Source organism: Pollicipes pollicipes, unplaced genomic scaffold (assembly GCF_011947565.3).
Source record: "Pollicipes pollicipes isolate AB1234 unplaced genomic scaffold, Ppol_2.1 Scaffold_7261;HRSCAF=8764_pilon_pilon_pilon, whole genome shotgun sequence".
NCBI lineage: Eukaryota > Metazoa > Arthropoda > Thecostraca > Pollicipedomorpha > Pollicipedidae > Pollicipes > Pollicipes pollicipes.
In genome coordinates this window covers 18,831,367-18,971,411 of record NW_023597054.1, presented here as the reverse complement: position 1 = coordinate 18,971,411, position 140,045 = coordinate 18,831,367, and the positions used below count along the sequence as shown (strand labels likewise).

At 51.1% G+C, this 140,045-nt stretch overlaps 11 protein-coding genes across 12 annotated transcripts in view; 7 read left to right on the top strand and 4 right to left on the bottom strand.

Annotated features, from left to right (window-relative positions):
• TER94 (Transitional endoplasmic reticulum ATPase TER94) overlaps positions 1–10,903 on the bottom strand; it is a 23,207-nt gene extending 12,304 nt beyond the window's left edge. Inside the window, exons 1-5 of the mRNA XM_037235784.1 lie at positions 10,694–10,903; positions 5,592–5,811; positions 4,391–4,530; positions 3,870–4,062; positions 655–771 (exon numbers count right to left, since the gene is read on the bottom strand). Of these exons, the coding sequence (XP_037091679.1) occupies positions 655–771; positions 3,870–4,062; positions 4,391–4,530; positions 5,592–5,811; positions 10,694–10,710 (687 nt within the window). The 5' untranslated portion in view covers positions 10,711–10,903. The remainder of the gene's footprint in view (positions 1–654; positions 772–3,869; positions 4,063–4,390; positions 4,531–5,591; positions 5,812–10,693) is intronic.
• A 2,950-nt stretch (positions 10,904–13,853) lies between these two features.
• Positions 13,854–34,150, top strand: MED16 (mediator complex subunit 16). Its single transcript, XM_037234977.1, has 16 exons — positions 13,854–13,969; positions 15,519–15,601; positions 16,557–16,706; positions 17,024–17,222; positions 17,506–17,635; positions 17,952–18,065; positions 18,451–18,606; positions 19,073–19,242; positions 19,870–20,033; positions 20,828–20,928; positions 21,236–21,449; positions 22,319–22,646; positions 22,937–23,138; positions 32,395–32,504; positions 32,891–33,021; positions 33,485–34,150. The coding sequence occupies exons 2-16, from the start codon at positions 15,528–15,530 to the stop codon at positions 33,621–33,623; spliced, it is 2,382 nt and encodes a 793-aa protein (XP_037090872.1). The 5' UTR covers positions 13,854–13,969; positions 15,519–15,527; the 3' UTR covers positions 33,624–34,150.
• A 134-nt stretch (positions 34,151–34,284) lies between these two features.
• LOC119111147 (mothers against decapentaplegic homolog 4) lies at positions 34,285–46,596 on the bottom strand. Its single transcript, XM_037234976.1, has 13 exons — positions 46,382–46,596; positions 42,811–42,965; positions 42,281–42,385; positions 41,690–41,864; positions 41,303–41,491; positions 40,904–40,993; positions 40,240–40,272; positions 39,635–39,696; positions 39,502–39,601; positions 38,160–38,272; positions 37,275–37,411; positions 35,554–35,764; positions 34,285–35,161 (listed from the first exon to the last, which is right to left on the bottom strand). The coding sequence occupies exons 2-13, from the start codon at positions 42,958–42,960 to the stop codon at positions 34,856–34,858; spliced, it is 1,671 nt and encodes a 556-aa protein (XP_037090871.1). The 5' UTR covers positions 42,961–42,965; positions 46,382–46,596; the 3' UTR covers positions 34,285–34,855.
• A 7,880-nt stretch (positions 46,597–54,476) lies between these two features.
• LOC119111146 (semaphorin-5B) lies at positions 54,477–66,886 on the top strand. Its single transcript, XM_037234974.1, has 10 exons — positions 54,477–54,668; positions 57,288–57,466; positions 59,117–59,216; positions 59,730–60,243; positions 60,567–60,757; positions 61,349–61,600; positions 61,882–62,077; positions 62,673–63,591; positions 63,906–64,070; positions 66,711–66,886. The coding sequence occupies exons 2-10, from the start codon at positions 57,361–57,363 to the stop codon at positions 66,884–66,886; spliced, it is 2,619 nt and encodes an 872-aa protein (XP_037090869.1). The 5' UTR covers positions 54,477–54,668; positions 57,288–57,360.
• A 1,086-nt stretch (positions 66,887–67,972) lies between these two features.
• LOC119112005 (uncharacterized) lies at positions 67,973–71,942 on the top strand. The gene is made up of 2 exons (XM_037235932.1): positions 67,973–68,339; positions 69,130–71,942. Exons 1-2 carry the CDS (start codon positions 68,153–68,155, stop codon positions 69,525–69,527), a joined length of 585 nt encoding a protein of 194 aa, XP_037091827.1. The 5' UTR covers positions 67,973–68,152; the 3' UTR covers positions 69,528–71,942.
• A 138-nt stretch (positions 71,943–72,080) lies between these two features.
• Positions 72,081–82,479, bottom strand: LOC119112004 (sulfotransferase 1C4). The gene is made up of 3 exons (XM_037235931.1): positions 82,101–82,479; positions 75,353–75,621; positions 72,081–73,298 (listed from the first exon to the last, which is right to left on the bottom strand). Exons 1-3 carry the CDS (start codon positions 82,318–82,320, stop codon positions 72,753–72,755), a joined length of 1,035 nt encoding a protein of 344 aa, XP_037091826.1. The 5' UTR covers positions 82,321–82,479; the 3' UTR covers positions 72,081–72,752.
• Positions 82,480–86,682: 4,203 nt separating this feature from the next.
• LOC119112579 (sulfotransferase 1A1) lies at positions 86,683–92,475 on the top strand. Its single transcript, XM_037236793.1, has 3 exons — positions 86,683–86,937; positions 90,386–90,654; positions 91,317–92,475. The coding sequence occupies exons 1-3, from the start codon at positions 86,721–86,723 to the stop codon at positions 91,872–91,874; spliced, it is 1,044 nt and encodes a 347-aa protein (XP_037092688.1). The 5' UTR covers positions 86,683–86,720; the 3' UTR covers positions 91,875–92,475.
• A 12,128-nt stretch (positions 92,476–104,603) lies between these two features.
• LOC119111145 (uncharacterized) lies at positions 104,604–107,318 on the top strand. Its single transcript, XM_037234973.1, has 5 exons — positions 104,604–104,682; positions 104,956–105,023; positions 105,854–105,982; positions 106,834–107,211; positions 107,307–107,318. Exons 2-5 carry the CDS (start codon positions 105,015–105,017, stop codon positions 107,316–107,318), a joined length of 528 nt encoding a protein of 175 aa, XP_037090868.1. The 5' UTR covers positions 104,604–104,682; positions 104,956–105,014.
• LOC119112571 (E3 ubiquitin-protein ligase RNF4) lies at positions 107,306–109,213 on the top strand. The gene is made up of 2 exons (XM_037236783.1): positions 107,306–107,494; positions 108,293–109,213. The coding sequence occupies exons 1-2, from the start codon at positions 107,383–107,385 to the stop codon at positions 108,481–108,483; spliced, it is 303 nt and encodes a 100-aa protein (XP_037092678.1). The 5' UTR covers positions 107,306–107,382; the 3' UTR covers positions 108,484–109,213.
• A 1,852-nt stretch (positions 109,214–111,065) lies between these two features.
• On the top strand, positions 111,066–117,875 carry LOC119112886 (voltage-gated hydrogen channel 1). Of its 2 annotated transcripts, none has more exons than XM_037237187.1 (6): positions 111,066–111,107; positions 112,354–112,588; positions 112,845–112,949; positions 114,664–114,895; positions 115,628–115,808; positions 116,310–117,875. In XM_037237187.1, the coding sequence occupies exons 2-6, from the start codon at positions 112,391–112,393 to the stop codon at positions 116,344–116,346; spliced, it is 753 nt and encodes a 250-aa protein (XP_037093082.1). In that variant the 5' UTR covers positions 111,066–111,107; positions 112,354–112,390; the 3' UTR covers positions 116,347–117,875. The 2 variants fall into 2 exon arrangements, with proteins under 2 accessions (XP_037093082.1, XP_037093083.1); XM_037237188.1 differs by having other exon boundaries at positions 111,101–111,140.
• A 2,953-nt stretch (positions 117,876–120,828) lies between these two features.
• Positions 120,829–127,237, bottom strand: LOC119111144 (serine/threonine-protein kinase Nek8). The gene is made up of 8 exons (XM_037234972.1): positions 127,115–127,237; positions 126,349–126,666; positions 125,605–125,871; positions 124,280–124,687; positions 122,954–123,266; positions 121,818–122,416; positions 121,375–121,608; positions 120,829–121,002 (listed from the first exon to the last, which is right to left on the bottom strand). The coding sequence occupies exons 1-8, from the start codon at positions 127,235–127,237 to the stop codon at positions 120,829–120,831; spliced, it is 2,436 nt and encodes an 811-aa protein (XP_037090867.1).
• Between the last annotated feature and the right edge of the window lie 12,808 nt (positions 127,238–140,045).

Here is a 140,045-nt window from a genome sequence, read left to right as displayed (position 1 = left end):
GTGCCGTTATCATTCCACGGCAAAATTGGTGTACGCTCTTTTGTCAGACGGAGCTGCGAAGAGTTAAGCGTCCTCTGCCCCCGCCCCCTTGCTGTGGCACAGTCGCCACGGGCCTGGCCCTCGCTATCCATTTGCCAGTTGACCTTTTCTATCTGTCGGGCCAAACAATGCGACAGCCATCGAACCGCATTTCGCACCACTGGATAACGGGTACAGCACATTTGCCCAGAAATACTCCACTTGTCCCGCAACATACGGCGAACCAGAAGTACCCCACACGACAGACAATTCACATATAATTGACTTTACCGCCGAGAATATCAAAATCAACATAAACAACAAACGAAACTAATGACACGAACTTTTATACCACTATAACTATCATATATCGTTGTTATTTCACCAAACTGTGCACATTCCAGGTTGATGATGATTTGGGGTTCTAGGGCGCATCGACTGCTGTAGGTCACGCAGCGCCCATCTGTGCACATTCCAAAAAGAAAACGCAACGCGCTGCAAACACAGCGAAGCTCAGTGAATCTAAACGCGCAGTTATGCAACGGCCAGGACTGAGGAGAACGTCATACACCGCACACAGAGTATCAGACCACCGGCCGGGACGCTGCTCCGTCAACGCCGCCACGACGGACGTACCTTGAACAGGCTGGGGTGTCTGAGCGGGAGCTCGACCATCTCCTTAATCTGGGCCAGCTGCTTCCTACATCCTCCGATGTCGTCATAGCCGACTTCGTTCAGCGCCTCCTCCTCCTCCTGGGCCACACAGCATCCAAGGTTGAGTTAGACATCGACGTGATCATTTCGCAGCGCACCCAAGTCAAGCAGCCAAGTTAAGTACATGGTCCATGATTTTGCCAACTCTTTTCGTGAGCCAAAAGAGGGAAGACAGATACTCATGAGGACTCAGCCTCCACACATGGGTACACTCCGCAGTAATAACAGTATGACAAGTGCCGTGTGCACATTATGCAGAGTTCTCATTACGACAGTGTGCACATTATGCAGAGTTCTCATTACGACAGAGACCGTAAGAGAGGGTCGTGCAGTCAAGAAAAAATTTGCGTGAGCGGACCTATTTGACCGTCGCCCACTTTATATCCGAGATCTTTGCAACCACTGACAGTTGCTCTGTGTAATTTTCCACAAGCGGCACCCTGCGTTGCAAGTGATCCTCGAGAATTGCAATATGGCAAAAGTGGACCCTGCCACGTTCGGTTTAAGTAGAGAGTAAACATGAGAAAACTTGCAAAAGTTTTCTCATGTTTTCAAAAGCCAAGCACGAGTCAACACCTGGTCCAGATCTGACAGCTCGTGGATGTAATTACTCGGAGTCATTAAATTATTCTGCCAAAAAGGAAAACGCCTTGCGAAAAAGAGCGTAATCCATACAGTAATCCATGTACGCTCCAGAGAAATTAATGGATCCGTCGAGTTCGTGCATTTTTCGGACGTGCGTCAGGTCCAAACAACCGGAGCAGTCAAATACAAACCACCTCCACAGCTCGGGCGCATGTACCGTCTAACCCCACTGTCTGACGAGTGACAATATATATGTACAATATATGTGCACCCGAATGTACCAATACAAATGCACCAGAAGACGGACGATCCACCCGTACTCTTAAGAAACGGCCACAACACAGGTTCTTACTGCTAGCATCCAAACCGGAGAGATGGGGCGGTGAAAATCATAGACGTTTACGCAATCAACTGAACCGTATGTTCATAGCCGAACCTAAGTAGCTCACAGCGCAAACGTAGACCAATGCAGTGATGGCCAGGTACGCTCCTCGTAAAGTTTCAAATATGTTCTGTGATTCGTAATCTTGCTCGTGTACTCTCATTTTCATTTGGTTCCTCTCATTCTCATTTTCATTTCATTTTCTCATTTTTCATTTTCTCATTTCATTTTTCATTTCACTGGCTCTCTCTCTCTCTCTCTCTCTCTCTCTCTCCCTCTCTCTCTCTCTCTCTCTCTCTCTCTCTCTCTCTCTCTCTCTCTCTCTCTCTCTCTCTCTCTCTCTCTCTCTCTCTCCTCTCTCTCTCTCTCTCTCTCTCTCCTCTCTCCTCTCTCATCTCTCTCTCTCTCTCTCTCTCTCTCTCTCTCTCCCTCTCTCTGTGCGTGCGCGTGTGCGTGCGCGCGTGCGTGCGCGCGTAGCGTGCGCGCGTGCGTGCGCGCGTGCGTGCGCGCGTGCGTGCGCGCGTGCGTGCGCGCGTGAGTGCGCGCGTGCGTGCGCGCGTGCGTGCGTGCGTGCGTGCGTGCGTGCGTGCGTGCGTGCGTGCGTGCGTGCGTGAGGGCGGGCGTGCGGGCGTGCGGGCGTGTGTGTGTGTGTGTGTGTGTGTGTGTATGTGTGTATAACACTGATCTTGAGCTTCCTTATGAATTATCAATATCATCTATTGATAAGTCTGACGAAAGACCAACATGACCAAATACGAGGCCCATTCGTGTGAGCCTAAGGGACATCATGGTCCATTCGTCGCCGCTACAGAGGCTCTACGACGCATACAGCCGCCAGAACTGCATGGCCTCGCCCGCCTGGCATCCTGGCGGGAAGAGCGGGCACCGTACGCAAACAAACCACGTCCCGCGCATGTTATATAAACAACGATCTGCATATTAACAACCGCACAACCAGAGCCCTATTAGGTTTCACTTCCTCAGATAATACCCATTTATTACCCCCTCGCTTCTCCCATGTCAATAAAAAAGATAGTTGTTCTACCGTTACAGATCCTGCCACGAGACGTTCTAAAAATACATCAGCGGCAGATCTGTTCTTATCATTTCTGGTAGCTCCGGCTTCATTATCTTGCTATAAGCTGTGCGACTTATCCCATATCTGGCAGCGCCAACCTGCAGCCACTCCTCCCAAACCCGCGCATGGATGCGAGGGTTTGGGAGAACTACATTCCCCGAACCCCAGCGCCACTCAGTGAACTACACTTCCGAACCCCAGAGCCACTCGGTGGACTACACTCCCGAACCCTGGAGCCACTCGGTGGACCACACTCCCGAACGCCAGCGCCACTTGGTGGACGACCTTCCCGATTACATCGCCACTCTTCGGCCTACTCTCCCCGACCACACAGCGTCACTGCCAGACATATACGAACAATTTGATTTTGGATTTCTTATGCTGACACTCGTGGCCATGAGCACAACTTTAAACGTTTTGTTTTGCCTAAATGATCAATGTTTGCTTGATAACCCAGCCCACCAGTATCTCCTGGTAAAATAAAGATTGAATTTGGTCGGCGTGAGCATATTCAATCCCCCTCCAGCTTACTCCAAGCAACAATGCCTTGAAAAGCAGGAGACCAGGGAAATTATTGTTTATAACAAGTGGACTAACTACCGGATTGCAACGTCATTTTGCAAGGTGTGTTTCCCGGACCCCACGTCCCCAAACCCCAACCCGCTAGGCGGACCACTCCCGGACCTAGAACCAATGGGCTGACTGCACTCCCGGACCCCAGGCCGCTCCGCGGCTGCACCTCTCGACGCCAGCGCCACTAGACACTGCACTACCTGCCACCAGCGGCCCTCAGACGTGGTTATTATCCCCAACCCTAACTACACCATGCCTACTTTTCTCGCCGACCTCAGCTCCAAGCGCAGTCACCCCCCCCCCCCCCCCCCCCCCACACACACACACTACCAGCAGCACATGAAGGACAACACCTGCACTCCCCGACCCCAGCGCCCCTCCAAAGACTACCCCTCGTCACCAATGCCAACGTGTGGGAGACTGCACCCTCACCCCAGCGCCACCGTCCCCTCATCGACTGCACCCCGATGCCAGCGACTACATCCGACCCCGGCGGTGTTCGGCGGCTGGGCGGCTCACCTCGCGGCGAATAGGCTCGCCCTCGCAGTGGATGACCGTGTCGGGCGCCACGATGCAGTACGGCTGCGGGTCCGTGTCGACCACCTTGAATTCGACTGCGCGCAGTCCGCCGCGCACCAGGAACAGGTCGCCCTTGTGGATCGGGCGGTACGCCTCCAGGAAGTACTGTTTCAGATACACGTCGAACAGGTTCCTGGCGGCGGCGAGGCGGCAGTCAGCCCAGATGTCGCGTGTTGGACGGGGAACGGGGAACGGGGCGGAGATGAAATCAACAGTGACACGTCGGGGGGACAGGGCACGCCCTCCGCGACGACAAGTCTCGTTGTTCATGTCATGACAATGTACATGTGGTCGACACACCACACAAACTATAATGACATGACAAATGACAACGCATACTTCATTACGTGCACGTCAAGGCGTTTCACTGACCACAAAACGGCCACCTGATCTGAGACCTGGCGCGAGCACGTTGTCCACATGGATAATAACAAAAAACGGCTACAGATTGCCGTGCTTACCCAGTCAGTCCTTCAACAGTGTCATCTATGGGCAGAATATGGACTCGTTTCCCATATTTGACGTCCGGACAGGGCTGAATGGAGACGACATCGCCCAGTCGAACTCGAAGGTTGTTGCGCACCACCCGGTTCATGCGCACCTGGCAAGACGACAAATAACATGTTAACGGAATTCGCTAATATTCGCTTTCAGACCAAAAGCACTTGCGATATGTACAAAAGGGCATAGGAAAGTGGACGTCCTCCAAGTTGTCATATGCCAACAGCGTTCAATCCTCGATTGACCCGTTATCTTGGCTTAGAAATAAAGGCATGACAAGCCAGGCACGTCCGACTGCGCCAACTGCCGTACGCGCCACCGATATCAATGCATTCTCTGCGTCTCTGGATGTTTATAATTGACCACAAGTGGATTCCACCATAGGGTTTTGACATCAGACTACACATCATTTGCTTAATGCTTGTTACACGTATCCCAAGCCTCCCTGCACCAATGTAACCCATCTACCATCCCAATGCGGCTTCAACCACCGGAAAGTCTGTCTCTGGCGCTGTTCGTCAGACGGCGCCCAGGACAGCCTCTCTTCGAGTCCCACCACACTGCAACAGGTTAGCCTTGCCACGTGGATCCACCCTGACTGCCCGTCACGTGACCCTTTCGACTGGCTGCGTCAAACAATGCCCGGCTCCTGGGCCCAGTATCGCTGAATAACAACTGCAGAATTTTTCATCAGCCTCAAGGCAGCGGCGGAATAAAAGGAGGATTCTGCTAGTGGTATACCCGACGATAACAAATCATTAGTGTTTATCTTTATCTAAATACCGTGATGTATTTAGTGCACTTTGAAGGAAATCGTGTCTGACAGAACCGTTCCTCTGCGTAACGCGAGAACGGCAAGCATTTTGGATATCACGCTCGCATGGCGGCGCCACAGTCGGCCCGCTGCAATGACACAGGGTGGCGTGATGGATGTTCATCGTCACCTCCTTTTGCCAAAACAATGCCCTTGAACGACTAGCAAAAGATCTCAACCGGCACTCTGCGCCATCCATGCTCAATGTATGGCACCCACGCCATGCTGCATGTGTAAAGTATGCATATACGGTCTGCACGCTGAAGAGGACCGAAGACAGCAGGTCCCTCGTTAAGACCGTGTGCCCTCGCTCGGTTCCCACCGCGTGCCGCGGACCCCGTGCTGACCTTATCGTTGGCGACCGTGTCGTCGGCGAGCACGATGCAGACCGTCTCCTTGCGCTTCTTGCCCTTGAGCAGGACAGTGTCGCCGCGGAACAGCTGCAGCTCGTCCATCTTGGTCTGCGACAGCGCCACCACCGAGTTGTCGTCACTGGCAGCCTCGTCCACCAGCAGCCGGTTGGGGCGCTCCTTCTTCTTCAGGATGGCCGTGGCCAGGTCGTCGGCGCTGCGGACGGCGCCAGGTAGGTGTCAGCGCTGCAGCGGGTATGGGCACCGTCTGCTCAGGTGCAGCAAGGAGGCAGGCGGCGCGCGTGTGTACTTGCGCCAGGCGCATGCCAGTCTCGTGCAATATTTCATATTTTTGTATTCATGCCACGTATCCTCACAATCCGTGAGGCCTCGTGTGGGTGGCCGTCTACGAGGACCACTCGGCACTTTGCGCAATGCTCCAAATTTGGCCCGCATCGAGGCAAAGATGAAGGATGGAACTGCAGATCTGGCTTATGATAAAGATAAAATGTAGTGTTCTGTATTTTAAAGATTCCTTTACATACCAGCACACAAGACGTGAGGCGCGAGACACGATATTTACCCGTGCTGGGATACCAGCAATCTTTCAATTAATTAATGACAGGTTGTAAATGCAATTGTCATTGACATCAGTCTTACAAGAAACTGTCTGAAGGAATACGACACACACCAGTCGTGTGTGCAGGCCTACAAAACCGCGCCCAGCACGGCCGAGCGCAGGGCAAGTCCGTAGATCCGATCACTCTCACAGGGGGACCCTTTACAGGGCATTACAAAAGCATCTATCAGCCATTCTCAGTTCAGCCCAACCCCACACAAGAGCCCTTTCGCAAAGAGGGTGCCTATTTTCCGTGACAAGCGTCACCGAATATTACAGGCATAGTCCTCTATGAAAAGGGAGCTACTTCCACCTAGGCTTTGTTGACAATGACATGGCAACCCGTCATGAACCGGGCGCCTGTTTTGTCGTGACTGCTGCTAGATACATCAGGTGCGCTCTTATATGAGCACGCTTAAATGCTGTCAATCCACATTTCCAATATCGCAAAGTGATACTTGCCCCCCCCCCCCCCTCCCAAGAGTGTCAAATTTTGACTAGGTCTGTCCCAAAGGCACCATTTCACAAAATTGGTAGTCATTCCATTCAGCAAGCTTACTACCACAGCAACGCATCATAAAAAAGACGTCTGATCAGCCTTAAGACAATATCTTCTAGTTTATAAGTTGGTGTATTGTTCAAGGGCACATAATGTGGCCATATCCAGCCACTTGATCAGCAGGATGTCAACATTTTTTCCCCGCTATTGCACTCCTGGCTGGTGGTTCATGCCTCCAGCCAGATGTCCATTAAGGCTCTTGGCAAAATGGCTGGGTAGGCCAGAATGCTAGGGTTCAAAGTTAAAGGACAATTAATTATCAGTCAACAAAATGGTGTGCATGTGGAGGCTGCTGCGGAGCCAGAAGCCTGTGACATTAAGTTGGGTCTACATCACTCACACCCACCTGGGTGAAATTTGTAGTGCTGGTGCCCTGTTATACAATTGTAGGGTGCTTCATGCCATTAGTTCAGCTTATGATCACATGGATGCCTTTCCCTTTGTGCAATCAGAGCCCCATTTTCAAGATAATTCATAAATATGATTTCTACTGTCAACTGCTCATTCAGTTTAATGCCAGATATAATGCAGCCACTGTGCAGGAAGGTGATGATGATGATGATGATGATTTGGGCTTTGGGGTGCACTGACTACATTGGTTACATGGCATCCATAACCTACTTTTTATCTAACAGTTGTCTGAAAAAGCGGAGAGATAAGGTTTTGTTCGATATATGGCATGAAATCGTATGTCTTCAAGATAACTAAAAATATGGCTGTCATGTGCTGAGCTGGTGTGCAGGAAGGTGACAGAATGTTTTGCACCATGAGTCAAGAAGGCAAAGAAGCAGCTGACATGCATCAGACCACAATGTGACTTATCAGTACAATATATATGTTATCCCTATCAAGTTAGGTATCTTTCGTCACCATGGTTTGAATACCTGATGCTCAGCCTTTACAAGCACACAGGAATGGATGCTAAACCCAACTGGCATTATTAAGACCACACACAACAAAATGGGAGACCTGTGGAATTTGACACAGCTGATAGCCCATTAATTGTGAGTCTTTTGCGACACTATTTCACATAACAACACATCAAAACATGAGCTATGATGATACATGTAGTGCAATCTGACAGACCAAGCCATTAACTTGTATATGGCTCAATGTAAGTGGACAGTTCTTCATTTATTTTTGAAGCCATCACAATTAGAATGCTCCTATTCTAGGTCAATATAGGATGCTTGCTTACTTTACAAGTCAATGATTATAACTATCATTATAATCATTTAATTATTTATTTTCTTTCATTCAAAACACTTCTTGCCTATTTCAAGGTATCAAATTTGATGAAATCCATTTTCACATCATTGTATGTCACCAGTCATGAGCTTTTATGAACAAAGCAAAACCAAATTAAGAGCTTTGCATTTATCCCATGTGGCTGCTTTATCCAGACAACCACCCACATGGCAGATAGAGCATGATCTCAAGCAAATGAGATATCTCACATTCTGAGATTAGAACACAGAAAAGACAGGTATTGATGCTATCAAAAACATGGCACAAGACAACACATAAAACCTGTAAAGCACAGGGCACTGACCATTAAAAGGTGGCATAATAGTTCCAAAATAATGTGCTTAGCCTAGATATCATTGAGCTTCAATCACAACTAAATATCCTGTTCACTATGGGATAAACCTGGTCATGGCATCCCCAGCGGGGCATGTGGTGGCTGACCATCCAGTTAAGCTATGCCCTTCAGTGAGCTATACTGAGGTGGAAGTGGCATCTTGACATTTCTAGTTTAACATTTCAGACAAGGTTCTTTGATTTAAGCATTTCCTTTTGCACCTTCCTCATCTGTGTTCCATTCCATTTCATCTTGTTTTTAAAACAAGCATTCTTATGATCATGATGAACCTACCTGGTGAAATGTATGGGTAAAAAGGTCTGATGTCATATACCTTCTTTAAAAAAATCAAAATGCTTGTGCTGAGTAAGTTTGGGTCCCAAGCCTTTGTTTCATAGCACTTGTGCTTGACCTGAGCCTGCCAGTCATGACAGCCCAATCTGCTTCTCTGATGGTTTGACCTCAGAATTTCTTATGGCAAAGGAGCACAGGTTTTTATATCACATCATGATATGATACAGGAGTCATGGGCCAACTGGCTCAGCCACAGTCAAAGGTGGATCCAGAATACTGCCATGGGAAGGGCAAAATGCCAGTTCATGGACCAAGGTCCAAAATATGGCCAATTTTTATAAAAAACGTAAAATGTTGCTTCCTTTGCATCAAAGACCATTCACAAAAACAAGCAACCATCAGAAACATTGTGTTAACATGTTTCAAAGTCGAGAAATGTGTCATTGTTTGCCTGACTTACGCTTCCTTTGGAAAGGGCCATGGCAAAGCCTGAAACATGGAAGATTTTAACAAGATCTTATTGCTTGATAACACAGGGTTTAGACCAACATCAATACTTGGGAGGCTTTTGTTTTTTTTAGGAATTCCTACATTGGGTAGCTGATATAATGTTGTATCATCATCAGAGTACCTCGGGGTGGTGATTAAACCATGACAGGGGTCAGAAGAAAAAGAAAATGCAATACAGTGTGACAAAAGAAACAACAACTCACAATGTCAATGGTGGCCCAAAGGTCATATGCTACACATTTGAATCATAGTCATCTTGATCTCTGTCACACTATTTTGCCCTGTCCTGTGTGCAGCTGCCCACACTGCCCTTATGACCAGAAATCAAGTAACTCAATTGAAGCTGTCAGACAAAAAGAGAGCACCAGCACAAGGCTATTTGTTCAAATCAGCTTCTGCCATACACTATAAGCAGATTAACTAGCCACTAACAGCCGCACACCACATAGACCAGTGGTCAAGGTGACTGCTTTAAACCATGAGCTTATGTTGTTGCACTACAAGCTCATTGCAAAATGTTTGATGCAGTTTGAGATGCTGCAAGTTGTGGTACAAATAAACACTAAATGTTGGATGGCATAATGAGCCTGATTCTGAAACATCTCAAAATAGCTGTGGAAGTAATTCATAGTCAGGAAATGCAAATAAGATCATCAGGAAAACTTTGGCAGCCACCCATCAACCACCCTCCCCCCCCCCCTCCCACCCAATCATACAAGTTGCTCATCCTATTTGTGACAGGATAGGACCTGCTCCAAACATCTGACTGATCCATTTAGTGCCCTGGATCTTCCCTTGTGCACAGTGCTGCTTTATTAAGAATACAATGTCTTTTCTCTACACTATAGGTACAAACTTCCCTTCTTTAGCCTTGTTATCTTATAGTGTAAAAATATTCCTGTTTATCTGTCCTAAAGCACTTAGCTCATTGCTGTGCCTGTCACAGATTTACCCCTTTCACTCCCTGTCAGATGGGATGCCCTGAGCAAGTTGGCAGTGGCCGAGCTACATGTCGAACAAGGTGAGACAGAAGAACAAACAATGCAGTCTGTTATGGAACATTTAACTTAGGCCACAGATTTGAGCAGTTGAACTGGAATTTCATGAATTGGATGGTGAAGTCAGGGGTAAAGCAACACACACTTTGAAGTGGGCTCTAATCAACAAAGTCATTCAATGCAAATATTTTGGGCTCAATATGAAGAAAACAACTTGATTAAGAAACTTCAACAGCAATTGCTGCCTAGCCTGTTTGAGCTTCCCTGAAAGATGGTGTTAAACAAATATCTACATCCAGCATATCCCTGCACAATGGTGTTGGCACAAAGTTAGTTATTAGACAGAACTGAACATTTGGGTCAAGAATGTCTGGGTATGTTGCTGCATATTGAGTGATTTTGGCAAACATGGAGGAGTCAAAATTCAAATTCTCTCGAACACTTCTTCACAGAAACCCTTAAATAAATCATAGAATTAATCTTATATCTGTAAACCCATCACTGCAATAACTGTAAGCTTAACAAAGACCAACTTACTTTTTGCCCTCCGCCATGTTCAGTTCGGGTAGATATCCACTCGAAGAACAACTTCGACACTGTAAATCAGGATCGAAAGGGATTATCTGAGCTTTTCAAAATCTCCGTTCTGGCAGTAAAAGACACGTTCTCTTACAACCCGAGTCAGAGCGCTTCTAACCGGCGACCACACGAACCCAACTTCGGCTCCGGAACAATGACGACGCGGAACTTGCGATGACGGAGCAGATGGAGTGCGGCAAATCTGGTGACTAGGACAAATAGTAATGATCAAAAAATTTAAAAGACTGGCGGAAACCAAAAATATAAACTTTGAGCTACTTACGACAAAACGAAAGTATTGACAAACGTTAGCAAAATAAAATCACACCAAGCATAACATAACATCAGATGCCGACATAATTTTAAAATATTTTTTCAAAAGGCTGGGCGTATACACCCTCCAAAACGGAGCGCACTTACGCACCAGGCTCCAAAACGCACCCTCCAAAATGGAGGGTGGCTACGCACCGGGCTTATACACCGTCCAAAATGGAGGGTGGCTACGCACTGGGCTTATGCACGCTCCAAAAAAATTCAGGTGGTTGTAAGCGCCAGGCGTACGCGGACTGCCAGTCTTGGAGGGAGGCAAGTGCAGACATGCACAATCCCGCGCGAAAAGTCGGTTCAGTTACAGGTATGAGACGACCACGAGATCCATAAACCCACCCTGAGCCAGTTCTTTTCTGATTTCATCTTACTAACCACCGGCCTGCATCCACGGTGGATAGATGGTTAGCGTCTGATCTCGCACGCGGTAGGCCCGGGTTCGAATTTCAACGACGGCGCCGTTAATTGTGCGTGGATTCATGGTTTATGGGCATGGCACGATGATGCCAGCTTGCTTCACTTCTAAGGGGAACAAATTCTAACTTGAGCTCTACATATGGGACGGAGGCGTAGTTTCTAATGCCTAGGAATAGGACTCCACGCTCTACAAGTCAGAACTTATTAGTGAAAAGTTAGGTGCACACTACCCTTCCGGGAAATTGTTTAAAGACCATTCCGTCCAAGCCCGGCGTGTCTATCGGTTGTCATTCTGGCGACATGGAGGCGGGTTCGCCTGGTGAGTTCGCCCGGAGGCCATCACAGATATACATCCTACGTTGGTGCCCTCCCTGGCGTGGAAAGCCATCTGGTGGCTTCTGACCTGGGCATTTGGCCCGGGATAGGCGCAAGAGCCCTCATTGGTGCAACAAGATCCCTGATAACCACAGGTGGTCGAACAACTGGCACAGAAACCCATGTTTGGCCAACGGGTCGTTGGCTAAACCGGGGCGAAGGGCTCCGCAGGGGCCCCGGGTCACTCCTGACCGACTCGGAACTCCTTCCGTCACAGTACCCCCTGGTGGAGACTCTAGGGGGCTGACCGTCCAAAACCACTCATTGTTGTAGGGGCTTGCCCAATGTAAATCGCAGGCCTCGGTCTCGTTCCTGCTAGAGAAATGGGGTCCCTAGGGCTCAGAACAACACGGAGTCTATTATTCGATGCAGTGGTCTCCAGCCGAAATAGGTGCCCGTATTGTCCCAGGGGTCCACAATCGGTGAAAGAGGCATATTGGCTGACATCTGTGGTCACAGCCATACGGGCCAGGATGACCTACAGTCTCTCGACCCTGTAGGTCATGCGGTCCTCCCATCAGGCCGTTGATCGTCAGTCTTGGACGGCACATCAGTCCCTTTTCGGGCACACTCGGACACTCCCTGACCAACTCGGGGTCTCTTGTCAACACCGGACCTCCAGTTAGGTGCTGTGTGCCCCTGGCGGACCAGGGGCCCCGCATGGGTTCGGGGTGCACCGACCCGTGTAAATCGTAGGTCCTGACCTTGTCCCTACCTGGGAAATGGGCTCCCAGGCCCAGGCCGGGACTCAATCGGTGCAAAAGGGCCTCTGGCTGATATCTGAGGGTCCGACCCGCACCCCCGGTAATGACCTTTAGCCAGCCCTTCGGGTCCCATACTGGATTTACGGCGCTCCCATTTGAGGTTTCTTCGTGGTCGCCTGAATGAGACTTAAGGCTTAGCCCGATGACAATCAGGTATCAAGTGCAAACTGAGTCCGGGGAGGGGCAAAAAAGTGGGAAGTTCCAAAAATATCCTCCAAAACCGTACAATAACAAGCAAGTTTCCCGATTTCGGTCATCTTTCTCTTTTGAGTAGCCTAAATAAGGGAGGGAGGGATTTTCTTAAGAACACAGAAAACTGCGCCACTGTCCAATACTAAGGGAGTAAGTTTTTTCGCTTTAGACAGGTGTGATATGACCATTACTTATGTCACCATTTAAAAGTCACGGGGTGAAAGCGCCCGTTAAATTAATCATATTGCCGTTCAGGGACCCCAGCGTCATCGGGATTAGAATCCGGGTTCACTGCGTGACAGCCAAATTCGGTAATCGCCCAGCCACTGCGCCCTCGAGATCAAATTTCTACAATTCAGGCTTACGGAAAATTGGCTTCGATTAGGCGTAGATAATTTGATGACCGTCTCATGTTGATAGCCAATTAATATTATTTGTTTTCTTTGACTCACAACTCAAGCTTTTTATGATTTCAATGAGTAAATTGTTCAACTGGAGATTTCTTTGGGGGGGGGGGGAGAAGGCTATCACTGTATACGCCCTGTGCGTATACATTTTGGAGAACCACCCTCCAATTTGGAGGGTGTGTAGGCACTGCCTTGTCAAGAGTCTCAAAATACAAAAAATAACCTTAGCATGTCTGTTATACATTAAGTCTTTCACATGTGAATGGCAGAAACATCCAATAATATAGGACAGGCTGGAAACAAGCTATTAAAAAGTCGGTTTGCCAGAGAAATGCAGCGTTATTTGTTATTCTCACTAGTCCCTGGCCCTGCATAAACGTGAGTGAGACTTTCGCGGGAAATAGATGGCTTAACTTCCTATGTAACGCATATATTTTTCATGGGACTCCTGTTGTTGATGTTGTGCTATTGCAAAAATAGGACCTGGTTTCTAGCCACGTCGCTTTTCCAAGGCCATGCTGCCCATTCCGGACGCTGCATTGACGTCATTCAATTTGATAAGCTGACGCTCTAGTATACCGTTGTCATTCTGACGCACATATGCGTCATTGACATGTAAATAGCGCGTAGGTTTTTTGTGTTGTTCCATGTAGAAGTACTCATCGGTTAGATCTGATGTATCTTCCACGTTTCTTCTACATACATGCTTAGATATATCTGTGGCCACTAATGACAAGGCGATAGCAACCGCAGTACGTAGATATGTTATCCGCTAAGTGCATTACTGACGGTAGTATCTTAATCCTGTTTTGTTAGGCTGTGTCCCTGCACACTGTCTTTTAGTAACAGTTGCCGCCCGTTAAGTATTAATATAACAATCTTAAAACATGACTGGTCTGATTCCTGAGGCAAGAGGAATGTGGCCCTAATGACATGGCCCATGTGATCATGCCTCATGTCTGTTAATAGACCTTCACTTGTTTGAAGGTGGATAAGGTTGATGCTCCACTTTCCTAATATTTGTGTTTCCAATGCACAAGATGTTTGTTCAGCATTGTTGCACTGAATACATCTGGTGATTGCATGTGCTTTATCCAGGTCAAGGCAGGTCCCACAAAATTGACATGTAAAATTGCTGTAAACAAATGTTTTTAAAGTGTTCTTTTATGGTATATTTGCAAGTTGCAGCATCAAAGTTCCTGAAATGTTGACTCATATGTTAAAATCAGTGTGAAGCATGCATCAAGTGCTTGTGTGCCTGAATTTACAATATATGGTCTGAAATTGTTGCAGAGATATCACTGCTAAGTCAGGCTTGCTTGGCATAACATGCATTTATCAGTTTTCCCACCAAGAGAGCATGGCAGTCAACCTCATGAGATCATTCAGGCTACCTGTTGCTTTCTCCTATTTTATGGCTGCAAATTTTTGAATACTTTCCATCTCAAACATTTACTTAGGATTTAGGATAAAGCATCTAAGCATTTAAGAGAAACATCACTAAGTCAAGCTTCAGCTACGCTCAGAAAACATTTCCTTTAAGTAACCAGGGCTTAACCAGCTCCATTCATATTATTTACATGCTGGTGTCAATATTTTTATATAATGGTCAGCATCAGGCAAAATATGCTACTTATTCAGTGCTTGCTTATTTTTGTTTGTTATCCAAGTTACCCTGGTGTAGTCATTTTTTGTTGTTGTAAATATCTCATGTATTTCTAGTTTCAAGATGGCCTGAGATAGTACATAGCACACTGCACATCCAGGGTTACATTGCTAGGTACCATATGTAAGGTTGTATGATGATGACAATGATTTGGGAAGTAAAGGATTAAAGTGGTCTTCATTCAGAAAAGAACAAAGCTAAGCTTTGTATATAACCTGTGGGTAGGGCAAGGTTGATCCCTCATACTTTCCTGGATGGTCAATTCATGCTTTTATCACCTACTGTTGATATTATCCCTGCATCTTAAAAATCTTCAAAGTATGATATCAGGGAAAGCACATGACAAATACTGTCAGCATTGCCTGTGAACAGTATGTTGTTTGTAATGTACTGGAAGTTTGGCAATCATTTCCTTATCACAGATGTCTTATTGACAGGCAGGCTGTAGTCACATCTGATTTGAGGGTTGTGACATCTTTGCATATTTCTGGTCATTGTGAACATTACCTGGATGTCATATTATTGTGAAATAGTCATGTGTCTGGTATGGAAATAAGCAAAGTACAAAGGAACACACATCCAGCTGCCCATCCACCACATCCAACTATGTTTTCATTATGGTGACTTGTTCACAGAAAACTGGAATGGACCTGATATATTCTGTGGGCACAATCTCTGCAAGCTCAAGGAGAAATAAGAATGCATCAAAGGTGGAAAGGTAAGATGTACCATATAGATGTCCACAGGTTGAGTAGTAAATGTTATGGGTCAACTATCCATGGATTGTCAGTGGCTATGATGGTTGTGTTAACATCCAGTGACCATAACATGACACAGCTATCCAATCCATGCCTGCCACACAGAATTCATAGACTGGACTAGTGCCAACTACCTACCCATGCCTGTACACTACATCTCTTGGTCAGTTGGCTCCATATGCCCAGGGTAGTCTGTGCACCCCCAAAGCCCAAATGATCATCATCAAGCATTGCAATTATTTGAGTCAGGTAGCATTGTATATGCGATGACTGCAAACTGTTGCTCTCCATTAAAGTAAGTTTTTTGGGGGTTTTATTTGATTCACCCACATTCAGATTAAGTAAGTCCCAAAGAATATTCAGATTAAGTAAGCTGAGATGAAGCCCAAATTGCCATCATGTATTGAAATCAGCTGATTCTGGCAGCATTGTGTATGTAATGACTGAAGGTTTTCTCTTCCATTAAACTGAGTTCAAATTGACTTTAATTTGCACATATTTGGATGAAGTATGTTTATTGTGATGTGAATTCACTGTTATTCCATGTTATTCCATATTATGTATTAAGATATTCCAAATGGTGTCCCCTTTTTAGAGGGCATTTTCACCTATTTTTTAATCAGAGTTCTTCCTAGAAGTCAAGAGCATTTGAGGGTTTGTCTATGTATTAGACCATGTACTGAGGGGATTCTGATAGGGCATAGCCAAAATAGCTATAGTATAAGAAGGTAGAGGCCTCCTTGCTACATTTTTTATGTTCTTTGATCACCTCCTTTGACAGCCACCCCCACCAAACCCTGTACTGCTTGTTGTGGTTGACGGCCTGTTCGGTGACTTTTCTGCCAGACAGTTCAGATCAAGTGTTAAGAGGGCCTAACAAGGCTGACTTTGATGTTTCATTTTGTTTTCCTTTAGGGCGCTGGGTGCTGAGAACTTGTGTCAGATCTCATCTGGCAACGTGATAGCCTTTAGTGCGTGCGGAGGACCGGAGGATGGACTGGACGTAGCGTCGCGAGGATACCACGTGTTCGTGGCGGATCTGAACACCCCATGGGATATACACAGGTGAGAACTGTGCTTTGTGAGCCATAGGAGCTGTTCCATTACGATAGTCAAGTAACAGATCTCACGTGCTTGCCTTCCCATCAACACCCATTTGCACATTATCCCTGCCACCATGGCCTGACCCGTGCCACTGTGGTCTGACCCTTGCTGTGTGACCTGGCCCCTGTCATGTGACCTGACCCTTGCCACTGTGACCTGATCTCTGATGTTGTGGCCTGACCCCTGCCATGACCTGACCCCTGCTACCGTGGCCTGACCGCTATTGCCGTGTGGGGGGAAGGGCGTGCGCCGTGACCCGTCACCTGCCGCGCCGCCAGGGTGTGGAGCGGCGGCTCGCCGGTCAGCTGTCTGGAGTGGGACGCGGCCGGCACGCGGCTGCTGCTGGGCCACTCGGACGGCCTGCTCCAGCTGCTCGAGAGCTGCGGGCACGTCATCAACAGCTGGCGCTGCCTGCATTCAGTCCGCGTGGAGAACGAAGAGATCATCCAGGCCATCTTCTTCCACAACGGCAAAAAGGTAATTTCGGCGTCGTGCTGTTGATTATTGCTCCTAGATCAGAGTGATCAGTTTTTTTTAGATCAGTGCAAGTGCAAGCCAGTACGTGCGAAAGACCGTTGCATTGGTTTCCTTTTCTGAAATACACTGGTCGCCAGGTGTTGATGCCATGATAGGTCAGCATACGTGGTACTACCCATCGTAAAAGCTTGCCGCATTTGCTGGGCTTGAATGAAGGTCGATGCTTTTTTCTCGCTCATTTAAATAATAGGCGCCGTTCAATTAGCTTGCCACAACATTTCAGATATCCATTTCGGCGGAAAAGAAGGACAGCTTTCTGTACAACGACAAGTTCCAGAACACGCTGTTCAGTCCAACGCTGCGTCGCTTCGGAGGGCGCCCCGCCGATGGGTTCATTGGTCTGACGTCAACAGGTTCGTCGAGTTCGCTGGCAACAGGGGTATCGAGAGGTGGCGATGGCACTGTTTGAATGCCGACGCAGGACATGGGGATGAGTGGAAAGCTGACTGATTTTAGTGATAACTGTCCACAAACAGTGTTAAGATGGACTGATTTTAGTGATAGCTGTCCACAAACAACGTTTTTGTTGTTCTGCAGGCTAATTACAAACAGCCCTTCGTTATGTTCTTGAAACGTTTTATGTTCTGCATACGATACAATTGTGGCACTGCGGTATATGGCTGCTGTTTCCGCCGACATGAAATGACGATGGGTGTACTGTATGCGCAGGTCTGTTGGCTGTGTGCTCGCTCAATGGAAACGGCGTTGAAGCGTCATACAAGAAGTGCGAGCTTTCTCAGCGGCGCAATTTTATCCACCTGGCCAGTATGGCCTATTCAAAAAGTAAGTGACATTTCATCTGATATCACCTATTTTTGTCAGAGATGTGTTGTTTACGAGCTGTGTGGTTAAAAATGCTACTGGACTGGTGCATATATTCATTCTTATTTTAAGTGATGAGTGCATTTACGTCCTGCTCTGCACCAAAATTGGCATAATGAGTTGGCTGTCTGACTTACGCGTGACCCGCGCATTATCACTCTTGTAAGCTGATCCTGTCTCGAGTGTGTGTGAGCAGCCGTGCGCCCGGCCAGTCCGCCCCCCCCCCCCCCGCCGTCGGCGCCCGGTCACCAGCCGGCCCTCCCCGCCCCCCCCCCCCCTTCCGTCGGCGCCCCGTCACCGGCCAGCTCCGGCCTCCCGGTCATGGGCCGGCTCCGGCCTGCCGCAGACGGCGGCGTGGTGGTGGCCTGCTCGTCGGGCCTGCCGGACGCGCCCGTCACCTGCCACCAGATCAGCCTGCAGCAGAGCCTCGCAGAGCTCATGGTCGACGTGCAGCAGCTGCCCAGCGTGTACATGGACTGCGGCGCGCAGTCCGACTCAGCCAGTGAGTGCTCCCCCGCGCCGCTGGGAGCGGCTGAAGGACGGACGATGGTCCTCGCAGACAGCGACGCCGTGTGGGTGCCCCGCAGAAAGGCACCAGTTACGGCCAAAACACCGGTGTAAAAAAATAAATTATTTTGTTGAATGTATATGATATTTTACAATATATCATATTATTTTTACCTAATAGTGCTGTGAGTAATAATATGGTATTCTTAACAAACATGTCATTATAATCTGTTTAATGAATAAATGCACCAAAATATCGACTTGAGGGAATAATATCCTTCGTTTTTCATTTTGAGGGTTTGACTGCTGAGCTTATGTATCCTTCCCAGTGTCCCCGTGCCAGTTCTGCACCTAGCGTTGGTCTGTCGCTCATGCGGCGGCAAGTCTGTGATGGCACGTCCCCTTGGCGATGCTCTTCCTCCGTCCGTACGACATGCTGACCTGCTTCCTCGTGCCGCCAGTGCTGGCCGTCACATGCCTGCGCCACCTGCACAAGGAGGACGGCGGCCAGCTGCTGGTGGGCGCCTCGGGCGACGCCGGTGGCGTGCTGGAGCTGTGGCAGCTGGGTGAAATGCCCGTCAACTTTGGCCAGGTGTTCCAGCGTGGGGCCAGCGTCGAGCCGCGCGTGCAGGTCAGACCGGGGAGCGGGGGGGGGGGGGGAGGGCACGCGGGACGGGAGACGTAGTGTGGGGATCAGGCGGAGGGCGGAGAATGCCAGGGTGGTTTGGGCTGTCGTGAATCAGTGAAATAATTGTCAGATGAAAATTTTATCATTGTGGGATGAATCAGGTGATGGTCAGGTGGAAATTTGTTCATCTCTTGAAACACTCAATGTATCCTTTGAAACAATTGTTTGTCATGCTTTCTATTCTTGTACAGCTTGCGAGAAGGTGTACGTTTAACAGTTATTTTGCGCCAAGTGTAACACTTTCAGAGGTGGGCTTGGATGACGAGGTTTATCACGCATGGTGCGGCGGACTTACGACAGCGAGTGCCAGCTGATGTAACAAGCATGCGCCATTCACGCATAGTCGATTCATGGGGGCACGATCTGAAACATTTGCTTTCGATAGCAATTCATGTAATCCTGCCCTTGTGCGATCGACATCGTGCCGACTGGTGCTGCTCAGCTTGATAATGATGAGACAGGGGAATAGTGACAATGACATGAGCTGAAGGTGTCGCGAGCGTCTCGTTTCAGTCCACCCGACAGCAGCCAAACCTCAGCGCGCGCTCACGCTGTGCCCGTCTCCGGCAGACGTGGATCAAGTCTGGCTCGCACATGACGCCGCGGCCGCTGGCAGCCGTGGCTACGGCTCGCGTCTGCCTGCAGGACGGCGGCCTGCCGGCGCCGCCCATCGTCGTGGTGACGGCCGACGGCGGCATCAGCAGCCTCCACCGCGACTCCATGACGCAGGTGGGGTGCTGTACAGTGAGAGTGCGACGGTGACTCCGTGACGCAGGCGGGGTGTTGTACATTGAGAGTGCGACGGTGACTCCGTGACGCAGGCGGGGTGTTGTACAGTGGGAGTGCGACGGTGACTCCATGACGCAGATGGGGAGCTGTACAGTGAGAGCGCGACGGTGACTCCGTGGCGCAGGTGGGGTGCTGTACAGTGAGAGTGCGACGGTGACTCCGTGACGCAGGTGGGGTGCTGTACAGTGAGAGTGCGACGGTGACTCCATGACGCAGGTGGGGTGCTGTACAGTGAAAGTGCGACGGCGACTCCATGACGCAGGTGGGGTGCCGTACAGTGAAAGTGCGACGGCGACTCCATGACGCAGGTGGGGTACTGTACATTGAGAGCGCGACGGTGACTCCGTGACGCAGGTGGGGTGCTGTACACGGCTGGGACCGCGGATCCATGACTGACAGGACTGTTGTGCCTAGCCGAGGCGCGACTCCGTGACGTAAACTGACTGCTGTCGCCGAGTGCTGGGACAAATGATCCCATCATCGCCGGCTCTCTCACACCTCTCGACGGGCTTGGTACTCGTACACAATCAAAGCTGACTCCCAACACCGCATGCCCAACACTGCTCGTTCTGAAGGGCGCGCACGGAGCACTGGCGCCGGCAGCGTGCGCACGTGACCTGACCGGTGGGCGCTGCCGCCGCCGCCAGATGGGCTCCGCCACGGCCGAGTCGGCGCCGCGCTGGGCCGGCGAGCCGCCGCCCAAGCTGGCGCGCGCGGCGGCGGCCGACGCCGCCGTCAGGCTGACGGACGTGGCCCTCAGCGCCGCCGGACACCTGGCGGCCGCCGTCGACGACCACGGCCAGCTGTTCCTGTACCGCGCCGCCGGCGCCGCCGACCCCGGTTAGTCCGGCGCGGTGTGGGGAGGGCGGGCGCCCGGACCACCACTGGCGGGTGACATCCCGACGTGGTTATTGCCACCGCTCATAGTTCCATGAGGTTTTGGCATTAAATGCGGCCCTATACTGCTGTGCTATCGCGATTTCCGAGAGAGGTTTGTATCTTTGCGCACTGAATTGTCAAGCGGCATTTTAAGTGCAACTTGAGTGCTGATGGTGCATGTTGACGTCGATGTTGATGGCGCTCCAGACCGTTCCGTTGTGGATCTCTCAGACCGTTATCATGTAACCCGTCTCTGGTGCCGTGGCAGGCGGGCTGTCGGTGCCCTCCTCGCTGGTGCTGCAGCTGGAGTACTACATGGTGACGGGCCGGGACGTGTGGGACCTGCTGCTCGGCCTGCGCGCCCACCTGGGCTCCCTCGAGGCCGTCTGCGAGACGCTCGCCGACACATTCCACCGCCAGCCGGGGCCCGTGCAGCAGTTTTATTACGTCCGGCACATGGCCATCAAGACGTCTCTGTACAGGTGAGCCAACCGGCGGCGGCCTTCTGCTGCGGAGCATTGCAGGCGCGTTCTCCCAGACTGCAGAGACTGCAGACGCATTATCGCGTCCCTGTGCAGTTCCCTGGACGCGTCTCATCGTTTCCATCTCGGCGTGTGCTTGTCGGACCGCGGCTGGCAGGTGCGTCCGCACGCTCCGTATCAGCCATATACGCTGGCTATGTGCGTGATGGACCGTGCGCCTCCCTCCCCTCCCCACGCATGCGGTCATGTTGCGAAATCGTCCGGACCGCTACCTCTTGTGCCGGTGCGGGATAGGCTTGTCCGGTCAGGGGTCGACGCCATAGCGTTTGAAAGCTACGCGGACTATGTCATCCAGCATGCAAGGTCATGCAGTTTATGATAGTGATTATAGGGTAGCCGAGCCCTTGATCATTGCTCGGCTGTAAGATTGAGATGGATCGTGATGTTTGTATTCCGTCCACAATGCCAGTCACTCAATGTCGAGCTGAGGAAGTGTTATACGTCGTAATCATGCAACAAAACGAATGCCACCGTGTCTTGCAATTGTAGTTTTGGAATCCGTCATAATAACACGACATAACACAACTGCCTTCATGTCTTGCGGACGTGGTTTTCAAATTTATCGTAATGACACGGTATGACCCGACCACCGATGGCCCGACCACCGACGGCCGTACTGCCAATGGCCTGGCCGCCAATGGCCCGACCGCCGATGGCCCGACCACCAATGGCCCGGTCACCGATGGCCCGACCGCCAATGGCTCGACCACTGATGGCCCGACCGCCGAAGTACCATGTGAATATCGGTCAGTTGCGTGCCTGTGCCACAAGTCACAGCACGTCTCAGCGGTGTGTCCGGCTTTCGGCAGGCTGTTCCCGGCCGGCTGCCGGCGCCTGGCTGACAACAACGCGCTGCTGATGCTGCGCTGCGTGGCCTCGTCGTTCCGAGCGCTGCTGCGGCCGGGCGAGCCCTCGCCCGCCGCCGATGCCGACCCCAGCGAGACGCTCAACGCGCTCATGACCAGCAAGCCGGTGGAGAGCGTGCTGGAGATCGACAAGGTGCTGGCGCACCTGAAGGAGCGCGATCCGGGCTCGGTGGACCTGGGCTCGCTGGCGCAGCTGCAGCACCTGGTGCAGTGGGTGGCCGACATCTGCCTCCAGCTGCTCGGCTCGCTGACGGACGGGCGGCAAAAGCAGGTAGGTCGCCGGCGCGGGCTGCTGCATGCTGTGCAGTAGCCTACGCGGCGGCGTGTAGCTTGAAGCCGAGTGGGAGTGAAGTTGGTGCGAGAGACATTTCGATATCGGTGCTGCGTAACTCGATTTCGGTGTGTAACGACATCCGCATCGTAACCGTGTCTCCAGAGCTGCACCCAGTGTGCGACGAGCCGGCTCAGGGGCGCCGGGTCAGGCCGTGACCAGCTGAACCGCCCCCACCGCCGGCCGTGCCGGGTAGGCGTGGTCTGACGCCGCCTCCGCTGCCGCGCCAGGTGGGCGCGCTGCGCGAGCGCCAGAGCTTGCTGCTGCTACGCGAGCTGCTGGTGGTGATCCGGCGCTGGGGCTCGGTGCGCGCCGCCTGCCTGCCTGTCTTCCAGCGGCACGGCGAGCAAGCCGACGTGATCGCCGTGCTCTTCAAGCTGCTCACCAAGCTGCTGGCCGTGCACGCGGCCGAGCCCGACGAGGCCCTGCTCAGTGAGTACGCGGGCAGGCTGAGCTACCGTGGAAGGAAGGGGGGGGGGACGGGCACTGGAGGCGCGGAACCGCTTATTAGTTACGTGCTTCCGCGAATCTGGTTCGATGTAACTCGATGTATATCATATATCGCTATATATCGTCTTTATATATATATATATATATATATATATATATATATATATATACATGTCTTTAAGTGACCTTATATATGTATATATTACAGCTACATATATCGCTATATGTCATCATGTATCGATATATATATATATATATATATCGATATCATATACTCCAAAAAACTTGCGTTCATAGCCTTCACCCGTCATTTATGCATGACAGAGTTCATTCGCTTTAGTCGTTTTCATCCTCAGGATGTCAACCCCCGGCTGCTCACGGTCTAAAGGCTTGATCAGCTGTAAATTGAAACGCTGGCTCTGTAAGCCAGAGATGCCGGAGGTGTACTGTTGCGTAAATTTGGCGATGTGCGACTCAGGGACATTGCAAAATTATCTCACCCTACCTGCTAGTACCGGGTGTGCATGCCACGGTATCTAGCAGTGGAGGTAAACGAGCATGAAAGCTTGGGATGGGTGATTGGATGGCGGGAGGGGGAGGGGTAAAGCAACATCTCCGTGACGTCTCGGGGGCCAGCCGTTGGATCAGAGAAACTCAAACGATGATCAGTTATGACAAGTCGGCGTGACGTCTTTTGATTCGACTCTCTTTACGTTCGAGTTGACCCGTGACCTCTGGTGGTGAACCAGTTGGACTTGGCGCACTGTCACGGACGCTGACTGGAACACGGTCGAACCAGTCGATTAATGACATTAAGCAAGCAAACAAGCAAAACAAGGAAGGGGAGTGGTACCGTGTTAAGAGGCTACAATCGTGGCTACTGTCGCCATTGACGTCGTAACTCAGCTAGACCGGACCAAAACATGATTTACAAATCCTCCAGCATATGGCACATTGACCACCTGTCCGATGCCGCAAAATATTTGGCGAATGTACTTAGTTCGGAAGATCGGGAGAAGTTCGGATAGTCCAAAAGTTACTCTCAAACCTCGGAGGGGTTGCCTTCAGCCCCTTAAGCAGACGCAGGTCAAAGATGGCGTCACGCCAGATCAGATCGCCATTATACGTGGTGCAGATATAAGCCATCTGAAATATTTCAGCGGATTACGACTCAGACTTAAGTAACGAATAAGTTAGCATGCAATATTACGTGGCAGTCCGAATTTTTCCAGTCTTGGTCGATCCTCTCAAGATTTATTAAGATTACCGCACAGACGGTTTGATGTGACTTAACACCCGGCGCCCGGGTGGCCGGCTAAATACCCTTCGCTCGGGTGGTGGTCAATTTGACCCCCTGAGATCTCGGGAACTGAGAGAGCTAGATACACCAAATTTACCGGGTGTATTGACCTGCACGTGAACTCACTTAGGTCAAAGCTTGAGGTTCCCAGGTCATGACCTTCGGTTCAAATAAGGTAAAAAATGTCAATGGCCAGGTTGGTCTCCAAAGTGCCCCCAGAACCTAGATAACTGTTTCTAAGCACGAGGTGACATGCTCAGCTAAAGTCAGTGATCCCGTTTAACCTTTTGAAGGTCATGATGACAAAAATCATGCAAGACTGCTCTGAGTTTCGCATTTGGATAAGCGACGAAGATCATGCTAGGCAGTATGTTTCTGAGAACAATATGCTGACATGGGTCATTTTGGGTCGGTGACGTATTCTGACCTCTAGGAAGTCCATGTAAGATTAGAATACGGGTCCTGCTATCAGTAAATTGGAAATGAGCACCAGAAACTATCCTATGCAATAAGCCCTATAGTTATAGAACAGGCTGATATTGACCTTGGTCTGACCTCTCTGGGTGAGCTAAGGTCAATGTAATTTGCTCATTTAATACCTGTGTTGCCTAGGAAAACATCTCCGAGATGCATGGCTTCGTCTGACACTCCGTTGTTGCATCAGATTGAACGATTCCCTAGAAATTGACTTCGCTAAAACCATGGCCTGACTTTGACCTGCCATAGGTCAGCGACCTTGCACATTACATCTACATTTTTTCACTAAAAGATCCGCTATTCAATTGTCTACTGCTATGCAAAGTTTGACGCTACTGCGCCGCGCTGTTCGGAAACCATTCTGGAAAAGCCTTGGGGGGGGGGGGTCAATTTGCCCCCACCCGAGCGCGTGCTAGTATAAAGAAGTGAGGCCTGCAGCTCCTTTTACAGGATTCTTATGCTGAGTTATCGATTTTCGGTATGTCAGGACGTACTGGTTGAAGATTTTCCCACCTTTCAAATGAACGCTTGTGATTGGCACAGCGGACGCCCAGGGCCAGTTACCGAGAACCGCATTGGTTGAAGTTTGAACCGGTGCGTAGCTATAGACTTTGTGGTACCCCGTTTCCCAAAGCCCAAGTGTGCTTCGAAAAGAGCCACTGTGCTAAACGCTATAGGGGAGAAATGGAAACCATAGTACTGTGTTTTGTTGAACTCGTGGGTGATAGCGTCATGTTTGTATATCTTTTTTCCCTTTCAACACGCGTTTGATCTAACAATAAGTGAAAAGTACAGAAGGTGGCATACTCCCTTTGAACGACGTTGCAGAGCTAGCATTAGCTAAATTGACAGTGCTCGACAGCGCAGCGTGGGCTCAAACAATCACGAGTGTTTGGGCTTTACGACGTCGTCAAACCCTATATTTCAGGTCGATAACGGAGCGTCAGAGCTCTGAACTCACAGTGACTGAGATGTGAGACTGGACTTGAACGCTTGCCGAAAAACGGTCGTTCTGAACGAAAGTGCGGTACAGTCTACTCGATTCGTCGTGAACTTAAGTGTTCGGCGTGGTTTGCGTCCGTGCCATCTTGCACCAACGCACAATAAGCCGTGCTTGGCGTCAAGGTGTCGTGCTGTAATTTGCGGAGTCCAGTCATCAGTATAGTGCTGCCGAAGCATTATTTTTGGCGTTCCAAGGCGTGTCGGACGTGGGTGTATAAATCCATGCTGGGCATGGCGTGCATTTTGTCTAATGAGCTACATTAGGTAATGCTAGGATGTTGGTGGTATCCTCCGTAAACTGGCTGGACGTCAGAGTATCGGTCCTTTAATCCATTAGCTGCGTACGAAGACGAACTGCCTCGTATCCCGAATGCCATTGATTAGAGATCGAATGGCGTCGTGGGCGGTGTATGGCAATTGCCGGTGCCGACGGTCTGCAGCAAAGCGTGGCGCTGCCGGCCGTAATGACCGCCTGCGACGCCGGCCGCGGTCGGACCACCAATTATCGCGCCGGACAGTGGGCGGCGTCCGTCGCGGCCGTGGGCCGTCCACGGAAGCGTCCGGCAGCGGCCGCAGTCCGGACGGGCGTCTCTCCGAGGTGAGGCGGTGAGGCGCGACTCCGGAGCCTGCAGCGACAGCGCCCTGCCCGCTTGTTGGGAACAGACGTCAGGGACTGCGGCAGACCGGTAGCGGAGCGTCGAGCGGCGCGGCGTCTCGCAGTGGCTGTAGACGGACGCCTTCAGTCGGTGTCATTCGCCGCGCTGCGCTTGTCGGCCGTGCGGCCGGTCGCTGGGCGATCTGAGATCGCGGCACCCGTTGGTTTTGCCTGTTATCCCGCCTTGCCATCCGGTGTATCCAGCTGCTCCATCCTGTGCACCGCTGCGTCCCGGCTGCCTTAAGCGCCCATCGACGCAGCCAGCTGTCCTACCCGACCGTCGGGCACAGCTGGTCGATTTCGCGCCTTCGCTGCGGTAGCCGTGGTGCGGCGGCGATGCGACCGTGGCAACTGCGTCTGACGATATTGCTGCTGCTGCTGGGAGCGCGTCCGGTCCTGCCGGAAGTGAGGTCTGGCCGCCTCCTGTCGGGCTCGCTGCACTGGCGGCAGCCGCTGGGCGCCGTGCGGCCGGCGCTCAGCCGCGTGCAGTGCGGCGCGCTCTGTCTGCAGCAGGAGGCGTGCACAGCGGCCGTGTGGCGGCTGGCCGCCGGCTGCGCCCTGTACCGGGCGGCCAACGACAGCGGCGGCCGGACCCTGACCGGGCTGCAGATGTGGGGCCGCGCGAGCTGCCCGCACGAATGGGTCATGTGGCAGCACGGCTGCTACCAGTTCTTCGACGATGACGTGAGTCCCAAGGTCGCGGATGGCCTGTGCCAAGGTCACGACCCGCGGGCACGACTGACCTCGGTCACCAGCCCAGAGGAGCTTAACTTTCTGCTGAGCGGTCTCGACATCGATCAAGACATCGTCATCGGCCTGGTGCGCCTATCCTGCGACGACGAGTGGCACTGGGTGGACGGAGAGACGTCGACTTACCGGAACTACGCCAACGGGGAGCCGAAGGATGAGGATTCTCGACTGTATACCCACATGAAACACGGCAGCAGTGGCGAATGGGCTGCGAAGAAGGAAGGGGATCGAAAACCATACGTCTGCAAAATCAGGTGGTGATGCCACCCGGCCACGTCGCAGCGGCCCTGCAGCTTGTCATTTGGGGCAGTTGAACCGCCAGCGGAGCTGTCGGAGGGGTGAGGGGAGGTCGTCTCAAGTTCATGATTGTTTTTGGCAGTGTTGTATTTGTGTGACATTTGGCACATCCACAACACATCGTGACTTCTCCGGTCCGGTCGCTGCGATTATGACCAGTTAGGGCCAACATTGGATACCAGTAAAGAAGGGGAATAGGACTGGGATGTAGGATCATCATGATAGGACAAGGAATTGGGGATAGGAGAAATGATTCAGCAGTGTGAAGCGCGCTCTATCATTTAAGCCACCGCGCTTTACAAGGTCATCCTTGGTAAGGTGAGGATAACAAAAACGAAATAAATGCTTGCGACGGGAAACGAAGGCTTGCTAATGAGTTTGCTTCGTTCGACTGAACTCCCTTTTCTTTTTCACATGGCGTCGGTATTCCCCCTCGTACAGCCCTTATAATGTATTGGTGATGCGTACTTCCCGTATATTATTGTGGCATGTCGTGAATGCCGATTCCGATCCCGAATGAATGTGGATCTGCCATCGCAAGACAGCGGGATATCGAAACACATCACGTTCCTCGCTGCAATAATTACCGCCTAAAAACATCACGTTCCTCGCTGCAATATTTACCACCTAAAAACATCACGTTCCTCGCTGCAATATTTGCAGCATACCTTGTTGAGATTTTCACCACCGGTTACCAAACCCCGGAGATAAATGCCTTGCTTAAAATTATCCCATTACAACCTTTTGATATCACAAATTGCTGAGTATCACGATTTGCCAGCGCGGCCTCTGGCTCAAAAACGCCAGAGCAGGTTCAGCAGGCGGTTATGAGAGGGGGCAGGCTTTCCACTTGCGCAGGATCGAGAAGGCTGTGCTTTCTGGACAGCTGGAAACGAGTGTAGCGGAGTGTCAGCGCTGCTGTGTGAGCAATGGGAGCTGGTGTCACTCCAGATTGATCGGCGCCCCTGGCGTGGTGCGGTACAATTGCCGGAGTGCTGAAACACGCATCGTGTGGCGCGCCGCATTCTCGGCGATGGGGGTTCTTCACATGCGTATCTCTGAATTGGAGCAGTGTGTTGTTTGTCGTCAGATAATGCCCTCGTCACACTTCACGATGCACGATGGACGTAGGTAGCGCAGCATTTAGCACATGGAGCTTGGGTATTCCACATTTTGGTTTGCGGTGCCCGCAGTTTTGTTGACGCAGGGGTCTTTTTATTTTGCATTGTGCTTTCCGTGTGTAGTGTATTTGGTGTTAACATCAAATTATTTTCCCCAGAGATGTATTGTGTTACACCTTTTACATAACCCGAAGTTTTTCCACGAATGTATCCTCGACGCAGGGGACATTGCGTTATAAACACGACCACTTCATGAGACTTATTTTAAGTGTTGTCACGGACAAGCCCGGGTCACATGGCACTCCTCGTGTATGTACCGGACGTCATGGTCACCACAGCAGCATCGCAGGTGTATTTCAGAGAAGCATGCGCACACTGGTCTCACTGCGGCATGCATTGCGAACGGAAAGGATCGTGCCGAAGGCTCGCGATGAAATACTGCGTTGGTGTTTCGAAGTACTTGTAATGGAGCACGCTATTTAAATTGGTAGAGGCTAATAAAAGTTCACCCGGATACGTGTTTGCCATGCTTTTCCAGAAATTGGAGCTGTGATTAATTTGACGGCGGCCAACGACAGTGGACGCCTGCCGTCTGCATACCTGCCTTGGAACAAAACGAACAGGCGCTTAGAAGCGCCGAGTGTTGATGCCAGGACCTTCAGCATACCAAGTGGAATTAAATTAAACATTTGGTTACAATGTACAAGTTGTAAATATAACACTCGGAGTTTTCACGCCAAGGCCGATGTCAGCTTGGTAACGTCGTGTAACCAGCACCTCGTATATTGAGGGTCGCTTATTGTCAGCACAAGAACTCCATACTCATAATTCCGAAAAACCGGGAGCTCGATGCCGTTCTAGCTGATGTCAAGTGCATCTGTAGACGGGCCGGTTTCAGACCAGTCATCAGCCACCTGGTGCTGCCAACGTGGGCTCATATCCATCAACGTTGAGCGTCCGACTCGCTCGGCGGAGTTGAGGTGGCTGATGACAGTCGTAAGGTCGCGAAAATAGGCCGCTCGCCCCAGACCATCGGTCGCGGCGGTCGGTGTTAAAATGTTTAGTCGCAGTGCAGTACCTCGGCTGCGCCGCGCTGCTCTGTTGATAACGCTTCGCCGGCGATCCATGGTGATGACCACTTGCCTGTAAGTGGTTGGGGCCGCAGCCGTTTCACAAAGGCTTACACTGCGAGGCGGTTTGATATATTTAGGCTGGGGTGAGCAGAAGTCGGGCTGTGCACAGGCTCCGGCGCTGGTCTCCCACGCTGGGATGTGCCGGTCTCTCAAAGTTGGATGGATACAGGCATGTCGGGGCACGCGACGCACGCGCAGTAGCGTCCCTCCACATTTGAGAGGTCTGCATCACTTGTGCGAAGACTTTCGCATCGCCGGAGTTACTGGCCTTCGGGCCCCGCCGGCCTTCGAAATGTTTCGGAAAATCGCGGGTGTTTGTTCGTAGGGATGGGTCGTCAAAATGTAATGTTAAATGCGATGTTTCACGAGACTTTTCGGATTCCAAACGCCGCGACCACGATTATTTTACATTTATTATTTCAGTCGCAATCCCACATTTGTAATCCATTTTGCGTTTTTTGACCCCGGTTGTGGGACCAGTTCGACACATCGTTCGGCAGAGATATCATTGTGTTGCAAAGCCACTTTAAGTGTCTACCACATCTTTTACATAAAGGGCTATGCTGGGCTATACTATCATACGCAACATAGTCAATGCTCACTGATTCAAGCATTGTTAATTACTTACTTAAAATAAATTACATTGATGTGACGAATTTGATACGTAGGGTGCGTCTTGTTTTGGGACAACAGCTCTGGAAAACATATGGCGCGGATGGTCCCTATCGTCGCTGTGGCTCAACAAATGTTTTGGGACAGACAGCGTCAAATGGGAGGTTTGTTCCTACGCCAGCTCAACGTGACTGCGTTATTGGCCGAGGGCAAAGATTGCTTTTCCAGGGTTGTTCCAGGTTTGGTTTACAGTTCGTGGCTGTCCTATAATAATTGAATTTCAATATACCAGGAGGTACTGGTTAAACAACGTCTCGTTGGTGAAACGTTGGTTATAAGTGTCTTCAAAACTCGACCTTTCGGGGCGTGCCCTTGCCGTTTGCCGTTTGAAGCGCAAGGTGGGTCGAAATGTCCCGGAGATGTTGATGGGACGTACATCCAGTAAATGTTTGGTTTAAAGTAGGTCAGTAATCAGTACCAATGAATGAAGTAATTAATTAATGGCTGATCGGCATTTAGGCTCGTAGGTGTTACGTGTGTGAGCACCGAAGTGGCAACTCTGTAATAACGTTTGAACGTGTCATTGCTGACTAAAGTGTCACCCTATTTACAACAAAATCTCGAAGTTGGAAGCTGGCAGAACACGATAGGAGCTGGAAAACCAACACCACGCCAAAACACCACCACAAACCACAAACTTTGCTTGATGGATGTCGTAATACGCCATCAAACTTAGATGTGCTGAGCAATTCAAGTTTCCCTAACGCGTAATGAAATGTCCTCGGTTTGTTCTTTACGGCGAATGACGAATGCTTGCGACCGTTGGGGACTTCGACATCATAGACCCAACTTTACTTAGCCTGCCAGCCTTGCCAACGAGAAATTGTGCATGTGTTTTTGTGTTGCATGTAAATGGTACAAGATAGATGCACGGGAACTTGGTTGGGTCTTTGTATTGCCTCGCTGCCGTGTCAATTAAAATGAAACATGGTTTTGACGATGATTTAATATCATCAAGCACAAACCGCGGTACCCGTGAAGAAACCATCAGAATAATGACAGTTCACTAGGACAGAAGGAAGTTGAGGTCATGCAGTTTTGTCGCCCGCCACGTACATTAAAAGTCATCGTAGGCGTTGGCATGGCGAACCGCGGGCACTGGCCCTCCGTACTGATCGTGGGGCTAAAACATTACCCTGTAGTAGTGCGTGACAAACTAAAAAAGTAGAAAGACCCCTTGCACACCCTTGAAACGTTCGTGTGCCCATGTCAATAGTTAAATTTAGTTGCGTCCATGATCCCGACCTGTTGTCTACCTAGTTTTGCTGATCATGGTTTCTGACTGATCGTGCATGATTTGAACCTGTTCTGTTTCTCGGTGACCTTTTCTGCCAGCAAACGAAATCGAACCTCACATATACCGTATTGCAATCAACTGCGCGCTGGATTGGCTCTAGATCTGATAGTAGCATGTAATATGATTAGACATTACTGTCTACCAGCCATGTTGCTCTCAGGCGTCAACACTAGAAACAAAATCGCTTCGCAGCGTAGTAAATAGTAACTGCAGACCTGTCTGGACTTTGACGTCAGCATCTTTGTCTGATGCGTAATTCATATTTGGGCGTCATTCGATGTCTAGTCTATGTCACCATAGTAAGAATGACAGCATTGATGGTGTCACTCTATTAAGCTTCCATAATTATATCGGATGGGACAAATTTGATTTGTGCGTGATACATGCTAAATTCATGCTCAGCATGCTAGAATTCCGTAAAAGCATTCTTGAGGGTGACAGAATAACCCGCACACCTGGACATAAAGGTCCCAGGCACGCTGAGCAAGGTCATGCATCTCGTGTGTGTTTGGCACCGCTCGGTTCTTGCTTCAGATGAGTGCTCGCTGCTTCCGTCACCGGGCCTCGCCGAACACCTGACGCTCGACCTGCCACCTCGCGGCGTCCTGGTGACCTGCACGGCCCCCAACACCTCACCTCGACACGTGAGTACCAAACTCCGCCAGGTGCCGTTCATTGCAACCAATGGGTGGTGCAAGCTGGTCTCAGCTGACCATTTCTCTTATCGCCCTCGGGTTTTCTGCTCATGCGCGTGCTGTCCTCCTGCCATGATCCTGACCTCGTGTGGAACATCGACCAACTGGGCCTCCGCCGCTGTCCCTCGCGCTAGTCGCCAGCAGACCCGCCAGGTTCGCCAACTGGGCCTCCGCCGCTGTCCCTCGCGCTAGTCGCCAGCAGACCCGCCAGGTTCGCCAACTGGGCCTCCGCCGCTGTCCCTCGCGCTAGTCGCCAGCAGACCCGCCAGGTTCCCAAGGATGTTGGGCCCGGTGGAGAAATACCGACCGCGTGCGACGCTCTCCCTGTCCGCCAGTACGAGTACTACGACGCGGACGCGGCCGAGGGGCACGTGACGCACCGCCGCCACCAGGACCTGTACACGGTGGACTCGCTGCGGCACATGCGACTGGGCGCGCGGCCCAGCAACCTCAAACAGTGCACGAGGTCAGTGTGACTGGAGCCGCTGGCTGGCCCCCGGTCAGCGGCCGGAGGCTGCTCCGGGCGAGCCGCTGCGGAGTGGCTCACGGCGCGCAGCAGATCTGCTTGGTAAAGCGCGGTGTAGTTTGTCGAAGAATGCCATAGCCAATTTACCAAGCATATTTTTTAATGTAATTTTGTGGTATTTGTGTGGTATGGACCACAAGTTAGTTCTACTGATTACTTGTTCACCAATGGCATGAGCGTCGTAGCCTTAAGCATCCAGTTGGTGCGTTCACATCGTGCTATCTGAAAATGGCAAAACTCGTAGTGTCGCGTTATGAAACCTGCCCCTGGTGATCACTCATGGTGTAACAGACTGGCGTAAGTCACTAAGGCATGCCACCTGGTATGTGTCGTACGGCGAGATGCGCTGCCGGCGCTGCTCGTGTGCCGCGGCCGGCCGCTGACACTCGGCGCGTGCGAGCAGATGTCTGGCGGTGACGTCATCGCGGTCGCAGCAACAGCTGTCGCAGGTGAAGACGACGCCGGTGACGCGCGCCTGGGATCAGCGCTGGGCGCGCGCCTGCCTCTGCGGCGGCCACTGGGCCCTGCAGGCGGCCGGCTGAGCGTGGCGCGCGGCCCAGCCCGGCGGAGCCCGAAGCGCCGCTCCCCTCAGCTGTGGCCTGTGGCGATGTGGCGGCGCGACCGCGCGCGCACGACGCCGGTAGCGCCGACGTTCGGAGCTGCAGTGTGCGCTGGAGGGAAGGACTCCGGCATGCGGCGGGCGTCGGTGTGCCGCGGTCGGAGCTGCACGGCGTGCCCCTGACAGGACTCCGGCATGCGGCGGGTGTCAGGTGTACCGCGGTCGGAACCGCACAACGTGCCCTGGACGGAGGGACTTCAACATGCGGCGGGTGTCGGAGATGTGCCGTGGTCGGCGCGCCATCCGACCGCCGGCTTCAGTGTGTCTCAGGCCTGCAGATGACTTCGCTCAGCCAAAGGTCGCTCGCGTCGTGGTTGCATGCCTGAATGGTGTCGCGCGTGGCGTTTGGCATAGGCGCGGCGCAACACACGGCAGTTTTGGTCTCTGTACGCTTTGTTCAACAAGCAGTTCGCTCCGTATTTTATTAAGATAATAAAAAGCGACAACGTATCAACCGCGTGGTTGATCGGGCGATGCAGCGATCCCGAATGGCACAGATTTCAACATAACTGAGATGACAATAACGTCCGATGATTGCATCCCATCCACATGCGCGCACTTCACCACCGGTGAGCAGCATCCTTGATCTGGGGTCATGTCGAAGAGGATCGGCGCGACGCGACCGCCCGCTCGCCGCCGCGGGCAGCCAGCCGGCGGACGGGCGGAGCGAGCGGCCGGCGCGCCCCCGCAAAACACCGACACGGGTGACACTGCTTCATCGACACTGCTCTGAGATTGCCGTTGCGGCGGGAGTTAGACTCCGCCCACCGCAGCCGCGCGGCGCCGGGAAGCGGGGTGGAGCTGCGCCACGCAGCAACATCCAACGGCGAGAACCGGAGAACTCTTGAACACAACAAACTGGCGCGGAGTGGGGTTCGACCGGCCTTGGGCCGACGCCGAAGTCGATGGCACGCCAAAGCACCTCGCGGGAGACAACAGTTCCATCCGCCAACACGGGTCCGTCCGTCTACCGCTACCGAATCTCGCTTCCGCACCGGGCAACGCACCCGTCCTACGAGCAAAGCTACTCCGTCCGGGCTACCGGCTCTCCGTCAGGTACCATCGTCTCGTATAAAACTGAGCGTTCTCTCTCTCGTCACCCGCTTCACCGGACCCGCACAGTCCTCTCCCGCGGCCGGCGCGGCCCGCGGCAGCTCAGGTGGCGCTGCCAGCGCCGACGCGCGTCGTCTGCAGCACGCCGTCGAGCAGCTGCAGCGCGCGGTGCAGGTTCACCTCCACCCAGCAAGGCGTCTCCTTGATACTCTGGCGGCGGTAGTCGGGCCCCCAGCCCTTAACGAAGCTCAGCCGCAGGATGCACAGTCGGCGCAGGTCGTCGACGCCGATGCCGGCCGCCGACGACATGGTGACGGCCGGCGCGATGCCGCCGACGCTGGCCGCGCCCGGGATGTGGCCGGCCACGGCCGCCGCCTGCGCCGCCGCCGCCGCCGTTGCCTGCGACGCCTGGCGGCAGCGCGGCGCGCGTGTAAGGCGGCTGGCGCCCAGGGCATGTCCAACAGGCCGACACGGACGAGGCAGCAATTCCTGTACGTTCTGACTTCAGAAGATCTAGAGTTCATAATCTTCATCAAAGGGTTTCATCTCAATATTCGTGAGTTTCTCCGAAAGTCAGACGTTTTGCGTTTGCTATTATGTGCGGTCGCCAAGTTGAACTAAAAAATCGCAAATTATGCACACAGCCCCCGGAATTTACGCAATTGTTTACGCCGTAATATAAAGCGGCCCCAACTCGGGCCGCTCGACAATGCCGTACTCGGTCCCGAACCCGCCCCTAAACACGTGCGTAGTCCAGAGGGTCAGCGGGCGACCGTGGACTACCACCGCCCGGCGCTCACCTGGTGCTGCATCTGTCGGTGGCACTGGTGCAGGTCGAACACCTTGATGTAGGCGGCCGGGTAGATCTTGTGGACGGCGTCGCCGGGCGCGCGGCCCGCCTCTCGGTCCAGGTAGTAGCTCTGCACGAACACGGCGTGATCGCTGAGGCAGCGCAGCCACACGTCGCCCTCGCCCTGCACGTCCAGCTGCACGCCCTTGCCGATGTGGAGCCTGCGGACGGCCGGGAGAACGGTCAGCACCGACGGGCCGGCGGCAGGGAACCCGTGATCCTAACGGGCAGGCGGGCCGTGGGGAAAGGAGTCGCTGCAGCGCGGGACGAGAAGCACGGTGCGGCCGCCACTTTCCCGACCCTGAAAGACGACGGAACGAGGAAAGACGTCCGAAGGGTTTGCAGTACGGATGGAACAAAAGGTTCGGACTATCGACCTCGGCTGGTGTACTAGGATGTACACAGCGTTTCGGCCATTTCACTCTTCGGCCGTCGTCAGGTGTTATTGAGTCCTGACAAGGACTGGATGATGTTTGGCTTTCAGCCATGTGCGCGCAACAACCCGAATTATCTCCTTGGAATTGCTGACATGCGAACCGGGGTCTTCGGTTTACCAGTCCAGTGCTCTACCAACTGCGCTTACCGGAAGGGACTTGGCTATCTCATCACACGCTGGTCGGTGACGGCCGTCGGACCATACATCCTCTGTCATACCGGACTTCAAGAGCCTTACCTCGGATGGCCGCCTTTCTGCGCTCTTCCAGTCTGACCGACAGAGGGTGACTTGTCCCCCCTTGACCTGCCACGGCTGCATGGTATGTCGTATGTGGTTATTCGTGTGTTCCTTAGGTGTCGGTGGTCTGACTTTAATTAGCGTTCTTCGGACCGTTCAGCGGCTTCTGAAGGCTATCCTGATGTTGCATTGTACACATATCTTCTCCCCTCTGACAGGCCCCTGCTGTATGGTAATGATACCGCGACTGTTGGTTTTTCCTTTAGATGCCCTGCTTGTTAAGCATGCTTTTTGGGCTTCCGATCTACGAGGCCTTTCTATGTAACCGGTCTATGAATACTTGCGTAAAGCTGGGTTTGTAGAAGATATTTCCGTGGCGTTGACGACGGTCACGTGCCGGTTCATTTCACGCAGACGGGCGTCTAAACGTGGGTGGCAAGCGGCGGATGATTTGCCTAACACTGTACATATAACGTGCGGTCTCACGGGGAGGAGTAGGGAAACAGGCGTCCTTTGTTTCAGCACGTTTCCACTCACCTATCAACTGTGTTTAAATTCTCGCCCCAGCGCGTCAGGTGTGGACTAGGTAAGGAGCCGCACATCCCCTTCCCCTCCCGCCCCAGGGCGTCAGGTGTGAACTAGGTAAGGAGCCGCACATCCCCTTCCCCTTCCCCTCCCGCCCCAGCGCGTCAGGTGTGGACTAGGTAAGGAGCCGCACATCCATTTCCCCTCCCACCCCAGCGAGTCAGGTGTGGACCAGGTAAGGAGCCGCATATCCCCCTCCCCTTCCCCTCCCGCCCTTCCGATAACGAACGCGGGGTGAAGATGCGCGGCTTCAGATCCGACCCCGTATGGCATATTTGTCACAACTTAACGCTTTTTAGCGCAGCCCGACAACCGTTCCGAGGTCGCACCCCGGAAACGCATGCATGCGTCACGATCCAAGTGCCTACCCACATGAGTAGCACGCCGCCGTCACGGTGCGTGTGACGGCATACCTGGCACGGTCGCTCTGCTCTGTGCGGTGTACGTTGCTCAGGGCACCCAGGCAGAAGCGGCTGTCCCCGGACGGGTCCACATACCCGTCCACCGTCACCGACGGCATGCTCGACGGCACCTTGAACGCTTCGCCCACCTGCGGGGGCAGAATGCTGCGTCAGAGTGACTTAGCGGTGCACCCGGCGGCCGGCCGCGGGGGCGGACGGGACGGGTCGGCGCAGGTCCCGGGCAGCCAGCCGCGGGGCGGACGAAACGGGTCGGCGCAGGTCCCGGGCAGCCGGCCGCGGGGCGGGCGAAACGGGTTGGCGCTCGTCCCAGGCGGTCGCCCGCGGGGCGGGCGGGACGGGCTGGCTCTGCTCTCAGGCGGCCGGCCGCGGTGGCGGACGGGCCGAGTGGGTGCTGGTCCCGGACGGCCGGCCGGCCGGGGGCGGACGGGACGGAACGGGTCGGCGTTGCTCTCTGGCGGCCGGCCGCGGGGCGGGCGGGACGGGCTGGCCCTGCTCTCGGGCGGCCGGCCGCGGGGGTGGGCGGGACGGGCCGGCGCTGATCCCGGGCGGCCGGCCGCGGCTGGACGAAGCCGCGACAAAACCGCAACGCGCACTATGGGCCACGAGTTGTGGGAAGTTTGAGACCGCCTTGCCACTCGATATACTGAGGATCTAGCATGCAGTGCACTCCCTCCCCCCCCCCCCGCAAAAAAAGAACACCGCACCAGTCTCTGCCACACGCCTGTGCGCAGGACTAGCACGTGGTATCATCTCCAAAACCCACATAGCTCAGCCGTGGTGTTTCCCTGCTGACGTTCTCCGAGAATACAGCACAGCCAGCCGGCGCCGTGAGCGCGAGCGGACGCCGGTGACACGGCCGCCGCGCCGACCACCCACCTGGGTGTCCAGCTCGAAGTATGTGATGCTGCACCAGAACTCGGGCGGCGGCACGCTGGATAGCAGCACCTGCGTATCCTGGTGTTGCACGTGCGTCGGTAGTCCCGTCGCGACTACACCACAGAGACGGGTCAGCGCGCCGCCCCTCTGCGGAGCTGGGCACGCGCTCGGCGCAGGGCCACGAGCTCACAGACACTAACACTGGATTTGAGAGCCGAGGTTGCATCCTGCGACTCCATATGGCCGGAATTGATGGGTCCACGCTAAAAATCGCCCCAATAGCCATCACCGGTGATTTTCAGGGCGCATAAAATCGTAGCTTGTATGCATTGTGCCGATCAGCTGTGACACTGTGCCAACCCAATTAAGCCGGCAAAACTTAACTGACCACATGCCTTCCGACCAAACCGCGCCATACCACCCAAATGCACACGCACGTTACATCAGCATAAATGCATAATGAAACGTGCGGAACAAAAAAACAAATAGGGAGCATGGACTGCTCATTACATTCGGGGATTACGACTGGCCGATGGCTGCGAAACACACTCGTTTCTAATTCCGGGAAGGCACTTAGTGATTGCTACTTCGATAATAACAGCTTTATAGTCGCCCCAGGTGTTCTGAGATGGTACAGTTATTGATACAAATGAAGCCTGATGAGCAAAACGACTCCAAGTGGCGGGGACCTAAACAAATTGCTACATTCAGCCGGCCAAATCAGATTGCCGCTGATTCTGGGCAGCACTTTGCCACAAAGTCCAAGGCATTTGCATAATTGAGAAGAAAACTACAATTATTTCTCGGAAGGCCAGTTCAGTAAAATTTCCTGACAGCGTGAAAGGGAAAACTTACAACGTATTACAATGATCTCAAATCTCAAGGGCATACGACGCAGTCTTCCACGCGCCGCCACTGGGCGTAATGTAAGAATGACGTAATCCTAGAGCGGGGCAATGCCCGACTATTTCTTACAATGGCAATAGGAATACTTGGCAATTGATGCTATTCTAGAATAGACCTAGGTAGCCCGTTGTGGGATCCAAATGCGGAAGGCTATGTCCCAAGTCGCCACGGCCAACACCATGTAAATTACATTCGTATTGAACACCGCCATTCCGTAAAATAATTTCCAACTTAATGAAATAATTATCAACACCAAATTTTCCTTCCCGCTTTTTTCACCAACAACGATGGACTTAAAACATGCCGTAAATAGCAAAAACTATAAAACCTCATGAGTGTTTTTGTTTTCCCACACTCAAACAAATAAACATGTGGGAACAAGCACACTCCCGCCGTCCATGCGGAAGTGCACGCGGTGGCGTGGGCTAGGACTCACAGTATCCGGCCGGTCTGTCCGGCGCCATGTTCTGGGTGTAGGTGAGCGTTGAGCCCGAGTGGCGGTCGGCGCCGACCGACCAGGGCGGCGCCGAGAAGCGAGCCGGCGGCGCCGGCGGCGGCGGCGGCGGCGCGCTCAGGCCGTAGCCGTTCGGCTGCATGTGCGGCGACAGCGACGGCATGCCGGCCGGACCCGCTGCGGCGGCGGGCGGCGCGTCAGGCGGCCGGCTGGCGGTGGCGGCAGCGCCGAGCACAGATACAGTGGGGACCAGCAGGGCACAGAAGCGTGCGGACGCTCAAGAGCGCAGGCACGCATAAACACATCCGGGGACTTTTAGGATATCAGCCAGGTTGAATACTATGGTTCCAACAGGATGAAGTGAATAAGGTGGAACTATCAATGTGTAAAAACATTGCATGTGCACGTCAAAACCATCCAATTTACCACACATCTGCAGAGGCCACATCGTTCAACTCAGTGTCACCACACCAAAAGTGCAAAAAGCTTATAACAAAACAGCAAAGTGGTTGTTAGCCATAACACGCAAAATACAATCTCCCCGATGTCTTATGCGTGGAACGAGCGCTCCACATACACATGTTACAAGGGGTGATGGTAAAAGACAAAATGGCGAGGTGTAATTCGAAACACTTGACTACTGAAACATGTTAGGCTAGACGACTAAAATCGCACCGTCACTAAGCGACGCAAAATCTTCCGCCAAGCCGGTCAACTAACCTATAAACGATCCCGCATTCCCGAAAGGTCTAACTGAAACGGAAAAAGAACGAACGTGTAACCTGTCGCATACTAAGCACGCGCGCGGCCGCCGGCGCCGGCGGCCGCAGTCCGCCTCCGCCAGTCCACATCACACCACTGAAACCAGAGCCAGAGTCAGGCGGTGCACAACTACAGGGCGGCGCGGCGGGCCGCGGCCGCCGCAGGCAAACTGTTACGACCGCCTCGGCCGGCACGCACGCGGCGCCATACAGCCGCGCATGCTACGGCGCATGCGCGTGCAGTCGGTGTGCGGTACACGTGTCATGGCCAAGGCCCCAGGTGGCGGCGATGGGGTCCGTCTGAGGACGGCGAGCGGCATCGGAAGCGCGCTCCACTATTCAAAGGAGTACAGTTGACGCAAGCGCCAACCCCGTCCCCGACTTGTCCTTCCGCTCACGCTGTAGATAGAAACGCCGCGGGCGCATGCAACTAGCGGGCGCGGGCAGACCATAGGCAACGCAAGCAGATATACAGGTGAAGCAGGCAAGCAAGCTCGCAGGCCAAGAGGCAGGTAGGTCAAGGCAGGCAGAGCAGACAGGCAGGCAGGCAGGCCAGCGGGCGACGCAGCCAGCCCAAACGAGTTAGCAAGCCACGGAAGCGAGGACCGGCGGCCGTGCCTTACGTGTCAGCGTCTCCGGGAGCGAGGCGCCGGGCGAGTCGAGCGTGACCGACGACGGCGGCGAGGCGGCGCCCGGCGACGGAGAACCACTCCCTGCAACACGGCGCCCGCGCCCGCCCGGTCGCGGTCAGCCAAGCCCGCCGCGTGCGCGCGCACAGACGCAGCCGACGGTTAACACAAGCGCTGGCAGCACAGGGCCGCCGCCGCGGCCGCGGGCTCGCGGCGGCGTGCCGCGGCCGGCGCGCCGCCGTCCGAGCGCCCCGCGCGGACGGCGGCGCGCCGGTCACGGCGCGCGGACACACCACACAGCGCCGCGGGAGGCCGCCGCGGACGTGAGGCACACCAGCCGCGGGGCGGGAAGCGGTCCATCTATACAGCAGCGGCGCCGGACGGGCCACTGACCCTGTGGCGGCATGGTGAACGGCATGGAGAGGTGCGGCGGCGGCGGCGCCGGCGGATGACGCTGGACGGCGGCAGCCGGCGACATCAGCGCGTCGCCGATGGCGCTCGGCTCGCCGTGCTCTAGGCCGACCGTGTACTCGCTCTTCACGCCCGTCGGGCTGCCTTGGTGGATGGTGAGGCCGGACAGGTCTGCAACAGGGCGCGCCGCCACCAGCCGTGGCCGTCACGCCGCGACGTGGGTCCCGGTCGCCGACGGCGATCACACATCGCTAGCGCAACACCGGCATTGAGATCGCAACTGAGCTCTGACGAAGCCCCTAATCCCAGTTCGTGGCCAACACGGACTGTGCGTGAGCTGTCGTGCTGTCAGGTAAGCGCGCCACTCACCGATTCCCGGTGAGACCACGCGCTCGTAGTGGTACGGATTGACGCAGACGGCGTCGGCCTTGAGATCGAACGCGTACTGGCAGAACTTGGCGTGCTTCAGCTCGTTCTTGTGCAGGTCCGGCCACCGCCAGATTCGGGCGAAGACCACGTGCGGAAAACCCTTGCGCCCCGCCACCTGAGACCGGCGAGCAACAGCCGCGTCACAACGACCAGCCCTCTGGACACGGTACGAACGCGTAGCGCGCGAGGAGCGGTGGCGGTTCGGACGAGACACTGTACCTGAATCATTTGGCGGGATTACCTCTTGCACCGCTAACGGAACTTGGGCTATGGTGTTCGATGGACCTACATCACGTTTTTGATGACGTCAGTTGCTTACTCCTGGCTATCCAACTATCATAGGGCAGTGTCATGCTGATTTGTTCGGGATCCACTTGGTTTAATCCCACGGGCTAGGCGCAAGTAACAGCTTAACAAAAACACATCGTCACACATTGTCATTCTGACAAGTCTTGGCCTGGCACCACAATGTCGGCAGCTTCGCCACCTCCTGCAATATACACACATACTACAGATGAGGCAGTATCATACCTGGAGTCGACCGTCCAAAGTGCGCGGTATGGTGACACATTTGCTAGGGTGGGCTCCATTTGTTGTTATAGCTGTTATCAGCGAATCCAACTCATCGCGCTTCTCCTGTGACACATGCACAGAGTGGCAATGAGCACAGACTAATTGCCAAAGAATGCAAAGCACATGGTCCAGAGAATACAGTAGCAAGTTACTCTAAAATCACAGAAAAGCAAAAACGATAGCTTGCTACATCACATCAGTCTGATCTGTCATAGAACATACGTGTAGATAATGGGTAATTTAGCATAACAAATGTGTAGCAATCATAATGCACAATCATCTGATGGCATGCAAAGAACCACATACAATAACTGACTGAAATGCATTCACTTCTGCCCATCACACCACAACTGCACCCAGTATTGTGGTGGTGGTGTGATATAGCAAGCAGTATCTGAGCATATCATGTGCACTGTGTGTTGCATTGCTTCAACTTGGAATACACACCAACAATAAGCTAATGACCTGCCACACATCATGGGACTAACCTTCAGTTTTTTCACCAGACTTTCAATAGCCCTTTTGGCAAATCCCTCTGATTCACCACCTTGTCTGTGACACATCAAGCTGTGCACAATACTGAGACATGCATCTGTAGAGGTAGGAGACTGAACAGCTAAGTTTGGATTCATCATCATGGTTGCTGCAAAAGAATGTTGTAATCAAACATCAATCAGACACTATATGCTGCATTGGCCAGGCGAGGTGATCACGGATACCTGACCTTATGTAGATGGTCATCATTTGATTCATCTAACACATAAGCCAACGTGATCAGACATCTTACGAAATCCACAATATTCAGTCCGCTTAATGCGATGGAGGCTCCGCACTTCGTGAGCTTGGCAGGCCGGGATTTGCTGTAGCATGATTCGCTGTTTCCCTAGCTCAAGTTCTTGAACTTAGCTGGCCACAGGTCTTACCAGGCTTGGCAATCATAGTCGAAGAAATCAATAAGTCTGCGATGATAAGCGGTTTTGGTGACTGAGACCGCAGTGTTGTAAAAAAGGATCTGCCTTAGGTGGATACTGGTTAGCACCGGATCCAGGATTTCGTCAAGGGAGAGACCACGCCTCATCGTACCCCTCCCCCCCCCCCCCTCTCCCCACCCGCTCACAAAGATGTCTCCGGATTTCGGCCACTTTATTTTCAGATTCAATTTTATCGGTAAAATACCTTCCACAGGAATGGTCGGCGTATTCAGACCACTTACGATATTTCTAGAGGTCAATTTTCCCACGTTTCATATTGAACTTGAAGCTTTTCAATCATTTACAGTGCCCGGCACTTTCCTGCATCTTGAAAATATAGGTTACATGGACCCGAAATGAGAACTTTGGTGCCCCCTCATCACCAGATTTTGGTGCCTTTTCGGCCAAAGAGGTATACCCCCTGCTTTTTGGGTCCGCCACTGATGCTAGTCAAAATGAACTGGCCCAAGGCCCACATCGCTTTGCAAGGCACCATGCCCGTCAGACTGGGCCGTCCCATGTAGCATTCGAGGACAATGTCGGAAAGACAAGGCCGTTATAAACGGCCGCTTCCGGGCCGATTACAGATGCATCTAGGGGCCTGACCATATAGCGATCAGTTTCGGAACTGTCCACGGCATACTCGCCTATAACATGCAGCTGGTCTCAGGTAATGATCTGCTCTAGTTGCCGAGACCTGAGAGCATCCTAAAGGACGCTCGCCAGCGGGAGACCGCTGTTTGCGCTGAAAAGTGCTGACTGGCTGCGCACGCCGACCAGCGCCGCTGCCAGTAAAACTGTCCATTCTCCCCTGTCAAAATGGAATGATCTAATATCGCCACGGTGCCTGGCCACCGTCATATGGGCTTGTTTTCCACCCATGTAGTGCAAATTCCTTGCAATAAGGACATGCTATGGTTCCTACATTATTAGCATATGAAATGTCATGTTTGGTGCAAATTGCACCCTTGCTGAAGATCCGCCCCACCTGAACATCCTAACTGCGAACTCATTTGTTGCTAAATACTGTGCGAGCCTAATTTAGAACCCACATTGAAACTTACATCACCTTTTATATGCATCACAGCCAGGCAATGCTATTCAGCTCATCTTACAGTTCAAGTGTGACTAGCATTGCATGTGGACTCACAATGATAACACAAAAAGGGTTTTGTAAAATGCACACATTGCTTTTCTGACCTTTTATTAAGCCTTTAATACAAATCTGAATATATCATTCACAGCTCTGGCATAAGCATATAGGTGTGAACCTGCATCAACAACAAGCTTCATTAGTCTGGTGAGACTTTATAGAATGAAGGAAAAACTGTTGTTCAACTGCTAACTTTACGACCAAAGGTAGTAGAGTGCACACTTATATTGTCTAAATCCATGTGGCGAGAGGAGGGTTTGTGAAACACTGCCCGAGAAATCTAGCCTGATGGTGCCACTGTGCATGGTGCAGCACGACAAAATCTGCTCTGCACAAATGCTATTAGCTGACACAATTTCCTGCAAGCAGCAAAGAAACTTTCCATTCTTATATCTCCTGTTCTGTGATGTACCCTTGGATAGAAAAGGAATCAAGCTATCTAGTGTCACACCATCCCTTACACATGTGGAGCAGCCTGAACATGTGAGTGGGACTTGCTGCAATAAGGGCCAAAAAGGGTCAAATCACTTCCTTGCAGCACAAAGACTCCATTACTAGATACCACCAGGGATCACAGATAGTGCATAATATGGTCTGCATAGTGCCCAATATAACAGAATCTCAGCTTTGATCATGTTTCAAGCATCTCTTTTTGTAATGCAGACATCAGCCTCATCTTACAGCTTTGCCACAGACCATGAGTGCCATTTTGAATACTTCTTGGAGTCTTGGACCTGGTGCAATGTTCTGTTTCATCTCTTCCTTAAGTTCCTCTAGACCAATCAACTCTAGGGGTCAGCAGCAATATTGAGATACAACATTGCTAATTTTGTATTATGGTCACACATTACAATAACCTGATAATGCAACCCAAACATCACATGTCTTTCATTTACAACATGACTGGCATATCAGTGATTTAATCTACAAACCTACACATTTATTGATGAATCATCTAGTGCTCTTAGAAAACAAACAAACATCTTGCGGTATCTTCATGATCTATTAACACTGGTACAATCCCATCAGGTGATAAAACCATCAAACTATCTTTGAGAATGCACAGAATCTGTGGACATTCTTCTAAATGAACCTGCCCTGAGGAGGATACTATGTTTAACCTTGCTAAATGTTTCTGATAAATGGCATGAATCAAGTTGGCTTTGGACTTCTGCAAACAAGAAATGGTTAGATTTATCAAGTAAACCATACAGCAAATCACACTTACTGACCTGATCACTTAACAAATGCCAGTAGCCGAAAGTTTATGTAACTATGCATGTTAAGTGTTTGTGTTCATAAAGTCCTATTAAAAACATTGACAATTGCACATTTTGATATATATAGGCATGTGTAACCTTTCACATCTGACTTAAAAAATATGGCTAGGTTGGCACTTTCCATAGCAATCAAAAGGCATATCTATAAAATATGACATGTCACATGCACAGTGCATTGCATGGCTGGAAATTTACTCCTGGTTTTTGGCTGTGAAGCTCAATTTGGTTTAGTCATGCAGAACAAAATAATTTGCTGGCAGCATGGTGGAAGTGTTAAGTACAACCAGTGGTCTGCTTTTTGGTGGCATGCACCAGTATAACAACTGTGGGTGTGCAAATAATTGAATTATATGATGGCCCTCTGGTTAAGTGCAAGCCTTAGAATATTACAAGTTAAAACAAATGCATGGGTCAAGAATGGTGCCAAAACATTTGAATCACCAGACCTGTGTGCAGCATTTTTAAAATCCCTTAAGTCAGAAGCAAAAAATAATAGTGCTCCCTCAACCAGGTGATGCCAATTGTCCCCAACTTGGTTCAAGTGCCTCGAACTGAACTTCATCACATGTAAACAAACAATGTGGCATTAGCTCCATCTAATTACACATGGATAGTACGAGATGTACTTACGGTGGGTAGGTACCTCCGTACTCACCCTTTCAAACAGAGTGGCTCAGTGTCGATGTTTAAATGGGCAGTGGCGCATTAGAGTACAATGCAACAGTCCACGCAATTAGTAAACAAGGAATTGTCTCACGCAATTAACGTGCGCATTAACCTTCATCGCAAGCATTTACGAATCGACAATGTAAGGTAAACCCAAATGCTCTCTCCCCACGCTGCACCCCGACCCCGACGCCACCACCGCCCCCAAGGTCGACAGCGCCATGTTTGTTTTGTGTTGGTGAATGAGCAAGTTGCGAATTTAATTTACTGCTATGATCCGTCATCAAGACATTTTCTAGTAATCACTGGAATGCTTGTGGAAAATTTGTACCAATAAAAAACCACACCCCACAATTTAAGCGTGTCAAGTGCATCAGCCCTAATTGGACAATTCAAAAAAATGTGAAGAAGAATTTAGCATACGTCAGATGCTCGGAAGCTTGTTCATTGAAGATTTGCAGTCGAAATGGTCTGAAACACATGATCATCAGCATTTGATACACAGGCCTAGGAATGTTCCAAATAGTGTGTGGGGGGGGGGGGGGCAAGCTCAGAGCGTACCTCAGAAAGTTTTTTCTGGAAAGCAAGCCCACTGACCGGGGGAGGGTAAAGATGGAGATTGTTGTCGCTCTTTATTCAAATGTCATGTTGCTATGCTGGAGATGTACCTAGAGCTGTTTCTCACTGGTGCGCAATCTTGCATATTCAACTCATCTATGTCATTTGGCAAATAAGGCTATCCAGCTTCGCAAGATTTATTCGCCCATTTCAATGTTGTCTTTCATGGAGACGCGAAATTCCACCAGAGATGGAGGTTGTTATCGCTCTTTATTCAGTCATGGCTGTTTTGGTAGATATGTGTCTTAAGTTGTTCCTCACCGGTGTACAATCTTGCCTGTTCGACTCATCTACGTCATTCGGGGCAAGTAAGGCTGTCCAGTTTCCCAGAATTGCTCGTCCATTTCAACATTGTCTTTCCTGGGAGGGCGAAATTCTACGCACAGGTATGCCTTTTGCATCATTGAGGAGGCATCTACCTACACAGGGTAAATTCCAAAATACGTCCTGGACATAGGTTGGTGAGAATTTTGAATGCGGATCGACAGCTCACAGCGCGACAAAATTTTCCATGCGCCTTCATTTCGCTAGCTGATTTTCAATAGGTAACACATGTCGCAGCATTTTAGACGGCAGCAAAGTTGGAAATTTGAAACTGCCAAAAACAGTGCGACAAAAGCCATGCAACTGGAAATTCTCCTTCAAAAACCAAGCCACAGAATGAAGACCCTTCTGTCATATGTTCCTTACTTGGGCCTTGCTACCGTCCACCGCCGGCAACCACTGCCTTGGGCCCGCTGTCTCCCGCATGACCGACTGCCAATTGGTCGTATGGCTGCTTTGTTGCATATTTCTGGATCAGCATTACTACTTTTTGGTCTGTAAAACATATGTAAGGCACCTGCAACAGCACCTTTTTCCGAATTATCTTCCCTTACACCACGCCACCGCGGAAAAATCTCCGGGAAGCTGCCTGCCTTAGGCATAAATTGGCCCAACGGACATTCATTTGTCCACCACTCAACGTCGACGAATTGATTCAGTTTTGTGTGTAGGTAGTGGCGTAGCCAGAGCCTTGCCAAGGAAGAAGCTAAAAAACCCCCTCTTATGGTGACCTTCCCTTCCCCAAAAACATTTCTGGATATAGCTTGCTTTTTGACAGGGGACACAGTCTTCTTCGTTTTATCACTATTTTTACTTTGCAAGCAGAACGGAAAATAAAAACTACCGTGCGATCAATTCTGTTTGCATTTTGAAGTCAGTGAGCCAAAAATCAGGCGTTGAACGACCGCATGAAATAAGTTACCGGTGCCTTTAATTTACCATGGTTTAATGAACTCTTTTTAAAACGATATAATTCAGCTTTGTCAGAAATTTTATCTGGGTTGTACAGACATTAAGGGCTTCGCGAAGGCAGATTGTAGATCAATATGCTTGATCGAAATTTGAAGATGAAAATTTGATTGTAGATGGAGTGGTCAGCAATGTGTATTAACATGACCAAGCCATGTTTGGCTGGAAATGTTCAACATCCATTCAGAATCAATCAGTGATACAACTTATGCAACGTTGTTTTCTTGCACGCGCTCGGGTGGGAGGTCAAATTGCCCCCCCCCCCCGAAGGTTTTTCCAGAATGGTTTCCGAACGGCGTGGCGTAGCCGCGCCAAATTTTGCATAGATGTAGAAGGTTCAATAGCGGATCGTTTGACTTTCAAAAATTCAGATGCACCTTACAAGGTCGCTGACCTATGGCAGGTCAAAGTCAGGCCATGGTTTCAGCGAAGGCAATTTCTAGAGAATCGTCCAATCTGATGCAATAACGGAGTGTTTGACGAAGCCGTACATCTCTGACATGCTTCCTTAGGCACTACAAATATTGAATGAGCAAATTGCGTTGACCTAAGGTCAGGTATGAAGGTCAGACCAGGCAACGACCAACATGATTTATTTCTCTATAGCTTGCTGCATGGGATAGTTTGTGGTGTTCATTTCGAATGTATTGACAGCAGGAACCGCATTATACATCTTCCATTGACTTCTTAGCGGTCAGAAAAGGTCACTGACCTAAGATGACCCGGGTCGACATTTTGTTTTATGAACATACTGTCTAGCGTAATTTTTGTCGCTTATTCAAATGCAAAACTCAGAGCACTCTTGTATAATTTTGGTCACCATGACATTCAAAGGGTCAAACAACGTTACTGACCTTAAATGGGCTTTTGACATTTTGCTTAGGAGCAGTTTTCCAGGTTCTGGGGGCACTTTGGAGACCAATCTAGAATTTGATCCTGTTTGACCTTATTTGATCTGAAGGTCATGACCTAGGATACTCAAACTTTGACCTAAGTGAGTACACGTACAGGTCAAGACACCCTGCAAATTTGGTGTCTCTAGCCTTCTTAGTTCCCGAGATCTGAGGGCGGGAGGGGGGGGGGGTAAATTGACCCCCCACCCGAGCAAAGGGTATCTAGCCGGCCACCCGGGCGCGTGTTAACATGCGCGCACGCAAATCTTGCGACAAAAACCTCCACACCAGGCGTTGCAGTCTCCGTAGTCCGCGGAGCGTTAGCTCAGTGGCTAGCTTTTAGTCGTAGCCCATCGGTGGGCGAAAATTATGACGCCTCTGAAATAATTACCTTGAGACACTTAAATCGATTAAAGCCACAAGCTATGTGACATAACTGAGCATGCGCACTCGCAAATCTTAGCAACAAAAATATCGACGCCAGCGTTGCAGTCTCCCCAGGCCGCGCAGCGTTGGCCCAACAGCCAATATTAAGCCGTGGCCAACGGGTGTTCAAAAATGATGACGCTTCTGAAAGAAGTACCTTTGAACGCTTCAGGACATCAAACCTTACATTTGGAAAATAGACTGGGCGCGTATTTCACGTGCGCGATTGTTAGACTAATGATAAGAACGGGTAGACCGTTAAAGCACCACCAAGTGATACTGGAATCTGGCGGTGGAATTGGAAGATTAAATGTAGATTCTCTCTTTTTCGTGCTTCTGCAATTATCAATCTGTCCAGAAGACAGATTGCCACGGCGCTCACTGTCTCGTGATACTTGCAGTGGCCGGCGCCGTTCCGTTTTACAGAAGCTGCAACCCACGCCATCGCTGTCCCTGCTCTCGAGGCTGCTGGCGTGCATGTTAAAACATGTCGATGTGAGTTGTTTCGCTAAGAAATTCTGAAAAAATATGCGTTCCGAGGCAAACATAGGATGCCATTGTTCGTATTTTAAACTCATTTCAACCCAATGCTCAACAATAATGAGACCACCACTCTACTCAACAATATTGAGACCCCTATTTCCTTCCAGGCAAGGGCCCCTTGAGTAAAACACCCGGAGCACATTAACGTTTCAGGTCGAGGGCTGAAGGGCCATTCTGTCCCATCGCGAAGTGCCTTCTGGCTGTCATTTTGGCGACACGGGCAGGATCTCTTGGTCGATCCGGAGGCCAATAAAAGGATATGTCATATCAGATTGCTCTCCTCCCTGACACGGCAGGCCATCTGACCCGCGCAGTTAGTCCTGGATCAGCACAGAAACATTCACTGACGCAACAAAATCCCTGATCGCCGCAGGTGGTCAAATTATTGTCACATAGACTCTGGTCCCATGTCTTTTTTGTTCTTCAAAGATTTTGAGGGCTCCCTGAACGTAGATTGTACATGAAATTGGGTCGCAAACTTGTATTAGCATGGCTAATCCATATTTGTCTTAAAATGCTCAAGGTTCAATCAGAATTGATTCCTGATAAAATTATGTAGCATGGTTTGAACATGCGCGCCCGCAAGGTATAGCACCAACAGCCTCGATACCCGACGTTGCAGTCTCCATAGGCCGCGCGGCGTCGGCCCTGTGGCTGTAACACTAAGTGGTGGCCAATAAGCAACCGAAAAAGATGACGCATCTTGAAGAAGATGGCTGATGAACTAGATAAATGGATATTTATGTTTAATGTAGTGTAAAAGTCGGCCAAACACAGCCTTAATCAGACAAGTGTGTGGGGGGGAAGCCAACACTGCTGGCCCCCCACCTTGAAAAGCGGGGGGGGGGGGCGTGGCCCCTGGCCCCCTGTTCCTACACCCATGAGCCTGGACAAAGGCTGGCGAGACTTTCGAATGTGAGCCGATGGCTCACAGCGCGACAGATTTGTCACGCGCCTTCACTTCGCTAGCTTCTTTTCAAGAGACAAGGCTTGCCGCAACATTTTAGGCGGAAGCAAATTCGGAAGCTTGAAACTGCCAAAAACACTGTGACAACAGCCATAAAATTAGAGATTCCCCTTCAACAACTAAGTCACAGAATAAAGGCCCTTCTGTCATATGTTCCTTATTTGAGCCCTGCTGCCGTCTGTCATCGGCGGCCACTGCCCAAGCCCGGCTGCCTCCCGCATGACTGATTGCGAGCTGATCGTATGGCTGCTTTGTTGCATATTGCTGGATCAGCGTTGCTACTAACTGGTGTGTAAAACATGTTGAACACCTGAAACAGTATCTTTTTCCGAGTTTTCTTCCCTTACACCACAACACCCTAGAAAAAGCCTCCGGTAAGCTGCCTGCCTTAGGTATGAATTGGCACAACGAGCATTTCATTGTCATTCAACGTAGCCGACTTGATCTGCTCCTGTGCGTAGTCAGGGGCGTACCCAGAGCCTTGCTAAGGGGAGCGCAAGGTTGACAAGAGCCCCTCTTTTGGTAACCCCCCCCTAAAAAAAGGATGTGACCTACTTGTTAACAAGCGATACGGTTTTCTTCGTTCCATTGTTATCTTTACCTTGCAACCCAAACAAAAACCAGATGCTGCCGTGAGAACAGTTCTGTTGTGAGATCAATGTCTGATCTTCTAGTATGAAAAGAATACACCTCATAAGGTCACTGACTAACGACATGTTAAACTCAGTCCATGGCTGCCAATGAAGGTAATTCCTGTTGGATCGTTGAATCTGGAGTGACAACGGAGCGCTAGACGAAGCCGTGTACATATGAGATAGCTTCTCTGACAATGAGGCAGTTCACTTTAGGGTTACAATTAATGTTGCTAACCCTGGGTCAGGTTTAAAAGTCAGATTGAGATCGAAACCAAACTGTTGCTTTTGCAGGAAGACTTGCTTCGAGAGGTTGTCTTTGACGCTCTTCTTATCACAGGGACACAGACAGACATCTCACTTTGGATTCGTGAATGTCAGAGGATCTCAACGACCCAAATGACTTTGAGCGGCTTCTGTAGGCCAAATAAGATCAATTATCTGAAATGGACACCAGTGGCCTTTTGCTTGGAGCAGGCATCTAAACCAAAGGTATATGTATAAAAGGGCCCAAGGCACTTACAGCACCAATCTGGAGTTTTGCCTAAAAGCCGAGATAATTGAGCTACATACGGGCATACCTACCCTGTGAATTTTGTGTTTCTAGCTCTCTTAATTTTGAAATATCAAGATGTCTAATTGAACCCGCATCCCAACGCGTCGCATTCAGCCGGTCACCAGGCTGGTGTTAATCCGGCCAAATTTGAAAATTGCGTGGTGCTCTATAGATAATGATCTCCTTACTATTCGAAGCATTTCTCCAAAAGTCATAAAAAGGCTCGGTTATGGCAGCTTTGACGACAAGGCCACCGTCCGGTATGCATAGACATAATCCGTGTTACTCTGAAAATTTCGCCAGCGAAATTATTTCCTCCCTGCTGGATTTTGGACGCAGCCCCTCAAAACCCGGGGCAGGTCAATTTGCGGCCACTTTAACAATTGTAATGGAGCCTACGTACGGAGTCAACATAACGGAGCCTTTTTGTGACTTGGAGAAATGCTTTGAATAGTAAGGAGATCATTATCCATGGAACACCATGCAATTTTCAAATTTGGCCGGATTAACGCGAGCGTGGTGACCGCGCAGAATGCGACGCATTGGGGTGGCGGCTCAATTTGACCCCTTGAGATTTCAAAATCAAGAGAGCTAGAAACACCGAATTCACAGGGTAGGTACGCCTGTATGCAACTCAATTATCTCAGATGTCTTAACTTAACTTCAATGAATAACCACCCAAAAGAGTAGGACAAAGGGTTATACTGAGACTCGGCTTGGTAAGACGTGCGGTAATGAGTACGAAGTCACGTGATGAGCATGACGCACATATATCATTATATCGGTAGTGGCACCATGACACTGCGAAGAGTAGGGACCACCCTGCACACCAGTCAGAGGCCGTAGACAATGCAATTCCGAAAACTTGACTTGAAGCCGACGATTTAATCCTATCAGCGAAGAAGCGTGCGTTTAGGCGACGTCTCAAAACTCTCACCCCACGCCAGTTTTTGATTATGTTAGTAAACAATAACACCACCACTTCCCAACTCACCCTCCGACGAGCGGACCACATTCACTGCACGTGTAACTGCGGATAGTCCGAGCGGCGATGGGATGATCTCATCATCCAGTCACGCAGCCCGATAACTACTTGTTCGGCGTCCCGTATCGCACCGTTTCCTGCACGGTTATCGGCGCGATGGGATGGTGTTGGGGGGGGGGGGGGGTATCGTCGCGATGGGATGGGGACACGTATCGCTACGTGTGGATGTGGGACGGGTCCGCAGCACCCCACACATATGATGTAAGGGACGCTGCAGGGGCTCGGGAGCGGGACCGCATCCCCTAGCGCCTCGAGGCTGTGCTCGCCAGCGACCGGCTGACAAAAATCAAGGCTTGTCAAGACGTGCAAGAGTGAGTAGGCCGTTGCGCAAGAACTGAGAAGCATGATACCCCATAGATACGCGCTGGACACACTGGACAGTAGAGGACTTTACGAGCTGGGTAAACCCATGGGTCCCCACGTTGGGTTGGGTTCAGATCGTGAGAAACTGACCGGTTACGATACGGGTATGGCTATTTTTGCAATCATCAACCCCCAAAATAGTTTTCTGAAATTCTTTCATAATTTCGAACTTAAGTATTGAAAAAAGTAAACGGGTGGGTAGCAGATGCGCAAAACTGATCAACAATGGGTGGCGGATGGGTATGACGCAGCCCTATGGGTAGCGGGTGAATTGGGTGCGGATGGAGACTTCGATTGCCTGCGAAAGCCTCCATTGGATAGAGGTGCTGACCGGCCGCTGCGGTGATGGGATGCTGCTATGAGACGACGTCATGTCGGAGAAGGTCGCGGTGCCAACGATTGCGACATGGGACGAAGCAGCTGGAAGGCATAAATGGGTATTTGACCTATTCATCTACTGTTGTGGACCATTATACCATACCAAGATCCGGAAAGCTTTCAGTGTTCTCTTGTTCACAGGAACATTTGGTTGCCCCTATTCGTCTAAACTCGGAGCAAAGAACAGTGATGTATTGTGTTTCTTTAGACCGGGTGTGGAGCGCAGTCACGGACAAACCAGCTCCGCGGTGCAGTGCACAATCTCGTCAACAGATGTCGTCAGTCTCGCGCCGCGCCTTTAGCGGACCCACCGCCCGTGCGGCCCCTCCCCCCGCCGACCGGTATCGGAGGCCGGCCAGTTGTCCGACGTTAGCGGACAGGTGGCCATTGAGAGAGTGTGCTTTACATAAACAGACTGAAAATCACGCTGCCACGATCTTTAGCAGCGGAGTCACTGAGCAAACTCGGCGCTGCCGGTGCGGCAGCGGGTAGTGGAACCGGGTAGAGTGGTGCAGGCTGCCCTACCATGATGGCTGTGTACCTGCTGACGCGGAAGATATCGGTGAGTCAGTTTGACCAAACACATATTTAAACAAGGCTCAGAGATTATTTCATTATCTTTTGGTACCGATGTTTGTTTTCCTTCTCCTATGCGTAGTTGAACGCACCTTCGCTTTCTGATAGAGGCACTCACCAGCAGACAGTTGTGAGGTGGTGGGTTCAATCATTCGCCGATGTAGCTTTTGCCATTTTTCGCTGCATTAGCTTTGAAACAAACAAGCCAATCCAAGCCCTGGACCACTATGCATGTGGCGAGAAAGCATGGCAGCATGGCCGTACGTGAGCTCTCCTTCGCACCACGCCGGCCACGTCAGGCCATGACAATGTCCGGTCCGGTCCGCTGCCTCTCCACGTGCTCCAGAAAAACCGATCCGGCGGCGATTCGAGTCGTCAAACCTGACTTCTTCAACAGCTCCGCTGTCCGAGCTGTTGGTGTGCTGGGGCGGTTAAATTCAGATGCCGCTTTCCTGGCATTGCAGATATGATCCTGAGCCATTGGAATAAATGCAGTATTAGTTGACAAGTAATCAGTGTATCTGTGTTGTGCTTATGACATCAAGTTTCAAATTAAAGTTATTTTAAGAGAACAGCACCGGGATCAGAGCCAAAGCCAGGCGGAGCAGCCTCATGTAAAATCCGACCCGCCAATCGCGTCCACCAAACAAAGAGTGGCTCAAGCCACGCCGCGATATTAGATATTGGTAAGTGCCGTATGCTTCGCTGTCTCACGCGCGTAGATGGAAGGTGAATCTTCCGACGTATTTAATGCAACTCTCCCTCACACGGCACCTTATCCAGAACCCGCACTACGTTATCAGCGAGAAATACGCCGTCAGTTTGCATCACCCGGCTGTGACTATCCATCAAACATTCACAATCGGATGGCTTGTCGTTCTTGGGATTCGTGAGTTCTTAGACTGCCTTATGTCATGTATGCGGACGACGAACAGCGATGGCGGGTGGCAATCAGTCGGATGATCGCGCCATGTTCTGCCTATATATGCATGTGGACAGATATGCTGATGAGCGACGTGAAAACCGTGTCCTTGGAAGCTCCATGTAACTTGCCGCTGTGCTGATGAAATCCATGCCACGAACCGCATTGGGCTGTTGCCGGACACTGCCACAGACACGTGTCTGCGCCTGGGTCCGGGTGTGTCATGTAAACCTTTCGCGATTTCGGTACAATTGGTGTAGAACAAATAACAATCAGCAACGTCAGTAAGAACTCCAGTTCTCACTATTTGTTGCTCAACATTCCCAGCTACAGCATTCCACGTTGCGAAAGCTGCGCTTTTCTTCCCAGTGAGTCTTGACGCCCCTGAAAGGATGCACCGGAAACATCCAGACAAGGGGCGCCAGAGAATGGGGTTCATGCATCGCGTATGTGAGTGTAACTCCTCCGGCCGGCGCCGTTACAGACCGTCCGGTGGGAGATGCTATCTGCGGTCGGTATCCCGCGAGTCGCGAAAAAGACCGGCCGTGTAGCATTGTCCGCCGCTTACATCGTGTCTCCGCTGACGAACGCAGTCACGTTGGACTCACTTCAAGCGTCACACCTTCAGCATTCCGTGCAGCTGCCCACGGGCAGATTTTCCTGGAAATGAGTGCTGCCACGTCCACTTACACTCGAAGGCGCTTACATCCGTGCGGTGTAGACCCTGCAGGCTGGCCCGTTTACAGTCACGTGCCTCGTGTTGTGCCTCAGCTACGCGCGTTGTCCGCGGCAGTCACCTGCTCCGATGCAGAGCTATGCTCCCGGTGACATGTTACAATGGATAATCGAACCGCAAATTTGCCGTGCATCTGGCATCGAGACCAAGCGGTGAGAAGCTTAGCGCAGGGCCCTCTGATCACACATCCCAACAACCGTCAGCGTCCAAAGGCCGGGGTAATTTAGCGCGAAGGTTGACACGCTCAAACCTGCATGGTCCCGACCGAGATGCTTGATCACGATCGGCTCGGCGCGTAGCCGTGCACGGGCTGTGGGTGCACGTCTGCAGGCGTACCCCAGCCGGTGGGCGATACAGCGTGGAAGCGGCCCAGTCCGTGCAGGCGAGCGAAGACGCCTTCTCGTGGTTTGGCGTAGGAGGGTGATGAGCTATGATTACGGGCATGTGCGCCCGGCCGACCCAACCCCCGTCGAACCTGGAGTTGGCTTGAAGCGGTCATGGTGCAGCTGTTACCATGAACGGTTGTTGTTAACTACAGTGACACACTGGGTGGCACATACCTCGTTAGGCATTGTTTTGTGGATCAAATTCCTTTCCGAGGGCGATGCCAAATATGCAGGTACATCAGATAACAGGCGTGCCTTGGAGCTACCTCCCTTCCATTTATGTCCGCTTAAACCCATTCAGATTGCATTAAAAGCTACGAAACGACCATGCATTGCTGAAAGAACAGGCGGGGCTCCATTCTTTGCCTTTTTTGGTTACGGCATGACCTGCGATGTTGCAATAGTTCACACCGGTCACATTAATGAACTGTAGAATAGCCACACTAACCATCGTGATGTTTACAATGGCGTGCAACCGTGAACAGCAAATCAGAACATTCCCTTTCGAGGATGACGTCATCTGAGGGTGAAGTTTTAACTGCGGCGCTCCTATGACCGCAGGCAGGCATGAAGCGCAGTCCAACCGCGGGGTAGTGGCGTTCCGCCAACAGTGAGAGCACCCGCCCAGCGCCGCATGATGGGAGCCGCACGTGGGGCCGCATGGCTCCCGCTTCTCTGGATGGCGGTCTGTGTCACCTCCGATAGCGGCGCCACAGACTACCGCTTCGTGTCGCACGCAGGTGAGCGGGGGCGCTGGAAAGTCAGATCTTGAACACACGGCGTTCATCCTGTCTTACCGCACGGGACCGCTGCGCAGGAATTTTCAGGGATGACAGCTCTCTTTTGTTCCCTCTCTTCGGAGCCTAAATACAATTTATGTGACGTTCCTAACTTTTGTCAGGGCGTTATAGATTCTCCCGCGTTCCGACGGTGATGGATGGAGCTTTGTATCCCTCTGAGAGTGCTTTGGTCTCGCCATCGTCGATAACAAACCTGCACCATGGCGCAAAAATTACCGGGAAACCGCTAAATGCACTGGAACTGCGACACAGATCATATTATATATATATATATATATATATATATATATATATATATATATATATATATTCCGTGATGAAGTAGTCGGGTCTTAGTGCTGGTCACCTCGGTGGACTAGCTAGCGTATTATTGCAGGGTTGTGGTAAAAACGGGTCAACATTCTCACTTGTCCAGAACGGTGCAAAAGCGCCTAAGCTAAAGTGGAAGAATAACCTTTAAGTGTGCGGAATATGCAGTCATACCGGATCTGAAACCCAGCGGAGCGGCTTCCCTGCCCAGGGGCGCATGCACAAAGTTACCCTGGGGGCACGTTCCCCTTATCAAATTTATGGCATGCATTGATATGCGACTAAATGTTTGCTGCTAAACATTGTATGTAAAAATATGAAATTAAAAGGACAGAAAACATGCATTGTTGGCTTACGATGCGCAAGAAATTGCGCGATAGACTCGGTTGTCGGTGACAGTTAGCGCCCCATCCCCCTATCGCGAGATCCTGTGTACGCCCCTGTCCTTGCCTGAAGAACCGGCTCACCGCGGGCCGGCGTTGACGGCGTATGCCGCGGCTGGTGGCGCATCAGGGCCGGTTAAAACTCGGGGCGCCTGGGCTGGTGTCCTTTCGCTCCGACGGCGCGGCAACGATGCGGTCATATCACGTGCATGCCTGACTTTGCGAGGCGTCACTCCAGCACGCTATGGCGATGTTTGGGCTGATGTAAGAGCTTTGTCTCTCTGCGGTGAACTTAAGACAACGTCATCGCGGCTTATACGGCAACTGAAAGGCGAACGGCATAACTCGCCGTCTCCCTACGGTAGGGCCGCGCACCTTTGTTTATTTTCTGACCACCGTCCATATTCTTGCAATATTGTCGCTGTTGGCTCCCGTCAATTGCTTGTCTGCCTCTCCTCTTTCTTCTCTTTTTTTTCAATTGTGAAATTAACACTATAGGTGATGTGCGCGCTGTACATGTACGTGTGCAACTTCCGCAGAATTAATTTGACTCATACGCATTTATCAGTAAATTTTTTTTCTTCCATATGGTCATTGCCCGTGAGGAAGGCAGGCAAGAGTCAAGGCTACCTTCTTCAAATACTTCCATTACTTTCTCCAACCAGATATCTTTCATCTAACGCTTTAAAGCATCTACCCCATTACTGCCCACTTTTGTACAACAAACAACTTGCCATTGTTTGCGTGTGCTGAAGGCTGGTCGGTATCAGTTTAGTTGGCATATCCAGGGCGAAAAATAGCGAGTCGTTTGAAAATATGAACCCGCAGTCCTCCGTGCTCTGGCTGTCAACAAAAGTTTACGGAGACTGGACTTACTAACGACGGCTTCCACTTCCAGAACTTTCGCGCGGAGCAGACAAATTTGCCCCTGCCGGCGTCACACGATTTTCGGAAATCCTCTTCGACATCCAGAAGTACCAGATGATCGTTGGAGCGAGGTTTGTTCCTGTGTTATTGGAGCGATGAGCTTATCGTTTGAATGAGATCCGCTGTTATTACGGTCCTACTGAACCATGCTGGCAATAATTACAGATCCGCCCCCTGACAGCTGCAATGAAATCCTTAAAACAGTTTTCCTCATTCACAGTTTTAAGTTGCTGACTGGTTTTTAAAATGCTCCTAAAATGAAATTAAAATGTACTGAAGACATCAGGCAGGCACTGATTTGCAGAAATTCCTTTCGGGGTTTTCAGATGCACGCCACAAGATCAGATGGCAGCTTCGACCTTGGCATAACATAACGGCTTATTAAGACCGATATATTTCGCAGCTGGGCAGGGTGCTCTCACTCCGGATCTGTCCGTCTGCCACGCCGAACAGAGCACACGACGCCCACCGTGGGCTGATGCAGGCTTGCTAGCTTGCAGCGAAGAGCTGAAGAGCTCTTTCTAACACGCCGCTTCGTCGGCCCTGCCGTCGTCTCTCGTCAAACACGCTGTCACCGTTTCCAGGAATCGGCTGTTTCGTCTCAGCGCGAAGGGTCTGCAGGAGCTTGAGTCCGTGCACTGGTCCGTCTCCGAGCACGAGGCCAACATGTGCAAGATTAAGGGGCAGCCGGCCGCCGACTGCCACAACTTCATCCGCGTGCTGCACCGCCATGGCGAGCGCCTGCTGGCCTGCGGCACCGGCGCCTTCCACCCGCAGTGCTCCTGGAGGAACATCGACTCTCTGCACACCGTCTTCTCCAACTGGTCGGGTGTGGCCGTGTGCCCGTACTCGCCGCACATGAACGTGACGTCACTGGTGACGGCAGAGGGCCAGGTGGTGGCCGCCACGCCGGCAGACTTCTCGGGCCTCGACCCGGCCATCTACCGGCAGGGCGGCGACAGCGGGTCCAGCCTGCGCACCGGCAAGTACGACACCACGCTGCTGAGCTCGCCGCAGTTCGTCGGCTCGTTCGAGAGCGGCGACTTCGTCTACTTTGTCTTCAGGGAGGACGCTGTCGACCTGCCCAGCTGCGGAAAAGTACGGATCTGGCTGGCCGGGCTCGCTTGGAGCTGGGCGTTGATCACGATCCCATCTAGATCGTATGGAACGCCAGTCCTCCTGGCGGTTTTCCGATGGCCTTAGCAACGTTTAACCTTTGAATAGATATAACACTTAAAATGTAGGTATAAAGTCTGCCTGAACGCACAGGCGGTTTCCTTCGTGCATGTGCCTCGCGATCGGAATGAGGCCTGTTCGTGATCCGCCTAGACCCTAACATGAGGCGAGTCCACATCAGCCCTGTGTATAGCCATGTTGCAGCTCGTCGCCTCCAATCACATACCGCGTCGCATCACTTCCAGCGTGTCTACTCTCGCATCGGACGGGTGTGCAAGAACGACCGCGGTAGCCGGCGGGGCACCTGGACAACGTTCCTGAAGGCGCGACTTAACTGCTCCGTGTCCGGCGAGTACCCGTTCTACCTGGACCAGGTGCAGAGCATGCACTACCTGGACCGCGAGGAGGTGCTCTACGCCACCTTCACCACCCCGGAGTGAGTGTGGCGCCGCAGCGGCCGCGCCGAGCACGTGCGGAGAGCGACTGCTGACGCGTCAGCGACGACTGATGATTGCGATTGGCGGCTGTTGAATGCTGGGTTCCCCCTGCGTGGACGTGACACACGTGATGGGATGATGGAGAAAGTCGGTGGCCGGGGCGGGAGGAATCTCGTTTGCGGCTAACCGGGCGAGCTGACCCGCTTGAGCGCTTGACACCATTGGTCACACTAAACGCCTCGTGATTCAAAACATTGTTAACGTTGGGCGTTAAATGGCTTTGGTAGCGGACACGACCGAAAAACCATAATGACCATCATCATTGCGTTGTTTAATGTCTCGCTATATCGTCACCAGCAGCCATATTAAAGATGCAGCCCTTTGTCTACGCCTGCCATTTCACCCCACTTGACACAATTGCAAAAACAGGTAAAAGCTCACCCCCATCTGGCACGGGACGCACGGGGACAACATTCCCACAGTGAGCAGGTGAGCTTGGTGTCAAGATGCCATGACCCAGACCCGCTCAGAACTGAGTGCCGATTTCGCGTCGTGCTCGGCCTGACCAAACGCCGCCGCCGCCGCCGCAGGAACAGCCTGATCGGCTCGGCCGTGTGCGCCTTCAACCTGTCGGCGATCGGTGACGCGTTCGACGGCCCGTTCCGGCGGCAGCGCGAGCCGGGCGGCGCCTGGCCGCGCCAGCCGCTCGACCTGCGCCACTTCCAGTGCGGCGCCGCGGCGCCGGAGGGCCGCCGGCTAGCCGACCTGCCGCAGTACACCCTGATGGACGGCGCCGTGCAGCCCGTCACGCGCGACCCGCTGCACCTAGCCCACGGCGCCAGGTGAATGACTGGGCTGGGGGGAGGAAAGCTAACGTCCGACGCGTGCCCACGAGAGAAACAGAGTGGTCATTAAGAAAACGAGAGAAGGTAGCGATGAGCAGTAGCACAGTGAGTCAAAGGCATAGTGTGTTTAAGATGTTATGGCTATCACTATGAATGTCATGCTGCGGTCAAAGGCAAGGATCACTAGTTATACATGAGTTACCAATGCGTGCTTCTGAAAGCTTTGTTGAGAAGTCACCGGTGAGTCCTTCACCAATGTGTTGTCATGCCGTGCACAGACTTGTGGCCGTGGTGACGGACGTCGTCACTACCAAGCACCACGTGTCCGTGCATGTGATCTTCACGGCCGACACGGAGGGGTACGTGAGGAAACTGAGCGTCATTCCACGAACCCGCAAGACCTGCATCGTCGAAGTTCTGCAGCCGTTCGAGAATTCCACAAGAATATTGACCATGAAGCTGCTTAAAGAAACTGTGAGTTGTTATTGTTTTTATTCATGTCTTGAAATTCGCGATCATTTTTTACCTCTGATGACCACGGTATTATCCATAATTGGAGCCATGCGCAAAGAATGCTGCATCTGAGGTTATGCTGACTAGCTGGGAGCTGCACAAGTCACGCAGAGACCGACGTATTTTATTCCCATTTTATACTGCCAGGCTCCAAGGTGCCTGCGCACACCCTAAAGGGGGGGGGGGGGGTTGCATGCATGGACCTCTTTGTACCCATCCCCTAAAGGCACCAGTGAGTACATGTGGGAGTCTTGGTAGCGGGCACAGCCTTAGAGTAGGTGTGGATGTACATCTATCAGTCCCTGTCGCACCGTGCAGCGCTCCCGGTACCCGAACGTGGACGCGGGCTGGTGTGGAAGCACATGCGCACAGGCATTGCCGTCATTGCGCGAGGCTTGGTATCTGGGCAAGGATAATTGTATCTGGGCACGGACTCCGGTCCGGTGTGGGTGTAGCTGCTGACCATCGTCATTACCTCTCGGAGTACCTCCTGTAGCTGACGACGGACTCGGATCCAGTATGGGTGTACGTACTGACCGCGGCTATCACCCTGCAGGGCTCTCTGTACCTGGGCACGGACTCGGAGCTGGTGCGTGTGCCGGTGCAGCGCTGCGAGCGGTACCAGAGCGAAGCCAGCTGCCTGGGCGCCATGGACCCGTACTGCGGCTGGGACGCAGTGCGCGGCATCTGCAGCCCACCGCCCGTCCGCGACCCAGATGACCCCTCCTGGCGCCAGCTGGTGACCCAGTGTCCGGACCCCAGCCGGCCCGTGGACGGCGGCTGGAGCGGCTGGACAGACTGGCAGGAGTGCAGAGAGGCGGTGGCCGACGGCGGCGAGCTGTGCCGCTGCCGCCGGCGTTCCTGCTCCAGCCCGGCACCGGCGAATGGCGGCGCGCCCTGCACCGGCCTCGCCGCCCAGGTCGCTAACTGCACGCGCCACGGCGGCTGGACCGGCTGGTCGGCCTGGTCGGCCTGCTCGCATCCGTGTGGCCGTGCCAGCAAGTCGCGACGCCGCTCCTGCACCAACCCAGCGCCGGTGCACGGCGGCCGGCCCTGCGTCGGCGAGGAGAGTCAGGACATCTTCTGCCACTCGAACCCGCCCTGCCCGTCCAAGACCAACTTGCCGCTGGACGGCGGCTGGGGCGGCTGGGGCTCCTGGGGACGCTGCTCAGCGCGCTGCGGCGGCGGCTTCCGGCGGCGGCGGCGCGTCTGCGACAGCCCTCGCCCGGCGAACGGCGGCCGGCCGTGCTTCGGCTGCGACCTGGAGTACGCCGAGTGCGGCACCGAGCCGTGCCCGACCCTGCGCCGCCTCACCGACTGGACGCCGTGGCTAGCAACCAATGGCAGCGACGGCGGCCGCCAGCAGCGGTTCCGCTTCGCCTGCCGCGCGCCCGTGCCGGACCCGGGGCTCATCCGGATAGGTGACGCCAAGATGGACGAGCGCTTCTGCTCGGCGGACGGCTTCTGCTCGCTAGGTGGGCACCGGCACGCGGCGCGCGCGGTCGAGATTGGTGCAGGGTATGGCGACGATCGCCTAATGACGGTGATGGAGGATGCGGTGAGCTTCATAAGATCCTGTATGCAGAAGCTGCTGTGCAGATAAATCGCGTTGCACGAGTTGCCGAAATCGACTGTAGAATTCATCGCGACCACACTCGTTAGCGTCGTAACTGCACCCCATTACATCGGCGCGTTCATCATAAACCGCGCGTAATGGCGCTGTATCACTGCCTAAATCGTCATCACCATCATCATCAAGGCAGTGGGTGAACGATATGTCTGGCTTCAGGCGACTCCGAGTCTGCGGGCTGGCAGGAGTGGAGCGCCTGGTCCAACTGCAGCCTGACCTGCGGAGGGGGCATGCAGTCCAGGTCCAGGATGTGCAGCGGGAACCGCAGCGTCTGCCTGGGGCCCAGCCGAGTGGAGCAGATGTGTAACACTCATTCATGTGCAGGTCAGTGCGCGCGACCCTGGTCACCAGAGGCACTTCGCTATGATTGCACACGGTCCGTAAGTGCCTGATGGGAAGCAAAATGTATCCGTGCTGCTCTAACTTCCAACTAGCCATTCCTGCCATCAGGCGCTTATGTTCCCAAAGTGAGTTCAGTAAAGGTGAGCAATGGAAAATGACGCAACCTACCCCAAAATCCGCCATAAGCGGGTTCTTCCTCGGACTTCGTCCACTTAAATAGGAAACCCCTCCCCCAACTGAAAAGCAAACAGCATCCTTGCTTACCACCCTTACAGCAGGCTTGTATAACAGGCTCAGAGTATGCTTCAGGATATTCACCGGGAAGCAGGCCCGATGACCGGGGGAGGGGAGGGGTAGAGTTGGAGGCACTGTCCGCTCGTAATTAATATTAGACATTTGGGAAATAATTAAATGTCATGATTGCGATTCTAGATTACATCCACAGATGGTGCAGAATCTTGCGTATTCGACTCACCTACGCCATTTGGCAACTAAAACTATCCAGCTTTTCTGAGATTATTTGTCCATTTCAACATTGTTCTCCCTGCGGAGGCAAAATTTTACGAGCGGGTAGACATTTTGGGCCATTGGGAGGCATTTCCCACACAGGGTAGATGCCAAAACACGACCTGGACACAGGCTGCTCAGGATTTTGAATGCGAATCGATTTCCCGCCGTGCGCCACGATTTTCATGCGCCTAAGTCACACCGGCTGCTTCTCAAACAGGTAAAATTATCGGAGCATTTTAGGCGGAAACAACTCCGGAAGCTTCAAATATTAACTAACAAAACAACGTTACAAAAACCATAAACATAGAGCTTTCACTGTTAAAAACGAAGTCACAGAATAAACGTTTTCTTTACATGTTCCTTATCTGAGCCCCGTTCCCGTCCACCGTCGGCGGCCACTGCCCCGGCCTGGCTGTCACCCGCATGGCTGGCGTGAACTGATAGTATGACTGTTTTGCCCCAATTTTAGGGATCAGCATTATTGCTTGTTGGGGTGGCTAAACTAGCAGGCTAAACTAGACTCAAATCTGAACGTGTGGGAAAAACGTCAATGGTCAACTCAGGTACGCTCAAAAGGCATAACTAATAAAGCCATATCTTTTGGTTTGACGATTGCTTGAGGTGTCCTGTCGGGAGATGCATGCTGGCGTACCCAAATATGTTAACGGAGGACACGGGATGTTTTTTTAACGTTTTTAAGTTACCGGGCTGCACATGCATTTTGTTTGCTAGGAATATGCAAAATATTTTGAAGTGATGCATATATCATTGTAGCACAGACACCCACCAGAATGGCTGTAAGATTTGGCAACGAAATCCCCTCCCCCATCCACGTCACCTGACACCGCACTTGTTCATACCTATGCACGCCTTTAAAACGTTTTCATGTTCGCCACGCATCACCTCCAGCGATCAGAACACAAAGACCATTCCTTGATGAGTTAAATGGAGATAAATGCTCGGTACAGCTACTCCCGACCTAAACGCCCAGTTGATATATGCACAACTAGTTTTGTTCTTTGAGTATTCGCTGTGTTACAAATTGCGGTCTGTTATGGCAAGTTGTGTTAATTATGGCTGCTATGTAAATTATGGCAGCATTATGGTAGCCTCTGAAAACAGGGTTTTGTAGCTTCCATAATGTTGTCAGCATAGCTCATGTGAACAGCTTAATGCCCCAACTCACCTTATTGCTCAGGGATTCGCTACCAGCAGCACACTTGTATCACACTTAATGTACACACTGTATATAACACCTAACACCTAAATAACACATATAACATATGTATATAACACCTACAACACCTAAATAAAAACACCACACCTAAATGTAGTCCCAACTATGCGGCGGAGCGCTGATCTGAGACTCATCGAAAACGTGCAGCAAGGCAATAGAAACCACGGCCTCACTGTATCAAAATGCGCTCAATGATTTTACAAGCTCTTGGCCTTAGGCCTTTTTCAAGTATGATCATGCTCAGACATGAGGAAGGCCCAAGGCCGTAGACATTTCCCCGATGCATAACGAGTTTGGATATAATGTGACTGTAGTTTCTTGGTGCGCTGCTATAAATGTTGTCAGCATTAATGCAAAGCACGACATTGTACCTCATGGCAATCAAAATTTGGCTCTGAATAATCAAACAACCATGAATGCCACATGCCGTGCCTCGAACAACCCAGCCCTGACACCATTTCTCGAGTACTCTGGGTGGTGTAGGGACTCGATGCCTTCATGGGTGCGTCACCTTCCTCTCATTCTGGCAGGAAGGGCGGGCACCGCAGGGAATCGAACCCCATACTTCAGATTTCCAAACGCGCAGAAAACGCCAGGCTTCCTATCACGGTACACGTGATGTATTCTTCGCTGCGCAGGCTCGTGAAAAGCAATCCGATCAACAGACCACATCCACCTTTGAAAATTCACTCAGCCACGCCGTGGTAAACAAAGGCTTTGAAGTTTTACGAAAGACGTAGCTGGATTAAAGCCCCAGTGACGTGGTGTACAAAGGCTTCGCAATTTTATGGAAGACGTAACTGGACCAAAGACCCAATGGCGTGATTCGTCTCAGAGTCAATAATGCGTGCTGATGCGCTGGTCCGGCTGGACAGGCGAGTGGTCCTGCTGGTCCGACTGGTCAGCCTGCTCCGTCTCCTGCGGGAAGGGCCAGCGCTCGCGCTCGCGCCGGTGCCGCTGGGCGGAGGCGCCGGACGCCGAGACCGCCGCGTGTGGGCCGCCACCCGCTGAGCGCCGAGACCAGCCGCCGCTCGAAGATGCACCATGGTGAGTGCCTCGCCGCGGTCAGGGGCCTAAAGATGACCTGGTGAGCCCGCCTCCGGTCCATTGGCGCAGTCGAAGCATGGCGCCGTGGTGAGACCACCTGCGCCGGCCGTCAAGTGGCGCACTCGAGGATGGCCCAGTGAGATGCCCGCCTCCGGTCAGTGGCGCACTCGAAGATGGGCCAGTGGTGAGTACCTCGCTCCGCGGTCATGCGCACTCGAAGATGGCGCCGGTGGTGAGTACCTCGCCGCCGGTCAGTGCGCACTCGAAGGATGGCGCCGGTGGTGAGTACCAGTCTCCTGCCGGTCCGTGGCGTACTGGAAGGATGGACCAGCGGTGAGAACCTCACCGCCGGTCAGTGACGCACTCGAGGGATGGCACCAGTGGTGAGTACCTCGCCGCCGGTCAGTGAAGCACTCGAGGGATGGCGCCGGTGGTGAGTACCTCGCCGCCGGTCAGTGACGCACTCGAGGGATGGCGCCGGTGGTGAGTACCTCGCCGCCGGTCAGTGACGCACTCGAGGGATGGCACCGGTGGTGAGTACCTCGCCGCCGGTCAGTGGCGTACTGGAAGGTTGGCACCAGCGGTGAGTACCTCACCGCCGGTCAGTCGCACACTCGAGGGATGGCACCGGTGGTGAGTACCTCGCCGCCGGTCATTGGCGCACTCAAAGGATGGCGCCAGTGGTGAGTACCTCGCCGCCGGTCAGTGGCGCAGATTCGCTCATGGCGCGCTGGATATGAGAACGCAGCTGCCGTGTACCGACTGTGCACTGGGGCCAAGTCCAGCAGGCGTGGCATGGTGGCCTGTGGTAGCCTGTACGGGAGCTGGAGGTCGGCACCCACAAAGTGGGAGCGATCTCATCAGTTGCTGCATGGAGACCTCACTCGTTGCATAGCCCCCGTAGTACGCGGTCGGTTTTCAGTGCTGCAGTCAGACCCTTGGAGGCGTGCACTGGTCTGCGCCTGAGTGGGATGAACGTCTGCGTGGATGCGTCACAGGTTAACAGCGCTGCGCAGCTTTGGTAGTGTACGCAGGTGTGTGTGTGTGTGTGTGTGTGTGTGTGTGTGTGTGTGTGTGTGTGTGTGTGTGTGTGTGTGTGTGTGTGTGTGTGTGTGTGTGTGTGTGTGTGTGTGTGTGTGTGTGTGTGTGTATGTGTGTGTATGTGTGTGCGTACAACCAATGCAGATGACGCACCCTTGAAACTCAATATCTCGATAACTAACAGCGTGCGTGCGTGCCATGCGTCTTGAACAGGTGGTGCTTCATCAGGATGCGTCCCAGCGTCCGTTTCCGCGTGCCGGTCTCATGCTCACCGGACGTTGCCCACAGGTCGGCCTGGAGCCCGTGCGACACGAACGGGGAGCAGCATCGGGAGCGCCGCTGCCGGGCTGAGTCCGAGTCCGGGGTATGCTTCGGCGCCCGTCGACAGGACCGGCTCTGCGTCCAGACGAGCCGCCGTGAGTCTGTTTAGATGAAACGGGGAACGCAACGCGCGTCGTCGCGAACCCTTTCATGGAGCAACAGCCAACGCAGTGGCGAGATTAGCGCCCAGTGGCCATGACGCGGCTGGGGTTCGAGCCTGGGCCCCCCAAGCAGAAGCTTAAGACTCTCGTTATGACCGCGCAATGATCATTCCGCCATTACGCCCCTTGCCTGAGTCGGCAGACGCACATGAATGCGCTTCCTAAGTGCAGCGAACTAGCACGCGTTAAGCTAATGCCGTTTTGCATTAGCTTTTGATTTTGCATTGCGTGGCGTTTTTGCATGCAGTACCGTGCAGCCCATGCAGCCTCGCGTTTAAAACGAGCATTAGTTCGCCTCGCCCCAAAAGGGGCGCATCAAAAGCCCCTAAAGCGCTTTCTCAATATCTTTTGAACGATTTAGAGCATATCGCTTGCATTTAGGGTGGGAGTTCGCATAATTCTTACACATGTCAACTTTGAAGTTTTTACCTCAGTGCTTTATGATCTATGATACGCTCGTGATTTATGATCATCAAAATCTATTTTCACAGAGGTGATAGCGGCTATATTTAATTCCAAAAAGGACAAATGACGTTTATTTATCGCGGAAAATGCATGCTTTGGTGATTAGACCATTATTATTTGCATCACTCTGAAGAGCACACGTTGTTCTGATGGTTTTTGAAGGGACAGATCATTCAAGGTCAATAAAGATCGAACTTGGGCATTTGTGACCAGATTTGACCGACCCTCCCTTAATAGTCGTTTGGTACGCCTGCTGCAGAACTCTCGCAGCCGGCGCCAGCCTTCCAGGTCAGCGGCGGCCACATGATCGCCGCGTGTATCGGCTGCTTCGTGACCGGAGCGATCCTGGCGGCGGCCGGCATGTACTTCTGCTTGTCCCGGCGCCGCCAGGTTCGCATCAAGTCGTCTAAGTACTACAGCAGTCCTCAGCCTCAACTGGCCGAGCCCAACCCCTACGTGGCCATACGAGACGTGCACGGGGTGCACGAGCTGGCTGAGCTGAAGAACAACAGTCACAAGGATAGTGCGGCCAAGTACGTCGGCCTGCCCCCAGTTGGGTTCAGCGACGACGCGTCCACAGTGGGGCGCAGCGGCAGTGGTCGCTTCGATTCAGAGCTCAGCTCAGATGACGACGCCGGGGGTTGGCCTGGATTGTGACGTCATCTGCTGATGACGTGGGAGAGGGTTGCCGGTCACTGCGCAGTACAAACTTTGGAGCTGTAATGACATTTTTAGAGAGAATGCGTTATTTTCGGACGACTTGGTGAATATTTTTGTTAGGCAGGTACGTGCTATCTCAACTTATCGAGAAAGGATACATTTCACAAAATGTGATAGGACTGTAATAATTCACACAGCGATACTTCTGCGGATGATATGGTCCAGAAACGCTGAGCCGCGTAACCATCGAGTCAAAACCTGAGCGATTGATGGTCGTGTCAAGTCCGGAGAAGAGAATGGCTGCATTGTGCGGTGACTGGATTGTGCCAAGGATGCAAAGAATGATCCTTTTAGGCGCGTATGACGTTTTTATCGGCCCAAATCCGCACTGCAAGAAAAATGCGCGATAACACTACCCGGCAGTGATTAGTGTGCTTATGCTTGGGTAGTTATGTCTTGTGACTGGATGACTATTGCAGCATAGGTATAACAAGAGGCGCGGGTGAGCACAGCCGTCTTGGCCGTGACCGCAGCATTATGGCATAGAAATAGCTGGAGCTTCACAACGACGGTTGCGGGTCCGGAGACCAAATCTCCCCCCAAAAGGTGGAGGCTTTTGCTGATTTCAGCGACTTTGGTGAACGTTTCGTGATCTTGATCACACGTTGAGGGAGCCGAAACAGACATGATGAGGGTTTAGGCCCTTCATCGATGCAAAACTTTGTCCAGGGGCATGCATACATGTCCGTACATCGACGATGCTCTACCATGCAGAGTACATCGGTGGTTCCGCCGCGAACTAAGCGCTTGGGGACATAAATTGTGTAATGCCTTTCTTGCCATGCAGCGCCACACTAATCGCATAAAAATCCTCAGAAAGTTCAGGATTCCCCCCCCCCCCGTCCCCTTCTGTTGCGCTCGCGGAGTATAGGATCCCGCGTTCAGCTGATAGCTGTAGGCTTCACGCACGCAAACCTATAAGCCTGCAGAAACATCTGTTGCTGAAGATATGAATGTGTCTTTAATGGGCATGCTTTGGCTTACTTAATTATATGATGTTGCTTACCCGAGAACGGAAAATTTCATGATCTGCCATGCCAGCGGCTGAAGTAGGCATGTCCCTACATTTTCCACACAAGCGTGACGAACTATGCTACGCAGCCCGGCTGTGCACTGCCGTAGTTTAGCGACTTAGGTGAACCCCGTACCCACAATCGTCACGGCTGCGCATTTTGAAACATTGGTTTAGTTCCGCATGACCGCATGAAAATACACCACGGGAGTGGAGCAAACAATTTAAAACAACTGTCTGCCACATTACGGGTAAATTATGGACCACGTGTTGGTAGAAAATCACCAGCAAATGCGATCGGTCTAATAGATCCGTAAAATCATCGTCGGCTCTCAAACATAGAAATGACCAAGAACAAGGGCGTAGTTTTTCAAGATGTGCTGGGAGGAGGGACCGAATAGCGAAAAATGACTCAAACTAGCCCGAAAAACACCAACAAATGGATCCTTACCCAGATTGGGGCCGCTCTCTTCTCGAAGTTGTCGGGCAGTTGGCAATATGGCGTTTCATCTCAGACAAATGCTCTGATTTACGTACAGTGCAGGGGCGCAGCCAGAGCGTTGGCAACGCATGAGGATAGGATGTGGGGAAGGATGGAGGAATGGCTGACAAAGGGCCCCGCTGATGGTGAAAGACCCCTCCCCAAGAAAAAATGGCAACAAATTTGTGGTTATATGGCCAACTCTTGTTTGCCCAGTAATATTCAGTATTCAGACAGAACAGATCAGGGATAGAAGTCATGTGACGTTGTTGATATAGGGATAGAAGTCATGTGACGTCATGTGAAGAACGGACTAGCATTTACAGTAACGCGAAGTAGCGTTGGAATCTGGAGGTGGAAATGGAAAAGTAAAGGAAGAATCCACATTTTTCGTGTTTCCGTAACTTTTATCTGTGCAGAGAACAGGCTCAAAATTGCACATCTAAATATGATACCCTCCGGTTTGATCTTTCATCAGCTTTGGAAGCAGCTTTGTTGAACAGCCTTGAATGGATTCATTTTGAGACTTTCGCAAACATTATTTCACGAACCGCCATTCAGTCCAGTCTCCCGCCCACACTCCAGCGCAACTTGTGCTCCAAACTCCATAACTTCGATAAGAGAAAAAGGCTTAAATCCGGCGAGAAGCTCGCTCGATGGTATTTTTTTTCGAACTTGGTTGAACTCGGCCATTTCCCAGTTTGAGAGCCAGTGGTGACTTTACAAATGTACTTTACCGATTGAAACTGCTGGGGGCTTCAAGCCTGCGCGTAGTCCGCAATCCGCCCGTAATGTGACAGGCGGCAGTTTTAGGCTGTTTGCGCCACGCCTGTGTGGTATTTTCAGGGGGTCATGCTTAACTAACCAGTGTTTCAATATACGCGTCATGATGGCCTTGTGGAAATGAGTACGCCTCGTCATCTGCATACTGCTGTGCTTTCCATAGCGTGCCGTTCCTAACCTTTAACATTATCTTCGCACATTCCAGTAATCATTAATCAACGTAACCATTTATTGTGAGTAACGACGTGCATTGAACACTGCCGTCGAAATCATGTAGCCGATGTCAAAATACAGTTCGTAAACTCAGACAACTCGGCGTGTTTGCCTGCTGAAAGTCGCGCGCAAACGCTACATTGGCAGTCACTGTGTCTTCATCAAGGTATATAGACGGACACTGCGCTTACATGTGTATCCACAGACAGGAATCCACACATCTCTACAAAATTCGGGAGTCAATCAAAACACATCTTGCTTTGCACAATCACGGTCATCAGCCATGGAAATTATCAATGCCCAACTCTAGCAGATGCAGCAGACGTCGACCGTGTACAAAACGTGCCTGTCCTCAGCGAGGATCCAACACGCACGAGGAATCCACAGCTGAAATCTGGCTAAAAAGTTAACGGACCAGCATAAGCAAAGTAAAAACAACGTATTACTGCATTTTCCATGCTCATGTCCAACTGGTAACTAATGATTTTGTCCCATACCCAGCAGTTGTATATACCCAATGGTAACCACTGATCACAAGCGATAAGGACCAATAATATGTGCACCCGGCCGGACTCTCAAGAGATACACCTGGATTTCAGCGTGCAAGTGATCGGCGCATCTCCGCAAAGCTAAAACATCTCACCAAGTCCACCACACGGCACAACAACGGCTTTCAGCCCGTAACAAACTTGATCTCGGTGCCGGCAAGCTCTCTGTCAATCCACGCGTCCATTTTGGCCGAAGTCTCCTTGCTGAAGTGTTTTTTCCAGTCCCCTGTCTCGCCCTTGCGCATAAACTCTGTCTTTTGTGAGGACGCTTCTTTGGCAGCTAACTGCTCAGCGGTTAGTGGGGAGTAAGCGAGGATCACGCTCTTGTTGACCCACGGATTTTTCTTCATGCTGCTGAAGATCAGGTGCGACTCTAGCCCATCAAGCTGCTCTCCCGTCAGTGATTTTCCCAAGAAATCTGCCACTTTCTTGATGCAACCACGTAAATCACGCTTCAAGTCCTCAAAGAAGAGGAACAACATGTTCGGGTTATGCCGCTGGTTCCATGCCTCCAGCACGTGCGGAAAGAAAGGCAGCTGGCTGACCTCACCAGCGATGAATAGATTGGCGAATTCGTCTATGGACATGTTCGGGTCTCTTTCTTCGAACACCTTCAGATGGTTGAAATATGACACACACATGTCCTTCGGGTTTCTGGCCACGTAAATAACCTGTGGACAGCAATGCATTCAGGAGTTAGTACGAAACAGGTTATCTTTTTAAAGATTTCCCGATCAATTTAAAGATTGATCAAGAAGCCGCGGTTTGGTTTGTCATACGCTTCCACGAGAAGATATGCATCTAAAAAAACTGCATGAAGCGAGCATTCCCACATGAAGTTCGCGGAAAGCGCATCGGGGGGATGCACATTTGCACATGATTGTACTCAAAACCGGACGTCCATGATGAAAGCCAACACGGAGTACTGCACAGCTAACACACCTGGTTTCCGGACAAAAAGTCAGATGAAAAAAGCTCCATGAAAAAATTCAAAAAAAAATCAGAATGGATAGGGAGCGGAAAATTCGGCCGGAATGGAAGTTTAGTCGGAAAGAAGAAGCAGGACAACAAGTTAAAGGGGATCAAATTCAATGGACATGGATCAAGTTCGACTGGAATAAACACATCGGAAAAGTGTGGGAAGTCATAAAATTCGACAGACATTGCAAAAACACATAAAAGCACAAAAGATTGACGGGGTAAAACTCGACTTGGAAAAAGGAAAGAAGTTGACATGGATAAGGTAAGATTGGAAACAATCTGACGGACAACAATTCGACATCGATAAACTCCACTGGAATAAAAGTAACCGAGGAAATAGTCGAGAGGATTTAATAGGAGAGCCTCAGTGAATTGACACCTGGCAAGGGATGTTGCTAACTGCAGTCGGATGTGGCCGTGGATTCAATAGGTTTCACTATCTTGCATTTCTGGATCCTCTAATTTGGGCCAGCCTGCGCTCACCTGGCAAACGCGTCTAGCAGAAAGTCAGCCTTCGAGCCTTCATGACCAAAGCACACGCAACGGGCCCTAAGGCTACCAGGTGGTTGAGTTGCTATGGATACCCTCATTGTCTCTATCTATACCCATGTAAATTCTCTTAATAGTCGTCCCTCGATGATTCCGTTTCTTCGTTAGTTCTGGTGCTGGGCAGATAGATACCTGATTCCGATCGTTCATTCCTGGTTCTCACTTGCGTCTCCAAAAACGAGACCTTGGATTCTTGGTCCCGGCTGGTTATTCATGTAAATCCCAAACATGGACTCCTGGATCCTATCGATGCTTTTGCAAGTACCACAGCCAGGCTCCTGGTGCTCAATGGTTTTTTCGCAAGCAAGAATATGGGATCCTGGTAACCAACCAGAGCCTAGCTCCTGGCTTCACTTAACAGAAACACGAGACCCTGGTTTTCTGGCTCCCTGGCTCACACTTTTTGCAAACACCAGGCTCTGGTTCATTGCTCCAACTGGTGTTTTGGTTCTCACTTGTGAAGTTTTTCCAATCTCTTATCTTTGTCGACTTTTATCCCTTTCAATTTTTATCCGATTTGGATTTCACCCCCGCCGACTTTTATAACTGTGGCTTGCAGTTGTTCTTTCACTGTTCCTTATTAAATCTAATCCCGTTCATTTCTATCCCTTTTTGTTTTTGTTTTCCTTTGACATTTTCCGTTTCGACTTCTATATCCCTGGTAACGTTTGGCGTTCATCTATTTTCGTTGAACCATTTTCCACGAAAATCTTTCCAGTCGAATTTTTGTCCGGACACCAGTACAACCTAATATGACTTCGAATGTATGCTTCCCAAAGTACCGTCTACGCCAGGTTCTCATGCTGATCACCACAGCTGCGCCATTGCACCGTTATTTTTTGGACGACATATGCAAGTTTTTCGAGTATATCAGTTTTATATATCGACAAATGTGCTTAATATATATATCATGTTACTGAGCTTCTGGTTTTGGATAACGGAAAAATGAGATACCCAGAATTGTGGCAGTAAGAAGCTTAAGCTTTCCGCTGATTCAGATATGCTGCGTATTGCAGGGTGTCTTAATGAAATCAAATGCAAATCCCTAACAGTTATTTGTATGCTTACGGCACTTTTAGGGGCAGATAACACAAACGTGGAAGTTATGAAGCTAGTTTCCCAGCATTTGTAGACTTTGTCGTTCAACTCTAGGACAGCAACCCAGATTTTCATTGACTCTAACGTAAGCACCCACCTTGGCCGTGTCCAAGAGCGTGGGTGGGCACAGGTGCAGCGGCAGGTGTGTCTTGACGAACCGGGGCTCGGGTCTCTCCTGGAGCGGAGTGAACATGAGTCGCTTGCTGACCGGGTTTTGTCCCTGCCGGATCTCCTCGCGGCACTGTGTAGCCGTTATGGCGCAGATCTCCAGGAAGTGGTACCGGTCCGGAGACAGCAGGCACTTGGCGCTCTCGTAGTCGCAGTCGTTCTTGATGAGCCACACCATCTCCTGCGTCCAGGTGGTGCCTGTGTGGGGCGGACATAGACCGTGGTTTATTGCAAGATGCGCGGCAGTGTTTCTGCAGTTTGTGTTCGTAAAGTTGCTTGATATGAGCAAGAAAGGCCTTCAAGGCCGAGTCAGCGCTCGGTTTCAATGCATTATGACAGGTTACTCGAAAATAGCCGACCATCGTTATGCCAGGAGGTGCGAGTTAACGAGTATGAGTACGCTGGTATCAGTAAACATCCATATGTGCCTCAATATTAGCTTGTTAACGTTGTTTAACAAGTTCACCTAAATATCGACTGCTCATATAGTAAAAACCATATAGCATAGTATAGTAATAAGTACTTTTAGTATAGTATAGTATAGTAGTATAGTATAGTATAGTATAGTATAGTAATAAGTACTTTTACAGTCCTTTGTGCTAACTTGTTAGCGTCGTTTGACGAGTACATCTGAAAGTAAAGTGCGGTAAAGTGCTCTCAACAAGCAAACTCATCATTAGCATTATTACACTTTTTTGTGAGAAACCCTGAGGCAACATTCTCAAAAAGCTACGTCAGTTGTTCAACGTAATAGCGAGGAACATTATTCACATAGATAAGACAGTAGTATTAGCCTTACTCCTGGAAGAAACCGGGAGCATGGAGATATAGTTAGTTCGATATTTCGGCAACTTGTCTTTATCGAAACATTAGCAAAATGTTCTGCTAACGTTTCGATAAGGGCATGTTGCCGAAATATCAGCCTGACTATATTTCCACTTTCCTGATTTTTTACGAAGAAGTAAGTTAATATTACTGCCTTATCTATTTTCAAAAAGCGACCATACGGTGGGCCAGCGAGAGCTGTGTGCCCTTCACCGCCGTCACCTCAAGCCACCCATTGTAAGCCCATCACGTGCACGATATCATGCCACTCGACCATCTCGGCGTTGTGTGCTTGCCGCTGCCGTGATATGCGCCAACACCGGACGCCCGCGACGTTTTTGGACTGTGGCTGCCCGCACAGCAGCCCGCGATATTTCGCTCATCGACAACATACCCGTGTCACGGTGCCGACCCATTGCGAGCTTCCCGCGTTTAGCCAACGCAGAGCCCGTGCGGCGGCGGCTTGTCGAGGACTGACAGTCATCGGACAGCATCACGGGACCAGTACGCCACCAATGAGCAAAATATTGCTCCTGGTATCTTCACAAGGCTTGCCGTACCAATATCGAGCGACAGTGTTATCGAGGTTATGGCTGCAACAACTTCCGATGAAGGAAACTGTTTGGTGGTGGTCATCCATCTATGGCGTCTTCGCACGTTGAGGTTAGCTGTGAATGCCGTGAATTGTGGTTTCCTCCGTATGTTTGAGCTCCTTTTGCATCATTCATCGAATGGTGTGATTGCTTACCAGTCCAAGTCAGTCACAAATACCAGTTCCGATCAGGCCACCGTCTGGAGTTGAGTGAAGTTTCCAGCAAGTTTTCAACCAAAGTTATTCGTGACGTCTGGACGTAATAAATCAGCGATTATGAAGCTCCGCGAACAATACAGAGCCTGATTGGATGACGCGTACTCCCACGTCACAAAAACATGAGAAACCTCAAAAATATATCAGATGTCTGAGGTCATTGGATCAGAGATAGCCTGAGATGAACACGGATAATTTTGGGTCCATGGCACTATGCAGTAAATGCATCACCGGTTCTACCGAAATTGAATTGATGAGTCTTTGAAACCAATCGTTTTTCGTGCGGTGTCTTTATATTTTTGTCAATCATGTTTCGTGTCGTTTTTCTGTCGGCCTGAATCTGCTTGAAAGAAGCTTCCGTTCGCCCGGGTAGAGCCAACGCATCTTTGGGAAATTATTTTTTCTGAATAAAACAATATACATCAGCGAACAGCTGCGCGACACGGCTGCATTTTTAATTAAATTTAATGACACATGAACCCACAGCTGAGTCACAACGATGCAGTTTTTTTTTGCAGTCGAGACCCGTGCGATTCACTCGGAATGTGTGCGTGTCAGCTGAGATGGCCGGTGATGGACTAGGTGATGCCCGGGGACCAAGTGATGTTTCAGGGCCAGGTGATGCTTCAGGACCACGTGATGCCCGGGGACCAGGTGATGCTTCAGGACCAGGTAATGCCTCAGATTACTGCTTTAGGTTGTTGGCCAAGCGCAGACGGGTACATGCGGCTGATTGCGGATGCAGCTGCACCACCATCATTTCTGAGGATTCGCAGCGTTCTGGCCCCGCCGATGAGGCGTGGATGCTCCAATCCCGCTGACAGTTACCAAACGTATGGCCAAGCTCCGCCTGTGGGATGTACTCATCGCCGCGTGATGTTATCGGTCCCAGCGGGACTAAGATGGAGCTGGCACGGACAGCTCGAGCCCCAGCCGGCTCGACCTCAGGCCTCAGCCGGGACACCTCGATCTCGACCCAGCCGACTAGAGCTCCCCGAACACGAGACCATGGCCTGTACCGCGACCCGGCGAGATCATTACCAGAACCGTCCGGCGCCCGTTCGAAGAGCGCGAAATCACGGCGCAGAGTACCCTGCAAGGTCGCCCGACGAAAACAAACGTGTGGTGAAGCAATGGGTCACTGAAGGGTGTGCCGGGGCGGTGCACGAGCAGGGCCAGCTCGCTCTGGGAATACAAATTCTAAGCCTGTCATTTCCTGCGGTTTACAATAGATAACCCGTGTATTTGGTCCGAGGAAGAATAAACTTGATAACAAAATGGCCTGTTCATCGTTAAAGTAGCAGCACACCACAGAACTAAATAGCCTGCCCCTCACTGACTTTTTAAGATGCGTATTTCATTTACATATAGCATAAAGAACAGATAGTTATACCAACCGATTTGAGCCTAGGGCATGACGTTGACTTGATATAAGCTGAAACGTGAGGAGGCTTGAAAATTGAACATGACCGGCCCGACCGGCGCGCTTTCGAAGCCGATGTCCTTGCGGGCAATGCAACATTATCAGCTTTCAACCACACGAAGTGCAATGCTTTATGCGTCCTGACGGATAATTTGCAGGGTGTTTGCACACAAGATGTTTGATCGAACCTGTTTCACTGCCAGCAGGCAAAGTGAACATAACATTGCTTTCCTTTTTCTCACAGGGAACCGTAAAATTCCATAGCTGTGAGAGTTGCACGAGACGGAACAAAACCTGGCTTAGGTATCAGTGACGCTGTGTCATAGCGGACCGAGACGAGCGATGTTCGACGGAAGAGAGGACATACATCTGTGCTGTCAGAATCGCAGGCTCATACGTGCTTGCGATCTTGTTTTGCACATAAGCTTAAACAGTGTGCCGCTCCCTACTTGTGTGTGTGTGTGTGTGTGTGTGTGTGTGTGTGTGTGTGTGTGTGTGTGTGTGTGTGTGTGTGTGTGTGTGTGTGTGTGTGTGTGTGTGTGTGTGTGTGTGTGTGTGTGTGTGTGTGTGTGTGTGTGTTTGTGTTTGTGTTTGTGTTTGTGTTTGTGTTTGTGTTTGTGTTTGTGTTTGTGTTTGTGTTTGTGTTTTTGTTTTGTTTTGTTGAACCAGTGGGGAAGCGACAGAAGCTATATGCTTCGGGAATGGGCAAAGGCGTGAAACCAGCTGGCTGGTGCAGGCAAATGTACCGTCCACAAGGCACTGAGTGATCTCGACACTGTCCAACCCGTCATGATGTCAGTAATCGACTGAAGGACTGATAACGTCGCCTTTTTCGTGTTGGAGTACAGAACACAAGCCGTCCGAGGCTATTTGCGATAGTGGTGTCTATGGCTCCGTCTGAGGACACCAGTTTGACAAAGCATCCTACACTTAAATCCGACGCAGAAAACTCGAAAAAGAGCACCAGCTGGTGCGAAACCTTGGGTTCTTGCGAAACAGGGAACCTTGGCCGATGTTCCCCGCAAGGCGTTCCCTAGTCAATGACTCATTTAGAAAGGAAATTGAAAGGCAACAAAAGTGCCACGTGTATGGATTTTGCGAATTTCATTATGAGTGTAATATGAGGTTCCGGTTGACTTTACTTGCCGCGTTTCCTTTCTAAGCAGCTTCGGTAGCTTCCCCACTTTTGCCTATGTGTTTGTGTGTGTGTGTGTTTGTCGGGGGGGGGGGGGGGGGGGTACGGGAGGGTACGTAGGGTTGGCGCGATCCGCTGTCAGTTTCACAATAGATGAATTAGAAGACATCGGAGTTTGCTGGCGTGTTCATAATCTTCGACGCTTGGCAATCATAAACCTGAATTGGGTACTCTGATGTCACACGAGCTCACACCACTGAAACTATTTTTTAAAAATGCTCTTAAGGTAACATAAAATGACTACAATGCCCTTTTTCTCTTTACTTGCTCTTGTTGATGGCGCGTCAGGTCCGGTCAAACGAGATGAAATCATACTTTTCTTACCTCTACGTCGCTTTTCACAGGCGCAGAGGCTATCTAGCACCAGCCAAAATGCGCTATAACTTACATTTAGGGGGTAAAGTACTCCATCTAAGGTCATCCGATGTCCTGTCATTAACTTGATCGGTGGCGGCGCCGGGTCTATGATCTGTATCTATAACAATATGATATAACTACAGTGTAGCAGGTGTTACAGGTGTAAACAGGTGTTAACAGGCGATATAACTACAGTGTAACGTGAGTCAAAGTCACAGTGTGAACGCTCGGTAGCAGCACTACACAATTCCTGATTTGATAGCCTCAAAGTGTAATCCGAGTCCGCGATAACTGCAGTTGTTGCGACCGTCGTCGGCATGACAACCACCGTCGTCATTTAACTCCAATGACCTTGTTCATGACGGCAGCAGAATTTGCGGATTGCCGTTGCCGGCTGTGACAGGTTACAGGTATTACTTTTGAGATATTTTAACCTGCCTCCAGCCTGCGGCCTCATGAGCGGCACCTCTACTAGTATGGGTGACGTCAGTATAAATGAGCGTTTGTGATTGTCACAGCGGACGGCAAGAGACAGTTACCGAGAAGTGCACTGGTTAAAGTTTGAGCCAGTGCGTGACTTTAAACCATGAGATGCTCCGGTTCTCAAAGCCAAAGTGCGATTCGTGAAGAGCCACTTTGCCAAACGCCTTAGGGGATAAACCAAAGCCATCTATAACGTTTCCTTGATTTCGCGCGGCGAAAGCTTCATGTTTGCACACATTTCTCTCCGAAAAGTGTTTCAGGCCTTCGTGTAGCATTTATTACGCAAAGATTTTGGCAAACTAGTGTGTTGCAAACATAACAGAACGCACACGTTGGAAAAACAAGGCATTTCATAGTCGTGAGCAGGCATTCCAGTGAGATTTCTCCCGCAAGAGCACCTATGTCAAATCAAAATTCTGAGGTAGTCGGATGGATTTCGAGAAAATTGGTATTGCCGATCAAGTTGGGAGCGTCTGATTTGACAATGAGCAACACGTACGAAAAAGGCTGCATACCCCTTTCACTTATCTTGTTCGATGGTTCAATACGCCTCCGAAACAAGCACACGAGGTTGCCAACCCTGCGTGGTTGCATCGGCCTGTGCGTGTCTCTCCCCCGCCCCATCCATACGTTACGAGCCTCACACATCCATGAGTGTACGGGGTCACATCTGTAACGACAAGGGTGGATCGGGCTCCAAATTTGGAGACGGGCTGAAGTCCGCTTGAGGTGCAGTCCTGGTTCCAAATATCGCACAAGAACCAAAATCAAGACTAAATGGTACAATTAGTATTCTAACCATCGTGGGAAAATACATGGACTTTGTCCCCGTCGCTTCTTTAGGAGAGCGGAGTTAGAGTAAAACGTGCTGCCACGGAAGCGATTTTAAGGGGATGCAACAGCTGTCTGCGCGCAACTTGAACGAACAGTTTTGATGCATTGACAGTGAATAGCATTAATCGTCGGGCTCAAAAAAGTTCATAATTTTGGAAAAATATGAGCACAACTGCACAGATAACAAATAAACATAAACACAGCTAAATACATTATCATAACAATGATCAATGATATATACGAGTGTATACATGAATATGTATATATATATATATGGCTATATGCATATTTGTATGCATCCATGTATATATATATATATATATATATATATATATATATATATATATATATATATATATATATATATACTCGTCACTTAAAATATGTACAAAATATATCACAATAAAGTTTATGTGGACCAAAATACAACCGTCTCCTATTGCTGTTGTGTGACGGCAGATGGAGCCAAAAAAGCGTATGAATGACCGGCACCACCGATGTTTACCATAGTCTCCTCAAGAACCTCTCAACCAGTGAAACCCCTCCGAAAAATTGTATTCCTGGGGAAGCTGTTGGAATCTGAGGTGAGCTTTGAGGAGCATGGAGGGGCATGGAACAATCAAATTCGTTCGGATGAGCTTCGAGGAGGTAAAAGGAGCAACAGGAACAGACCCGTAGTCCCGTCTGTGTCTATCCCTTCGATCCGTCTCAATCTACAGGGCGCAGCAAGTACCGAACAGGAGCCAACTCACCGCACTTGGGCAGGGTGACGATCCACACGTCGTCCGGGCCGACCGGCGCGTTGTAGTGCTGCTCCAGAAACGGTCTGGCGTCCGCCGGCATGATATAGCCGGTGGGGCCGAACGGAGCCAGGCCCACCGGGTCGAACACGGGGTACGCGGCTGACATTCGCTTCTGAAACTCTGCAGACACCGGCTGCGCCTCGTACGGAAACGGAACGGGGGTCGTCATGGCAGGCGCCGCGAGTTTACGTTCGGACTTCAAGGCGCGCTCACGCGCGCTGCGCTCGGTCGACGCGCACCCACTGAGACGACCCTTGACGCGTACCGTTGGTCTGAGCGACGCGCTGACCTTGTGGCAGCGGCGCGCGAAAACCCAGGATCGTTGGTGCACACCCACAGTTTCCTCTCCACCTCCTGCACACGCCGCGCACCTGAACATTGTCGCAACCTGCTCATCGCCTGTCACAGGGCTGGGCTGTTGCTGCAGCTAGACGTTCAAGCTGAGAGCGATGCCACTGTGACTTCAAAGAGAGGCAACGAGTTTTGTGCACGCCCGTCTAGCGCATGTGTTGCCCGCCGCATCTAATCAGCTGAACCGTTCTGGCATTGAGCCAAGCGGGCGGCCGGCAGCGTTTGTGGTGGGGCGCTTGGCATTGGAGCATACGAAGTACAAACGTCTGGGCCGGTGGCGCAGGCACAGCGGAGAGGGGGCATAGGGGACACGTATCCCCCTCCCCTTATGCTCCGAGGGGCTCGAAAAGGCCCCTGAGACCTACGATCAAGGGCCTAATTTGAGGGTCTGAAGGGGCTAAAAGGCCGGCCGGAGGTCATATTCAGGGGCCCTGGCCCGCACGACCGGGCACTATAGTGCCAGCCAGAAGGCTCTGCGCGTTGGTCAGGGGCCATTGAGTCGATATGGGCCAGTTTGTCGGTCACACACCACTAGTACCGCACAGTACGCTCCGTATCGATGTGGGCCTGAGGGCTCACTTCCCAATCAGCTTCAAAGTCGGGGCCAGTGATTGGCAATGGTCGGAGCCCCTATATCTCTCAGGGGGTCACAGCACCTAACAGAGGGTCCTGTGCTCGCAAGGGGCCTCGAACCGGCCAAGGGCAGTGTTCGATGAGGCTCGAAGAAGGCCCTGGGCGACCCAATGGAACCGACTATCAAAGGCCCGGTGGGAGGGCATAACCGCTCAAATGACTGGCCACATAAAGAACCGCGGCCCGTAGGGTCATGACCTGAAATATCAGTCAGAGGTCCTTTTGCACCATTTGAGGACCCCTGAAACAATGCGGGTGTCTGAGTCGGACAGAGACCACACACACTGGCCAGCTGACTCCCTGCCAGTCTCAACTCTGGGGCGCCCATTTTCCAAGCAGGGGCAAGACCGGGGTCACGATTTGCATAGGTCTGGGTCCCCTAAACAGTACTTGGGACCTTTTGCGTCGGCCAGGAGACTAGAGTGCACAACACGGGATTACACCTCGGCTACTGGTGACTAATCGGTGACGGGCTTTGTTTGAGGAGGTCCGACGAGGGGCCGGAGGGCCCCTCGGGGCCAAAGATTAAGGCCCGATTGGACTCTGGCCCGCCCCCGCCCCTATCTGTAGCGCCGAGACCTGAAATGTCAGTCAGAGGATTTTTATTAGGGCCATCTCACTGGGGTTTCCCATCCCTATTATGTATGGCCTCGACAAACAGTGTAGCCAAACATTACGTAGCTAAACAGTCGGCACCATGTCCGTCTGAGACCTTGAGATACATTTCCCAAGCAGGAACGAGACCGGGCCCGCGATTTGTAATGTTCATGGTCCCTGACACAATGGGGGGCTCCTGTGTCTGTGAGGGGTCACAGTGCCAAACAGGGGTCGTATGGCGACAAGAGGTCCGAGCCAACAGTCGGGAGCGGGGTCATACAAACAAGACATGAGCGCTGTTTGTGGGGGCCTGAAAAGGGGCCGAAGAGGCTCTTGAACCTAAAGATCAAGGGCGCCATTGGAAGACTGAACGGCCCAAGGGGCTGGGCTGTGGGCCACATTAAGGCCCCGCGCCCTTAGGGCCGTGACCTCACAGGTGAGTTGGAGAGCCCCGACGCACCGATTGGTGACTCCTGGGGCGAAACATTCCTCTGTTTCGGCCAGAGATCACCAACACCGAACAGTCGGCTGCGTGTTGGTCTCAGCTCCGGCGGTCCATTTCCCAAGCAGGGGCGCGACCGGGCCCGGGATTTACGTCGGTCGGGGCCTGCAACAGTGCGGGGCTCCTTTATTGTTCAGGGGCCCGTAGTGACTAACAGGGCATTCAGCGTCAACACGGAGCTTCAAATCGGTCATGGGAATATTTGCTCAACAGGGACGGGGACGGGACCACGAGTGACGGAGGGCCTCCTGCGTTGGTCGAGCACTCTGACAATGGAAGGAAACATGAGAGCTGATGATGATTGTTCACGTTAAGATAATGGAAGCATCCTGTGCCAGTCAGGGCCCCAAAACCAAATGGCGGGGGCCTCCAACCCAATTCCAGCAGCACGGGACCGTTCAGCCGAACTGGAGCCTGCGTGCCGATTATTGGACCACCCGCGGCGATCAGGGATGTTGTAACGTCAATGAGAGTTCCTGCGTCTGTGCGAGGTCAACTGCACGGATCAGAAGGTCTCTCGCGTCAGGGAATGAACTAATGTGATGTGATGTATCCATCTAAGGGCCTCCAGGTCGGCCAAGAGATTCCGCTCAGTGTCGACAAAATGGCAGCCAGAAGACACCCCGCGGTGAGGCGAAATGGCCCTTTAGACGGGAACAATAATGTGAAATGTGAATGAAATTACCGGGAACAATAATGTGCCCCTAGTGTTCTACTCAAGGGGCGCCTTGCCCGGAACTAAGGGGACTATTAAGTGTTGAATAGAGTGGGCCGAAATGAGTTCAAAGACGGATAAGGCATTCCATGTTTGCCTGAGAACGTTCCTTCTTTTGCAGAATCGACTAGTGAAAAAACTAATAAAAAGTTTTAACCCTGGGCACCCGCAGTCTCGAAAGTAAGGATGGCGGTGGCCTGGGCTGCAGTGTCCGTAAAACCGGGAAAGACGGGACGGCGTTGACCACCGCAAGTAACACCAGACATCGGGTGCTGTGCGCGCGCGAGCGACCGTCGTGAAATAATGCTTCCCTTTAATCTCTTAAAGAATTTAATCGTTCCGTTCACAAATGAGACTGGCACCATATCTCTGAAACTTTGAGGCTGCCGTCTGGACCTACAAACAGCCACAGCAACACAAAAATAGAGATTCTACATTTACTCCCCCAGTCCTACCACCAGATTCCAGCACCACCTCGCAGTGCTATAACGGCCAGTTCGTTCAATTCATCAATCTAAAAATCGTACAGGTGCAATATATGCGCAGCTACCTTATACGGTTTCATGTCCTAACGCGTTCGCAGTTACTTCTTTCAAATGCGTCATCATTTTCGCCCACCATCGGTCATGGTTTAGTGTTAGTCACGCGGTCGACCTTACGCGGCCAATGGAGATTGCAACGCCTGACATCGGGGTTTTTTGCTAAGATTTGCGAGCGCTCATCCTCAAAACTACGTTATCTTATTTGTATCACTGATCGGTTTTGACTCAGTGCTGAACAGTTCCAGACAAATATGGTTTAGCAACCTTAATGCAACTTTTGACCCATTTCAGTCTACATTCCCGGGTCCTTACTATATCTGTACAGCTCAGATAATGATTCTGACAAAAGGTTCTGAGTCTATCGGTTTAGAAAGAGTTCACTGGACCACAATGAAATGAAGAGCGCCGGCAACGTCTTTCATGCAGTCGTTTAACGCCTGATTTCTCCAGTTGATTGACTGCGATTCAGGCAGCATTGATCTCGCGCTACCTTCTGACTTCTATTCCAGTGAAAGAAGGTAAAAATGAAAAAGTCAGGGGAAAAACATGCTTTATTAACTAATGGGCTATGTTTGACAATTTTTTAGTGGAAGGGGTCTTTTTGCTTTCAGGGGCGCTTTGCTAACCCTGTGCCCCTGCATTGCCATGGCTCTGGCTGCGCGCCTGGTCTGGGGAAAACCGACAGCGAAGCCATCAAATAGGATAGACCCAATGAAATGTGACCAATCAATCTATAAATGAATAGGAAGCACCCAAAATGCGAGCAAGCAAAATAATCTTTGAAAAATATAGCATGTCTGCCCCAGGGAACCGGAGACGGGCAAATAGCTTTAACGAGTATATAGTTCATCAGGGGCTGCGTTTGTCCTGACCTTCCAGTTAAAAAGAACACCTGTTGCGGGATTCCCATCACACGTCGGTCGTTATGTGGCCGTTACGTACCCGTCGAGGCGTCTGGCATGGCTGCCTCGAGGGATTCCATCCGGTAACGTCTGTTATGAGGCCCTACCATCCCTCCATCGTGGCCTCTACACACACTCAAGAGACGCCGTGATGCCTCGTCCCGACGCCTCCCCAGCTACCAAGCGCGAGGGTCGTCGCCCGTGGCGCGCCGGCGCGACGTCCGGGGGAGGGGCGGCCGTCGGGGAGGTCTCCGCGGCCTCCCAACGACCGTCGCTCAGTGGCGTCGTTACCGTCCGTCACGCGGCGGGAAACCGGCCGTCGGCAGCATGGCAGCCGCAACGCTCCCGTACGAGGCCCAGCCGGTGTCTGCGGAGTTTCAGAGGCGAATGGCAGCCGCCTTTCCCGTGTACCAGCAGGTGGGCCTGGTGCCGTTCGGCCCCACCGGCTTCATCGTGCCGGCGGACGCCAGGCCGTTTCTGGAACAGTACTACAACACGCCGGTCGGCCCGGACGACGTGTGGATCGTCACCCTGCCCAAGTGCGGTGAGTCGGCCGCACTCCTAGGTGCACTGCGGCCCTCTCGCTGTACTGAGAGGGTTCGACCACGTGGTTGCCGCGTTGACGGCAGTGTCTTTAGTAGTTGGATTTCTTGCTCCAGGTTCGCGGGCAAGAAACACGTATTAAGAAATAGTGGTAGTTGGTGGGTAACCTGCAAGTGAAGTGGCATTAGAGCCCAGTGCTGGTGTTAAGAAACAGGTTTGGTTTGCGGCCTTGCTCAGTGTCTACGTGTAAGCTTAACCGGTCCGTCGTGCGGATGCCGTAAAAGTCATTCCACTGGTTCATCCAGCCGAGACGAAAGACAATTGTGTTGGCGCAATTTTAGCTGACGGGGACAAATCGGTCACTTGCTGGAGCTCTGGAATTCACGGAGGTTGCTGAAACTCACACGTACTGCACAAATACATTATTTTGATAAGACAGAAGGCATTTTATTTCGTCTGTACTGTGCGTCGTCTTCATAGGCAACTACAAGCTCTTCATGTCAGATAAATCTGAAGTCTGCACTCATCAAGTGATGTGATTAAGCGTCGACGACGACGGACCTTGCGTCACTCTGTCGCTAGGCAACGATTTTCAGAGTCAAAATCATGGATATACCCACTTATCTGAGACTGGGGTAAACAAATCAGGATTGGAAAAACCAAGGTGGTATCTGGACGACAACCTAACTTGAGAAATACACTGTGAATAGGAAATGACAAATAAAACAAATTTCAAGCAGGGAATTAAAAAAACCAAGTATAGTTATGAATGAGCCTTACACACATTTCATCATATGGTGATTAGATGTAGGTCCTTGGTCCATGGTGATCTGCATTTATAACTTAAACGTCAGGAATCAAAACGTTTGATGGCAAGACTCAGCAAGAGCAAGAAATAGCCAAGCCAGAGCGGATTGTTAGTAGCAAATGTAACCATAAACCACGCTTTAATCCCACCCGTCCCCGCTAAAAGCTTTCCAGGTCATTAACCTAATGCAGCCTAAGTCCAGAAACGACAATTTGTATTAGAAATTGCATTAGCGTACGATACCAAAAATCGCATGAGGCAGGGCGCCAGTGGTTTTACAGCCAGGCCGAAAAATGTCAGGGTGTGGATGTGCCTGCGTCGGAGCTGGGATTGAGCATCACTGGAAGTGAGCGCACGCTCCCTACTCTGAAGCCTGAAGCCTAACTACTCGTACACGAGCCGTGCTCGTACTCATTGCCCCGGAGCACGAGCGGCGCTGGGCGCGCGTCCAAGTCTCAACAGGCCGTTCCGTAATACAGAAGTTGCTCCCGGGGCTCGCAGCGGAAGCCGTCCGGGGCCGGTTCCGGGTATTGATCCCGCCGCGCCGCGAGACCGGCCACAGTCCGATGCACGTGTTTGGGAGAGGCCTGTGCGGCTGCGGGACGCGCCGATCGATGCCCGCAGACGCCTACCATCGGCGCCGGCCCCAATCTCGGCCGGTGAGGACGGCAACAGGGCGGTCATGGGACGGCCGTGATCGACGCACGCCCGCCCCTCCCCTCCCCCTTCTCTCCCCCGGCCAGCTGCCACCGCTCCCGTCACGGACTGCGCCCAATGCCAGACATGACAGGGTTTCTGAGCGCCGTGTTTGAAAAGTTGGTGAAGTTCTGAGCTGTTCTGAGACCTTGTCTTGTATCTGAAAAAGGTTTGCCGCATTTGTTGTTCATCTTTTGCCCGGCAACAGGTTACGACGTACAATTGTAGGCGGAACCTGAAACAGAAATAGCCAGATATTGAATCATGCAAAGTATACTACATACACGAATTAATACACCGACGCCGGCGCCCCCCGGCTTAACTTACTGGCGCAATGAAGGGTCATTAAGCAAAATTGTGCTGTTTGAAACTGATTTCGAGACCCCCGGCACAGGCGCCACAGCTGTGACCTGTCCACGGCTCAGTATGGCGCCGTGTTACTGATCCATGTTGCGACCTACGAACATCACATATTGAAGCGAACTAAATGAACAATGTGCAACACAACTCCACAGTAACGTGGAGCGAAACGAGTGATGCACGTGGAGGTGTTATGTGTTGCCATTCATGTGCAGCCATGTGCTCTAAGCTGTATTCTGCGTCCGTCAACAGGAGGCTTTGAGATAATGGCTTCAAGTCAGCAAAACCAGGAAAATATGTGGTGCTACAATGCGAGCTAATAGAGGGTGCCAACATCATTGCTATGTTCAAAACCTGCATGCTACCAGATCCAACTCAAGTGCAGGCGAAAGCGCTAGTGGGCCGCACGAAATGTAGCCCGAATCATGACTTCCCTTGTGTCGGCGAGGCATATCCAGCACATGATTTTAGTAAAGCTCTTAGGAGGCAGTATTATAGTACAAAATGTAAATACTGTGTCCATCATAGCAATACCTAGCCAAAGTAACACGCAGGATTTTCTGGAGGGAGGAACCCAGAACTCGGTTAGCACGCAACACGCTTATTATTTATTTTCTGTCGGGAACCATCCATGGTGAGAAACGAAAAATCTGAGCTTAAAGAGGGGGCCGGGTCGCACAGACCCCCACCCCCTTAGCCCCTGTACTTGGCGTACCCAAGGAACAGAACCTAATATTTGTATCATTACCGGCGCCGGCTTGATGAAAAGAAATGAAGGGGACATAATCGCTGAGTGGTTTGCATGTACACGTGGGGCTTAGGTTCGAATCACGGTTGCGCCATGGTCCCTTAGCGGTAATATGACTAATGCAGTTGCTAGAGCTAACATGGGTGCGACACCGTGCGTTGCATTCTCTTTCGAAAGGGGATAAAACATGAGAGGACTATCAGAATGTGGTGGCAGTGCACATCGCTACACAGCTATATTAAACCAGCGGTGTGCAGTTTTATGTCAGCTACAAGACATATTACATTTCATTTTAACGGTCATTACAGGGAATATTTCACATTTGAAGGTATTGGAGCAATGGAGCATAAGATGACGAAACAATCTCACTTATAACTATTGGTATACCTTATAAGCGGAAAAACCTGCTCAAGACAATACAGTTGTCTGTTCAGAAAATGTGCTTCTCCATGCATTATGGTTTGATTACTTCATCGCATCTTCCACAACATCGATTTAGAACCAATTGACAGCCGTTACATCTGTAAATCACGTTCACGAACACCAGATATAAACGCCTCGACAATCATTTTTTCTTGGCCTTGATCGCCGCACGGCTTATGAAATGGCAGAGTTTGATTGACGTTTTTATGACGTCAAGGATGCCAAGGTGACTTTGAAATGCTTTCCCCGATATACTGTCCCATTTTCGCGGGCGTATAGCTAAGAAACTAGAGGGGCTTAGGTGTTAAGAAATGCAGGATTGTGAACAGCACCAAAAGCTCCCAAAGATGGCTCTTTCAGTTCAAAACCCCATACAAATGAACATTCCGTTTAAGGCTGAACTGTCTCCCTCAGGCACCACCTGGACACAGGAGATGGTGTGGCTGATCAAGAACGACTGCGACTACGAGAGCGCCAAGTGCCTACTGTGTCCGGACCGGTACCACTTCCTGGAGATACCCGCGCTCATGGCGACACACGTGCGCGAGGAGATCAGAAACGGAGACAATCCAGTCAGCAAGCGGCTAATGTTCAGTCCGATTCAGGAAAGACCCAAGCCCTGGTTCGTCAAGACACACCTGCCGCTGCACCTGTGCCCACCCACGCTCTTGGACACGGCTAAGGTACCGTAAAACTGCACCCATGTGAATGATACTTGTCAGGCTGTACCATATAGTGCGAAGGGCAATCAACATTCTATTTCGCCTTGGTTTACAGACATTTCCCAATGAATTTTAGGAAGTCGCCTCGCTATTAGATTGCGTTTTAACACCAGCTGCCCAGATATGACGTGAACGATGATATTAATGGGTAGATAGATGTTGTCAAGTAGCAATCACCCGCCAGAATGCGACTGGGCACTTACCCAGCCTCCGCCTGCACCCCGAGCGCAAGGCTTAAGCTTTGCTGAACGTGGCTGCTTCTCAGGCCGCCGCTCGGCGACAGTGGCCGTTCTGCATAATGCATGAACGGAGAGTCGGCTGACGCAGTCGGCCAGGCCTTGGTCTCGGAGCTGTGCAGTCTGGGCCACAGTGGCCGTGGCCTGCTTATTCGCTACATGGGCTGTCCCTGGGGTCACATGTACCAGAAATCGCCTGTTCGCCGCACGCTATACGGCTGTGACCATCGGAGATGTGCAGTCAGGCGGCACCGGAAAGCAGATTTGCATTTATTACAGCTAGATATCTTGAGGAAATAGCCAGAACGCTCAATCGCTGGCATTAGAGCAAGATAACCCATGTCATATTTCGCATGTGACGCCTTATAAATATTGGTTTTCTTCCAGGTGATCTACGTGGCGAGGAATCCGAAGGATGTGTGCGTCTCGTACTTCAGTCACCTGAAGATGTTCAAGGAGAGAGATCCTGACATGACCATGGACAACTTCGCTCGGCTGTTCATCGCTGGGGAAGTTAGTTTGTTGCCTTTCTTTCCACACGTACTAGAGGCGTGGAATCTACGACACAAGCCGAACATGCTGTTCCTCTTTTTTGAGGATATGAAGCGTGACCTGCGGGGCTCCATCAGTAAAGTGGCAGATTTCCTAGGGAAATCGCTGACGGAAGAGCAGCTTGACGGACTTGAGTCGCACCTTCACTTCAGCAGCATGAAGAAAAACCCATGGGTCAACAAGAACATGACTTACGCCTACTCCCCTCTGACAGCAGAACAGCTAGCGGCAGAGAATGCGGCCTCGCAGAAGACGGAGTTCATGCGCAAGGGTGAGACGGGGGATTGGAAAAACCACTTCAGCAAGGAGATATCGGCCGAAATGGACGCCTGGATTGACAGAGAGCTCGCTGGCACCGATCTCAAATTCGTTACTGAAATGGGATCGAAGTGAATCACGCAGAGGATAGGTCGAAATAAAGTTTATGTGCAAAGATCGTTAAAACGCTTTTTTAAAAACTTTTTCTCAGTCCGTGGCTTCTCCAAGAGCCCTGTGAACGATATTTTTGGAAGGTCTTCCGCAAAATCGGGCACATCAATGGCCAGGCACGGCTGTATCGTATGCGCTGCAGCGCATCCGATAGCTTCCAAAACGGTGGGACCATCTACAGAGTGCGCATGACAGCTGCTGTATAGTGTTAAATGTTCTATGAAGCTGCGATGTTAGATAGCGAAGCGCGTGCATAACCCACGATAAGCCGTGTATGCTAACCCTTTGTGGATTGTTTAAAAACAAGTTGACAAAGTTGTGAAGCTATACTATTGTTCCATTTCACGGTTTAAGCTACGAACGTATACGAGGTTAATTCCACATGCTTGGAGGTTTCTGTCGCCGATTACTGAGGCGTGATTGCGCTTATATGCATGCAAAGATACAGGGAGCGCTACAATAGGCATGATCTCACTCCCCGCATATCAGTTTCGCCTAAATGTAGTGTGTTCCAGGTTGAAAGAATGTCTGTGATATGTGTATAATTAGTTGTCCAAAATAAAAGTTGTCAGATACACTGTATTAAACAATGTCCAACGCCTTTTCCCTTCGACGTTCGTAAAGGAGAGCTTGCACATATTTTGTTATACGCGTCCATGACCAATTCAGCGGCTGGGCTTCCGACTGCAAAGCAAGAAACAAGGGTAAAGATGGAGGAAAAGCTATAGCACAGTGGAAAAAGTCAGTGGGAGTGAGTCAAAAATACTTGTGACAGGATCCGTCCTTTTAAAAATACTTGTGGCAAGGTGTTGTAAATCTCACAAAAACAAAAAGTAGCATATTGAGTACATATTTGTCAGAGTAAATTCTTCACTTTTGGGTTCTTGCTCTACATCACGATGAAGCGCGATGGATTAAGTGAGATCGCAGAGGCTGCAGATTTGAATCTGCAGATTTTCATGAAAAAGCAGCCGAAGACAGATGAGATGTCCCCACAGCTTTGGACATGCTTAAGGGAACAAATCCGATTATCGATCCTTGAAATGCACCAAAATGCAGCGAATGGACCCCGGATGATTTCGAATCATCTGTCCACGGCCTTGTGGGTAGCTATCGAAAGTGTGATGCAGTGCCACACCAGTTTCCGCAGGAGGAAGCCGTGTTCAGCGCTGTCAAAGGCCTCAATTAAATCTATGGTCCGTTTCGACACGAGCATGCCGCTGTCGGTTTTGGCAGCGACCCGCGCGGTGACGTCAAACACAGCGCCATCGGCAGAATGGACGTGACCTTACGCTGCTGTCGGCCATTGCCACTGGACAGGTGGTGGTCGGCAAGGTATTCGCTCAGCTGGATATCCGCTACAAAGGACATGTCCAAAAATTCAGCATGATTGAGAGCAATGAAATGGGTCGATGTTTACTCGCCAGACTGCGGTTATGCCCCTGCGGGAGAAGCACACATGCTTGTTACCACCTTCCCAACAGCAGGTCACCGTCGATGGAGGCATGGATCACATGCGGCACGGGTGCACCGATAACATCGAAACGACGGCGCCGCGCCGGGCGCCGGTATACTGTAAACACTTCATCTAGCCGAACAGCCCGAGAACTTCGCATTTGGCGGAAGCGAACGGCGCAAATTGGGTACAGCCATAAGGCGGGCTGCAACTGTTTTATCTCGTAACGTTTATCCCGAAATTCTACAGCATTGATTGTAATAGGCGGAAAGATGGTCTCCCATTATTTGAGGTATTTTGAGGCGCATGACTTCTTCGGCACGGTGAAGGTTCCAATGAGAAATCCGTGGCCTCTTTAGTAGATCGTGCAACAGTTTGATTCAATGGGTAAATCTCGGCACGAACGTGCGTACTTCGTCGAGCTCCGGAGATTACTTTGCAATGTAAACGGTTCCTTCGACACTTTCTGATTAATTTTTCATCGCAAAGTTAGATGAGGCGTTACATCCAGAATTAAGAAGCAAATCTATCGTTTCCATCGATTTTCTCTTGCGAGAAAAGCCGCCGTTCATTTTTACATGGTGTGCGACCTCCCGGGCGTACTGTCTGGGTTCTGGGTAAGTGTGCCGCGCCGGTCGGAGAAGCGTGGGGACAGTCATCAGCAACAACACGCAACGCTCCCATGGTAAATGCAGTTTGCTCCCCCATGGCACGCGCTTAACGAATACGTCGGCACCCTCACAGCGTTAGTTTTTCTCTGTATGTACACAAAAAGACTGCTGGGCTGCTTGTAGACCTTAGCACTGGAGAAACTTGAAAAAACTTTCGCGAGAAGACCGGCGGTTTTCTTGGCTATTCGTGCATGCAGACGTGAGCTACGCTTCAACGTGCAGCCCGATTGTTATGGGCGCACATGATGACGCACCATGCAAGGGAACACGTGTCCAACTGACTGGATGACAATAGAAGTCATGTACTGGTCTGAAACAGCGAAAACCCGTTCAAAATAGGAGACGCGATATACGATAGCATCGCCTTGTGCGTGTCGAAATAGACGGGCCATGGGATCAAACGTACGGTGTAAATGGACGGTGTCACGAGTTCAAACGTATAGACGTATAGCTCGCCCGTAACTGCGGATCCAGGGAATTCATCTTTCGTGCCTGTACCAGTCGACTGATATGGGGCTGAGAATAATGCTGCTCTGGACATGCCAACGAAACCCTGAATGTTTTGTTTATTGTGCTAGTGGTCAAGTCAAGCCAACGAAGACGCCCAAAAAAAACATTTAAAGTCAGTCGTTATGTATGGTGTACACCTATCGACCTTCTGTAGGTACGCCACCGTCGATTTTTCTAGTGCACATGCATAAAAACACCATGTACTGGCAAAACAGCACACCATCAGTGACCCACCGTTGGGAGTCGCACCGACTCACCAGTCGTACCTGTAAAGGTTCACTGTTGCCAGTCTAACTTAGCACCACTGTGTGCATGTGTGACATGTTCATATGAATGAAAAATAACATATTCCAAAATGTTCGGGCGGGTGAGAAATATCAATCGGCATCAGACACCAAAAAGGTCATCCTTAAATCGTTATGAACTGACTGTTGCATGGAATCTCGATTTTCGTTTTTAAAAGCCGTGATTATTATTGACCCTAATGTTGTACTTTATCTGTAGAACTACACATAGGACTGTCTTAAATTACGTTGCGCATTTTTTGTCACTTTCAACACCCTCTAACTGGTTACGTATTGATTGCGTCGGACGAAACCAATCTCCTGTGGTTACGCTGTGTTATGTGAAACGTTCCAGAAAAGTAAATGTCCGTTTGGTCCCTTATTTAGCCATAGATGCATAACAAATGACAAGCATGCAGAATTCAGTGGCCTCCGGCCTTAAGGTTCCAATTCATTTTTATGCCTTATAGAATGGCTTACAACTACGCCGGACTGTAGCCCCCTTAGGAAACGCCTGGTATGCCGCCTGCCATGTCATGCGACAGCTGGCATCGACACCATATTTTCTGCGACCTAATTCAGCGTTTGGGATGATACTTCAGCGTCGCACTTCTCTCAGCGCGGCTGCACAGTGACGGCCTGGGTGGGTGTAGCACTGAGAATACTGAGCGGCCAAGCGGCCCGTTCATTACGAGCACGACGTACGGTCCCGCGCACAACAAACGGCGGTGTTGCCGAACGGGCGATCATGTCGCCGCCCGGTACCCCCGAGATGACCACCGAGTTGGAGCGCTGGCCACGCGGAGTTAACATTAAGCGGCCAGAGGCCGGTCCCACAAAACCGCACTCCGACGAACAGACTACCACTGAGGAACGCTCGCGTCTGCTATCGCAGCATCACGAACCCGCATTCTGGCTGCCCCTAAGTCGAGTTGTTAACCTAAGCGGATTAGCGGCCGCTTACAAGCCAACGCTAACGAACTTGGTCAAGCTGAAAATCCGTCTCTTCTTAAACGAACCGTTAACGCGCATGGCACCTGCGTCACCGGCCATGCCGCATACGCGCGGGGAACTTACTCCTACTTCTGTAAAAGGAATGCTCCATATTTGAAGATGTTGAAGAAAGCATCAGATATGATTAATGGAGCTTACTTATAACCGCTGGTGTGCTTTTAAGTGAAAAATACTGCGCCCGACGGCACAATTTCTTTCGTAAATATGCTCCTCCGTATGTCATAGTTTGATAGTCATCGTACCCTGAACAACATGGGGATTTGTAGCCCATTAACGGCCGCTATATCTGGAAATCGCGCTCACGAACGTCAGATATGAACGACTCAACAATACATGTTTTGCAGCCTTGTTCGCCGCATGACTTGTGAAATGACAGAATTCAATGACGTCAGTATGGCGTGACGGATGCCTGGGTGCCCTTGAAATAGTTCCCCGAAGTGTCCGCACATCTCCGTGGACGTGCAGCTCAGAAACCAGAGGGGCTTAGATCTTAAGAAGGACATGGCTGTGAACTGCACCGAATAACCTTCAAGATGGCTATTTCAGTTTGAAATCCCATGCCAATTTGGAACGCTCTCTTCAACGGAGCCATGCATCATCAGTATATGCTAAACGCACGTAAAGCTATACACCCTTATATTCAGACCTGCACAAAAGGAACACGCCCGTTTAGGTTTCATGTCTCTACAGGGTATGGTCAAGTAAATTTGGTGGTAATTGGGGTTATTTCTTACTGTTCAACTTATCTTTATCAACTTATTTTGCAAAACTACATCCACATAGTCTGTGCAGGTTTGTTTTTGATAAGTCATTAAGGAGCCACCACGTTTATTTTTTTATGTCTTTACTCTCTCCACTGTTTCTCACCATTATTGGCCGTGATACGCAAGAGCGCCTTTGAGGTCAAATTCCAAGCACTTAGTTTGATGGGATCCAGGGGTGCTAATGTGAACAGAGTAGCACATTTGAAAGTACTTCATATTTGATTATGTACAATTCGCTCATCTCGCTCAGCATCGTTGCCTTCTGATCTATGAGCTGACTTCAAGAACTCTAAAAACTACGTTGCCTCCGCGTTGTTGCGCTGCTATTACAGGGTCTTCGCTGCCGCCCCGTCGTGCACCCGTAGCTACGCATGAGGTTTATGTTTGGTATTTCCCAAGGCTAGCAGCCCAGCGCGAAAACTGCTCCCACTCGGTAACTGCGGCGAATTTAATCCATTACTGGCGTTTTCATATCTACCGGAATGAATATGAAGCCTACCGAAATGTTGGTGAGCCGACTGGTTGGGCTGACGAAATGTCGCTCAGCATAAAAGGGTCCGCGGGATGGGTGAATCAGTGGCGTCAATTTCATGTGCGGGTTTTGGGGACAACAAATCATGGGTTTACGCTTGACAAACAAAAAGTTAAACACAACTTGTCAATAAAAAGTCAAACAAAACCTCCCAGGGTCAGACCTTCGCCCCATGGATGTTCCCCGGTCAGCCCTTTGGGCCCTCCCATCGAGTCATTGATAGTCTGTGCCGAAGGCCCGTAGGTCACTCAGGGCCTAGCGGTCGGATATGTTCCCTATGCCCCCCCCCCCCCTCCATCAGCTGGCCGTGCCCATGGATGTGTAGCTATGTACGAACCTCAACGCTAGTCAGCGACATGCTCTCAGGACGCAACTCCAACGTGAATAATGGTGTCTGTGGCCCAGACACGTTCGCAAGTTGGCACCATGTTGGCTTAGAATATGATGTCTTTTGCCGTTGGATATATATATATATATATATATATATATATATATATATATATCCCGCATTCTTGTAAAAAACTCTTGATTTTCTACTACATCTTGGTGATTTCAACACCTGGACGAAACGTTATGCCGTCCATCCCCTATATCAAGGACTTTTTAGTCCGAAACTATAATGTGTCGTGCCGAAGGTTACTCTGAAATTGAATAACAGCTATCTAGGAAATTTCAGATTAATTCTAGCCTATCCACTTATAAATTGATCGACAATGTCAGCCTTTCATCAGGTCACTTGATCTCACAGGTCGTTTGGCAGTGAAACACCGCTGTCAAAGTCACTGTGGCTGCTGCCACACCAGTCATACCGCATTCTCTACTCAGGTGGATAGTAAACACCGAATGATCATCGGGATTACGCTCAAGGTATCTCTCCTGAGATGTGGCAATCATGAGATAGTCCAGTGTGCAATCAATAGACTCTGAATATGAAAGACAAACGCCTCAGAAGAGGTCCCGAACAATTTTCTCCCGGGAAACTTGCCGGTTAAAATTATTAGCTGCTCCGAAGTCGTTAGCCTGCCAATGTAGACTAGTGATTGATTGCTCGTGACCGAACTGAAATCAAACTTTCAACCCGACCGTCTGCCGGTGATGGTTGGAATGCATGACGGTTGAATGAATCCGATTGCCCCTCGGTATGGCGAGGGCAAAGTCAAACACATCAGCACGTCGAGGATTCCAACATCGGCTGCTAGCAGAAAAGACAAGGTGTGTTTGTCAGAAAAGATATTGAAAATGCATCATTATATCTACTATCGGAGAATAAATATTCTAGAACGGTGGATAATCAACCACTCCCACACGAATCTTCAGTCAGCTTTTTTCCTTTCTAGGGAATCGTGCATTAATGCTGATTATGCACGTATATTTATATCGCAGAAAACACTGCCACCGGCGTTTCAACAACGCATTGTTGAGAATGGCCGTGATGTCCGGCAGGTAGCACAGGTAGGTACGGTAGGTATGGTACGGTAGTTATGTAACATCTGCCGTAGCTAATAGCCATAGATTGGCTGCAGTAATGCAACATTGTTTTATATCACCATTTTCACTTGATGACGTTCTGAGACACCGGATTTGAAGTCCCTGACAAACGCTATTTCTTTCCGCTGATCTTCCGAACGTGGGAATCAAACTTTTCCAGTTCCTCAATTCTCATCAGCGCCTGAAGACAGCCCTTGAAGTATTCGGATGTGAAGCACTCGGACCTGAAATAAACACTTCAAGTGAGTGGTTGAAATATAATGCCGTTAACGACAGACATCAAGGTTATCAAAGCAACGGTACGATTTCAAGACCTCGACATTGGTCTATTCTCCTATCAATATTATCTGCTCAGTGGTCAATAAGCACATGACATCTGCGACAGCTAGTATACTATGAGTGATGTAACGATTTTGTTGCTTGGTGCCGCGTGCACACACACACACACATATATATATATATATATATATATATATATATATATATATATATATATGGACTATATGCATACATATATACAGATAAGCACATTTTTGTCATAGATTTGAAACAGTAAAAACGTGCGTATGATTAGACACTGGCAACGTGATCGTATGGGTGCGTGCCAACTTTGCCGCACATTTCATTGAGCAGCCAACGTCATCTATGTAAAGGCAGTCAGAGTTTGGTACATACCGGCACAGACCGTGCAGCTCTGGCTCCTTGTAGATCGTATAGCACTCTTGGCAGACTGCGTCCAACTCATGAAATATCACCTTGTTAAACACACCACGGCATTTAAGTTCCAGCGAAAGAGCGCTTGCTATATGGGCTACGCAGCACCAATTCGCTGGGCATCATCTGTGATTGGCAGCTCGGAAACACGAGGACGGCGACCATTGCGACCAGAAGAGCTGTCATAATTCCTGACAGCGGCATTCTGCAACATACAGGACACGATGTTTACCATAGTAATGCATGTTTATTGTTCGTTATCGTGATAGCTCCCGCATAATGTAAGGGGGCACGAAACAGAACAGATGCTTAGATATTTACGGAAGAGGAATGTAAATATATTGTTATGTTAAGAGCATTATTTGTACAGCTACCTATTCATGGGCCTACGCTTACGGTTGTACGACATCCTTGCGATATCATTTTGCAATAGCGGACATCTAGTTCTGGTTTGTTCCTCCGCAGGTGGGTTAATCAGTTGAATTCCTTTAAATTGTAAGGTACTTTTTGCACATCTTAGAAACCGTTGTGTTGCGCTGAACTAGGCCCATGGGGTTAAGTTTCGTACCATAGCCGTGCATTTAGTACTGGAAACAAACTGCGTGGGAATAGGGTTGCTGAAAATAAAATAACACGACTGTTTAAGCAGCAACCAAGTTTTACCTCGAATGCTGAAGGAAGCTAAACTTAACGATCAGCAGTTCGCCGTTTGCTACACTTCCGCTGTTTGGCACTTGTCGGGACATAAGGCCTGGTTTTGGAACTGCATTTTTTGACATCTAGAACAGTCAGGACGCAGATATACGAAGAAGTCCATTTAAGCACTCCTCATCGACATGTTTTCGTATAAGAACGTGACAAATGGAGTAATCTTTTCTTCCTTATAAGATAAAACGTTCTTGAAGCCCTGAATGCAGCTCAATGACTAGACGAAGATATGTAGACCTTCATGTTCTTCATGTAATCCAGTGTAGGGGCTATTGATTGCACTTACCTTGTAATCGACTGGAGAGGCAAGTGGCAGGCCGTATGCTTTCACGTTAGAGGATGTGACGGAGTCGGAGGCACGTGTGAGACGACTGTGACTTGGTCCGACCAGCATCGCTGCATTTATACACCGCCAGGCCCAATCAATCTGAATCCGAGATTGGCGCGTGGGTAAAGCAATTCGACCCGCAGATGTTGGTATGTATTTGAGTTAACACCGAGAAATTCCGATCCATAAGAGCAACCCAAAGGGTACCGGAAAGAAGCTCTTCACATGAACCTGGCGTTAATAGCTAGTTGTCATACAGCAATGTGCAAAAACGTCTGTGTGTGCAACAATGTTACATGCATACATATATATGCATATATATATATATATATATATATATATATATATATGAACTATGCATACAGATACATATATAGGTGTGTACTGGCAATATACCTTCAATCAGGCATAGATCATAAAGGGTGTTTTGAGCATCTTTAGCTCTGGATAGCTTTCCATTAAGTTATTGATCTTTCGTACATCACGTTTGAGAGCAAAAGTGCAAAGGACTGCTCTAGAGACCAATGTAGTGCTTGAATTCTGCCGAGCGATGACAGTGGCGGTGTTGGAAGTGTTTGCTGAGACAAATATCGTTAGGTGCCCGTTTGTCTCATTCCCATTGTGTTTTTGCACATCCATCCATCGGTTTAAGTTGTTTACTTGCATTGACATGCTTAGTTCTGGTGTTATTTCTAAATTATACGATTAAGAATTTCATTTCCGCAATAACTAGCACGAGAAAAACTATGACCAACTTCCTATATCATGAAGCACAATACTTGATGCATTACTGAAACTCGCACAGCTTGCTTAACATTGATCGAGAGATGAATGACGTCCACTGGACTTGGAAATTGTGCCCACGGATGCCAAATATGAACGGATGGGCGATAACATTCTTCCTGGATTTGAACGCCGCATGGCCTATAGGGTGGCAGGATTTGATTGACGTTGCCAAGGCGTTATGCACATCTGAATGCTTTAGAAAAAGTCTTCACGAAATAGTCTGCACATTTTGCAGGTGTGTAGCTCTTTTATTAGAGGGGCTTTAGGTGTTAACAAGGGCAGGGCTGTGAACTGCACCGAATGATCATCAAAATACGTACTTCAGCTCACAACCCTGCACAAATGTGGAACACGTCCGTTATCAGCGCCACAAGTTAACTCTACATTTCCGTGCCCGAAATAGACGACCTGATAGGACAGTCTGCTTCGTAAGCACGCATTTTCGCCATGTAAATGGAGATGATGTGTGAATGCCTGGTGAAGGACTCGTGGTAGCAGCCATCTCGAATGACTGTTTCACAGCAGCCACGCCACTCGCGGTCGCCACCGCCGCCGGCTGTACCAATTGTAGGGAACGCGGCGGACGCGGCATGAACGTCGTCAATGGTGACGGGTTGCATGCTTCTGACGGATTAGGTAAGTCCATGTCTACCTATATGGAATGGGTAACAGGTTGGGTTGAGATTTACGGACCATTATGCGTACGGGTAGCCTGTACCCGTAACTTACGGAGGATAATGGAAAATGACTGAAAATGTTATGGACAAAACATTTATGAAATCTCGGGTACATGCTTCAAGAACCACTTACTCAAAATTTTCCACCGCCCGGTCCATCAGCGGCGAACGACGCACGGCGAACCTGTGCGTCGGGTGCCACGCGGGTGGGCCCACCGCGGGCTTGCGTCAACGCACCCACAGAACCCGGCGCCGAAGGGGTCGCCACGTGTGGCGACCGGTGTAGAATACCAGCGCCGGAATCGGCAGCCGCGCTGCCCTTTCGACGAAGCCGACGAGTTCCCACGAAACGCGCGGAGATTCACAACCTTCTGCCACCGTAGGGCACGCAGCGTCGTCCGCCGCGCAGGCTGCTGCATCGCCGAGCCCGATCAGGCAAGGAAGAAGGCCTCTGAGCCTGTCAAGGTAGCCATGAGATAATTAATGGTAGTTTAGTGAAAGGCACGTAATGAGCAATAAGGAAACACAAATATCCATGTCGGCTATTGGTTTTTGGTTAGTTTGATCACATCCGTGTACAGGGGTCTCCATTTTTGTAAAATATGGGGGGAGCTGAACTGAACGCCCAACAATCTACCCCCACCTTAGTTTTCTTCACCGGATTTGGTCCACTTTATTCTTATTGCCGGCTAAATACTTTCAGTTTTTGTATAATTTACAAAGTCTTTACCTTATGAGGCGTGGTAGTCATGCAGGGGTAGATTCAGGAAGCAGGCATTGGACGCAGGTGCCTCTTCTGATCGGCGAGTGAAGGCGCCCACTTAGATCCCGTGAATATACATGTGAATGATTTTAAGCTGGCACGGACCTAGCATCAAGGCACTTATCGCATTCGTATAATTGGCCATGATAAGCCACGTGCGTTAAGGTCTGGTTGTCGACTTCCCATAAGAATATATTCATTTATTTTCTGAATGCTCCTGCGCTCTGTACATCGCATTAAGGTCTAACAGAGATGTAGGATCAGAAGTCCGTGCCTCCCTGGATTTTAGCCTGGACGTGTTTTGTCAAAAATGGCCGCCGAAAGGGATATTCTCTGTTTTGTTTCTAGCGTCTCGTAGGTATTCATTACACCTCAAATGAAAATGGCGCATACCCTCCACGGCATAGTGTATGTTCTTAGCATGGTGTCTACACAAATAACACGTAATTTCGCAAGTCACGTGTTTTCGCAGGAAAATTGCAGTCTTAAAGTTGGGTTTAATCTCGTATCGGTGAATTCCCTGGAAATGGTAGAAGAACGCAACTTAATAATGTTAAACTCCATGGTCAGAGAATTTAAGATGAGACTCAAACTTTCCTGAAATTTTGCCCCCTCCCCCCCAAAGTGTAGGACAAGTGTTAAGTGTAAAAATGTGTGAACATAACACCAACGTAATCTTTAATGGTGGCATGCATGCATCCGAGCTTAGCTATGCATGACCACCTCTTAGGTCACAGGATATCTTTGAAACGGCTAATTAATGATGTGGCAGTTAGCACCCATTGCCTTTCTGCGAACCGTTGGCTGCAACGTGCAAAATACTCGCAAAAAATATGTTGCCGCGAAGGCACGCCAACTGTCGTTGGCGAAGCCAAACTTTAGTAGAGTGCTGAAGTTATGCTGACCACATCCGTGATGTGACCAAATGCGTGGTGAAGGGCTCGCCTGTCGGAACAAGTGTTTGTATATGGTTCGCTAAAGAGGGATATTTGGCCGCGGGCTTGACAGTGGCAGCTTGGTTACGGGGTAGACGAGTCATGTATTTGCATTACACGGTAAAGATCCTGTCGTGTTTTGTTGACAAGGCAAAATGAGACCGTTGAACATTCATGACAATAATGGGATGGTGGTTCAATAATGTGCAAGCAATACATAGAGCGCAAGCAATTAAGTGTACAAGCAGTGTGCAACTAAGTGTGCAAGCAGCAAGCAATAGAGTGCAAGCAATAACATATTTTCAGCACGGCATACGGCTGAAAATCTGTGCCAGCAAAATTTTGTGTTGTTTTGCGGATTGCATATTGCATTTCACAGCCGCACCTAGGTTTGCATCTGTATCTGCATCTGAATCGTCCATGGTCACCCCACTACGTCACATGTTAAAAAGACTGACTTTGTGTGATGGTCAACTTTTCGCACGCTTCTGTAGTATTCCAGCATAACATCGGGGGGGGGGGGAGGCCCAAACCAACCGTGGTGGTCCAACTCAACATCGAGGAGGGGGCAGGGCTCTCAAAAAATAATACAAGTCGACGCCCGTGTCGGTGTACTGCCTGTTTTCTTGCGACGAAAAACTGTTCCCTTGCGTTTATGAATCTAGGGTTTCGATCACTGACGTCATACAGTTAGCTGAAAGTTGCAACTAATTATCCGCTTACAACTCTCTTCTTGCACACCAATACACCTACACCTTGAAACGAGACCCAACGAGACTCCCTGCCCAGTCCAAGGCCCTAGAACAGTCCGCGTGCTGTGTTGCGGTGGTTTGGGTCTGTGTGGGTACCGTTGTGTGTTCTGGTTCTAGTTTTGCTTAGTTCTAGTACCTTACTGCGTGGGGCTTTGCGTTAGAGAGTCATTGGTTGGATAGGAGTGTGCCAAAATGTGTGATTGGGAGCTTCTTTACCACTGTCGATGCTAATTCAAATCGCCCGCCCTGTAACTGCGTTGTGAAGGATTAATGGTTACCAGATGATTCTACAGAAACATCTCACAAGTAGGTTCCTCTACATGCAGGTTAGTCGTAAATACTTTGTGCAGGGATGGGTTTCACGTTGGGTTATGAGAGGATAAAATCAAGGTGAAGATACAGTTTTCTTTCAGCTCACAGAAACCAAGGCTTAATGGTGTCCAGGGGTGCAAATTGACATTGGTAGTAGGGGTCCTAAAACCACAATCAATGTTATCACTGATGCCTTTTAGTTGACCACTCAAGAATTTGCTGTTCACTGCATGTAAATCATGCATGATTCTATTATCCCAACTATCATGTTGCAGTGATATGTCAGGTGGTCATGCTTCGCCATTGTGTCTGCTGTTGAGGTTTTTACTGTATGCACTATTTTTGTTTCAGGCACATTTTGCAAGATCTAAATTGGTGAAGCAGGACACTACCCAAGTGGTGACTTCAATATGGAGACAGTATGTCACATACTATTGTCTGTTGCTGCTTTCCACATGATGAGTATTTTGGATGCATCATGTAGAAATTGCAACATTGCCAATATTTTATACATAAGCTTTATCTGATCATGTCATTTGACTTGACATGTGCAGACTGTCAATGTGTGTATGTAGGTTACTTACATTCACCTGGGAAGGGTATCACATGATCTGACCTGACTATTTGTGGGTCAGCCTCAGGAATTTTTGGAAATCCAACTAGCATGCAAAATAAATTGTGATGCATTGAAAGGCTTCCAATATTCCAATTAGCCTTGTTAAGTGGATATACATGGTGTAGTATAGTAACCAGTATGGGATACTGATCTGGCTTTCAGTAACCTCCATATTTTAGAACTTTTGATACCCTGCTAAAAGTTGAGAGTTAATACAGTCCTTCATGTTTGCACTGGTACTGGTTTTGAATAACACTAAAAGCATCCTGGTTCCCCAGGCCACAGGGTTTCCTGTCTATAAAAAATTAATGCATCAGATCAATTAGTGGTATTTGGAGTTAATTAGCAATATATTTTAATCTGTCCAACTGCAGCTACTTCCAAAATGCACACATGCATGCTATCTATATATTTACACCTTATATATATAGTATAGCCATGATAACCTCTATTTCAAGAGTTTCCTGCTGAATTATCCCTGTGAGATGAAAAGGGATGAAGTGTCAGTCAGTATCAGTGTCTACTCATGTGTTTGTAAATGGTGCATTGTTTGAAATATGATCACCAAAATGTCATTGCTGACATCTGCCATGGGTTGTGGTGTTGTGCTGATTGTGATGCACACTTTTTCAGAAGCACAGGAGGGGATCAAGGCTAGGCCAGTCAACACCCAGCTTTATTGACTTGACCTGTGACATTGACTCTGACAGCTCTGAAGATGATGTCCTTTTTGTTGGGGAGGAACTACCTGTTGTTCAAACTGTGAGTATAGAACATCCTTGTTTGAGCCACTTTACCTTGTCATGTTGTTTACCCTGCTGCTTTACCTTGCCTTGGCTCATAAACCATTGATACAACCTGGAGCACCATGAATAGCCTGACTTGGCCCTTGGAACTACAATTATTTGATCATGTGAGCAATGAACAGCTGAGATACCTGGCAGGAAAAGGGTCAAAAGACTTTGGTCATATAATTTGATTATCTCCACTGTCCCATTGTGTATACATTTTTTGCATTTCATTACAATAGCTAATTGGAAAGTCAAGTCAAGTTAAGTGAGCCTATTGGTGGTATTTTGTTATAAAAGCCTTTGGTCTTCCACAGAAACTAGTCCTCTTTATGCAAAGTGCAATTAGATGTCTAAAATGGATTGAAAATCTTAGTTTTTCTTATGAGTTATATGCAGTTAAATGTGTTTATGTAGAATATCACTGGCTGACTCAAACTTGACTAACATAATTATGTGAACACTAATAATAAGCTCACTGGGAGCCCACTTTCATAGCATCTTCTCATGATACGTGATGCTTTTATCCAGATTGTCATTGTTTCTCAATATGCAGTGATTGGAGCAGCTGGGAGCACCTCATTGCATTTTGCATGCTGATGATGTGGTGTGTCCACAAAACCAAAGGTGCAATGTAATAAGAGGTGCCATTTGCAGAGGTACCATTTCCAGCTGTAGCCAGTCACAAGGCTTGTTATATTTCAGCCCAGGCATCCCAGCATGCACAATCACATGTTTTGTTTAAGCAATCTGCTGTTGTGAAGGTAACTTATTTATGTATGATATTTCCTTGTGATGTATAAATTATTTGTTGCTGGGCAACAGCCAACAGGGGCCGTGGAGATGCTGGCAGACCAGCCAGACCCACAACAGATCACAGCCGCGCCGGCCGCCACCACCGACCACTCGCGCAACGTGGCCGAAGCCGAACTGGAGCGCGACATCTGCGCCTTTGCCGTCGAGCCGGACGAGCTGCAAGTGCACGTGAGCACGCAGGGCGCTCGGGCGCTGCGGCCCAGCGTGTCGCGGCGCCTGCGCCAACTACGGCGCACCTATGACGAGCTGGCGGCGCGCGTGGCCGCGCTGCCGGGCGGCCGCCGACGCCGCTTTCAGTCGCTGCTGCGGCCGATCTGCGCCGACCTGGACGCCGTGTACGTTATGCAAGTGGTGGCGCAAGACGAGGGCAACGCGCTCGCGGCCGCCGCACGGCGCGACGCCGACGACTCGCGACGCGGCGCCAGCGTCTCGCGGCGCGACACCGGCAGCTCGCGACGCGACGCCGGCGGCTCTCGGGCGAGACGCCGCACTAGCAGCGCCGGCCGAGGGGGTGCCGGGGCCGGTGCGGAGCCGGCGCCCCCTGACGCCACGGGCGGAATGGAACCGGTACCCCCTGACGCCGCGGCTGGAACGGAGACGGCGTCCCCAGACGCGGTGGCCGCAGCGGAGCCACAGCAGACTGGCACTCCCGACAAACGGACCAGTGACGGTGGGTCCGGAGAGGGGCTCCGCTGGGGTGACGGTGGTAGATGGCGATTTGTCGGGAAGGTTCGAGGCCGTTGCTCATGCCAACCCACCGGTGTGAGATTGATGTTACGGTCAAGCAGTGAACACTAAATGCGTTAGAAATGACTTTGACACTCTTGCTGGTAGTAGAATAACCTTTTACGGAGTTTAAAGATGATGTGACCTGGTTTAACAGACATGAAATTGACCTGAACCGCGGTAGTCTAAGTTGAAAATAGAACACTTGATAAGCTCATGAGTTGGTCGTAGATACTCGACTGGACTTGGCAACTTATGAATACGCCGATAGTGTACCTATCCGTCTTTCAAGAAGTAAATGATACCACTGATCACTGCATGGCGCGTTCAGCGTAGGTTGTGTTGGGAATATGGCCCCACCTAAACACATGGCACCCCTGAAGCGCGTGCGGTGCAAGATAATGTGATCCGAAATAATTGAACCCATGCCTGGACGTTCGAATCCCTCACGGCACCTTGCGCGGTTATCAAGTTGTGGTTTTGCAGTAGCAGTGCCGTTAAAACCCGCATTAATTAGAAAGAATGTGGGACAAAGAGTTGGGTATCGGATGCGAAGCTTCGTGCCACCCAGACTGTGGGCATCATCTTCTTTCAGCAAAAGTACCGCACAGCCAAACGGGCATGTGGTTTTGTGCCTAGCCTGACTTTATGCTGTGCTTTCTGTGAAGTTCATATCGCCCTGTCTGGATTAGGATAGGCAGGCCTGCGTAGGCAGCTGTGTGACGCCGCATCTCTGCCTTAGGCCTGTGCTGTCCCGTCTGCCTGGAGTCGGTGACGAGCTTGAAGGCGCAACAGCGTGGTTTCCTGGTGACCCGCTGCGGACACTGGTTCTGCGCGCCGTGCTTGAAGGGCTCGATCCGCCGCAGCCGCGAGTGTCCCGTCTGCCGCTCCAGGCTGCCTCAGCGCACGGCCTACAACAGCCTGTATCTGTGACCTGCGCCCCCCGGCGTATAGCACCCACCCAGCCTTGATGCGTGGACGTACCACGCCCCAGCTGGCCGGTCTGCTATCCTGGGCGGCGCCCATCCCGGGCCAGACGGAGGCTACTACGACAATCTCAGGTGCGAATAACTTGTAGTTTTCAGTGATAATGCGATGAAGTCTTGTTCCTTGTTTGTGCACTGGTTTTCCTTTTCAACGATTGTTCCTCAGCCTGGATGGCAGAAGGCATCAGCTTTCACACTGACCTGTGCTGAAACCAAAATAAGAAGCTTGACAGGCTGCGTGGCAGCGGGTGCACATATTTATAAACAGACACGGTGCTGTTGGGAATGCCACTTCCTGGCGGGATGCTATTTTGCCGTGATCTCCGATGTATGTCACAGCATTCCGAAAGTGCAGCCAACCGTTTGTGATATCTTGATTTGTTGGATGAGGACCTGGCCGCCAATAATAGACTTGAATGAACAAGAAGTCAAAAATGGAAACACCAGGTGGTTCGGATGGTCATCTTTGCGTGCCTGACACATGCTCTATTTGATCCCTTCGTGACGATTGGGTACGTGACGCGTAGTGGTGGTTTTCCTGCGATGTATGCGTTGATATCGTTGCGTACTGTAGTTAGCTCACTGACAGCGCGCGCGATGAGTTGCAGTGCTGTTTGAGACGATCTGTGTTCCGTTATGCTGGATTAGAGAATACACGTTTTTACTATAACAATATTGTAGACCCAAACATTGTTCTGTGGAGGGAAATATCATGTGCCACTCTGTCCTCGTGTCCTCCATAGATGGCTTCCGTACTTTCGTTAGTATGCACCGTTTATGTCGTGAGATGCCTTTGCATTTAAAAGATCACATCGAGGGACTGGTGCTCGACATTCCCCTTCTGGAATCGACTTTGACTCTGAATCCTGGCACATGGGCTTTATTCCGATTCCGACTCCTGAACAGTATGGCACAGGTACGAGTTTGCTTTTATTCGGACTCGCGGAGATGTGGATGATTGTGGGAGTCGATACCGACGTGGTCGATCCCGTCGACAGTACTTCACTACGCTAACTGCGCCATGACCTTCATATAGGCCTGAGAAGGAAATGAAAGTGGTTGATAAGGCAATGCGCAGTGCCTTAATTTCTGTTTCATTTCCCACACATGTAGGGAGCCGTTCGAACAATGCCATGTGTCACTTAAATTTAGATGTAAGGCGGCATCAGTCGACTCGATGCTGCTGTGGCCAAGCAGTGTCACTGTGCTCGGGCTAGTTTCTCCGGCGTCGTACCCACCAAATGAGCCCTGTGGCGTCCAGCGCAAGGCCTGTGCGGGTGTGGGCACGCCGGTCTCTGCCCCCCCCCCCCTCCCCTCCCCTTCCAGCCTGTTGTATGAAATGACTCTCAGCTCCAGCACCTTGTTAGTAAGCTTGAGCACGGTTTTGTGGGCGTTGAGCGTCGGAAGAAAGGCCCCCTGAAATCGTGATGGGGCGTATCGACCAGGGGGTGACGCACGTTGGCCGGAAAGTAATCCACGTCCTTCAAGCGCTCGGACAGCACCGGGGCGACGTTACCGTGCTGCTGCACCGCCGTCCTGCCGACGTGCCCCACCGCCCATTTCTTGTGAATGTTTCCGTCTCCTGTATTCTTCCAACGCTAAGTGGTGGAACATGCCAGTTCTGGCAACAAGCCAAGACCGGTGCCGCCACGATGGCAGATCTAGCGTGGCGTCCGGGTGGAGCAGCACTGGTTTGTGGGCTGCATCCTGAAGTGAGCCCTGATTTTCAAAAAAAAAAAAATGAACACCGGATTTCACCTCCCTTTTAACTTAATGAGCATTCCAAAACAAACTTCCCCTCAGAAAAACAACTTAGATTTTCTTCAAGGTCCGGATTTGCGCCATTCTTTCCTCGTATGGGCTCTTGAAGGGGGCATGGCCCGGTTGCCTTCCCCCTGAAAACCACGCTTGCGCCAATGCAGAACACGTTCGGCGGAAACGTGTGACGGGATACAGGCGGTAAACCGAGGCCTGAGAACGTTTGCCGGGTCCTGCTCTCGCACAGTCCACCAGACGACCTACAGCGGTTGATGAGCCCCCCCCCCCCCTACCCCCGCTGACGCGCGACAACTTCCGTCGCCTATAGACCATGGGCGGAGGTTAATCCCTGCTCATCCACCTTGCTTGACTTAGCTCTGGCTGGCTTTGGCCTTCGCATGAGCCATGTGAGAAGGCCAGAGACGACTGGTGTACGTGGATGATCGACTTGACCAGCGCTAGAAACATGCTTAGCCCCTGGTCAGGCCCGTCTCCTTGTCCGAGCACGCCAATGAGTCGCACCAATCTAATACTTGCGTGTGAACTGGAACGACATCCAGGGCGTATCTTAACGGAACAAGTTGGGAGGCCCGCTGCTTGAATTGATCATATAACATGTCACAAAATGCAATTCACATTGGACGTTTCCGTGTTTGAAAAAAGAAATGCTCTCTTTATCGATGAAGTAGCCCATGACCCCTTTTGTAGCAATTTAAGACCCGCATACTTCTCAGCGAAATGGCGCAGCTCCGACGAACTAGATTGCGATGAACTCGTGTGGGGGAACGGGGGGTGTGTGCGTCGGATCCTTGGGTGCGTGTTGATTTTCTTCTGGGACGGTGGATGGTAAACAAACCTAGACTGCAATGCAGTACGGAAGTACAGTCAATATATCTTCCGACAGCGATGGAGGGAAACCATACAGTTACTCTAAGTAGATGGTGCATCGAGAGATATATACCGTGAACTCACATTGTTTTGGTCTCAGAGTGACCTGGGCCGTCGGCGCTCCCTGCCGTTCAAATCATTATCATTTATCAGCTGTAGTTTCTTTATTGGCATGTGCATGCCTGTTATGCATATGTCAAGGAGATAGTTCATCACCATAATGAGGCTAAATTTGATCATATGTTGGGATAGCTGATACCCCTTTAGTTTTATGGTAGTACATTACATAAATATAAAAATTGAATATTCTGCTAATTAGGTGATTGTATATCTTATGTGAAATATGTCACATTTGTGCCCCCATTTTGACACAGGGTTCTTCCATTTGTTGATAATGCTATGCAAAAAGTGTGAAGTTGTGCATCATGACAGCTTACAATTGCTATGTTGTATTTCATAGTAACAATTGTTTTCATTCAAAAGGATAACCAGCTAACTTTTCTAACCTAACTAACCAGCCCAGTTCACTAATGATTCATGTTCTCCTTAGTCTCTTTGCACCATTCTGTCCTTAAGGCAGAAAATTTGAAAAGGGTGAATGTAAATTTGGCTCCTTGCATGCTCTCAGAAAAATTCCATATGAGATGGCTGCCTACTTAAGAGCAGACATCCTAAACAACAATTAGATAATACAAGTTGTATCACCAGTCAATTATGCTTCCTGCAAAATAAGATTATTGCAATCTCACACTGTCAATAGTGTTTGCCACACTTATGGAGCCATATCATTGCATCCAGAACAGGTAGCCACAAATCACTGATTGGACAGTTTCACAGCACCAAGGATTTTGTAGTGCTTTTGGTATATTGTGAATATCTTGTGATTTTTTTCTCTAAATAATGCTCACCAAAGTGCAATATCTGCAACAAAATTGTATAACAGTGCAAGGACAGATAAAGAGCATGCAGTGCAGAGTTTTTGTGTTTATAGGCATGTCACCATTGGTAGAGTGGGCTTATGATCACAGCCTGACCTCCATTGCCAATGGTGGTAAAACCACTGAAGTTTTTAAACATTGGACCATCCAGGCAGACTTAAAGTAATGTGAAAAAACATATAAGCACATTCTGCTATCTTCCTGCTGGTATTCACTACATGGGTATACTCCAGGTCCCAGCTCAGGCCAGTCGCCTGCTGCACCACCCAGATGGCATCAGTTAGACCCCCCACGGCGGCCGCCGCGCTGGAGAGCCATCAGCGGCTGGCCGACGAGCTCCGGGGCAAGATTGATGATGGGCTGGTGGAGGCAGGGCCGGCGCCGGAGACACGCTCCGTCGACGACCTGCGGCCGTACGTCACGCACCGTGACTGGCTGCTCCATCTCATACACTCCTACAAGTATCAGGTCAGTCACCATCGCCTCCCTATCCTCGATTCCATGGATTCTCCAGAATTGATTTTGGTTTGTTTTTGTGCTTCACAGTCTCTCCACAAGCTCCTGTCTCTGGTATCTTCAGGTTTATTTCATGGTACCAGACTTTTTAACTTATTCCAGGCTATTCATATGCATGTTTTGTCACATCACACCTAGGCCACCATTCTCCCATCACTGTATGCCGTGAGATATGCTCTTTAAGGTTTTCTGTGGTGCCCATTTCCAGACCGCAGTGATCGTCATGGTCATTCTTGACTGTATCTGCGTGATTGCGGAGTTACTCATCGACCTGGAGATAGCGAGTTCATCGGGCGGTACTGTCGCTAAGGAGGTACGTGTATATTTAGTCGAAGAATACGTCAAAGAGTCTTAGTGAAATGGCATTCTTATAGACGTGAGGAGTAGTCAACAAATGAATGTACAAACGATGTCGCGACAAAAAGGGCATGTGTATTTACTATGATTTGTGCATTTTTACCTCCAGAACCTTGATAAGTCCATTGCCCATGCTTAGGGTCCTGAGGGGAAAATGTTGGTATTTCATTGTTATCTGCATTGTTCCAGAGGTAGTATTGAATGCAACTGATACATCATGGCCTATGAGGTTGAGTCAAAATGTGCCATATGCTCTCAAATCCCATAGATCGGCACATATATTTATTCGGTCAGCTTGCGACGATGATGCAGAACGTGCACTCACCTCAGGATATTATGCATAATAGATTTGCTTCTTTCCTGATTGGGATGAGTTATTATTCATCGCTGGGTTGCATAATTTAAGCGTGCCAGGCACCATCTACGATTTGCGCTGAATCTCTTCTGCAGCACCTAAACGGCGTTTCTATACTGTTCAGCTTGGGCTCACTTAAGAAAAGCGGTCGTTGGTTACTGTACGGTTCACTCCTTTACCGTCAATACCGGTGACGCGCCAGGGAAGTTGTTAAAAGACTTGGTGTGCCGGGTCGCCACCGTGTCAACATTGCCACACCCATAGGTGGACTAGTCTAGTAGATAGTGACGCAAAGCCTGAGTATGCCGCCGACTGCTTAAGCTGTCTTTAGCTAGCAGTCATGCCCCCAATAGATGTGGATATTTTCTTACTGAAGAACGAATGGAGGCAGTCAGTAATTTGCGCGTTGCCAGGTGGCGTATGGCTGACTAAGGAGCTGACCGAAAATAGTACGGACTGGGTTTTATCAAAGCTCTCTCCGACTGCCATTGTCCCGCAGATGTGTACGTGCTGTTGAATTGTGATATTCAACGAGGGGATACGTTTCAAATTTTGTGTTATTGTGCTTACATCTTGCATCTGGTATGGACAGCAGCTGCATACTATGTGAGACGTTGCCATGTAGCGTTGGCGGTATTTGTCTTGTCACTGAATTCCTCGCCAACCGCAATATCCCTGATCAGCAATCGCCGTAATGCTAGGACTCAACTAATGTTGTCGTTTCTTTACGCTGTCGCTAGAAACCGGACACACGTAAGTGAGGAGCTCTGTTATCATTGGGAGACCAGCGTGGATAGCCTGGTGCTGTCAATTGTGTCTGTAAGATATTATCGTTTGTGGTGTTGGCGTAATAAGTGCGTGTATGCGCGCGCGCGCGTGCGCCGTTGTTTTTTTCCGATATCCAGCTGCGTACAGGGCCGCGTTAGTCTGCTGCGTTTGGAGCCAGACGGTAGTCGCACCTGATATATGCAGCTTCCCAGTAATAAATCAATCAAATACTAACAGTCGTACCCAACAAGTCATTCTGAAACTGCTAAATATGTGAGCATGAGATTAATTCAAACACATATGATAAAATGCGCGCAGGTGATCTTTTGCTGCATCGAGAAACGGCTTGTTGGGCCCACACAAACAGCCCACCGCGTTACTTCGTTTTTCTGTACGGCCCCTCCATGCTTGCGATTGTGCCACATGGCTTTCAACTTTGAAACGACAAGTGGATCAGCCGTACTGTGGTCAGCTGCCTGGCGGGCTTCCGCCGCCCCGTTAAGGTCCGCGTGTCGCCGTCTCGCGCACCGTGCGGCCCTTCCGCCAGGTTCTGCACAGCATCTCGATCGCCATCCTCTCCTGCTTCCTGGTGGAGATCGTAGTGAAGCTGTACGCCTACCGCGTCGGGTACTTCCGCATGCCGTGGGAGATGTTCGACGCGGTGGTGGTGATCGTGTCGTTCGCCCTGGACGTGGCATTCCGCAGCACGGTCGGCCCCATCAACGGCGCTGGACTCATCATCGTGCTGCGACTCTGGAGAGTCACGCGCATACTCAGCGGTGGGTGTGTCGGACCGGGAGGTGTTGTTGACACGGATGATTTAAACTGAACTCAGCTGTGCTTCTTACGCAACATGAAGCACAAGCCAGTGCGGCTTGTCTTGTCCGTGTCTTGTCTGTCCGCGCCTTGTCCGTCTGTCATGTCTTCAATGTCCGCGTCTGTCTTAATGGCGGTGCTGAATTTTCTGCACGATATTTTCAGCGAGGAGAGCCTTCAGCTGTTCGGGGTGCCTCGTAGTGTGCACTTCTGGACGAGTACCTCAAGCCGAGCGAAGTCCACTGTGCCGCAGTGCCGTAGTCCACTGTACCCGTAGTCCACTCGGCGGCGTATACGATACAATGAACCATGTGTTTCCCCTGGCCGTGTATGGTTCACTGTTTTGTATTCTCAGCGGAGACGGCCCGCCGCCCCGCGGGCTCCAGCTTATTGAGCACGTGAACTGTGCCGCTCATTACCCTAAGGGGCGCGGGCTTGACTGTACTTTTCGCAGTGGGGACGTTCATGATCCACTACTTGGTATGCTCCTCGACGAGTACCTTAAACTGTGTGCTGTCTACTGCACCTGCATGACCGTCAGGCATTGTCGTCGAATGTGCACGTCTCTTTTACTTTACGGTCAGCCAGCGACGGGTCTGCGTGTCGTGGTCGCCGGTCCCTGCGTAGGGACGAACGGTCCAGTGCGGGCGAGGACCGCCCGGCCCGGCGCCCCTGACTCATCGTCGTCGCCACAGGCATGGTGATGTCGGTGCGCCGCCACTCAGAGCACAAGCTGGAGCTGGAGCAGCGCGCGCGCCACCGGCTGCAGCGTGACCTGGACGAGAGCCGCGACTACTGCCGCCGCCTCGAGCAGCGGCTGCAGCAGCACGGCCTGGCGCTGCCCGAGCCGCGGCCCGACGGAGCCGACCCGGACGGGTGAGGACCGGGGGGCAGGCCGGCCAGGACGCTGCGGGGTGGCGTGGAGCGGCGCTGCGCCGAGTAGAACGGTGTTGGGCCGGATCAGGCGGCGCAGGGCCGTGTTGTACGCTGAAGAGCGGGCGGAGTGATGCCGAGGTGGACGCAGTGACGGTACCCGGACGCGGCGGTGCAAGGCGAGCGGGGCGGCAAGGAGGGAGGGGCGAAAGGCGTAAGGCCGGGCGGAGCGGTGAGGGGTTGGGAGAAGTGAGTGGGGCCAGGCTGAGCAGCTGGGAGTGAAGGGTAGAGATTTGGACAGGTCACAGCAGGAGCGATATGGAACGGGGAGGGAACGCCAGCAAGCTCGTTTGTGACGTCGTTCAGTTCAGTCAAGCATACTTCCCAATGTAATGGCGACAACACTGAACACCATCCTTACGCTGACTCTCGTCTTGCCGCTCCTTGGCGGTCTGTCCCCTTGAGTGGATGGTGCCCGCGTGACGGCCGTCTGGTGCTCCGCAGCGCGCCTGGGGGAGACGCAGGAGACGCCACTGTCTGAGCCTGAGAAGGACGTCGTCCGCGGCGGCCGTCTCTGAGATCGGCACCGGATCTGCCGTCCCTCCGAGCCCCGGCCGCTCAGCGCCTGGCGCTGCGAGACGCGCCTGGCTTTGGGAAGCGCCGCGAACTCTTGCCGCGTGCTGGCGATGGCCTCGTGGAGGTTTTTCGACGCCATCCTGGCTGCGTGAATGGAACTTAACTGCGTCGTTTACAGCCGCCAACGAAAGTTAACGAGTTGTATTGGCCTTATGAGCGTGGTTGTCATGTTATGTTGTTGGCATCTTGTGACCCTATGATCTGGTGAGGTTGTCCTCACATGTTCGACTGATGATCTGGCTGATCTGTAACTAGCCTCGGGTAGCGCTGGCCTGCCGGTTCTGATGTTACTTTTGGCATTGGGAAGGGAGGCTTCCTGGATGTGTAACCCAACCGGCACGGTAAGCCCATGTAAGATGCTTTCTCCCATGTTTGGGAGCGACCACACGATTTCGTAGATTTCGTGTGCTCTTTCTCGTCTCGTATAACGACCACCGAGAGCGCTACGCACCTTTGGTCAATCATGCTGGCCATCAGTGTCGGGGAACGCGCTTGTTACGTGCCTCTGCGTGCCATATTTTGTACCGAATTGTGTATGCGTGATACCAGTGTCCGGTGTGCGCTGGGAAGTTAACGTGCTCATATACGCAGGTTTCGTAGGGGTGTATTTTGTGTACCTGCCTTGTGCAGCTGTATTCGACAGGCCTGTTGGCTAGGTCGTGTTTTGTCGTGGCGTATCAGATACGACTCGCGTTGGCACGTGTACAATGATGACGTCACTGCAAGCCTCACAGCCTACACGGAGCCGTAAGTGGGTGGGTACCTGCAGACATCGGGCTGGGCGGGGCTCATCGCGCAGTCATTGCATTATCGCCCGGAAACTGTTGGTACGGAATAGAATTCGTCACTTGTTAAGCATTCTGTCATATTTTTTTGGCAGAAAAATGCATCACGGTGTTTCTGGGGTGGGCTATTTCTTGTCTCTTGTTTCAAGGCTATTTCATGTCTCGTTATGCTTGCTTGATATGAACCTCAATTTACCAATGCGGTGCGTGCATTGCATTCGATGGTATTGCGTCAGCTAAAGTTGCTAAAGTTGATATAACATACCGTCTCTGAACCCACAGCTGATGTTCCATGTTTTGCGTTCTGACACCCGGCGGTTTATATCCATGAATGTCTATCGGGAGATAAAACATCGATCGCGCCTGTCTGTATGGAAACGATCTCTGAAATGACTGAAGGCTTTCGGGTTGCCATGGGTTAGCCTGTAATCTGCGCCGCTTGTCCCAAAAACGGAAGGGGTGGGCATTTGCCAACAGCACCGCCTCAAGCAACTGAATATGGGCCTTTTTGTATTTATGTGTTAATCATTTGCGTTTCACGTTTGTATCGCGTTGCCCATGTAGTGAGCTTGTATATTCCGTTGCTACCGTTGTATATTTCGTATGCAACTTAGCTGGTCGGAGCCACCAACGAATACAGTTGAATAGTAAAAGCATATACTGTTTTTTTGGGTCACAAAACGATGGTCATATGGTCACAAATAGGTCAGATGGTCACAAAACGCATATGACGAGCCGGAGCTGCGACGACTGGTGGTGCGCGGCCCGCAGCCTAGACCTGCACTGGAGCGTGTGGAAGCACGTGCCTGTTGTCCGCCCTGCCGTGTTCCGTGGCTCCCCTGATGAGTGCGCGTGTGCGACCGCTCATATATGCATGCTACACTAAAGTGGGCGTCGAAGTCCAATTCATTTTATTGAATGCTGAACTGTGTTCTCACTAGATTTATAGAAACAACTCATATTTACTAGTGTTTAATTTATTGGAAAGGAGCGGAAGCGTATTGCCGTTTGTTACATGTGAGTTATTTGCTTTTACCCCAGGTTGTGGTGAATCGTCAAATTTAGCCATCGATGTTTTGCCATATTGCAATTACCCAGCCGCAATGGACGAGATGCTTTGGACTCAAAGGTCAAGTCCCAGGCTTCATTTGGCTTGGATCAGAGTCCCCTCGGCCCATAATGATTATATTAAAGGAATGGTATGAAGGAGAGTGAGTAATGGTGGGACAAAATTACGTGTATCTGGGAGTCATCAACCATAGAGCCACACCTACACAAGAACATTTTCAGGGTATATGCGGGCGCTCGGGCAGGGTTCCACATTATTAGTGCTACAGCAAAACTACTGACAGAAATGTTACAACAAAAACTCCTTTTCCGGCCGGCCGCATTCGATAACGCGCAGTCAGGTGGCCGTTTGAAGAAAATGGATCGACGACAGATCTATGTTACCCGGCGATAGCGCTCCCAAACGGCTACCGTATTCACACGGCCAGACGCGCCGCGCACGGTGAGCATCACTTTAATGGTTGTAAGTTAAAAAACCGCTTCTGCGGCCGACCAGCTGGCATTAAAGGGTGTGCTATCAGGGCGTCAGCCTAACAAAATGAATACATTTCACCGACAAGCATGTGTCGGCAACACTGATAGCCCTACGGCAGTGCTATCTAATGCAAACGCTCGCGTTCTTCGCGCGGGATTATGATTTTTTGCGGGGTGTCGAAGGTAGGCCACCACGCTTGTGGCCAGCCGGTCGCATTGCCGGTCGTAATGCGACGTCTGGAGGTCATAGGAGCAAAATGGCTGCCGATGATCGATTTATGTCGCCGGTCGATAGCACTCCCAGCGTTACTGTTAACATGCGATCACGTGCGGCGGCACGGCAATAGGCATTTTTATTTGCCGCCGTCACTCTGCAAATGTCGATGCTGTCAGTCCGACAGAATTGAGTGATGTGCTGTTAGGTGGTCAGCCCAATAAACTGTATGCCTTCTACGAACAAACATGTTATGGTGCCAGCTGATAGTTTAGCCGGAATGCTACCAACGCCCAGTCACACTCCTGCGATTAGCGATATGCGATATCATTTTGCGTGCAATTATAAGTATTTTTCCCAGGCTGCCATGTGTTGCCCATCACGGTCGCGGTCGCCGTGGGATCATAGGAGCAAAACAGGTCTTGTCTGCCGACAACCGCTTCATGTTACCGACCGAAAGCGCTCCCATAGTCTTACCGCATGCACACCATCACATGCGCCGCGCACAATAAGTTATCGCGTTAAATGCACAAGTCGCTCCTGTGGCCTACCAGCCAGCACTGAGGGGTACGGCGCCAAGAGGTCAACGCAATGCAATGCATTCATTTGACGGACGAGCTGGTGAGCCGGTGTCATTCGATAACTCCATAGCAGTGCTATCAAATGCGTACGAGCGCGGTCTTTGACCGCGATTTTAAGTATTTTTCCTGACTTCCGCATGTTGGTCATCATGCTCTCAGCCCGTTGGAGGCATTCAGAAATACACCAACGGGGGGGGGGGGGAGGGGGGACGTCAACCCAATAAACTGCATGCCTTCTGCGAAAGGCATGCAGTTCATTGGGCGTACACGCAAAAAAAGTTACTGTCTGCCCGCACGACCAATTTGCGTTCAAGGCAGGGAGCGCCGCTATCTTATAATGGTATGCACGCGGTTGCATCCGCCGAGCCCGAAAGGAAGCATTTTTGATCGACCACCGTAGCTCTGCAAGTCGTCGCCGCGGTACGATGTCAGTGGTCAGCCCACTAAAATGGATGCCTTCGACAGACAAGCATGTTTAGACGCCAGCTGATAGCTCTAAAGAAGTGCAGCCAAATACGTGCGGTGGCAATCTTTGCACTATTATCTGTAGACTGTCAGACCGTCTCGCCCGACGGGCGGGCTGGCCGTGAAGCCATCGAGGCAGGAATCGCTATTGGACTCTCCGCGGGCTGGTCCGCTGACGGGGCCTCGACATAGAAGGTGTCAGCTGTCAGCTGTTGCCAGCCCAATGCCGCATCATGGAAACCCGGCTGGCGCTGGGGCGCTGCGGAGTCGGGGCTGCTGGCCGGGCGGCTGACGGCTGGAGAGACAGACTGCGGTGCTGCGGGTAAGCCGTCATCAGCCCTTCTCATCCTTCAGTCCAGTCTTCGAGGTAGAATGGTTGAGCGAACTCGGTCGTTGCAATCATCAGGTTGCTCACTGTGGTTCTGACTCCATGAAGGTTACTGGTTGTACCAGCAGGGAAATGTGAGATGTGGTGATAGGACGATATGTGATAGGTCGACGTGGTGGGACACTGACAAAGGAAGTTTTTATCGGTATGGTTTTCATGCGATGCATAGATCGCAGTAATTCATATGTTGGTAGGCAGACAATCAATCTGTTAGATGAGAAGAAAGTCCACCAAGACATCGATGCATTTTACAACATGTTGCATACAATAATCACAGAGGCATGCTGCGTTTGAGACGATGCCTTGAACCAAGATATGTTTGACGGCTGTGGACGGACGCAATCGCTACTCACGTAACGGCAACACACGAATGACAGCATGTTGTGCGGTACAGCAAGTCGGCGTGCGGTGCCTACATGACTACACAGCCCTTGCTCTGCTCTGCGGGCGCCTTCTCGTCTTCAGCCTTGCTCTCCTCCTGCTTCACCCTCTCAGACATCATTTGCGCCTGCGTCCGCTTCTGGTTCTCCAGCTCGGCGCGCAGCTTCTCGATCTCTTGGTTCAGCATCTCCTCGCGCTCGCGCTGCTGGCGCTCCTTGCTCGGCCGCCGGTAGCCGGCGCCGGCCGCTGCCCCCTGCGCCGTCTGCGACGACGGGCCGGAGCGCGGCTGTCCCGGCGCCGGCGGCGGTCGGCCGAGCTGCGGCGACGTGGTCACAGCGAACGGTGAGGTGACGGGCGCGCGCAGCTCGGCCGGCGGATCGGGCCGGCCGGGGTGTCCCCGTGCCGGCGAGCCGCCGCCGCCCGGCCACGGCACCTCGGTGGCGGCCAGTTCGTCCCGCAGCCAGTCGGGCACGGGCGCCGCCGTGACGTCCAGGTCCGGCGGCCGCGCGGCAGCGGCGGCCGGCGCGGGCGAAGGCGGCGCGGGCGGGGCCGACGCCGGCGCTGGCGCGGGCGGAGCCGGTCCCGGCGGCGAGGCACGCTGTGGGCTCGACTCGGCCGAGCCCTGGCTTGGCGGCATGTTGACGCGCGGCAGCGGGCACGTCGTGTCCACGACCAGGAACACGTTCTGACTCTGCGCGTGCAGGCTGCCCAGGCTGAGCGTCTCCCCCTTGCTGATCTGCGCCTGCGAGGCGTACAGGGCGAGCACCTCGCGCGGCTGGTACTGTACCTCGCGGTGCGCACCGTCGGTCGCCTCGGGCTCAGACTCAACGGCGGCGCGGCCGGCCGCGCTCAGCGCGTTCGCCGCCGGCTGCTCGCTGCTCGGCCGGCTGGCCGTCGGCGGCGGGCTGACGCGCCGCGTGCCCCACAGGTAGAGCACATTGTCAATAGTGCCCACCACGGTGAAGGTGCTGCCACACTGCACCATCGTCACCGTCTTGTCCATCATGCTGCGCACGAGACCGGGCTTGGCCGGCGGCGCGCGCCCGGACCGCGGCCCAGCTGACCCTCCGAGTTGCGGCCGAACGACACCAGGTGGCCATTCTCAGTGAGCGCAATGGTATGGTGTGGCCCCATGCTGACGTCGATGATGCGCGACGTGACCGACTTAACGGGCGTCGGCACGAGCACCTTGCCGACCTCGGCGATGGACGAGATGAGGCCGCGACGCGGGTTGAGGCCGAGCTTGTTGCGCTCGTTGTTCCCGCAGGCGAGCAGCGAGCCCTGCTGCGTGATGAAGATCGTGCCGTCGCCGCCGCAGCGCACGTTCTCCACCACGTGCTCTTCGGGGATGGTGACCTCCTGTGGCAGGCTGCAATCCTCCTCGTGGCCGAGCCCCAGCTGGCCGCCCTGGCCCTGGCCCCAGCTGTATACCTCGCCGCTGCCGCCCACCACCACCACGTGGCGCCGGCCGCACGCGATCGCCGATACGTCCACTGTCAGGAGCGACTCGACCAGCTTGGGTGTGGACGTGTTGTTCCAGTTGCCGTGGCCCAGGCAACCGTACGTGCCGTCGCCGCACGTCATGACGATGCCGTTGTCGCTGGCGAACACGCTGAAGCCTGCGGAGAGTGCGGTGCGTCAGACAGCTAGCCGGGGAGCGGGGGCCGCGGGAGCGATGTGCGCCGACCGAACGCCGGGCGGACTGCAGTGCACGTGGCGGCCGCGGGAGTGATGTGCGCCGACCGAACGCCGGGCGGACTGCAGTGCACGTGGCGGCCGCGGGAGTGATGTGCGCCGACCGAACGTCGGGCGGACTGGAGCGCACGCGGCGGCCGCGGGAGTGATGTGCGCCGACCGAACGCCGGGCGGACTGGAGTGCACGCACAGATTTCACAGCTCGTGCTGTGTAGTTTTGTGAGACAGTAGTCTTACACTGTGGTATGCCTGAAGACATGATAATAAAATGCAGGTCAATTCAAAGTGGTCGGGGAGGAAGCTGTTCAACTATAGTCACGTCTGATAGTTTGTCAGCAGCGACAGCTGCGCGCGACGAACCGAGGAACCGCAGTAACACAACAGCAACAGGTCTTCCATCCCTACACGGTCCAAATGCACCACACCGACAACCCCCGAGAACTGCGCCGAGCTGTACTGACCGTCGCCGGCACAGACGCGCGTGATGGACTTGGTCTTGAGCGCCATCACCAGCTCTGGCTTGGCGCGCCACGCCTCGGTCATGCCGTGCCCCAGCTGGCCCTTCTTGCCCTCGCCCCAGGTGAACACCAGGTGCTCGGTGGTCAGCGCGATCATGTGCGTGCTGCTGATGGACACTTCCTTGATGCGCGCGCGCGGCGGCAGCGGGATAGGCAGCAGCCCGATGGACGACTCGCTCGCCTTCATGTAGTACAGCACGGAGCGCGGCGGCTTGGGCGACCTGGTCTTGGACGGATGCTCGATGTTGAGGCGCACCTGCCGGCGACGAGGTCAGAAGTGCAGATCACGGCTACCACCCAGCTCTAAACGTCACGTGATACACTGATGCTTTTACCAGTGGCTGGCGGGTCGGGAGGGGGGCTTCCGGTGCGTGCTGTAATGAGCTGCCAGCTCTACCTGTTAAGTAACGGTGGGATGCATCCGCGTGACTGGACCAGCGGGCTGGCGAGGCAATCGAAGTGCGTGGCAGTAAATAAAATTATGGCTGACGAGCCTTCCTTGAAATGTTTTAAACGATCATGTGCGACGCAATTAGGATGCACCGATCCGTCCGACAAAGTCACTGACTGGCTCACAAGCTGGATTTATGACAGTTTTGGTTTGGTGACAGTTTTGATAGCCCACACGTCACCTGAAGTCCAGTACAGTCCAGCCTCCTGGGCAGTCTGATAACTGGCAACTTGATTTATTCGTTACTTCATTCGTGGTGGCGTGTCTCAGTCGCTTTGCCCGTCGTAAATCTGGCCGGTGTCGCACTCCTGTGACCTGGCTGCCGGTCGCAAACGGCCCGTGACCCTGCTCTATGACCTGACCTCTTCACCGTCGGGCGGCCCAGGTCGTACCTCGTTGACCCTCATCTCACGTACCTCCACAACCGTATGGCGTGTTGCGATGACCGAGGTGTAACTGAAGACGCATCATCACGGCCTGAACTGACCACCAGAGTTGGCCGGCGACCCGTCTCTGTCACCCTGCGACCCACCTTTGTCACCCTGCGACCCACCGTTGCCACCCTGCGACCCACCGTTGCCATCCTGCGACCCACCGTTATCAACCTGCGACCCACCCTGTACCACCCTGCGACCCACCTCTGTCACCCTGCGATCCACCTCTGTCACTCTGCGACCCCTGCCGACCCACCTCTGTCACCCTGCGACCCACCTCTGCACCCTGCGACCCACCTCTGTCACTCATGTGACCCACCTTTGTCACCCTGCGACCCACCTCTGTTGCACCCTGCGACCCACCTCTGTCACCCTGTGACCTACCTCAGTGACCTCGTCCTCCTCCCCTTCCTCCAGGCGCTGATAGCGGAACTGGTTGAGCAGCACCGGCAGCCGGTCGTAGAGCGCCTCCGCCGCGCTCGGCCGGAAGTCCGGGTCGCGCTGCAGCAGGTCGCGCACCAGCTGCCGGAAGCCCGGCGAGTAGTTGCCGCGGATCGGCGCGAACTGGCCCTTCATGATCTTGTTGACCAGCGCCGGCAGGTTGGAGCCCTCGAACGTCTTTTGCAAGCAGGCCATCTCGTACAGGATGCAGCCGAGCGCCCAGACGTCCGACTTGGCGTCGTACCGCTGGCCCTCGCACATCTCCGGGCTGATGTAGTAGGGCGTGCCGAGCACCGTGTGCGCCGCCCCCTGGTGCGTCGCCATCTTCTTCGAGATGCCGAAGTCGCCCACCTGCCAGCGACGCGGACTGTAATGTGTGGCGTGCGCAGGGCATTGGCGGGCGCAGGGTCTGACGGGCGCAGTGACTGGCGGGCGCAGGGTCTGGCGCCCGCTCAGTGGGTGCGGAGAGTCGCCCAGCGGGACCGCGACGCTGTAGGACAGGTGCGGCAAGGGTCTTCTCCATCACGACGGTCCGTCGGAAACGACAGATTCAATAGTGATGGCGTTCCTTAACGAGGTTGTGCACTTCCAACCTTCCCTCCGTGTGGGTTGTCGCTAATCCCATCCCCGTTTGCTAAAATATATCCAACTTGGAAATATGCCCGCAGAGTATTGCGTCGTTCAAGCTCGTTAACTAAGGCGTTTTGGGACATCATATACAGATCGGTGTAGATCTCGCTTACCCATACAACTTGGCCACCTCAGCTCAAAATCTCACGTAAAGGTTGAAAACTTCATGTGAAATCGGTGTCACGCAAGGCGCGACAAAAAATTAGTCCGAGTCCACAAATTAGTCCAGAAAAAACTGAGTTCGTCCCGACAGACCAGTTGGTTAGAGCGTCTGCCTTCCGATCCACCCACCCGTGGCGGGGTGGGTTCGGGTCGCTTTAGGGCGCTCGCTATTTGTCCCTGACAGGCATGGCCTGCGGCCGGTGGCAGCGGTCGCGGTAAAGGTCAGTTGACGCCAGAGGGCAGGACGGACCGTGCCGAGCATTGCGGTATGTTAAGTTTTCGACACTAAATTATGCCGTTGCCTGGAATTGCACAATCGGATGGTGGGGGTCAGGGCCCATACAACAAGCACTGCTTAGCGTGAGCGCTGATCCCAGAAATCCACCCATTTAAAGGGTTCGGATCAAATTAAACAAAGTTAAATGTCTAGACATCAGGGTACAGACGGCCTCATGGCGGTCGATGGGAGCGCATACCTTGACGACGCCCTGCTTAGTGAGGAAGATGTTGGCCGTCTTGAGGTCGCGGTGCAGCACGTTGTGCTCGTGCATGTGGCGCACGGCCGACACGATCTGGTGGAAGATGACCAGAATGGTGCGCTCGTCGATGCGTTTGGCCTGGCTGGCCAGATACTGGGCCAGGGTGCCGCCGTCCACGTACTCCATCTCGATAAAGAGCAGACCGTCCCGCTCAAAGTTGTCGTGGTAGGCAACGATGTTCGGATGGTCCATCATGGCCAGCACCTGCGGAAAAGCACGGCGTGTGGTGGACGCTGCAGAAGCGTACCGCATCAAATCATGTCCGGGAATGATTTTCGGTGGCAATCTACGCCTATGCTCTAAAATAACCACCGGCGTTGCGGAGAAGCGCGCAAGCATTGTATTCCCACGTACAAAAGCAACACAACGATGGGTTTTAAACGGAGCGTTGTAATTATTTGCTGTCTGCATACAAGTGTTTGAACGAAAAGGCACCGCAGATTCCTTGGCGAATTTTCACCAGACCCGGTTATCGTAAGGCCGCACTGAGTGAGGGTTAAGCCTGACCGACCCGATGGCAGTGTCCCCTCAGTTTCGGTCAGCGGCGTCCCAGGCAATGACGCTCGATGATCGATCAGGCGGCTTACTGCGGAGGGAAGTATTCGACGCACCAGCTGACAGTAAGCATGCGACCGTGTCTGGCTTCTGATGCGGTCTTTACATGCTGGTTTGCTGCTTTACCTCGATCTCGTTGATCGCGAGCTTGCGTTCATCTGCCGAGAGGTCATGCATGTTGATCTCCTTGATGACCACCAGGGTGGAGTCATCCTTCTTCTGGTAGAGGATCGCCTGGCCGAAGGCACCCTTGCCCACCGAGCGGATTCGCTCGTAGTTGGAGAGGTCCTTGGCGGCGAACTTCTTCACGTTGGCGGCCGTCTTGAGCGCGGTGCGCAGCTTGGCCGTGTTGAAGTAGAGCTCGCCCACCTGCTCCATGTCGGGTCGGTCCGAGCGGACGGCCACCTCACTGCCGTACAGACTGTTCCATGTGGCCACGGGAATCTGCCATCAGCGAGAGCATTCTATCAGGCCCATGCGTGGGTGTTTTGATTAGGGGTCGGTCTGAGCTATCCCGATGCATCGGTCTTCGGGGAGGCACCTCTGTATGCAAACTAGTGTTCGGGGAAGAACCTCTGCATATAAGCCGCCTCCAATCAGTTGGCGGAATGTGGCAGTGCAGTGCGAGTGTGCGATGGCCTATGACATCTGATGCCCGGATAAGGACACTTACGTACCGCCTGTTAAAGTGTCTTGGAAATCACCATCCGCCTCCTTCGTATGATGACCCCAGGCGCTACGACCATCACCTGCATTCTGGATCAATGCATCTCACATAATACACTCAGGGCCTGCCTTAAAGTCCGGAGTCAACTGAGGTGGAGGGTTCGAGCTGTCCTACCCTACCCCATGAAACATATGGGGACCTCATATGCGCACGAGCGGCACTCACCTGCAGCAGCGACTCGAGCTGGCGGGCGATGAAGCCACCGTCGTAGAGCGGCGAGACGCGCGCGTCCAGGAAGTCGAGGCGCGCGGTCGGGCCCGGCTCGAGCAGGCGACCGAGGCCGGTCATCAGCTCGCGCACGGTCCTGATCGTCCGTGCACGACTCGGCCGTCAGCGTCAGCTCGCCCGGCTCGCACACGAAGATCTCGCTGTCGGAGCCGTGCATGACGCAGGCGAGCGAGGCGGCGCGGCCTCCGCCCAGCGCGCCCTCCGCCAGGCTGAGCACGTCCGCCGGCGAGCTCAGCTCAAAGCTGTAGCGCACCACGAGCACGCCGGGCGCCGCGCAGCCGCTGATCTGCTGCGCGTGTCGGTACCGGCTAGAGACGAGCAGCAGCCGGCGCGGCGCGGCGCTGGTCAACACCATGGCGGCGGCGGGGAGCGGCGGGGACGGGGTGTCACGGCCCGCGCGTCGAGAGCGAGCCGGACCGTCGCAGCGGGACGAGAGCGCGCCGCGCCCCAGACGGCTACCGCACGCGGTGCGCCTGAGACTGTAGACGCGCCCGCTCAGCAGTCCCTGGCGCCCGCCGAGCTCAGTTCAGCACACACCAGGCCGGCTCGGACCGGGCCGACCGTCCAGGTGCTGGCGCTCCACCGCAGTGGCAACTGTCGCGCACTTGGTGCACCAATCGATGCCGCTTGCTTGGACGGCGGCGGTGGCCACAACGGCGGCCCGTCGGTCGCACGTCACCTATCGACCGGCGGCCGGCTCCAGGCGGGCCGACACACACACCCGATAACGGGTCAGGGTCAGGTGACGGGACTGGTCACTGCCTGCTCGGCCTCATCGCAGGGGGCCTCCTGGGCATTGTTGCGTCGAGCAGGGGACACCGGGGTATGTGCCCCTCATCAGCTTGCAAAATCATAATTATTCATGTAAGTAAATGTTGTCAAATAATACAGTTATACGGAATAGTGGCCTTCTGATTAACACGGGGTCTTCTCGATCTAGCAGATGGCCTCCATATCCCAAAGCATGTCGTCCTGTCCCAGAAAAATCCTTCGGATCCAAAGAGAAGTCTCCTGGTCGATAGAGCAGCCGTCTCCTAATCCAGAACAGGATCCTTTTGATTCACAAACGGCCTTCCAAACCCAGCAATGGGTTTTGTTATCCCAGAACAGCGTGTCCTGATCCAGACCTTCGTCCATCTGAGACATGGAAGTGGTGTCCTGTTCCAGAAAGCGAAAGGGACCTCCTGGCATATGGAGTGAGCTATCTAATTCAAAACAGGAGCCCCTTAGTACATAACGGGCCTCCCGATTTAGCAGAAAGACCTTCTTAGCACAAAATTGGGCCTCCTGGTCCAGGACTTAGTCTATCTCATTCGCAAAGGTGGTCTCATGATTCAGAAAATGGACCAGAGAAGGGTTTTCTGATAAAGAGGAGAATGCAGAGAAGAGAGGAGTGCAGAATCGAAAGAATAGGAGCAGAGAAAGTTTTTTCTGAGTTCGATTTAGGGCCAGTTATGGGGACACCGTGATTGGTTTAAATTTATGTAGTGTTCGTGAATCTCAGCAGTAAACGTCACACACGGAAGACTGAATAACTTAATTGGAAACTGAAAGTGAAAATACCATGCAATCAAAGAATGTCATGCATGGTCTATGCCTAAGTAAAGATATCTTACCAACGTATAACAGTATGGGTATAAATATATACATGTTACATGGTTGCATACACAGGTGTTTTTACTCGTTGCTGTATGGCAACCAGCTATCGATATCGGGGCCATGTGAAGAGCTCCTCTCTGGCACTATTTGAGTTGCTCTTATAATCTGGAATTCTTCATTGCTGATTCAAATACATACCAACATATGCGGGCTGAATTGCTTTACCCACGCATTCATCTCGGATTCAGATTGATTCAGTCCGGCGTATAAATACAGCGATGCTAGCCGACCACTTCACAGTCGTCTCTCACGTGCCTCCGACTTCTCTGTACCCTTCACGTGAAAACACGCCACCTGCCACTTCCTTTCCAGTCGATTACAAGGTAAGTGCAATCAATAAGTCATGCCATGGCTGCCTATATAATGGACATAAATAACTACGCATTCTCGTCCAGTGATTTAGTTGCACACGAGAGATTAAAGGAATCCGTTATCGTAGAGAAAAGGAAATATGATCCCATTTGTGATGTTCAAATACAAAGGGCATGCGCACGTACGACCACACCCGACTTATGTCGACCAAAAGTACCCAAATGGGTTTTTGGCATGTCCGCGTGTGATTGCTCTAGAGTTCGAAAAATGCAGTTCCAGAAGCGGTTCCCATATCCAGACTAGTGCAAAACAACGGCGGTGCAGCGAGCAGCGACTGCTGTTCGACAAGGTTTTAATTTCCTTTGGCACTTGAGGCTTAACTTGGTACTTGCTTGATTAATCCTGCTATTGTATTCCAAGCCATCTTATTCCCATGCAGTTTGTTTCTAGTTCCAGATGTATCACTGTGGTTAGGAACATCGCCCCATAGGCGGCATTCAATGCAATGCAACGGTTTCTTAAAGGTTCCTGGTATGCACGAAATGCATCTTATGTTAATGAGATGTCAGTTGATTAACCCACCTAAAGGGGAACAAACCAAACTAATCATACATTGTTAATGGATGTTACGGCATGAACGTCGGCTGACCGCAAGCGTTATACCGCATATAGGCAGCTGTGTAAATAATGTTCGTAATGTCTAAATATCTATGAATTGTTCTTCGGTATATATATACATATATATATATATATATTGTTCTTCGGTATATATATACATATATATATATATATATATATATAAGTATCTGTTCAGTTTCACACTCCATGATGTTACGTGAGAGCTATCAGCCTAAGGAGCAAAAAGCAAGCATCATGGTACTGAATGTCGTGCCCGGTATGTTGCAGGATGCAGCTGTCAGAATTTTTGACTGCTCTTCTGGTCGCAATGGTCGCCGCTCTCACGCTTCCGAAGTGCCAGTCGCAGATCATGCCTGGCGAATCGGTGCTGCCTAGGCCATATATCAAGCGCTCTTTCGCTGAACTTAAATGCCGTGGCGTGTTCAACAAGGTGATATTTCATGAGTTGGACGAGGTGTGCCAAGAGTGCTACACGATCTACAAAGAGCCAGAGCTGCACGGCCTGTGCCGGTATGTCTCAAACTCTGCCTTCATATCGATGACGTTTTCTGCTCATGGACTGTATTGTACAACAATATATATATATATATATATATATATATATATATATATATATATATATATATATATATATATATATATATATATATATCTGTGTGTGTATGTGTGGGCGTGTGGGTGTGTGGGTGTGTGTACAGCTTACTCACTAAGAAGTGACTCGTATCAACATATCGCGATCATCTTACGCATCTTATATCAGCACGAGACACGTTTCCCAGAGCAACGGTTGCATCACCAGGTAAAAAAGACCCTCGTTTAGCGTAAACCACAATGATTCAAAACGCGCACATGACACAGACAAATTGAAAAAAACACACAGGCACGTACAATTTCACAGAACCCATCAACGCCCCCCCCCCCCCCCCCACATTCTACGGGTATATTTCATGTTGCCACAATCTGAAATGGATGTGATCAAGTCTTCATTAAGAATGTTGAGATCATGACGAGAATCTCTTGATTAGATCCTAGGGTTATTTTGGTGAAAACCTAAATCCTGCCAATCTACTGCTGTAGGTGAGTTTCGTTGTACCTCGTGTTGGCCATCCTACAAAGGTTCCAACCTTCGGGACTTGCGCAGTCGCATTCAGCAGCATTTGGATATCTCTATCTGGACAGGAACCTGACATCTCTCCATCATGAACATCCGTTTACATGTAACACCTCAGTATTGGCTTCAATTTTAGTGTTTTCGGCGGAACATAGTCCTTGCTTGATTTCAGAATCTTAGTCTTCATACGGTTTTTTTTTAGACGTCCCGCGCTTAATAACATAACTGCATCACACCCATCAGAAATTGTGATGATAAGGAATGTGGCTGTAAACTTGGGGATGGGTCGTGTGTCATGGCATGTTACTTGTCTTGTGTTTTCAATTTGTCTGTGCCATGTGCCACGGTTACTGGATCTACCTATGTGCCTGTTTTATACCATTTCGGTTTACAATGGAAGTGCGTGTTCTTTTACCTGATGATGCATCCGCTGTTTTGTGAAACGGAACGCAACTTATTAAAAATGCATTAACTGATCAGTGTATATTCACACACACACACACACATATATATATATATATATATATATATATATATACATATATATATGTATATATATATATATATATATGTATATACACGCGGTGCCAGGCAACGGGAGTAACATCACACGTATTATAGTAGCTGCAGTGTCTGTCATGTGCTTCTTGACCACCGAACAGATTGTATTGACCGGTCAACAGTTTAATGTCGAGGCCTTGAAATCGTGTAGTTCCTTTGATAACTTTTGTACCTGTCGTCACCAGCATTACATTATAACCATTCACTTGTGACACTTGTTTCAGCTCCGAATGCTTCACATCCGAATACTTCAAGGGTTGTCTTCAGGCGCTGATGAGAATGGAGGAACTGGAAAAGTTTGATTCCCACATTCGGAAAATCAGCGGAAAGAAGTAGGGGCTGCCAGGGACTTCGTATACTGGGTTTCAGAGCGACATCAAATGAAAGTGGTCATGTGGAACAATGGCGTGCTACGGCAGCCAGTATATGGTTATGACCTACGGCAGATGTTCGGGGCATCTAGACCGTTAGCAACGTGCTGTTAGAATGCTGCTGGGAGGGTTTCGTGGCATGCAAATAAACGTGTGTGATCAGCATTTTTTGCGTAATTCTCAAAAAGGAAAAATAGCTGAATGAAGCTTCCACAGAGGTCCTATTGACGCACGTATGAGGGGTTGATATGAGCACCACTTTAAGAGCATTTCGATTACGATACTTGATGCCATGTACTAGCACCACAACAGCTGGTGTTGAAACCCTCGATGAGCTGGTGTGTTTAACTTGACACTTGCCAGACCAAGCGGTAATCGGGTTTATTCAGCCGTCATGCATCCAAATTTCACCACACTGACAATCGGGTTGAAGGTTCGATTTCAGTTCGGTTACGAGCAATCGGTCAGTAGTCTGCACTGGCAGCCGAACGACCTCGGACCGGCTAATAATCTTAACACGCGGTCGGGTGGGAGTCAGTTTGACCCCCGAGGGTTTTTCCAAAATGGCTTCAAAACGGTGCGGCGTGGCCACACCACATTTTGCATAGCTATAGAAAATTGAATAGCGGATTGTGTGGTATCATAAATTGGACGTACCTTTTAAGGTCGCTAACCTATAGCAGGTCAAAGTCAGCTTAATATTCAGGGAAGGCAATTTCAGGGGAGCTGTTCAATATGCTGGAACATCGAGGTATTAGACGAAGGTATACATCTCTGAGACACTTTCTGAGGTAACGCATCGATGGAATAAACATATTCCATTGACCTAGGGTCAGATATGAAGGTCAGACCAAGGTCAAGACCAACCTGCTTTATTCCTTTGGGGCTTGCTGCGTGGAATAGTTTCCGGTGCTCATTTCGAATTTATTGATGACAGGAACCGCATTGGACATCTTTCGTGGACTTCTTGTAGGTCAGAATAGTTCAATGACCTAAAATGAGCCAGGTCGGCATTTCGTTTTTAGGAACAGACTGCCTAGTTTAATCTCTTTTCCTTTGTTCAAATGCAAAACACAGAGAAGTCTTCTATGGTTTTGGTCACCATGACCTTCTTAAGGTAAAACAAGGCCACTAGCTTTTTGCTTGGAATAGGTATCTGGGTTTTCAGGAAGCCTTGTAAACCAATTCGGAGTTTGACTTTCTTTGACCTTGTTTGACCCAAAGGTTGTGACCTAGGAGGCTCAATCTTTGAACTAAGTGACTTCATATACAGGCCAACACGCCCTGTGAATTTGGTGTATCTAGCCCTCTGAGTTACTGAGATCTCAAAGGGCGTCAAGTTAACCCACCAACCAAGCGAAGGGTATTCAACGGGCCACCCGGACGTGTGTTAACTGATAAATGAACGTAAGTCAGTTTCTCGGGAGCAAATTGTCCAGTCCTTATTCCGAGGCGTTTGGCTTTCATATTCAGGATGTCTTGATCATCGCACTTCACTATCTCATGATTGCCACATCTCAACAGGGATACCCTGAATGTAATCCTATTAACGATCGGCACTTACCGTTCACCTGAGTGGAGAATGCGGTATGGTTGGTTTGGCAGTAGCCACACTGGCTTGGAAGAGTGGGGCCAGGGGTGGCCCAACGAATTTTTGGTAGCGGTATACGACGTCGTAGAACTATCACAACCACCTTCGATCATTAGATCAGTGAGAAAGTGTTTAATAGCTGGAGATCATTGTTATGTCAACTGTCATGTGCCATGTGCTGCACCACCCTAAGGCATGAGGGTGCGGGAACTATCCGCGGGGACCGAGGACGAGGCCAGGGGTATGGCGTGATGGAAATAGCTCGCTTGTAATCATTGGCATGGTTTGAAAAGCAAAAGACCAGCTTTCAATGGCAATCTTTTGTAAAAAAATAAATATTCTGAGTGCGTCAAAAATCCTCAATACGTCATCGTTTGATTACATCATGAAACATTTTTATGACGTCAGAATCGCCGCCAGATTGGTCGTGTTAGAGTTGACAATGCAGTGGATGGCATGGCTCACTTTATATGTTTCTACGCGCTGCAAGGTTGCGTTGTTGGTGTAACCGCGTACATTTGTCTTACAAGCGTTAGATGTGCGTGTGTTTTGGCCTTTTTTAGCGGTGTTCTTGAATATGTTGCCACGATGATATGATCTTTTGCTTCCATATGCGTTTTTTGTTACAACAGGATTCTAAAGCTATCTTTTTCAGGCTTATGTCCGTCATGACTAGTAGTGCTCAAAGGCCTTTGTGAACTATCACAAAAAGGGAGTCGTGATTAATTCATGCGAACAGCGCAATCTGACTGTCGGTCAATAGCCTTTTATTGTTGGAACACTTGATGATGCTGGATCACTGCACGCAAGCATGTTCGAGTGGCCTTTTCACCAAAGGCACGCTGCACCCTAATGAGACGAGGGCTTTTACTTTATGTTTCTATGACGTCATACATGTACGGGTGACTTTTAGAAAGGTGACGCGAAATAGGCTGCACAAGTTCGCGTGCGTCGAACCCAGACATTAGATGGTTAAGCGTCTTAAGAAGGGCATGGCTGTGAGCTACAGGGAATGATCTTGAAAATGGCTATCTTTATTTAAACGCTGAAAGAATTGCGGATTGATCACTCGCGCAAGATGCAGCAGTGGACCAAACTGCACACTGTCAAGGATACTCATTTCGGTTGGCGACTAACACCATCCCCAGCGAAACACGGCTCGGAACCCTGCGGGATCTGCGGCTGCCAGTTGGGATATCTTGGCTGCCGCGACGTGTGTCCGAACTGCGGGTGACCCTGCCGGCGACCCGGTGGCCGGTGACCCTGCGGCACTCTGTTCCTCCCTTGTGATTAAACGTGTTGGCTGCACAAAGTGCAGCAAACGAGCTACCTGCTTCGCTACCTGCGAGCAGCTTTACCACAGAGTTACCGCTTTGTGGATCTCTGGGCGAAAACAGCTCGAAGCAGAAAAACTGTCTCGGATCTGGAAGCCCCCTCCCACCTATACACCCCCACCGCAGCCTCGATCCCATCACCCATCACGACCGCCCCGTACAGAGGCCGTTGCTGGCACCGCCAATAAATTCATTTGGTGCCCGTATGGTTTCCGCGTCTGAAACAGACCGCACTCAAACGCCGCAACATCTGCAACCCAAACGGCAAACCGCAAACCAAACCACCGCAGACATCTGTGCTGCATCTCCGCAGCTCCAGAACATGAACACTGCACTGGAGACTGCACACGGCATGGCAAATGACGCGCCGGCCGATGCACCACTTTTGAGAACGGTGGCAAGCTTCAGGTGAGCCGCTATTTGCCGCAGCTCTTTCCAAATCCGTCGGCTAGCTTCGGACTGCCTTCTCCTTGCGCTTCACAAAAGAAAGCTCCTGTGGTCCGCTGGAACTACGGTGTCATGAAGCTTTTGCATTACGGAAACCCAATTTAAGGCCATTATAGGTAGCACCAGCAACTCTTTTGGAAACCGTTTTCAAACCGGTTTCAAGATGTGGCATCGCTTGTCAGGCGAGTGTGGCACGCTTGAACTGGCTTGAGCCAATTATCCCTTCATTCGGGCGGCTCGTGTTATTCAGGGAATTGCATGACTGGGTACTGGTTTGAGACTCATGATTAAACGGACATTGTGGGGTGATGATAAACCACAGCTTCATGAGATTATACCTTTTTTAAATCGGAGACGTGTTTTTGGTTCTGGGCCTTTCTAGAGTCTAAATTTTGGCGAAAATACTGTCAAAGATTACCTGCTGTTGTTCTCTAAACGAAAGTATGTCAATTTCATTTGTCAATGTGTTGTTAAAACGCAGACCGGAGACATGTTCAAGGTCGGAAGTCTGTCTCTGGTATTTTAAGGTAAAGTTTGGTATCATGAGAGCGTTTTTTCATGACTCTGCTATGTTTGCTAGTTGATTGGTATGGTGTTCGTTAAACCAGACATATCTGACACAGGCCAGCGTTTTTATTCCTTGAAAATACAGGTGTTGCCTGCGCAGGCATCGATCGAGTACCGCCAATCAGGGGTGGCGGAGCGGGTGCACGAGCTGCAGTCACGGGTGCACGGGCTGGAGTCACGGGTGCACGCTGCCTTTGGTAAGACGCCCCTTGAGCATGTACAATTAAGCGGGATCAGTAGTATTCTTAAAGTTACCAAATATCTGCATCATCATCTCTTGTTTCTGTTCTTTATATAAACAGATCGCTGTAAGTGTTATCGAGACAATCGCGTGCTGTCCACCTGCCGGACAGGTCACGGGCAAGATCAGCTCCCGCTCGCGGTATTCTGAGCGCCCAGTTGGTTTTCGCCTGCCGACCTTGCCATGCCGAGTGCAGTGGGCATCAGAATTACGCACAGATCAATGCTTGATGGATGCCTAATGATGTCTGAAGTAACAAGGTGACATAAATTATGCCTGTGAACCGCTGCTCGCTGTTCTTGTCAAAGAGGAGGAGGCTACCACGTATTGCACTGTTGTAATACGTCACAAAGTAGCAACGCCAATCACAACCTCACAAGCCCAGACAACTCCAGTGTTCAAAAAATCGCAGTCAGACGATCAACAGAGGGAACGTACCATGCTGCATGGCGCCATAGAAACGTCACTCACACGCTGCCCTCCCTGTGGCCACGCGACTCTCAAGGCCAAAACAACTATGACCGCCGAGTTGTTCGTGTCTGGGATACGCGAGCACGACTTGTAGAATGAAAGGGCATTAATCGGCTCACAGAAAATGTTATGTATCGGTGCAGGTTCCAGCACGAATCATCTTTTGTGATAGATAATACAGGAAGTTGGACAGCGGTGCTAGTTATTACGGAAATTAGACTTGGAATTGAATGACTTACGAACAGCGTCATAACCGAGACTGTGAATGCAAGTAAGCAAGAAAATAGCGGACTTACATGCATGAACACCACGAAAAAGGTCAAAACACGCACACATAACAATATTTGGGTTCCGGAAACGCTACAGCGATTACCACGACACCTCTCGAGAACTTAAAGCACTACAAGTGAGGCAACCCTTCGGCTATGGTGGCAATTTCGCTTGGCGAGTTTGGAGTCCCTCTGAGGTCATGAAAAACGTCTTATGTTGCAATGAAACGGTGACGTATTGAGAAGCATGACTAATAAGTAAAATTGTGTTGTCTAGAACAGTCTTTTGCAAATAAAAGTATAACGACGGTTGCAAAGGAACAAGTCAGTTTCATCATATATTTCACTCGCCTCAATATCTTCAAATGTGCAAAATTTCCTTTAACAACATGATCAACAGGCTGGTCGAGGGACGTAAGCGTGGATCACCAAGTGCGACCAAGTGCAGCCATCGCACCGCTGAAGCGCTTTGAAACAGATGTCTTTCGCAACCCCATGTTCTGCGCCAAGGGTTGAGGCGAGGTTGTCTGCTCAGAGGTGACCTCTTTTTCTGGTGCATGGAACCGTTAGCGCACATAAATCGAAGTAGCCGACACATAAAAGGGATACTCTTTGGTCCAAAATATATAAAAGTAACGTGGTACGCAGACCAATTTATGATGCTGGATGGATCAGAACAGTCACCTAGGTGCTGCCTACGTCTTTATAATTCATTCGAAAAGCTAGGTGGTCCTCCTCTAATTAAGACCGAGACCATTAAGACCCATTAAGACCATTAAGACCCGTGCTTTCTGCTTAGGAGCTTAAGGTACATAACGCAACGAATTTAGCCCGAATGCAGCCTGAACTGGACAATGGGCCCAATCGAGAACTTGGCGTTGACACCTGGGCCCAAGATCAGCGATCTGGCGTCTCCCCGCAAGGAGCGTTCTGTATTTCCCTTGTTTATCAACATGCGGTTGAGAAAGGCATTCTTTCGCCGCACCTCATGTTGCTGTCCATCCTATCCCGTTATACTCGCTCTTTCCGTGGCCGGTACCAAAAGCTGTCATTGGCACACATTCCTGAAGTGAAATTCGTGGATTAACAGCTATGTTTTGTTTGCTGAGCCACGTAACCGTGTGTGGGGCAATCGTTTTTTGCTTAGCCCTGTTCTCTTTGACTTCAGCTCTGGACTAGTTGCGTAATAAATACGTACGCACTTTTGCACGCCACAAAATGGTGAATAGAGCTTGATCTGCCTACCAGTGATAGCTCTGAACGTCGTCCTGGGTGATGAAAATACAACTGTCAGAAAAACGATAAACAACCACAGTCTTATTAAAGGGTACTTCGATTTTCGAATGACTGAACATGTGACCTCGATGACGCGTGACCACGGACCGATCACGTGACCAAGTACCACCGATCGGCACTTGCCCACTGTTTGCAGCGAATGTTAAGATGTATCATTACCAGTGTCTTCCTCGGCTCCACAAAAAGCTGTGATAACTAAATTAACCCTCTTCACCAGGCCCAGTGGATATTAATGCAACAGTAATGCCTCATGCACACTGCCACAAACATGGTGAGCAATGATGCCCACGTAGGTCAGATCTCGGACTTCAATATGTTCGATAATGGGCTCCACATTGTGACTGATGGTGAAAGCACACTATGAGTTCCACTTCTCCCTGCAAGATGGCAGTGTGTTGGTCACCATCGAAATCTGGCGTTTTAGTTTCCGATTCAGCTGAGCAGGTTTCGACAGTAGGCCAAATCCAGGGAGAATCCCTTTTTTGTTGCTCCTTTGTGAGTAGCCATTTGCGCCGATCATCTTGTAACTTATTTTTCAAAACAATATTCCAGACCAAAAACTTCTTACCTGGCGTTTGGCTCACTTCAACGCATGACAATTTCGTTCCGACTCCTCAGAGTCGTCCCGTGAGTTCCCAGAGGCGTCTTTCAGGCTTTGTTAGACTTAGCTTATGCTGACGGCAAGTGGACGGTGAGGCGATTCATGTAACCTTCCTCAACTCTTCTGCCGACAGCAACGACAAAAAAAACGGGCTTCCCTGTTAAGCATTCTGTGCTTCGATACGGAAAACCACCCTGTTCCAGGGACCCCCGGCCAGCGCAACAGGCCTTCAGTAGCAATCGTGGACGTCGGCCTTGCCGCTACTTCTTCTCAAATGGGCGTACAGGGTCTAAGCCGATTAGTAGAGCCGACTGCTCGGCATTGGTGGTCTCGGACTCTCTACATAGACGCCTTCGTCGTTGCGGGGACCCGCGACAGGCGCAACAAATCACTTTGGATGACCGTTGAGGGTCAGGCCTTCGCCCGGGGTTTCCCTCCGGCCTGCCCTTCGGGCCCCTCCCCCCTCCCCCCACTCAATCGGGCCGTTGATAGTCGGTACCGAGTGTCCCGGTGGCCGCTCAGGGCCTAGCGGGAGGATATGCCTCTTGTTCCCCTCCCCCACCCCCACCAGCCGGTCGCGCCCCTGCATGTGTAGGTATGAACGAAACTCAATGCTAGTCAGCGGCTCGCTCTCAACACACAACTCCAATGTGAATAATAGAGTCTGCGCCCCCCCCCCCCCAAAAGTGACCGTTTTGAGCGCGGGGGCACCTTGATCGTGTTTAAGTGCAGCTCAACCAGCTACTCCATGTCGAAGCCTCACTTCTTTCCTGGTTACGCTGTGGTAAACATAATGTCTCAAAAGCGTCAATTTTCGCCCAAATGAGCCAGCGATGCGAACCAAATAGTGGACATGTTCATTGCCATGAGCTGAAGTCAACGGTATTTAGTTTTTAATCTGCTTTGGATACTGTCAGCATGACTTGCAACACCTTGAGGGAAACGTTGCCCTGACCATGCCACTGCCTCGAATATTTTTTTGTCGGATGCCGTGATGTGTCGAGCCAGAAGTAGCTGCAGTTGAATAATAGCTATCATGAAATCTTGGGCTCAGTTTAGCTCATTCCATTATGAATTTATGATGATTAATGGATTTTGTGAGCGTTTTGTCAGCGAGCTTGGTCTCACAGGTTGTATGCCTGTGCCACACCAATTTCATAGTCGGTGTGGTTGCTGCCAAACCAGCCATACCGCATTCTCCATTAAGGTGGATAGTAAACACCGTTCAGAGTCCAATGTGCAATCAATATACCCTGAACGCGAAAGCCAAACGCCTCGGAAGATGTCCTGAAGAATTTGCTGCCGAGAAACTTGTTGGTTGAGACTATTAGCAGACCCGATGTAGCAAGGCTGCCAGAGTAGACTAGTGATCGATTGCGCGTGACCGAACTGAAATCG

What these genes read in the sequence shown, in the direction of transcription:
- LOC119112886 (XM_037237187.1), top strand. Translation starts at nt 112,391, where the DNA reads ATGGCATCAGTTAGACCCCCCACGGCGGCCGCCGCGCTGGAGAGCCAT. An exon ending in GCGGTACTGTCGCTAAGGAG is followed by an intron (nt 112,950 to 114,663) that starts GTACGTGTATAT and finishes CCCTTCCGCCAG; the next exon opens with GTTCTGCACAGCATCTCGAT. An exon ending in AGTCACGCGCATACTCAGCG is followed by an intron (nt 114,896 to 115,627) that starts GTGGGTGTGTCG and finishes TCGTCGCCACAG; the next exon opens with GCATGGTGATGTCGGTGCGC.
- LOC119111147 (XM_037234976.1), bottom strand. Translation starts at nt 42,960, where the DNA reads ATGATGATGAATCCAAACTTAGCTGTTCAGTCTCCTACCTCTACAGAT. An exon ending in GTCTGGTGAAAAAACTGAAG is followed by an intron (nt 42,386 to 42,810) that starts GTTAGTCCCATG and finishes CATGTGTCACAG; the next exon opens with GAGAAGCGCGATGAGTTGGA. An exon ending in GAATGCGGGATCGTTTATAG is followed by an intron (nt 39,697 to 40,239) that starts GTTAGTTGACCG and finishes CCGCCGCCGCAG; the next exon opens with CGGGTCCGGCCGGCATGCCG.
- LOC119112004 (XM_037235931.1), bottom strand. Translation starts at nt 82,320, where the DNA reads ATGACGACCCCCGTTCCGTTTCCGTACGAGGCGCAGCCGGTGTCTGCA. An exon ending in CGTCACCCTGCCCAAGTGCG is followed by an intron (nt 75,622 to 82,100) that starts GTGAGTTGGCTC and finishes CGCCCCACACAG; the next exon opens with GCACCACCTGGACGCAGGAG. An exon ending in CGCTCTTGGACACGGCCAAG is followed by an intron (nt 73,299 to 75,352) that starts GTGGGTGCTTAC and finishes TGCTGTCCACAG; the next exon opens with GTTATTTACGTGGCCAGAAA.
- LOC119112005 (XM_037235932.1), top strand. Translation starts at nt 68,153, where the DNA reads ATGCGTCCCAGCGTCCGTTTCCGCGTGCCGGTCTCATGCTCACCGGAC. An exon ending in CTGCGTCCAGACGAGCCGCC is followed by an intron (nt 68,340 to 69,129) that starts GTGAGTCTGTTT and finishes CGCCTGCTGCAG; the next exon opens with AACTCTCGCAGCCGGCGCCA.
- LOC119111144 (XM_037234972.1), bottom strand. Translation starts at nt 127,237, where the DNA reads ATGACCGGCCTCGGTCGCCTGCTCGAGCCGGGCCCGACCGCGCGCCTC. An exon ending in TCGCGATCAACGAGATCGAG is followed by an intron (nt 125,872 to 126,348) that starts GTAAAGCAGCAA and finishes GCTTTTCCGCAG; the next exon opens with GTGCTGGCCATGATGGACCA. An exon ending in GCGCGTCTGTGCCGGCGACG is followed by an intron (nt 122,417 to 122,953) that starts GTCAGTACAGCT and finishes CACTCTCCGCAG; the next exon opens with GCTTCAGCGTGTTCGCCAGC.
- LOC119112579 (XM_037236793.1), top strand. Translation starts at nt 86,721, where the DNA reads ATGGCAGCCGCAACGCTCCCGTACGAGGCCCAGCCGGTGTCTGCGGAG. An exon ending in CGTCACCCTGCCCAAGTGCG is followed by an intron (nt 86,938 to 90,385) that starts GTGAGTCGGCCG and finishes TGTCTCCCTCAG; the next exon opens with GCACCACCTGGACACAGGAG. An exon ending in CGCTCTTGGACACGGCTAAG is followed by an intron (nt 90,655 to 91,316) that starts GTACCGTAAAAC and finishes GTTTTCTTCCAG; the next exon opens with GTGATCTACGTGGCGAGGAA.
- LOC119111145 (XM_037234973.1), top strand. An exon ending in AACTACCTGTTGTTCAAACT is followed by an intron (nt 105,983 to 106,833) that starts GTGAGTATAGAA and finishes GCTGGGCAACAG; the next exon opens with CCAACAGGGGCCGTGGAGAT.
- LOC119111146 (XM_037234974.1), top strand. Translation starts at nt 57,361, where the DNA reads ATGATGGGAGCCGCACGTGGGGCCGCATGGCTCCCGCTTCTCTGGATG. An exon ending in ACCTGCCCAGCTGCGGAAAA is followed by an intron (nt 60,244 to 60,566) that starts GTACGGATCTGG and finishes CATCACTTCCAG; the next exon opens with CGTGTCTACTCTCGCATCGG. An exon ending in TAACACTCATTCATGTGCAG is followed by an intron (nt 64,071 to 66,710) that starts GTCAGTGCGCGC and finishes CCGGCTGGACAG; the next exon opens with GCGAGTGGTCCTGCTGGTCC.
- MED16 (XM_037234977.1), top strand. Translation starts at nt 15,528, where the DNA reads ATGGACCTGATATATTCTGTGGGCACAATCTCTGCAAGCTCAAGGAGA. An exon ending in CATTGGTCTGACGTCAACAG is followed by an intron (nt 17,636 to 17,951) that starts GTTCGTCGAGTT and finishes CTGTATGCGCAG; the next exon opens with GTCTGTTGGCTGTGTGCTCG. An exon ending in GCGTCGAGCCGCGCGTGCAG is followed by an intron (nt 19,243 to 19,869) that starts GTCAGACCGGGG and finishes CGTCTCCGGCAG; the next exon opens with ACGTGGATCAAGTCTGGCTC.
- LOC119112571 (XM_037236783.1), top strand. Translation starts at nt 107,383, where the DNA reads ATGGAACCGGTACCCCCTGACGCCGCGGCTGGAACGGAGACGGCGTCC. An exon ending in CGACAAACGGACCAGTGACG is followed by an intron (nt 107,495 to 108,292) that starts GTGGGTCCGGAG and finishes TCTCTGCCTTAG; the next exon opens with GCCTGTGCTGTCCCGTCTGC.